The sequence below is a fragment of the Acomys russatus genome, chromosome 23, assembly GCF_903995435.1.
Source record: "Acomys russatus chromosome 23, mAcoRus1.1, whole genome shotgun sequence".
Taxonomy (NCBI): Eukaryota; Metazoa; Chordata; class Mammalia; order Rodentia; family Muridae; genus Acomys; species Acomys russatus.
In genome coordinates this window covers 34777592-34907656 of record NC_067159.1, presented here as the reverse complement: position 1 = coordinate 34907656, position 130065 = coordinate 34777592, and the positions used below count along the sequence as shown (strand labels likewise).

Genomic DNA, 130065 nt, shown 5'->3' with positions numbered 1-130065 from the left:
GTACACTCCACACTGGGCTCCTAGGCACACTTTCTCTCTGAAAATGATGCAAGTGTACAATAGACAAGTGTCACTTGTCACTCAGCTAGGTGTCAGCCTGCATGCTCTACAAAAGCCCTAAAAGTAAATAGTTTCGGCTTGGCAGCCCACGCTGTCTGTGTCATACTGCCTAACCATATCTTTATAGCATCAGAGAAGCTATGACACTGAGTAAACAAATGGAAGTGACGGTGTTCCAATAAAACTTCATTTGTTAAGGAAAAAAAAAAAAAAAAAGTCCAAGCTAAGACTAGTGGCTCTTTCTTCCCTCTGCCTGTGCTTTCAGATGTAGAACCTCCCCAGCACCATGTTTGCCTGTGTGCTGCCATGCTTCCCACCATGATGATATGGACTAAATCTTTGAAACTGTATGCAAGCCCCAGTTAAGTGCTTTCTCTCTCTCTCTCTCTCTATTTTTAAAGATTTATTTATTTTACATACATGAGTGTTCTATCTTCATGCAAACCAGAAGAGGGATTCAGATTTTATTACAGATGGTTGTGAGCCACCAGGTGGTTGCTGGGACTTGAACTCAGGACCTCTGGAAGAACAGATAGCGATCTTAACCACTGAGCCATCTCTGGAGCCCCTAAGTGCTTTCTCTTATAAGGGTTGCTATGCTTATGGTGTCTTTTTCACAGCAACAGAAGAGTAGCTAAGACCGACATTTCTACAATATCCATAATAAAAACAAAGAAACTATAAAGTAGTCACAAAAGGAGTGGTGGGATGGCTCGGTGGGTAAAGGTGCTTGCCGCCAAGCCTGACAGCCTGAGTTTTGAGCCCAGGAACTTCCATGATAGGAGAGAATCGACTTTTCCATGTATGCTGTGGGGGTACACACACCCACACCCACACCCACATGCAAACACAGAGAGCAAGAAATAAATGTAAAGAGTAATTAAAACTAAATAAACACACACAAGAAAATGAGAACAGACTCAACATTTATCATGACACATGAAAAAAGTCTACTAAGCACAAAGGAAGGAAGGTATTGATGGAGAGAAAACAGGACAAAATGTCTATAGGCAAAAAAGAAAAAAGAAAGAAAGAAAGAAAGAAAGAAAAAGGCAACAGTCCTTCCCAATGAGATCATATCCACTTCTGGGCATGTAACTGAAGATTGTAAACTAGCACAGTGTGGACTCACTCTCCTAATGAGTGGACCACAATAGCAGAGGGCTCTTGGTAATACGGAAGGCGATGTATGCATGGCAGAAGGCAAGCCACACACAGGAAGTCCTATTCTCACTTACTGAAATTTCTTGTGAATCTAAACATTCTCAAAAAAAAAAAAAATAGTCCATTTAAAAAAATAAGGAAGTGTCGTTAAACAAATGTATGCCAACAAATTAAATGAAATAGTTAAATTCATTCCCAGACACGGGCAATGGACCCAGACTGGATCAGAGAGATTGAGTTGGTATCAAAAGCTTCTATAAAAATCTTTGATCAGGTGGCTTCACAGATGAATTCTACCAAACATTTGAGGAATTACTATCAACTTATCTCATGTTCTTCAAAAGAAACGGAAGAGGAGAGAGTGATTCATTACTTACTCTGTGACCAACATTGCCCTGACACCAGAGCAGATATTACAGAACTGTAAAACTCTTCAGTAGGAGTCTAGCAAGTGGGGCTGGAGAGATGGCTCAGCGGGTTAAGAGCACTGATTTCTCTTTCAGAGGATCCAGGTTCAATTCCCAGCACCCACATGGCAGTTCACGACTGTCTGTAATTTCAAGATCTGACACCCTCACACAGATATACATGCAGGCAAACCACAAATGTACACGAAATAAAAACAAATAAATTATTTTTAAAAGAGTCAAGCAAGCCAAATCCAGCACCTTCACTAAGTGTGATTGAGCTGTGGAACGGAGGTTATTTCAACCTTTCAAAAGTCAGTCAAGATAATACATAACATTAACAGACGAATGACTAAAAACCATTTGACTTTGCAGGTGTAGTGGTGCATGCCTTCCATCCCAACACATGGGGGGCAGAGGCTGGCAGATCGCTGGCATTGTTTCGGTCTGCTATTGGTGCCCTGTCTTTAGTGAGACCTCACCTATTTGTATCTCCTAAGGGGTAACCTCATACTACCAGGAAATAGAAATAGTTTAAGCAACAACATCTTCATGTACAGTACAACACTTGGATCATGGCAAACACCAAGATGATGTCTGAAATCAACTTCCTCTGTGCTACAAAGAAACCAGCTCTGCATGGCCAAGCAAAAGCAACACTTCAGAACCAGACTGCTGCCACACACCTGTTATTCCAGCACCCTAGGAGGAGAGGCAGGAAGCTAACACATTAGAAGGTAGCACAGGCTAGAAAGCAAGACCCTCTCAAAAATAAATAAATAAATAAATAAATAAACAAACCGATGTCCCACTTTCTGGGTAAAGATTCAAAAGTGTGACCTTCAGTGCCAACTCCAGCAAACAGGTGCAGCATGCCTGGCGTGGCTAAAGAGGAGGAAGGGGCACAGAAGGAAGAATGTCAGAGCTCCAAGCTCTACAAATGCCCCCTGAGGAGCAACTTCAGCTACAGCACATCATAGCGGAGTAGAGTTCATTCATGTGATCTGAGATGGTTCATGATGGCCAGTTGATCTCTTCAAGTGATTGCGTAGGGTGTTTCCAACGCTGTGTTTTCATCTCCCAGGTAGCCTGTGATATTACTTGTTGATCTGCATTGCAGCAATTTCTCAACCCAGAGGCTTAGCACTGACATTGCTAATCACTATTATTTATAGAGATTTTACTGCGGACCAAACACTGATCTAAGTGGTTTTTTTTTTTTTTTTTTTTTTTTTGCATATTAACCTTCTCAATCTTCTCTAACTGCCAGTAAGGAGAATTATTATTATTATCATCATCATCATCTCCAATTTATAGTTGAGAAAACTAGGGTATAGAATTTTCTGAAGATCAAAGCACTAATAATAAGTGACTTCAAAGCTTGGCAGAAATTAAGGGAGTCCGTAGTTTATTTTTTCCAAGAGAGAAGCCTCTAGTTGACCCATCAGAGGCCAGACAGTGAGTTTCTGTTCAGCTAGTTTTTATTTCTTTCGTGGTCTCAGGACTGAACCTCAGCATCTCTCCCACACTCAGCACAGCTCTCCTACTGAGCTGCATCCCCCAGCCATTGGCTGTCCACTTCTTGCAGTTCTCTGGGGTGGCCATGTTCATATTCATCTCATGTAGCCTCGTTATCACGGTCTTGTGGATCATCTCCCGTCTACATTTCTGATTCAGCTAATATTTACCACCAGCTATTTCTCTGTCCCCCTAGCCAAAGGTTTTGGGTCAGTAACAAAAACATTTGTTTGTTGGTTTTGTTGTTTTTCCAGACAGGGCTTCTCTGTGTAGCCTTGGCTCTCCTGGACTTGCTTTGTAGACCAGGCTGGCCTTGAACTCACAGAGATCTGCTTGCCTCTGCCTCCCAAGTGCTGGGATTAAAGGCATTAAAGGCACCACCATGCCCAGCTGGAAGGATGATTCTTTAATTCTAGTTTGAATCTCTTGAAACTCAAAGGCAGAAGGAGTTTCTGCCATCCTGTCCCCAGTCTCCTAAGAACGCTGTGGTATCTAAGTTACTGGAGCGTCATCTGAGACAAAAAGTGCCTCAACTGTTTTCTTCTTCCTTGCCCAGGGCCCTCCCCTTACCCTTCTAGCAGTGAACCCATTTCCAGGATCAACCACACTCTTTTGAGTCTTTTTTTTTTTTTTTTTTTTTTTCTGTTCCATTTGGCTAACTTAGTGACTCAGAAAAGCTAAACAGTGCTCTTTTCTCTGAACAATATCAAGCTAGTTCTGTGAGTGGCTTCTCTCTGCCCCTCTGTTGCAGAGCTGTTCTGGATAACCCTGGGGCTTTCCCTTCTTCTTGAATTCTAGTTATGAGTGGCTGCCATGAAAGCAGGTGACTCAACACTCTTGTGTATTACACTCCAGGCGAGAAGTCAAGTGACATCACAGCTCACTGCTTGGAAACACTGCCCCCTCTCCATACACACACACACACACACACACACACACACACACACACACACACACACACACACCTCCTCCTTTTCCTCCCTCCTCTTCCTCCACCCTTTTGCTTCTGTCATCTCTAGCATCATGGTTCTGTGTTTCCATTGATGCTTTTCAGAGTCAGAGAAACACAATTAAGGCCTTACAGATGCACATGACACATACTCAAACACATGTTGAGTTCATTTATAAACACTTTTGTTATGGGACAGTATATATATATATATATAGACAATATTTCTCTTTCTCAGCTCCCTCCCACTTTCACATCTTCCTTTTGTGTGTAGAACATGGAATTTAATATGAGTTGCCTTCCTGAGCATGAATAAAGGATTATTTTAGCAAACAAGGTCGACTTATCAGTGACTACAGCACTAAAGAAAGTACCACTCCCTCATGAGTTCTGTTTCAGGCCTTCCTGCTTACTAAAATTTTATCATACGTGGTGGTGGTGGCACGTCTTTAGTCTCAGCACTCAGGAGGCAGAAGCAGGCAGATCTCTGTGAGTTCGAGGCCAGCCTGGTCTACAAAGCGAGTCCAGGACAGCCAAGGCTACACAGAGAAGCCCTGTCTCGAAAGACAAACAAACAACAAAACAAAACAAAACAAACTAAAAAGAATCATCCTTCTTGATTCAGCATCCTTATGTTAGAAAGCCAGGCAGAGTGAATCCAAGTGGGACAGGACAGTGCTATTTTCTGCCTCTTCTTTCTCACACAGATGGCTTCAGGGTACCAATTAATATGCCAGGATGAGGGTGGGCATTCCTTTCCCAAGTGTAAGGCATTTCTACTTACTGGCTTCCCCAGGGGAAAGGCAGCCATTTCTAGTCCCTGTCCTCTTCTGTTTACTTTCATAATTGCTTCACTGTTAGAAAATGTTTCTACATCTGGTGTGGCCAAGATGTTCTGTAAATCATCTCTTTAGGCCAGCAGTTTTCAGCCTGTGGGGCTCAACCCCTTTGGGGATTGTGTATCACATATCCGGCATATTGGATATATTTACATTATGGTTCATAATAGTAGTGAAATTACAGTTGTGAAGTGACAATGAAATAACTTTATGGTTGGGGGTTTACCACAACATGAGGAACTGTCTTAAAAGGGTCGCAGCATTGGGAAGATTAGGACCACCTAAAGTTTAGATGTTGTTTACTGCTTGAGACCGTGTTGAAGACTAAAGCCTGCTACAGGAAATAAGAGCCCTTCTGCCAAAGATACCAGAAGCTTGGCAGACAGGCAGACCTGGGTGAAACTGGCTTTGCCAGGCCAGAACTTGAACAAACCTTTCTTAGCCCTAATGCTCAGCCTTGGGCAGCAGGGAACAGTGCTAAATATATGCGTGTAGATTTTAATTAACAAGATTGAACAGTGTGATGAACTGGAATGGAGTTCTTATTTAGATAGATATTTCTTTTCTGATGACAGGTAGAACCTTCTATGCCTTCCTCTCCTGAACCCTCCTCCCCCAACAAAGATGAACCAAAGCCAAACCAGAGCTTTAGTGTAGATGGAAGCAACTCCTAGTCTGAACTGTTTTGTTTTGTTTTGTTTCAAGACAGGGCTTCTCTGTTTTAGGCCTGGTTGTCTTGGAACTCACTCTGTAGACCAGGCTGGCCTCAAGCTCAGAGATCCACCTACCTCTGCCTCACAAGTTCTGGGATTAAAGGCATGCACCACCACCGCCTGGCCAGTCTGAAACATTTGAGTTCCCAAGTTTATATTTTTTCCATACTAGGACAATAATTTGTGATCAGGGGAAAGAGGAAGAGCTGGACAGAAACATACATTGATTTGAACACCATGTGACCAGACTCCCAATCTCCTGTAACGTCTAAGTTTTGTTGTGTGAGACTGTTACATAGCGCAGGCCAGCCTTGAACTCACTGTGTAGCCTGCCTTTACCTCGAACCCTTGGTGATCTCCCATCTTGACCTCTAAGCATGGGGATAACAGACGTGAACCGCCATGTCCAATTTCCTGTAATATTCAGCACTGGCCTTAGAGTCATCATGTTTTCTCCTCTTGGCATGTCACCTAGACAAGCCAAATGGAGAAAGAAACAGATATTTTCAGTTCATGTGGGGGGGGGTTGGGGAGACATTTGTGCTCACCTTCAGAAAGGGGAGGCTATCCCTGATCCAGGGGCCAATTCTACCTGTAAGTTAGAGTCTTAAAGAGCCCTGGAGTTCTCTCTGTTGAGCTGGGCCCATGGAAGTGGGACCTCCCTGGTTTGATTCCTCCAGATCTGACTCTCAGCCTGGGCACAATTCAGCAGCTTGGCTAGGGCATAAAGTGAAACCTTCTCTGTCTGGCAGGTTGTGGCCTGGGAAGGTCTATATTTGTCCTCTGAACACTTTCCTCCTAAACACCCGGAGTTTGCACCTGTCTCTCTGATGCCCAGTAGCATCATGCCTATGTGCTCAGAGAGGGTATCTGTCTCCTTGAGTCACCCCACACTGTTTCCTGTCTAGTGTTAGGCATGGGTTGTAGGGGATGGGGCACAATGTTTAAATCAAGCAAAGTGTCAGTGCAGCACAAGCGGGAATGGTTGAGTTCATGCTAATGATTTGGAATGTTTTTTTCTCTTAACTTAGAACAACATGAAATAGGAAATAGAAAAGACACTGTGCAATATCAAGAGGGACATTTTAATCCGAATTCTTGTTTGAATTCCTTCTCTGTTTAAGATATATATATATATGGGATCAATTTCACCCAATAGTTCTGTCTTTGGCCTGAAGGTCAGCTGTAATACATTGTAGGTAAGTATTGATGATTTTATAACTTCCACTAGGATACAAGTCCCCCTGTTTGTATTTGTTTTACCTCATGGCAGTAACTGCTGTATTATAACCTACACAGTTTTGTTCTCTAATCCCCGACAGAGCTACAGTGCCCTTTTCTTAATACCATTATAGCATATACAAAGTGCATATATATAATATCAAATGCAGGATACGTGGCATATAAAATATTAAATGCATGAGTGATAAGAGACAGTGAGTGTTCAGTCAGGACTACAGAGAGACCCATGAGAAGGAGGAGGAAGCCGTGCTCTCCAGGGTCAGAGTTCAGGTTAGAATTTTCACACAGATCATTAAGGGCTCAGAGCAAAATTAAAAAGACTGCTAGGCCCCATTTCTTTAAGTCGTTGGATGTAGGTCATATTCGCTTTTCCTGAAGATCTCAGGAAGCTACCAAGACTTTGTAAGCCAATGTTTTCCAGTACAGAGGTTCCCCTACTGAATCATGGTTTGACTTACAAGTCACCACTCATCACAGTGGTGCCAAGTGATAGGCACTCAGAAAACAAAAACAAAAACAAAAACAAAAACAAAAACAAAAACAAAAACAAATCAGGCTTAGAACGTTTAATGTTCACAGGCTTGCAATATATAACACAATATTCTCTCAAGATGTTAAGTAGTTCAGTTCATTTGATTATGACAAAAAATAACTGATATTCTGAAGCATAGTACATTGCTATGACAGGGTAGGTATGGTAAATGCATTTTCTTACCATACCAATAGTCTATGAGTTTATCAGAGCTAAACCCCAGACACTAGCTGGATTAGTTTTGCCAAAGAACAAACAGAGAACCCCGAAGTTATGTATTCCAGCAAATATTTCCTTAATTGAGACTCACTGTTGGGTCTGCCTTCCAAAATCACAGTCACAAACCCAAAGGATCAAAATATAAGAGGCAATTAATTTCTACAGGTGCCCTGGAGATCCCAAAGAGGTCGAAGTGTAACATCTCCATCTTAAAAAGAGAAAATGCAGACGGCATTAACAGCTCAATAATTGGGAAGGGACATCTGATGTGCCTCGTGGTGGCAGTGCTAGTCTCAAATATGGATCTGAAAACTCTTGGTAAATAGGTGAACAGAGTATGTTTTTACCTGTTTTTCTCTTTGCTCTCAGGGGGCTAATTTCCTCCACCAGGAACTTATTGCTGGTTGAATTGGAGACAGCATAGAAATCTAATCACTCCTTATACACACACACACACACACACACACACACACACACACACACAGCAACACAGGGGGGAGAGAAAGGGAGGGAGGGAGAGAGAGAGACAGAGACAGAGACAGAGAACTTAACAACAAGCATGACTCAGGGTGAATTACTGACTTAATGCAAACCCGTCCCAGCCATGTTAGTAACCACAGTGCTCTAGCCACAACTGCCTTGCTCCTTGGGCCTCTGTCTCACCTCCCACTGAACTGACCTGGCTGCCTTTCATTCTGGATTGAAGCCCTCATTACACCAGGCTTAGAGGAGTCTTTCTCCATTAAAAAAAGAAAAAGAAGAAGAAGAAGAAAAAAAGAAAAGAAAAGAAAAGAAAAGCTTTATCATACACTGTCTGGCTGCTTGTCTCTATGTATCTATCTTTCCAGCCATCACGGAAAATCACATGTAGCAATCTGTCCACAGATACACATTAAAATGTGGGTGGAGTGATCTTTGTCAATGCAAATGGCAACTGGAACAAAACCAGTAAATTCTACCGTTCAACAGTAAAATAATAGTTCATGATTTCTTAACTGACGTGGCTAGCAATTCTGTCTTGAAATATGTATCTGGTTTTTTTTTTTTTTCTCTCTCTCTCTCTCAGGGGTTTTTACCTTCCAGAAACAGCTAATAATTTGGCTCACTGAGAGACATAGCCAACAATTTTTTCATCCATGCTCTGGGTTGACAATATGTTCTTAGAAACAAAGCCGACAGGACTGGTACCATTTTTCACCACAACTTGTCCCAGCTACCACAGCTGAAGTGTTTCCCCACTTGAAAGATAGCCAACTTTCCTTCCAAACTATTTTCTACAATATTGCTATTAACAAAAACTCCAAGAAACTGTTGCTTTTGATATAAAATAAAAAATTCTTCATAGAGCTGGGCATGGTGGCGCACACCTTTAGTCCCAGCACTCGGAGGCAGAGGCAGGTGGATCATTGTGAGTTCGAGGCCAGCCTGATCTACAAAGCAAGTCCAGGACAGCCAAGGCTACACAGAGAAACCCTGTATCAGGAAAAAAGAAAAACAGAATTCTTCATAGATTTCTTTCACAAAACACTTTCCTGCAAGGGGTTGTTTTGGTTTTTTGGTTTTTGATTTATGGTGTTAGGAAATTATGTGATGGTTTGCATTCATGCAAAAGATAGAATGATCTTACAAGGACAAGTCCTATATGTGTGTGTGTGTGTGTGTGTGTGTGTGTGTGTGTGTGTGTGTGTGTGAGAGAGAGAGAGAGAGAGAGAGAGAGGAGAGAGAGAGATATGTTGGTTTTAGGGTCATAGAAAATCATCTATTTTCTAAACTTAAAAAAAAAAAGAAAAGAAAGCAAGTCTCATTTCAACACTTTCAATCCCGTGTAACTATTCTTTGTTTTGATTTCTTACTCAGTGGTAGCACTCACCTCCATGCCCTTCTGTCTTGTCTCCTTTTTCTCCTAAGTCATATCCCCTCCACTTCATGTCACACAAATCTCATTATGTCACCTCTGTTGTCCGCCACCCTCCCTTAAGACCTCTTCAAGGCCTCTCTCAGGGGCCCTTTCTATTTTCATGATCTGCACACAGAGAAACAGAGATTACATATGAGAGGAAACAGTCAATATTTGTCCGAGTTTGGCTTATTTCACTTAACATAATGATGATCCCATTTCCATCTGTTTTCCTGGAAATGCCATGATTTCATTTCCTTTTATGACTGAATAAAATGTCTTTGTATATCTGTACCATGTTTTACTTACCTATTTACTTTGTGGGCATAAGGTTGGTTCTAGTTCTTAGCTATCGTGAATAGTGCCTCAACAAACATGGATGTACAGGTATCTCTGTGTTGAGTTAGAATCATATATATATATATATATATAACTTCTGTAGTACAGGAGTAGCATAGCTAGATCATAAGGCAGCTCTATTTTTAGTTTTTGAAAGGATAATGATAGTGACAACAGAGAAAGACCAAGTCACACATAAAAGCAGGCCCATCAGAATAACACCTGACTTTTTCTAAACATTTTGGAAGCTAGAAAGGTCTTGGTTGATGTTTATAAATTCTGAAAGACTATAGCCTCTGAGAGGCTACACTCAGCAGCGGATCCAAATAGATACAGAGACTCATAGCCAAACATTGGGCAAAGTGTAGGGAGTCTTGTGGGAAAGTGGGGCGATGGATAGAAGGACCTGGAGGTGACAGGAGCTCCACTAGAAGATCAACAGAGCCACCTAACCAGGGCTCATAGGAGCTTGTGGAGACTGAAGCACCAAGCAAAGGTCATGAATAGATCGGACCTGGGTACCCTACGCAGATGTAGCAGATGGGCAGCTTAGGCTTCATGTGGGTAAGGGGAGAGGGGCCTGTCTCTGACACGGACTTGGTTGCCTTCTTTTTGATCACTCCCCACTTGAGGGGCTGCCTACCTGAGCCACAGGGGAAGAGGATGTGTTCAATCCTGATGCGACTTGATGGGCTGGGGTAAGGGGAAGATGGAGGGGGGCTGGGACCCTGGAGGGGCCTATGACCAGGATGCAAAGTGAATAAACAAGTTAGCTAATGAAAGAAAGAAAGAAAGAAAGAAAGAAAGAAAGAAAGAAAGAAAGAAAGAGAAAGAAAGAAACAGACTAACAGACTTGTTCACAAAACAGGATTCCTCTTTTTGCTGCTTCCAAGAAACGCAACTCACCATAAATAAAAGACATCAGCCTAGAGTGAGAGGATGGGAAGAGGTACTCCAAGGTGTGGTTGGGATGACAATGGCCCCATATGCTCACACATTTGCATGCTTGGTCTCCAGTTGGTGAACTGTTTGGAAAGGGAAATTATTTGGAAATGTGAATTGTCTGGGAAGGTGTGGCCTTATTGGAAGAAGTGTGTTAACAAGAGTGTGCTCTTAGATATTAAAAGCTCACACATTTTCTCTGCCTGCTGCCTGTGGATCAGAATGAAAAGCTCTCAGTTGTGTCTGCGTGGCACTGTGCTTTCTGCCATGAAAACCATGAAGCAACCCTCTAAAACTGTAAGCAAATCAGCAGTTAAATGCTTTCTTGTAAAAGAGTTGCCTTGGCCATGGTGTCTGATGACAACAATAGTAATTGTAAGACAAGGAAATGTATGTGTGTGTGTGTCAGGGGGTGGGAACCAGATGTACCTATTCTAATATCTGACAAAATAGACCAAAACAAAACTAGTCAGAAGAGATAGGAGGGACACGCTACACTCATTAAAGGGAAAATACACTGAGCAGATATTAGAATTAATATTTACACAGTAACACAGGAGCCATCCGCTTTCATAAAATAAACATTATTGAGTCTATAGTCATACATAGAACTGTGTACAGTGGCACAAGCCTTTAATTCCAACACTTGGGAGGCAGAGGCAGATGGATCTCTGTGAGTTCAAAGTCAGATCGTTCTAAAAAAAAAATGAGTTTCAGGCCAGCCAAGGCTACACAATGTAACCCTGATTCAAAAACAAACCAATATTAAATCATAGATTTCCCCTAAGACAGTGAGTGTGTAACCTTAACACTTGGGTTTCACCAATAGACAAGTCATCTGTACAAAAACTAACCAGAGAAATTTGAGAGCTAACTGATAACAGATATCATAAATCAAATAGATTTAACAGATATCTAAAAGGATCAAGACAAGGATGCCTACTCTCGCCATTCCTGTTCAATAGAGTATCTGAAGTCTTTTTAAAAATTTTTATTAGTTTATTCATATTACATCTCAATTGTTATCCCCATCCCTTGTATCCTCCCATTCCTCCCTCCCTCCCATTTTCCCCTACTCCCCTCCCCTATGACTGTGACTGAGGGGGACTCCTCTGCCTATATATGCTCATAGGGTATCAAGTCACTTCTTGGTAGCCTGCTATCCTTTCTCTGAGTGCCACCAGGCCTCCCCATCCAGGGGACGTGGTCAAATATGGGGCACCAGAGTACGTGTGAAAGTCAGCTAAAGCAGTAAGATGAATAGAGGAAATAAAGATAATACAAACAGGAAAATATAGGACTATAGGATAAAAGGTGGACTACTGTATCTCCTTTTAGACTAAGAAACCAACAAGTCTCAAATAATTTTACATTGGTATGGACTATTGAATGCTGATAGAAATATAAGGTTATTTTGTTCAAGTTTTGCTTAATGTATTATTTTTATTGTTGTTGTTTTGTTTTTTTCAAGACAAGGTTTCTCTGTATAGCCTTGGATGTCCTAGTCTCTCCTTGCAGACCAGGCTGGCCTCGAACTCACAGAGATCTACCTGTCTCTGCCTCCCAAGTGCTGGGATTAAAGGCTCTAGCCACCACGGCCTGGCTTGCTTAATGTATTGTACATATGCAACTCATTTAAAAATATAACATCCTAGTCTTATGAAAGCTACTATTGCAGACTGTTTAGGGTAATTAGAAATGAGAGTTAGTAGTTAGTCACCTATAAATAATCAAACTTGTAATCATGTTAGGTACTAGTTTAGTTAATTTATTTAGTCTCTTGTATATGTTTTTAAAGTTACACAAATAGTAAGTAGCTAGAAACAAGCAGTGTTTGTCTATTTAAATATACTATATATATAGGTGGCTTTCAAACACTTCAGAGATCTACAGAATATGGCAGTTAAAGATGCTTTAATAATAAAAGGCTTTTCTGACAGACAGACACATCTACTTCTGGCAGCACCCCCAATCTATTTCAAAGAAAATGATGGGCACCGAAGAACTTCCACATAGAGTTTGCTTCAAAGATGGCAAAGCTAGCCACTAAGCAAAAAACTGCCTTTACCTCGATTGCTGATGGTAGGCTGTTTACACTGTAAACAAGCAGGGTACTGAAAACTCTACTGCCCTACTTTGCAGAGATGAGGTAGGCCAGTCCTTCAAAATTCCTGCTTCACAGAAGGTCTATCAGATATTCTGGGACTGAGGGCCAAAGATTGGATGTCCCAACATTACAGAGGAATTTTGGGTAACTGACCAGGTAGCCAACAGTCTCTATCATTTCTATAGTTTTGGAAACTGCATGCTCTGCACTTCCTGTTTACTCAGGTAATATTTATCCTTCTCAATCCCTTAATGGGGTCGAAGACTATAGAGTCTTACAGTTTTCCTTATTAAAGATTAAAGACATAAAAGCTTAAATTGTTAAGGATCTAAGAAAATGTTTTAATGTCTAAAAAGATGTTTTTAGGCTGATAAGTGCAAGTTACATGAAGAAGGTATTTTAGGTACAGACTTTTGGACTCACCAAGATAGGAAAGATAGTGGAATACTTTCTCCACAGTTACCAAATACAAATGGACTGGACATTGTGAATGTAACTCTTACCTGATAGTTCTCATAATTATTCTTATTATATATAGTTTATTAATGTTAAAGAAAAAGTCATTTTTTGGGACCAAAGGGGTAGAAATATAGTGAGAATTTTGGTTTCTTAAAAAAAACCCAGTTATGTTACTTACGTGAATATGTATTTGTTTTAATACCAAGTGCAGGATATGGGGCTGTTTCACAGCAGGTGATTATGATTTGCTTTATGTACTAGCAGAGGCATGATTTTTGCCAGCTGTAGATAGTTTATGTTTGGAATTCTGTAGCTCTGGAGAGGGTAAAAATTCCAGAGCCCAGAAAGGGAAAGGGGGCAGTCTGAGAAGGCTGCTCCCTATGCTGTTGTGGTTTGTCAAGTGCTCCTGAGCAAAGAGACAAGAAAGTGAAGATATCGTGACAAGGAAGATTGGACTTGCCCCAAGGAACACAGCAACCCCAATCAGCAGGAATTAGTCCAAAGAGGTCCCCCTTTCCTTTCCAATCTTCTTTCTCACCTACCTAGTTTTGAGGGCTTGGAAGGGGTTGTGGGGAATAAGGGTGGTAGACATTAGAACTAATAAAATAGATAAAAAGTACGCCAACAGGGAAAGCTGTCAAACTACCTTTATTGGCAAATATATGATTCCATACATAAAAAAAAAAAAAAAGACTCCTACAGAAAATTCCTACAGTTGAGATATTCAGCAAAGTAACAGGATACAAAATTAATACACAAAAACTAGTAGCCTTTTCTCAGTAAACACACTGACAAAAAAAGGGGGAAACAATCCCATTCATAATAGCTTATAAAAATAAATATATTTATATGAATAAAACATTGATGGAACCAATTGAAGAAGATACCAGCAGATGGAAAGGCCACTCATGTTCATCGTTTGATAGGATTAACATTGAAAAATTAACCATCTAGAGCCAGGCGTGGTGGCACACACCTGTAATCCCAGCACTTGGTAGGCAGAGGCAGGTGGCTCTCTGTGAGTTCGAGGCCAGCCTGGTCTACAAAGTACATTAGGGATAGCCCAGGCTACACAGAGAAACCCTGTCTTGAAACAAACAAACAAAAAATCTAGTCGAAAGCAGGCTATCTGTTTAACACAACTCCCATCAAAATTGTAATTCTTCAAAGAAAAAAATTTAAAGTTGATTTCATTTGGAGACAAAACTACCCAAGGCAGTCAAACAATCCCAAACAATAAGAGAACTACTAGAGGTTTCACCATACCCAAATTTAAGTAGTGCTATAGTAACAAAATCAGCATAGGATTGGCATACAAACGACTCATTGATCATGGAGCAGAGCAGATCCAGGGCCACACACCTGCAAGCACTTCAGTTTTTGTTTTTGTTTTTGTTTTTTAAAGCCAAATACAACTAGAAAAAAGGCAATATCTTTAACAAATGATGTGTCACACTGGATGGCTGCATGGTGGAGAAAGAGAATAGACCCATATCTATCACACTACTCAAACGCAACTCCAAATGGGTGGAGGACCTCAACAAAAGCCCAGGTACCCGTAGAAAGTAAGGAATAGTCTTGACCTTATTGCCACAGGCAATGACTTTCTAAACAGAACACTGATAGCACAGGCACCAAGACCAACAATTAAGAAATAAGACTTCATGAAGCTGAAAAGCTTCTGTACAGCAAAGAACACCATCATTTGAGTAAAGAGGCTGCTCGTAGAATGGGGGGTTCATGGGGGCTTACCAGCTATACATCTAGCAGAGGACTAGTATGTAGAATATACACAAAAAAAAACCTGAAAAACGAACAAACAAAAACCTCAAAAGAAAATGGGGCTAAACAGGGATTTCTTAAAAGATGAAATACGAACAACCGAGAAACATCTCTAAAAACATTCAGCATCTTTAGTCATAAGGGAAATGCAAATTAAAACCACTTTGAGATTTTATCTTACCGCAGTCAGAGTGGTCAGGATAAATTTTTTTGTAAATGACAGAAGAAGATGCTTGTGAGATTGCAAGAAATTGGGGTGGGGGGCAAATCGCTTAACTTATTCACTGCCGGTACAATCCTTAGGGAAATCTGTGTGGAGGGTCCTCAAAAAAATGGAAAAATACAGCAACCACATGATCTAGCTATACCACCGTTAGAGATGTAACTAAAGACCTCTACATCCTACTACAGAGCTACTTGGCCATTCATGTTCATTGCTGCTCTATTAACAACAGCCAAGAAATGAAAACATCCTGGATTCCCGTCAGTTGGTAGATCCATAATAATAACATGGTAAATACATACAAAGGAATATTACCCAGTCAGTTGGGGAAATAAGATTATAAAACTCAAAGGTAAATGGATAAAGCTTAACAAAAATCCAGAAACAAAGACATTGCATGTTTTCTTTCATTTCTGGACGTTAGCATTGAATCTTCAGATATGTCTGTTTCATTTGGAATTTAGTATGGGGCAAAGGAAATGGGGCTTTCAAGGGAGTTCTTGGTAAAACAATGATTTTTTTTACAATATTAATCTTGTCAGTCCTCAGACATGGGAAGTCTTCGCATCTTCTAGTGTCTTCTTCCATGACTTAAAGTTTTTACTATAGAAGCCATTCACCTGTTTGGTTATATTTAATCCCACCTATTAAAAAAACTATTATGGGTGGATTACCCCTTATTTCTCTCCCAACAAGTTCATTTACTGGTATACCCATCTAGTTTGCTAAAAGCACTTATCTAACTCTTATTGGGACTAAGAGTTTCCTGGTGGAGTCTTTATGGTCTTTTAATCACAGGATCATGTTGCATGCAAACTTCCCTTCCTGTTTGTGTCCCCCTTTGTCTCCTTTTATTGCTCTAGATAAAAATTCAAGTGCAATATTGAGTAATCGTGGTGAGGGTGGGAGCTCTTGTCTTGTTTCTTATCTCAGAGGAAATGTTTTCAGTTACCCTCATTTCATATGATGTTGGCTATGCTCTTTTTTTAACATAGCCCTTATTATGTTGGGATATGCTTATTTTGAAGCAATCTTGCAACCCTGACATGAAACCAACGGGGTCATGCTGTATGACTTTCTTGATGTGTCCTTGAAAACAACTTGCAAGAGTTTTATTGAGAATCCTTATGTGTATGGCCAAAAAGAAAGTTGGTATGCGTTTGTTTTTTTTTGTTTTTTTTGGTTTTTTTTTGTATTGTTAATACATCTTTGTATCACAATAATGCTGTTTGGTAGTGTCCTTTCCTTTTCTATTTATTAGAAGACTTTGAAGAATATTAGTGTTGGCTCTCCTTTAATGGTTTGGTAGACTTCAGCAGTAAATCCCCAAGGTCCTGGGATTTCCCCTTATTTAAAAGATTTATTTTAGTTTAGTTATGTGTGTAGTGCCTTTTTTTTTTTTTTTTCTGTGTAGCCTTGGCTGTCCTAGACTCACTTTGCAGGCCAGGCTGGCCTTGAACACACAGCAACCCACCTGCCTCTGCCTCCTGAGTGCTGGGATTAAAGGCGTGCACCACCACGCCTGGCAAAGATTTATTTATTGTATGTTCATCTGTGTTTTGCCCTGGAACTGGAGTTGCAGACAGTTGTGAGTTGCCTTGTGTGTTCTGGGAATTGAACCCAGGTCACCTGGAAGAACAGCCAGTGCTCTTAACCACTGAGCCATCTCTCCAGCCTGTGTGTGGTGATTATGTGCACATGAGTGCAGAATCTAGGTGACCATGGAGGCCAGGAAGTGTCAGATCCCCCTGAAACTGGAGTCTGGAGTCACAGGCAATTGTGAGCCTCTCAATTGGGAAGCAGACAGGTTCTCTGGAAGAGCAGTGTGAGTTCTTAACTGCTGAGCCATCACTCCAACTGCCTGCGTTCTTCGTAGGGTACAGTTTTATTACTTTTTCTACCTCATTGCATATTATGGATCTGCTTTGTTTTTCATACATGCTCATGATTTAACTTTGGTAGGTCACATGTGTTTCCATTACTGTAAAAAGCTTTTTAGTTTCGCGAGATCCTATTTATCAGCTGTTGGTCTTATTCCCCATGCTATCAGAGTCCTATTCAGAAAGTCTTCACTTAACAAAAGCAATCTACAAATTAATTCAATCTAATTCAAAATCCCAGGGTCATTCTTCATAGACACAGAGCAAACAATGTAAAAATGTATATGACAGCACAAAAGACTAAGGATAGCCAAAATGACCCTGAACAAACGAATACTGCAGTAGGTATCACCATACTTTATTTCAAGTCCTACTACAGAGCTATAGTAATAAAATCAGCAAGGTACACACACACACACCAGACATACATATCAACTAAATAGAACAGAGGACCCAGATAAAAATCTACACAACTAAGGCTGAGCTAGTGGCACATGCCTGTAATCTCAGCAGTGGTGGTGGTGGGCGGGGGAGGGTAGGAAGCAGAGACAGGCATATCATATCTCTGTAAGTCTGAGATCAGCATGGTTTATATATGGAGTTCTAGGACATCCAGAACCACCTAGAGAGATCAAAAATTACTGGGCAGTAGTGGTACACACCTTTAATCCCAGCACTCGAAAGGCAGGGGCAGGCAGATCTCTGTGATTTCGAGGACAGCCTGGTCTCCAAAAAGAGTTACAGGAGAATCTGCATGAAGTTCCAAATGGATCAAGGACCTACTGAACTCTTTTGTTCATACAGGTAGGGCCTCATGTATTCCCTAAGCGTCGGAAGTTGCCATTGTTAGTCCTGAGCCTGTCTCTACTTCCTGAATGCTGAAACAGCAGGTGCATGCACCGTGCCTCACCCCATCTACTTTCCTATTTTTAGTGGGCTAAAAATAATCAAGAACATATCTGTTGATACGAATATTGAAAAGTCTAGAGATTACTTGCATCTGGGAAGATGTAGGAAAAATCTAGTAATGGGTATTAGACTTTGACCACCAATTTCTAGTAACAGACCTCCCTATCCAGTGTAGTGTAGCTGAGTAGAGTGCTCTCTGAGTGTCCTATGTATTACAAAAACACCTTTTGAAATTCTTCAATGATTTACAAATGCAGAGTCTAACCATGTATTTGCTCACATTTACCTCGATTCTTCCTCCCACTCCCCTGGACTCCCAGCTTGTACTCCTTACACCACCACCACCACCACCACCACCATCATCTTCTTCTTCTTTTCTAAAAAAAATAATTTATAAGTAGCTCTCTGAGTCAAGGGCTTCTGCATGAGTATGGGAAACATACTTGTGGCTACATCTCTGAGGAAAAATGACTTGCCCTCTCCTAACAAGCAAATGGAAGCAGGTCCCAACAAGACGAGCAGTCTCAGGAGCAACCTGGCCATCCAGCTAGCATTTCTGATTGGCTTGCCCACATGCAGGTCTTCTGCAGGAAACCCGAATCTCCTACTGCTAACTGGTCGGTCGAGCACAGCCTGAGACATTACTTCCCATTCTCACCTTGAAATGTCTTAGTCACAAAAGGATAGATTTAAGGGGATATGTGGTCAAATGAGCTCTTTGAAAGACAGAAAAAGAGTTTTAAAGTGGTATGCTCACATTGCGTCTCCCTCAGCTGTCACACCTGGAGGCTCTACATGGGGAGACCAGGAAAATGCCAGCAGATCAAAGAGCATTAGTGATGACACACTCAAAATTGCCCAGAGATCTACAAATTTTACATTTTAGACAGATGGATTCAATTCTCCATAACCAAAATGCCTATGTCATATGCTCCATTTAGGAAACTTATAGGGTCCAAAGCATTGCATTAATCATTTTCAATTGTGTACACAGGGACTCAGCTGGTCTTGAGTGCAACCCTTGCTGGCGGTTTCTGACACATTTCCCCCACCATCCATCCTCTTCTGTTCCTTTCTAGTTTACTCTTTCTTTCCCAAGAAAGAGTTTTGTTTTTCAATGACCAAGTCTGCTTATTACATACAAAGAACACAGACAGTTTCTTGCCCTCACTTCTTTTTCTCAGGGCATCTTCAGACACAGACAACTGTACAGCATTTGTGGGACATGGCTTTCTTAAGAGGATGGGGAACATTGATTCAATCTAGTGGGCCAGACAGCTGTGCTGCACCCTCGCTGCCCAGCATAGGAAAGGAAATGTGAGGGTCCCCAGGATACATGAGAGTGAGGAAGGAAGGCACAATTGCTCCCCGAAGACTGCTCACCAGGCCAGTAATTGGGCCTTAGTCACAATAATGAAGAGCCAGCATTGAACGTACCGGACACGTCCTGGAGTTAAGGACCTGGATGATTTTGGAATTGATTTTTCCATCATGTAATCAATAGGATGCTTCATTATGACCTACAAAATCCCATAGATATTACCAGGAGTCACGAGTGAGGCCTTGGATTAAACTCATTTCCACAAAACAGAGAATGTGACTGTAGGATTTCACAGTCTACTATAAACCTGGGGAAAAGGATAAAGAAAGAAGCAAACAAACAGAAATAACACCTCACCAGTTACCACCTGTTCTTTAGTATAGAAACATTGTATCTCTCCTCTTTCTAAACCTGGCTTTTGTTGTTGTTTTTCCAGACAGGGTTTCTCTGTGTAGCCTTGGCTGTCCTGAACTCACTTTGTAGACCAGGCTGGCCTTGAACTCACAGCGATCTGCCTGCCTCTGCCTCCTGTATGCTGGGATTAAAGGCGTGCGCCACCACAACCTGGCTTTTATCTAATGGATTACGCTCCTCCACGCACAGCTCCTTTAAAACTTGTTTTAAGTTCAGATCAACCAAAAGAATCAGCAACAAATAGACCACAACCTGTAGCTGTGTTCATTTGAGCCACAAGGGGGAAAAAGCCAAACATTTCTAGAGCTTTTAACAGATTCTGCCTGATTAAATCTCAAATATTAGGCATACATTTCTTTCTTTTTTTTTATGATTGGTGTTTTGCCTGCATGTATGTCTGTGGATGTCAGATCTTGTAGTTACAGACACTTGTGAGCTGCCATGTGGGTGCCGGGAATTGAACTTGGGACCTCTGGAAGAGCAGTCCTTGCTCTTAGCCACTGAGCCATCTCTCCAGCCCCAGGCACACATTTCTTATGTGCTCACTGAGAGTGTGATGAACGTCACGCCAAAAGACCACAAGAAATGCCCAAGACAGAAAGTAAAGTTTATCATTCAGAACCACAGGTACCAAAAAGGGAACTTTGATTGCAGATCAAGGGTTGTGAATTTATTTGCATAGAAACAGAAAACTATGTATTCCTCCTGAGAAAAGGGCTAAAGTTGGACCAGTCGTGACTTATGTCAGTTGACTGATCAAAAAAAAAAAAAAAATAGAACTGCACACAGTGAACAGTGAACTAGCTTCTCAAGAATATGTGGGGCAAATTGTATTGACTCAATAGTCTGGAGATGAGTCCAAGGATGGGAAGATGGACTGTGGAGAGCTGGTCTTCATAGCACCATTTATTACTGACAAGAACATTTAAGCTCGGAAAAAGACATTGAAAGGACAATGCTTAATTTTGTATGGAAAAACAAAAATCCCAGGATAAGTAAAACAATCCTAAAAAAAATAAAAGGGCAGCTGGAGGCATCACAAGCCCTGATTCCAAGTTGTATAACAGAGCTATAGTAATATAAACTGCATGGCATGGGCGTAAAAACAGATGTGTGACCAATGACACTGAGTTGAAGATCCAGATCCGAACATCTATGGACACCTCATTTTTGATAAGGAAGGCAGAAATACACACTGGGGGGAAAAAAAAAAGACAGCATCTTCAACAAATGCTGCTGGTCAGATTGGATGTCTGCAGATTCATATTTATCACCCTGTATAAAACTAAAGTCCAAGTGGATTAAAGTCCTCAACATAAAACCAGATATACTGAACCTGATAAAAAAGGAAAGTGGGGAAGAGCCTTGAACACATTGACAGAGCAGATGACTTTCTCAACAGAACACTAACAGCTCAGGCACTAAGATCAACAATTAATAAATGGGAGCCCATCAAGCTGAAAAGCTTCTGTAAGGCAAAAGACACTGTCAATAGGACAAAACAGCAGCCTACAGAATAGGTTTTTACAACATCTGATATAAGACCAATTTTCAAAATATATAAAGAACCCAAGAAACAAGACGTCAAAAACCCAAATAATCCAGTACAGATCTAAACCGAGTATTCTCAATAAAGGAATCTCAAATAGCTGAGAAACATTTTTAAAATGTTCAACATTGTCAGCCACCAGGAAAATGCAAATCAAACTACTTTGAGATGCCATCTTACACCTAACAGAAAGGTTAACATCAAAAACACAAGTGACAGCTCATGCTGGCAGGGATGTGGAGCAAGGGGAACACTCCTCCACTGCTGGTAGAAGTGCAAACTTGTATAGCTATAGTGGGTATAGGTTGCATTTAATTGAGTCGATGGCCAAGGGCATCCTTTGGAAATCCCCAAACAACCCAGGCTGATGCTATGACCAAAGGTTGCTCTCTGCACACTGACAGTGGGGCCCCACTGAGGAGGACAGCATCCACACAGTTCACTGAACATGAAGAAGTTGAGCTGGTGCCTACAGAGACCTGTCACCCATATGGTCTAGTCTCATTGGTGCCAGAAGGTAAACTGCATGCTACTGAAAGAGAATTGTGGGCATCAACCCAGCCACAGAACCTTTGACCTATGATCTGTCATGCCTGAAGACATGCTATAGCAATGTAGCACAGAACTTGTGGGAATAGCCAACCAATGTCTGGTTTGACCTAATGTTTTCTCCATGAGAAAAAACCATACCCAGACACTGCTTGGGTAACCAAGAACCAGAGACTAGATAGCCTACAATAAAACAATACATAACTGGTTAAATGAATAATAAATAAATAAATAAATAAATAAATACCACATATAATAAAATGACTCCTAATGATTTCTGCTATGCTCATTATATCAGTGCCTTTATCCAGTCACCATCAGAGAGGCTTCCTCTGGCAGCAGATGGAACAGATGCAGAGACCCACAGCCACACATTATGGTGGGGGAGGGAGGAGAGAAAGAGAGAGAGACAGAGACAGAGGCAGAGAGAGACAGAGGGTCTAAATTGAAGGTCTCCACCAAATCCCTCCCTCTGAGCTAAGGGAACCCCACAGAAGGGGAGGCAGAAAGATTGTAAGAGTGAGAGGGGATGGAGGACACCAGGAGAACAAGGCCCTCTGAATCAACTAAGCAAGGTGCATATGAGCTCACAGAGACTGAAGCAGCAACCACAGGGCTGACATGGGCCCGCACTGGGCCCTCTATATATATTACATATATATTACAGCTGCGACTGCATTTTGATGGAACTCCTGACTGTGAGGAGGGGACGTTCTCTGATTCTTTTGCCTGATCCTGTGGCTCTTTTCTATCCTGTTGGGTTGCTGTGTCCAACCTCAATGTGACAGTTTTTGCCTCATCTTATTATATTTTATTTTGTCACATTTGTTTGCCTGCTCTTTCTCATGAGAGACAGAAAGGAAGGCGATGCGGGGAGGAAGGAAAGAGTGGAGGAATTGGGACGGGTGGAGGGAGGAGAAGCTATAATTAAGATATACCGTGTGAGAAAGGAATCGATTTTCAATAAAAAAGAAGCCAGGATGAAAAGAACATGGAGGCGTAAGCAGCAGAGGCAGCGCTTCCCTTTGGGAAGGCTCAGTTCAGCTTTCACTGTGACATTGCTTTGGTTTGTTTTCTGTTTGTTAATGCCCACCTTCCGCTTCAGCTTAGGGAGATTTGTGCTCATTGTAGAGGTTATAAGCCACCCAAGTTTATCAATGCATATGCAAAGACGTTGACATGGTCAGATTAATAAGAAAAGTACTAGGGAACTATCAGTCACGTGTTCTCATAGTGGGTGTTTCTCTATTCAAACACACAAGGGAAGAAAACATTTCCTTACGTTTTTTTTGTTTTTGTTGTTGTTGTTGTTGTTTTTTTTTTTTTTTTTTTTTTTTTTTTTTTTTTGCCAGTACTGGGGATTGAAGCCAGGCCGCACACTTACTAGGCACATGTCCCACCTCTGAGCTGCATCCTCAGTCCCCTTTTCTCTCTATCACCCCTCAAGCCACTGTGGTGATACATGACTTCCAGACAACAGATCTCTCAGGTTGTGTCTGCAGATACAGTCTGTGGATTAACGCCGCATACTTTATTTTGCTATTTCACGCTATGTAGCCTACACCAATGATTCCAATGGATCTTCTGAGTAAAGCACTTCATTTTCTCAGACCTTGGGGCTCCTAACTAGTGGCTGTTGGTTCCCCTAGATTTATCCATGCCTATTTACACAGCACAGAAAGTGAGGTCAGGAGGTACAATTCTGGCGATGTTATCAGGCTTGGGGAAGAGTGATATTCTGTTGCTCTTTATTTCTCTTTTCTGAGCCTATGACCACACACATCTACGTTCGTTCCCTCTTCAACTCACCTCAGTTCACCAACAAACAACTCCTCTTAAAGAAGCTGAACATTGGCATGGGACTTGGGCTGCCATCTTTTATTTCTTCCGTATGAGGTTCTGCTTCTCTGATTTTAACCTTCCCTGTGTACCCCTGACATGTCCCACATCCCTGTTACTTTTCCGGCATATGTTGATGGATATTAATAATTAGTGTTTAGTCATATGTTTAGCAAAATCTTACTTATTCAAAGTAATAACTTCCCCAAATAACTACATATTGAGACTACAGTTCATTTAAAACTCAGCCCAGAGGCAGACATAATAACTAATCTATTATCCCACTATCATTTTATCTTCCTACCATCCAAAGTCCCAAGTACTCGTGTTATTATGTTCTCTGGAATCCATCCATTTCCTTCTCTCCTGTACCTGCTCCTTCCTCTCTGACCTCTGGCCTCTGGCCTCACAACTTCAAAATTCCACTCCCCTCTCAGATTCTGCCAAATCCCAAGCTTCAGCATTTTTATTAACCAATCAATTTTAAAATAGGTGGAGCAAGGTTTACATAACAAGGACAAGTGTATGTGAGAATGTGCTCATCTGGGCAGCAATCAGCTCGTAGGGGCCAGTAATTGGCATTAAGACACATGGCACCAGACCAACCCCTGATAATTCCCCTTTTCTGTCTAAATAAAAGGCCAGTTTTAAAAATAATAACATATAGTAAGAACAATTATGAAACAATTATAAAACCCAATAGGTAAGACTTACATACGTAATATCTAATTAAAAGTTATTTGGGGATCTTAAGTAAATATTATCTATCCTATCTTGGTGAGCCTAAAATTTTGTACCTAAGTTAATTTCTATCATGCCTTGTATCTGACAGTCTAAAAACATCTTCTTAATTCCTAAACAACAAAGCTTAATTGTAAAACTCTAACTACCTGGTCTTCAACTATCTGGCCTTCAACTTGAGAAGGAATAAAAGGAATAAAATTAATTACCAGCATAAACAGGAAGTGCAGGTTAGCAGCTTCCAAACAACAACAACAAAAAGACAGTCACCCAAAATTCCCTATAGCATTGGAGCATCATCTTCAGCCTTTTGGCCCAGTATTTCTTACATACATATTTATGAACCAGACTATTGAGGACTTACTTATTCTGTCTTGGCAGAGTTTGCCTGTTGACTCTGCCTGCATCCAAGCTTGCCCACTTTTAGGCAGAATTCTGTCTGTGGTAGAAATGAGGACTTTTTTTTTTTTTTTTTTTTTTTTTGCCCAGTGGCTTTGGGTTTCTTTCTACTCTTCTCATCCTCATTGACATGACTATCTAACTGGACTTTACACAGGGAAAACAAGTGACATGGGAAAGATTTCCAAACTGACAGATGTGAGCAGCATCTAATGGCTTGCTAAGACTGATGGGCATGGGTGACTGTAAGAAAACGATTTTTGGGAGTGTCCACAATTCCATGGAGGATCTGAAGGCACAAGAAGTGGCAAATAGGATTTGAACAAAATTCACTCAAACCTTCAAAAACCAGGAGCCCCAACTGACATAAGTTATATGTGTACACCACTGTTGGTAACTGGGATATGATCTAGTAAAAGATAAACATGATGAGCTATAAAGAGTTAATGTGTTCAAATGAGATACAACCACCACCCCCCATTATCACTAAGCCAACACCCAGTAAAATGGAAGGTCTTCCTTTCCAGAAAATGGTGACATAGGTCTTGAGATAGCTTCTCTCTACATAATGATAATTTGCCTTAATGGGTCCAGTGGGGAAAGTATTTGCCTTTATGCATCCATAAACTATAATTAAACAAAATATCTTCAGAGCTGGTTCATAGAAATTCAACACATCAATAACATGTCAATCAAATGTGTCAATAAGAGAAAATTTAGAAAACTGTCAGCATCGTTTTGAGCAGGAGTTAGTGCTAGTCCTGTAGCAGAGCAGTTTTGAACTTACTTACCTTCATTCACTAAGATGGAAGGACCCATGTAGGATTAGCATGGTATCTTAAGCGCTCAGCTATTCTTGACTAGGGACCACTTTCCATAACAGCTAAGGCCACTCAGAATGTGCTTAACTTCTCAGTAAAGTCATTAAGTAAGAACCAACCCTAGCACACAGTGTGGGAAGTGGCAAGCCAGAATACTAAAGAGAAGTGAAGCTGCACTGAGATTAGCTTCAAAAGGTAGCTCTTATGTTGGAATCAAACTTTATCATGTTTTCCACTGAATATAGAAGAAGCATACTTTGTCCTAGAAGATAAAACACTACAGAAGACATGTTCCGATGTCCCTTCTTATAAGAACACAAAGTCCTACAGATAGGCTATCACTTTATGACATCATATAATGCCATCAACAAAAAGGCTCTGGCACTAAACAGTATAGTTGCATTAGAAGTTAACCCCTCAAAGAACAAGTCCACAACACTTTCCTATTAAAGTCTAGTAGAGCCAGGTATGGTGGTGCACCTTTACTCCCAGCACTCAGGAGGCAGAGGCAGGAGGATTGGTGTGAGTTCAAGGCCAGCCTGGTCTACAAAGCAAGTTCAAGGACAGCCAGGCCTGTTACACAGAGAAGCCCTGTCGCAAAAAATAAAACAAAACAAAAAGTCTAGTAGATATTTAAGTTCATTTATTATCCACGTGAGATTAGTTCCAGAATCTCAATGACACCAAAACAGCCGTATGCTAAATTGCCTTATTTAAACTGCCATAGGATTTGTATATACAGTCTATACATACCTATCTGTATGCTTTGTATCTCTAGAGTACCGGAAACATCTGACACAGTGTGATTACTAACAAGAACAAATGTGCAGCACCCCCTAGTTATCATCACACCCTAAGAAGACCCAGCAGCTGCTGCAGCTGCCCCAGTCATGGTCACTGCAGAACAACAAGGCAGAGAGGTATACCAGATGGCCCAGGGAATGACCTCCTTCACAGAGGAACTGGAGAGACTGAAGGAGAAAGGGTGTGGAGACAGCCGACGCCACAGACTGTAATGGTTCCAGTTGACAGCACTAACTATGCAGCCAACTGTGACCACTGGAAATGCCTCTTGCTCTTGAGGAACACTTGTCAGAAGACGACCAGGAGAGTGTGGAGAAGGAGAGGGTATTGGAGAGAGCCCTTGAGGCAAGGTGCAACAAACCCAGCCCTACCACAAGTGAAAGTTCCCAAGAGGCTCCACCTGGGAACCCTGTGGATGTGTCCCAGAGTTTTCAAACCTGCCTGTGCAGGGAGAAGTGATGGCAGGTCCTGACAGCTAGGATGCAGGCTGAGGTAGCCAAAGCGAGGCAGAATTTGAGGGGCTACAGGTTATGATGCCACAAAACCCTCCTCGCCAAAGAGGCCTAGAGAGAACGGCAATAAAAGCAGAAGGGAAGTCAAGATGAGACCCAGGGTCAGCAGCCACCTCAAGGCCAGTACCTGCCACTCCTGCTTCATTTCCACGCACAATTGCCAAGGGAAATCCAATCACTGGTGGCAAAGAGAAATGCAGATCCACCAGCCGAGAAAGCTACTGTCCGTAGGAGGCTGAGCAGGGTGGGCCCCAATAAATGAAGCTTGCGGACTCTACCATCGTTCACTTTAGGGACTGAGCAAGGAGACATAAACATGCAATTCCATAAGTAAGAAATGAACACAGGGCCAGGGGATTGGCTTAGTGGGCTGCGAAGTCTGACAATTAGGCTGCCAGTTCAATCCCCTGGACCTTTGTGGTGGAAAGAGCGAGCCACCAGATGTTATCTGGCCTGCAGGAGCATTCCACGCACCACTTCCCGACATACACATAGTGAAATCTGAACTTAGCATGTGTCTATACATGTTTTCAAGAGTCCTCCCACATCTCTCACAACCATGCCTTTCTGCTTATTATGACATACATTTCTGAGCAAATTTCATCTTTATATTTAATTGATATCTGGTTCATTGTATTTTATAATGAGCTATAAAATCAGAGTGTTAGATATTTTTCTGCTTTTTTCAAAATGACTTGATTCAAATTCAAGCTTCTGTTTCATATTCTATATGAACACCAATACTGTATATATAGCCACTATTTATCTCTTATATTCTGCTACTTATAACCACTCTTTCAATTGAATTTTTTCATACAATACATTTTGGTCATTTTTTCCCTACCTTCAATTCCTCTCAGGTCCTCCTCATCTCTCTACACACTGAACTTTATCTTTTTTCCCCCTCTCTTTAAACAAACAAACAAACAACAAGAAACACACACACAAAGATTACATTTTATAGTTAGCTATTTTACTTAATTTTTACTGAGCCTGTTCAGTTGATGAGTTACAAACAATAGCCATCTTTTAAACATTTTTTATTTTTTGAGATGTAAGTCTCACTGTGTACCCCTGGTTTGCCTTGAACTCACAGAGTTTTACCTGTTTTTGCCTCCAAATTCTGAGACAAAAGGAGGGTGCCACTACATTTGGCCCTATCTTGACCTTTACTTAGCTGCATTTAGCGTAGCCAAATAGGAAACGTGAAAATTATGCGTTCAGGTAATTGGATAACATTTTAATATAGCTTGAGGGCAATATTTTAAAATGCGCCAATACTGAAAATATTTCTCATTTACCTGACATCCAATGGCATTTTTATTGGATATATCTGTCAACTCTGGTTTGTATCTCCAACGTTGCAAAGATCATGCCAAATAATGACCATGGTGACGCTATACGAGCTCAGATTTCAGTAGCAATTACTTTATGGTATTAATTAAACCCAGAAATTATTGTAAGGGTAGCCCTAGAATAGCACCTGGCATACAGTATGAACTCAGTGGGTATCAAGTGAATAAACAGTTATGATTTGTTAACAAAGTTCACTAAATCTTGGCAAAATTATACCACGTACATCGTACTATTTGCTAAACTGTGATGGGTGTTTAACTCAATAGGAAAAGTAAGATAACCATGCACTGAGCTGGGCATGCTGGCATGCACCTGTGGTCCTAACTACTCAGGAGGCTGAGGCACCAGGATCACTTCAGCCCAGGAGTTCAAGGCCAGCCTGGGTGATGCAAGTAAAGCCTGTTTCAATGCATTAGCAATAAAACCATTCCATTTAGGGTCACATCTAGCTGTTACTTAAAAAACAAAAAAAAAAAAAACCCAACTTTCTGGTTCTAGATGTTTATGCTGAGTCTCACTTTGAGCATTTTGATCGTGTCTACCTCACAAGGTTGTTATAAACACTGATGGGGACAGTTAGTAGAGAGTTAGCACAATGCCGGGAATACAGCATTTTAGCACGTGACAGGTACTAATAGAATTCAAGATAACTGTTATTCACTGAACAGTTAGAAAGAGCTGACACTGCCCCGGGTATTTTTTTTTTTTAAATATATATTTTAAAACAGTGGTAGCACTATCCACCTCTTTTCTCTACTTCAGACAATTAAAACCAAGACAATAATCAAACATTTCCAGAAGTCTGTAAATTGGTAGTAACAGAGGACTTGCAAAATTCCCAACCAGGCTCTGATATTCAAATTGTTCGCCAAGCACAACAGCACCCCCAGGTTGATTGATTTTCTGTTCCCGTCCTAACGAATTGCCACAACACACAAGAACACAAACAACACAAAGGGATTACCTTCCAGTTCCTCAAAGGTCGTGCGGGTCTCTGCTTAGGGTCACCAGGCTCAAGTCCAGTCCTGCGTGGGGCAGCGCTCTTTTTCAGATGCTCATTATGAATCCCCATGCACGCTCACTCAGGTTATCAGAGCTCCGTTGCTCATAGAATCAAGGCCCCCTTTTCCTTGAGACCTAAGGCGGTCACTCTTTGCATCTTAGGGTCAACCTTATCTCTTGGCTTGTCAGTTTCTCCTCCATCTTCAAAGCCAGCACGAGTAAAGAGACCCTTCCTTCTTCATCAAATCTTCCTGGTCTCTTCTGCGCTTTCATCACTCCAGCCTACCTGTCCTGTTTTGAAAGGCTTAGTGGTTTCATTGGGCACACCTGCGCATCAGGAAGAGCTCCTGATTTTATAGGCAGCTGATAAATGACTGAATGCCAGCTGCAAAATCCCTTCATAGCAATACCTTAATCGGCGTTTAATTGTAGGCATTCCTGCTAAGATATCTTTAGGATTCTGCCTATTACATATGGGAACTTTCAGATACTCACTCCCAATTATCACTAATTTTAGTGTCAGCCGTGACAAGACTCAGATGGGTTTTCAATTGACACTAGTGAAAAAGTTTGAATTTTTTGAAATTTTATTTTTATTTTATATGTGGATGTTTAGCCTGCATGTATGTGTCTGTACCATGTGTGTACCTGGTGTCTATGGAAGACAGAAGAAATACCAGATCATCTGGAACTGGATTGCAGACGGTTCTGAGCTGCCATGTGGGTCCCGGGAATCAAACCCTCGTCTTCTGGGAGAGCAGCCAGAGCTCTAAACTGCTAACCGTTTCTCCAGCCTCCATTTTGTTTGTTTGTTTTGTTTTTGAGACAGTGTTTCTCTGTGTAGCCCTGGCTGTCCTGGAACTCACTTTGTAGACCAGGCTGGCCTCGAACTCACAGAGATCCACCTGCCTCTGCCTCCTAAGTGCTGGGATTAAAGGCATGCAACCACCACTGCCTGACTTCAATTTTGTTTCTTCAGGCAAAAATAATTATATATACCAACTGGAAAAGGAGTCTAAGAAGAAGTCCTTAATCATGGACAAGAAGAAGGAGGAGGAGGAGGAGGAGGAGGAGGAGGAGGAGGAGGAGGAGGAGAAGAAAGAAAGAAAGAAAGAAAGAAAGAAAGAAAGAAAGAAAGAAAGAAAGAAAAAAAGAAAGAAAGAAAGAAAGAAAAAGAAAGTATGCTTAAAAATGCATGAGTAAGGCTCAGGTGTTTGGTATTTTAACCAGTAACTTGCCTATTCTGTAGGCACCAGGATATGATTTCTGACCCCCACTACCCACACAAGCGCCAGGCACTTAGAGAATGAGAGGCAAGTGGGTCCCCAGCACTCAGATACCAGACAGGTTAGCCCATTGGTGAGCTCCACATCCAATGAGAGACCTAATCTCAAAAACTGAGGTGGAGAGTGATAGAGGGAGACACATGACCCCTGGTCATGCACATGAACACAGCCACAGAAACATGTACATTCAACACACACACACACACACACACACACACACACACACACACACACACACACGAAGTTAGGTGTGGCCTCACATGCCTGTCTGCTATCAGAGCTTTGGAGGGGGTAAAACAAGAGGATCAAGAGTTTGTGGCCAGGCGGAACTACATAGCAGCACCCTGTCTCAAAAACCAAACAGCAGCAGCAGCAGCAACACCAACACCAACACCCAAGCAATCATTCATGTCCAGCCAGCTGAAGGCTCCGAAGAGCTGGACAGCGCCTCCTATAGGCCATTCCTCTAGTATTCATGGTTTGCCTCCTTGCTTTGCTCTTTTGTTTCTTGTGGCTCCAAACATGTTAACTCTCAAGTGAAGTGAGATCTGCATGGAAGACTGTGTGGCGAGTGGGGGGGGGGGGTACAAATGAAGGAGAGAACAGAGGAGCTGCCATGGAAACAAATCAGGGTCCACTTCCCAACTAGCCAGATCACACATTCTTAGGGTCCAAACACAAGCCAGAGGGACCACTTCCTGTCTACCCATTTTAATCCTTTTGGACTGTGTAACTATATTAAATGCTACAAAGTCATTACTACATAAGGAATACAGTGGCAGAACAGATTCTTGCAAATGACACAGCAAAATAGAATGCATCTGTTCTAACCCACACTCTAATACGCTTCATTTGGTCAGTTACATGAGCCGTCTTCACTCAGACTTGCTAATTGTTTTTAAACTTTCAGCAGAACACTCGCATTAGGTTACAAATCTTATAGAGGAATCATAATTAAGATTTATATTTCTTTTTTTTTGTTTGTTTTGTTTTTTATTTCTGTTTTTGTTTTTTTGAGACAGGGTTTCTCTGTAGCCTTGGCTGTCCTGGACTCACTCCTTAGACCAGGCTGGCCTCGAACTCACAAAGATCTGCTTGCCTCTGCCTCCCAAGGGCTGGGATTACATAAAAATTATATTTCACATACCTCAGCAGAGTATGGCCGTAGGATTGATTCTATCATACTGCCCTCCATAGGGTCTGGATTTGAGATCAAAGCCCAAAGCTGTCACAGTGCTGGCCTTATTGATCCACACTTTAATTAAGCTAGTCAATTGTAATGTTTTACTTCACTGAGGTTTCAAGACACTCATTTGAAAGGTGAGGCAATTATGAAATTGTTTGGGGGCAGTGATAGCAGAGTGGTTGTCCCTCCAATAAGTTGAAATATAGCCACACTGGGGCAATCTGGCTATTAAATATAGCCACACTGGGGCAATCTGGCTATTAAACCTGTCGGGATGAGTTTGAATACTACAAAACGGTCTTCCTTGCTAATGGTTTTCTCTCTCTCCCTGTGCGTTTCTGAAGCCAAAAGGTTTGTTTCCATTTCAAGCCAGTGATACTTATCAGGGTAGGTTTACCCTTGGCACCCGCCCCCAGCCTTGGACCCGTGTTATCCCCCATCCCCATCAGCAACCCAAGAGGATCAGTGCTGATGCAAGGTGGCAGGAATTTGAGACTCTCAGAGCTGAAGGTTATCACCAACAAATTAGGCGATAGATAGCAGTTAGCTCTCTGGAGAAGGAGCCTTGAGTCCCCTACAGAGGAGAGAGAGAGAGGGAAAACATGTTAAAAGTCAGGGCTCTCTGAGCAGAAATGTCCAGGTCTCACCAGGGCACATAAGCTCCCTTAATCAGCTTTTTAGCTTAGGGGAAAGTCAAGCCCCTACCTGTAGCCCCAGCCCTTGATGCTCCAGGCGTTTTATTAACCATTAAATACAGGATTTTGCTTCCCTGGCCAAGCCAAACCTGATGTGTTATCCAAACAGAGAAGATGATAAGATCTAAAATACCACGTGCTGGTATCTTTCCCCTGCCCGGGCACCCCAAGTCCCAAATGTCCTACTTCTTACATCTTAGGACCCCGTCAGAGAGGCCCTGAGAGGCAACCAACTCCTGCAGGCCGTTCCAGCTCATCCTTTTACTTAGCAATGTTTCCATGCCCGTGTCACTTAGACGGCTCTGTTACTTCAAATGATCGACAGAGCAGATGACTGCAAAGAGATGTAGAGGACTTAACCGGCTGACACAATCTCCCAGGAGGCATAGCAACTGCCCCAAGCCAGAAGACGTGGAGAGCAAACTGCGAAGCTGCTTGAGTGTTAAGCTCAAGGGAGTCTAGAAGTCTCCAATTTAGTTATCCAAAGGAGGCTGACTTTTTCCCTGGATTGAACTTCCCTGTGAAAACTCTTCAGCTCTGTTTGTACCAGTGATGCTTTTCACGTATACCTACAGACCAATGGATTGAATGGTTAAATTGAGCCTGGCTCGGCAGAGCTGGGGTCCCATGCTGGCAGGCCTGGAGCTGTCTTCCTCTAAGTCCAGATGGATCCCTCCCTCCTTTGGACGCAGCAGTTTAGAAAAGATGAGAAAACCCATCTTAAAGCAAGTGGCCCCAACATTTGGCATCTACACAATCTGCTGGATTCTCTACAGGAAATGAATACAATGTAACTATTGTGAGGGATGCAGTAAAGTCAAATACATTCAGATACAGGCTACTGCAAACGCTACAGCGCCACACGGAAAAGACGAAGCTCCAAGAGCAAGCCAAGAGTATGAACCAAAAGTATGTTCATGTGTTTGGCTGAGGGATTCCCATCTTGAGGAATTTGTCCAATAATAAGTAAATAGAAAGTCATAGGCTAATTTGTGTAAACCTTTGAAAGGCTGCAGAGATTGGCTCAGTGGTCAAGTGTGTTTATTATTCTTGCAGAAGTCCCTGGTTTAGTTCTCAGCACCCACATAGTGGCTCCTAACTATATGTAACTCAAGTTGCAAGGGGTCCAATACCTTAGTCTGGCCTCTGCAAGTTTTCGTGTGCACATAAACTCATACACACACACACACACACACACACACACACACACACACAGAGAGAGAGAGACACATCATAATCACCACCACCCTCATCATAAAAAGTATTGAGCACTATTTCAGCCCTTAACTTAATATTCATCTTACTATAAAAAATAATGTGTTTTCATTTACAAACCCCTCCACTGTCTAGTGAGGGACGATAGAGACCTAAATCATACTATAACAAAGTAAACACCTTAATAGCACCATAGGAGGTGGAAGAAGAAATAAAGGGGCATTTGCTTATGCTGTACAAATTGCATAGCAATTTCTAAGGGCTGTGCTGGTTTAGATAGGAGGACGAAGAGGAGGAGGAGGAGGGGAAGAGGACAGATCGTGCCTACACTCATGGTGTCCACAGTGGTCCTTCAGGCAAGGACAACAGCCCATGCACTGCCCTGCAGAGAATTAGAATCCAGGAGGACCTAAATATACTACAGGATTTCTGGAGCACGGAGTCTCGTTCGAGCCGGAGGTATGAAAAGAGAAGAGAGGACAGGCAGTGGGGGAGCTTGTTTACACACACAGGCGCCTGTGAGTGTGGTTCAGCCTTTGGGTGTGACAATAATCACAGAAGGATACAATTGTAAAGCAATGATGAAGGGCGATGGTTAGCCTAATGGTCAACTTGACTGAATTTAGCATCACCATGGAAACAGGCATCTGGGTGTGTCTGTGGTAGTGTTGACGGAAGGGTTTAATTGAGGAAAAGAGTGCCCAACCTTGAATGTGCCTGGCGTTGTGCTGTGGGTTGGGGACCAGGACTGAGTAAAAAGAGAAGGCAAACCACATCTTTGCTTTGCTTCCCAAATGAGGATACAGTGTGACTAGCGCCTCATGTTGTGTCACCATGAGGAAGTTCGCCCTATCAGCTAAGTCAAACCCTTCCTTCCTAAAAGTGCTTTTGTCGGGTTTTCTCACAGCAACAGGCAAAGAGGACCAATACATTGAGTCACTTCTACATTTTAAATAGTGATTTTGTTTACCGGTATCTACAATGAGCTGGGCCTGGACAACAAGAAGACGCAATGGGAGTTTGTTTACAGCAGTCCAGATGTGCCATAAAAACAGATAATTTACAAAGGGAGAGATGGAGGACACGCCACTGAAAACTCTGCTTTAGAAGATCTTTCACCTTCACAGTGGACCTGCCCTTGTAAATGCCCAACCTAAAAGATGTGACTGTGTTTACAGAAGTGCCTTCTTGTCTCCCAAACACTGTTCAGTTTCCATAGTTCTTCTGTCTTGTCTGTCTCCAGGCCGGCAACTAAGACTTTTAACGTGAAGATTTTTAGCATCCTGTTGCAGTGCTGAGATCGGTGAGAGGCTTACCTGATCCACTGTCAAATCTGACACTCCAGTTTTCTGTGTACCCAGGTGATGCTCTTCCAGGCATGTGCAATCTGCAGCCTGTGACCCACTCATCCTGGTACAGCTATGGTTGCAGCCCTGTGCAGGTTTGTCAGCTTACTCAATGCATCAGGAAATTGTCGTGTATTTGCCCTGTAACTCACTGTGCCATTCTCCAGTGTGAACTTTGCACGTGATGGCATCATATTACAATGGCTAAACGTTGTACACACCTGGGCACTCTTCTGTCATTAGCGCCAGCTACTACATAGTGAGCTCTTTACAGAATCCCAGTTGGTCCTGTCATTGTAAAGACTAGGGCACACAGGCCACCAGAAGCCTGGGTGTAAGGGCACAATGAGTGACACTGTGACTGCCCTAAACAACAACCACAGAGTAGAAATGGTTGGTTTTGGTTCACAGTTTCAGGAAGTTGAGCCTGTGATGCGCAGCTGCTTGAGTCTATGCCAGCAGAGAGCATCCTAGTCGGGGGGAACATGTGGCAAAAGCTAGTGGCTTCATGGCAGACAGGAAGCAGAAAGGGAGAGAGACAGGAAGGGACTGGAGATAATAGATGACATGATTCCAGCCCTGGTAACTGGCTTCCTCCAGCAAGGGCCTGCCTCTTAAAGTTTCCAGCTTCTCTGAGATCTCACCATAAGCCGAGACACAAGAAAGCATTCAATTCAGGAGGTTTTTTTTGGGGGGGGGCATATTTCATGCATAAATCATCATGCCACCATATTAAACTGTGTCCCAGGGTCTAATGAAAACAATGCTTATAAAGCAGTTTTATATAACAGTATAGAGATAGCATTCAAGACCTGTTGGTTTTACAGAGTACCTTAAAGCCATGCAGGCATCAAATGATTCACCTTCATTTTAATATTAATGAAACAATATATGCTAGTACATGAGACCCTTGAAACTATTGTAAAGTAAAAAGAACAAAGTCATGCATATGTATCATCTTATTCACATAAAGAAGTTTATGGATGGTTTTATACACAGAAAACAAAGCTCTAGAGCCTGTAGAATATTTTTGCTAAGGGTGGGTAAGTACGATGCTATATGACTTTTCAAACGTGGAGATGACTTGGTTCCTACCCTGAAAATGCAGATTTCCAGTGTCATTTTGTCTCCCTCCCCTCGTCCCTCTTGTCATTTAACCTTTCACATGCTCACATGTCTGTCAAAGGTCAGTTAATGTCATGGGGATTCTTAGCAAATGGAAGTTTTTACCTCTGGTATAGAATAAAGGTTATCACCTAGAGCGAACAAATGAGGATGGGTCACCTCTGTGAAAGGCTGCTTCACAGCCCTTCATCTTCGAAATGCTGTGAAGAATTGATTTTTAAAGGGCCAGCTTTGAAACTTCTTTGAGAGAGAAGTTTTAGGGCAAGGGATCCTTGAGATGCAGTGAAAGCTCTTAAGCTTTAAATCTTGCTCCTGAAAACATGGCCTTGGGCCGCAGCAGCATCTGATTCAGGGAGCTTGATAGAAACAGAACTCCAAACCAGGAGTGGTGGCACAGGCCTTTACTCCCAGCACTCAGGAGGCAGAGGCAGGTGGATCTCTGTGAGTTCGAGGCCAGCCTAGTCCAGGACAGCCAGGACTACAAGAGAAACACTATCTTGAAAAATCAAACAATAAACAACAACAAGAAAGAGACAGAGAGAGAGAGAGAGAGAGAGAGAGAGAGAGAGAGAGAGAGAGAGGGAAGAGAAGAAGAAGAAGAAGAAGAAGAAGAAGAAGAAGAAGAAGAAGAAGAAGAAGAAGAAGAAGAAGAAGAAGGAAGATAACTCCAAGCACATTAAAGTTTGAGGCTAATTACATCTGTGGCATATTCCTATAAGCTTTTATTTATTCCTTCCATTACTACTATGTGCCTGTTAATTTAGCAATTTGATTGTATATGTTTTTTCCTTTATGATAGAGTCTCATGTAGTCAAGGCTGGCCTTGAACTTGATAACTAGCCAGAGACGAACTTGAATTTCTGACTTTTCTGCTTCCATCTTTCATGTGACTACAGGCAAGCCCCATTGTGTTGTTCTATAGAGTGCTGGAAATTAAGCACATAGCTTTTCCTATGCTAGACAAGACGCAGCTGTACCACTCCTGGACGTATATCCAAAAGATGCTCTACCATGCCACAAGGACCCTTGCTCAACTATGTTCATAGCAGCTTTATTTGTAATAGCCAGAATCTGGAAACAACCTAGATGTCCCTGAACTGAAAAATGGAGAAAGACACTGTGGTACATCTACACAATGGAATACTACACAGCTATTAAAAACAAAGAAATCTTGAAATTTTAAGGCAAATGGATGCAACTGGAAAGGATCATCCCGAGTGAGGTAACCTAGACCCAGAAAGAAGCATGGTATGTATTCCCTTATATGTGGGTATTAGCCATGATGTACAGGATGACCATGTACTTTACAATCCACAGACCCAAAGAAGCCAAGCTGAATGTGTATTTCTTTTCTCTTTTTTTTTTCTTTGTTTGTTTTTTAAGACTGAGTTTCTCTGTGTAGCCTTGGCTGTCCTAGACTCACTTTGTAGACCAGGCTGGCCTCAAACTCACAGCGATCCGCCTGCCTCTGCCTCCTGAGTGCTGGGATTAAAGGCGAGCACCACCACACGGGCTCTGAATGTATATTTCTAACATTGCTATTTTTCTTAAAGAGAATTCATTTGTTTGCATATATTTTAACAGTTGGCAGGGACTAACTGTTGTGCTTTGACTATGAAATGTTTCTCTTAGGTTCATACGTTTGAATACTTAACCCTCAGATGGTGGTGTTATTTGGGAAAGTTACCATGCCTGTATGAGGTTAGCCTTGCTGGAGGAAGTACGTTACCTGGGGTGGTGGGTTTTAAGGTTTTATAGCTCCACATCCTGTTTGTTCACTGTTTCCTGAGTACAGATGAGATGCAATCAGCTAGCTTCCTCTTCCTGGCACCATGCCTTCCTTACCTCTACCTTCTAGACCTATGAGCAAAATGAGCCCTTCCTTCACTTGAGGTTTTTTTTTTTTTTTTTTTTTTTTTCCATGATATTTTATCTCAGGAACAGTAAGAAAACTGATATACTAACTAGCCACCGCTGGGATTGAGAGAAGAAAAATATTGAGAGAGACAGACGGCCTTCTAGGTGCTGCAGGAATAGGACAAACCACAAGAAGAAAGATTTGCTGACGGGCACAACTGACATGGTCCAACGGAACTAGCCACGATGGCGAATGGAACAGGAATTGCTACAAATAACTAGATTTCTGGCGCAGGTAGGAGAACACAGCTGGAGCCCATTTATGGATGGAAGACACAGATTAGGAAGGAAAAAACCCATGAGTTTCATAGCTGTAGATGTTGATGCCTATGAAGCTTACAGGTTCGATGTCTAAAAGAGAGGCGGATACATAGGTTGAGCTAAGGAGAGGAGTTTGAACTGAGAAGGGATGAAATGAATAATGAACCAATGCGCTGTCCAGATGTACAATACGCCACGCAGCTGACAGACTGGCGCATCTCAGTGAGAACTAGTATGTTTGCTGGGACTCCACAGCAGGAACTGGTCTCATCAAGGCCGACTGGGGTGATTTTGTGAACTCGGTAGCAGAACTGACTGGATCTAGGAAGGATGACTATGGATTCTTGATGCTAAGCTAAGTCAGACTAGAATTCCCCACGCCCAATCCCTTCCCCCAACCCCCACCCCCTCACCCCCAACCCCCACCTCCCCCCAGTTCTCCAGCTAAATAGCAGTCAACTCACAGTCTACTCACCAAAATCAAGACCTACCTTTCCTTTCATAATATCTGAAGCAGGGTTTTCTGTGAAAGACTGTCCAACAACAACACTAGAGTTCTGGTTGCTAAAGTAAATATTGCTTTGAGAACGAAATAGAAATTAGCCTCAAAGAGTAAAGTGTGAAAACCTGCCAGAGAGAAAAGACACATGGTACATAATGTCTCCTACCTGTGTAAATTCATTAAAAAAGAAAAAAAGAAAAGAAAAAAGAAAAAGAAAAAGAAAAAAAGCTCAGCAAGAAGTTCCCTCTTTGCCTTTACAATTTCTGGTTTTGAACTGTTCTAGAGAGTGAAGAAACATTAAAGGCTTGGTGTATTTATAAGCTGAAATACCAAAAAGAAAAACTATCTGGCATTTTTTAAAACTGCAAAGTCACCCAGCATTTAATAATGACTTTAGAACTGAGGCGTCTGTAGGTATTTTCACCTCTAGGTAGGTATCACAGCTGCTGCGGCATAAGATCAGAGCTCTTCTCACCATGCCACCTTGCCTTGTCCTTCTAACTAAATGGAAGTAATGGGAGTCCAAGCACAGCCCAATCTAAGCAGGAAGGAACTAGTACTTGTTTGCCAGTGGCCTAGGATTTACCTGAGCTTCGCTCTATGGAGACCTGACTCCTTCTCTCTGCTTTTAGGAGGGCACTGTGTCCTGGGCAGGCAAGAGGTGCCAAGAATAAATAAGATTTCATCACTGAAACACAGATCTTCCGTGTATACGTCCAAGCTCCTGATTATCAATCATCTCCTTAAAGCCAATGAAAGAGAGGAACATTTTCTTTGTTGATTTGGTTGTTTGTTTTGTTTTTTTGAGAGTGGGTTTGTCTGTGTAGCAGCCCTGGCTGTCCTGGACTCACTTTGTAGACCAGGCTGGCCTCGAACTCACAGTGATCCACCTGCCTTTGCCTCTCTGAGTGCTGGGATTATAGACATGTGCTACTATGCCTGGCGAGGGGAACATTTTAAATTTAAGAAATTGGTCAGTAACCTTATGTCTTTTACTCATGGAAATGACTAAAATGATTTGTGTGGTCATTGTGCTAGGTAGCTTTTCAAATTACCAACTGGTTATTTACCCATGGTCACTGTACTGGCTGGATTGATGTGTTAATCTGATACAAGCTAAAGTCAACAGAGGACATGCCTCCATAAGATCCAGCTATATGGCATTTTCTCAACTAATGATCGATAGGGAAGGGCCCAGCCTGTGGTCTGCATCAGCTCCTGCCTCCAGGTTCCTGCCTTGCTTGAGTTCCTGTCCTGCCTTCCTCCCAATGATGGACTATGATCTGGAAGTGTAAGCCAAATAAACCCTTTTTTTTTTCTAACTTGCTTTTTGAACATGGTGTTTTTCATTGCAGCAATAGAAACACTAAGGTAGTCAGTAAAGGTGTGTGGTAAGCACAAATCAGACTGTGAGTTCAGAATGCTGCTGGGAAGGACAGGGACACAGAAACACCAGCTGTGGGAACACCTCCTTCATCGTCTGATCACTTGGGGGTCTGAATGAGATTTTTCATAAATACCACAGGATTGCCAGTTCTGTGACTCATCTGACAGGTGCAGAGCAATATTGGTTTCAGTGGCCTTTGCTCATGAGCTATGTCATGCCATGGGTTTCAGCTGTGAACTCTCCAGACAGTGTTCTAGGTCCTTTGCATGTATCAGGCAAGTGTCGTCCAAGATGCTATCTATACATCATTTCATTGACTGTTATCTTGAGTCAGTTCAGCCACAGGGACCCCTATCACCTTTACCTGATCCTACTTGCATCTTTACCATACCACAGCCAGGAGTATCACATGATCAAAGCCTGAGCCACCAAACCAGAGTTAAGTCAGTCAGCGATGGACACCTGATGTCAGCTATGGTAGTCAAATTGACATTGGCTGGGATTGGCACTGAGTTGTGGAGTCCACGTGGGGTCTACTTGCAAGCTTCTGCAGAGAACAAAGTTATTTGAACGAGTCTGAATGAAGTTAGCTTAGCAAGTGGCGCAGGCTGACTCAGAGTTGCCATTCTTTTCCAGTTCCTGCACTCACTTGCTTCCGAGGCCACCACAGTTCCTGTGCTTGTGGCTTTCTAAGACAGCCTCTATGTTACAGTGATATTTTCTTTCCTCTTAAATTACCTGGAACAGCCTAAAGAAAACTACTTACTACATTCGGTGCAACACGATGGTCTCCAAGGAAATGGAGAATCTTTACCAGCAGGGTAAGGCGAATTAAAATCCATGTCCATATGACTGATAGCGCTTTTCAACTACCAGAACAATTTAGATCCAAACGTTGAACCTGTGCAGCTGTCTGCTAAAGCCAGCTCAGCCCACTGTGATGTGAACTCTGTGATTTTTCAGAAGTTATGAATACCTTGCCAGAATTAAGATTCAAAACAATCGCTCACTGGTAACAGGCATCAGGCATGTATATTTTCAGTCTGAGACCTGAGCGTCCTGCTCTCTGGCCGAGCTGGCATTTTTTCCAAAAACCCCAAGTCTAATGCCTTCTGCAGCCTTCATTCATTTCTAGTTACTTCGACTCATCTCTTCCCAAGGACAGGTTCTGAGCTTTCGGGTCAATTTTCTACGCATAATTTATCATCACCAGACCATCCCTATTGTTTATCTTCATGGACTGGTTCCCAGATGAGGCTGACATGGGCTTTTCTCTTCCTAACCATGCACAAGCCTAGAGGAACTTGGGGTTGCTCAGCTTGGGCAGTCAGCTTTCAGCCTTCCTTTACAGAAGAAGCAAGCTCACCAAAGTGATCCAGTTCTCATGGCTAAGCTCCCCTCGTTTTTGCTCTGGGATATGAAACCTCACCCTGTATCCCTCCATGTAACCAATTGACTCATGGGAATCTGGATCTGGACCACTCTGACTCAGTCATTATGTACATATCAGGTTAAGGTGCTTTTACTGTCATGTGAGCAGAGAACGACCACTCTTTACGTAAAACCACTTCCATTTTGGTAATTTTTCATATACTCATAACAATAAATATCAACAATTATTGGTAGAACAACGACAAAACCACATCTGAATGCACCATTTTGACAAAGCCACCTCTCCCGTTGTTTGTGATCTTTTGGGCTTTTTACCTGGATTACTCAGAACAGGAAGCAGCTGTCTATACCGTAAGTCTTTTCATTATAATTTGTGTGGCCAACTCTAGCTTAGATGATAACTTCTGGTGTCTCCAGTGACTAGCTAGCCTGACAAGTATTGACCCTTTTGGGTGACAAAGGTCATAGGTCACAAAATAAACCTGCTCTTTTACCTGCTAGGGATCCCACATATATGTCTCTCTCTTGGCAGAAACTCAGACCACACATGAGGGGAGCTTTCTTCATGAACAGCATCCAAGAGCCACAGAAAACTCACCTGGGAATCTCCGAAACGACTCTTCTACTGGAATAACGCAGGTCCGAGAGGGACAGAGCACGTGCTAAGACAACAAATGTCATCTTTGGCCGCTCAAAGTTGATTGTCTCCATCTTTTCACCAAGTGGGACCCCAGAGGAGTCTAGGTGTTCTTTTCTCTTGTCCAATGTCAGCTGAGACTCAGGAGACTCCAGATCTTTCTGGCCCTGGTCATCTTCTGGTTCTCTCAGATGCTCCTCAGTGCTTCTGGACCCAGACATCTCTTAATAGTAGTTTAAGTCCAGAGAAATGTAAATCCAGGCAACCAAAAACATAATACTTATTCTTAAACTGCCCTTACAATACTTTTTGATACAAATATTTGTTTTATAAAATGCAAATGAACTTTCTCTCTTTCTTTCTTTCCTTCCTTCCTTCTTTCTTTTTTTTCCAAGACAGGGTTTCTCTGTGTCACCCTGGCTATCCTGGACTCACTTTGTTGCCCAGGCTGGCCTCAAAGTCACAGTGATTCTCCTGCCTCTGCTGAGATTTAAGGTGTGTGCCACCATGCCCAGCTGCAAATGCCGCTTTCTTAGAGAAGTCAAACGCCAATACATGGGCCCTCAGCACAGGACAAGCAGATGTTGGGTGTTGGGTGTTGGGTGGGGGGTGGGTGAGAGATAAGGGGTCCCCAGGGTTTCGTATTGTGCTCCTGCTCCTTCACCTTTAACCTTTAAAAATTAAGTTCTTGTGCTTAAAGAGCCACGTAATGGCCTGCTTTAACCCATTCACCTGTTTAGGTTTGTTTTTTTTTTTTTTTTTTCCACTCTCAAAACAAGCCCACATCTGATGGGGCTGTCTTCTGAGGGTTGCTTCACTCTAAGCTGGGCCTGCTTCCTGTGGAAAAGTCCTTCCTGTAGCAGCAGGATGGATCTACTTGCTTTTTATCATGACCACAATGAATTGTTGCTCAGCTGTTTGGCTGCGATCCAGGGCCTAATGTGTCAGAGTGACGCCATACTCAGCCGTTTCTGGGCCATTTCCTAAAGCCCGGCCTAAGGGAACGATTCAGTTAGTCACCTTGCCATTAAGAGACTATTATGAACCATGACTGCTGTAGATTGAATGTGGTCAACAGCTTTACCCAGCAGGGACAAACTGAGTATGGGCGCAGAGAACATTTAAGGACGGAAGGCTGTGTGCCAAGCTTCAATGAAGCATTGCAGATTGGACTGTAATTAGTCTGTTTGAGGATGGAATATATCTTTAAAGTGCCCCACAATAGCTAAAGTCACCTGATCTCAGTCTCCTTAACCACTCTAGGCAGCTCTCCCTTTGCCCCTCCTCAACTTCAGCTGTAGCTTCACTGACACCCACAATTCTCATTCCTCTCACAGTGCCTCCTCGTCACAGCTGCCACTTCCTCCTGTTTCCACAGGGCATTCACACCCAAGTGGCACCTCCAGTCCCCATATGTGACTTCTTGGTGTTTCTTTTCTTTTTCAAGACAGGCTTTCTCTGTGTAGCCTTGGCTGGTCTTTGTAGACCAGGCTGGCCTCGAACTCACAGAGATCCACCTGCCTCTGCCTCCTAAGTGCTGGGATTAAAGGCGTGCAACCACCATGCCTGGCTACTTCTTGGTATTTCTTGGGATGTACAAGTAAAGGAAAATCAAGTTGAAGTAGAATGATTTCTCTCAGGACATTTAAAGAAAGAAGGTAAGGATGGTCCTGACCTCCAGATATACCCAAGATAGCACTCAAAACACGAGGCTCTTGCAGCTTCATTTTCCCCTATGCCTCCTTTCCCTTTGACTTCTTCCTCTTGAGTTTCTCTCTTTTTTGTTTCCTTGCACTGTGAGGGATTAAATACTGGGCTCTTTGGCCACTGAGTTTGGCCCTGAATTCTAGGTTATTAGCAGCGGACAGTGGCTCAGCTAACCCTCAGGTCTTGATTACATCAGTTCTTGAGAGTGTTGGAATTAGACATTCACTGCCACATTCTACTGTGTTCAGACACTTTCCTTAAGAAACAAAAACAAAAACAAAAATAAACAACAACAAAACAAAACAAAAAACCCAAAACAAACAAGAACCCCGTGTGGTTCTAACCACTCATCCCTCTATATCCTATACAAATTTCATAACTCAAAAGAGACCAACAAAAATTTGAGGCTTAGATGACACAACCCCTTACCAAATAGCCTAATTACTCATCATTGGCCTGCGTTTTGGATGTAGCATATTTTCCCTTGACCAGATGGTCTGTACTTCAAGACTATTCAGAGAAAAGCATTCCCTATAAAGTATCTCAGTTTTGATTAGTGAATTACAAGAACTCTCTCACGACATTGTAACTGATCTCCCTTCAAAGACAACCTTCTGCCGGTCCATGTGAACTCCTGTACCTGGAACCTTACAGTTGTCCCCACGGCCTCTTGCTTGCTGGTTTCCAGCCTTGTTTAATTTCTTCCCTAGACTGTAGGCTGGACCTAGTGGCTTTTTTTTTTTTTCCCCCTCTTGCAGTTGTTTTTGTTATTGTTTTTTGAGAAAGGGTTTCTATATGTAGTCCTGGCTATCCTGGGCTAGCTTTGTAGACCAGGCTGGCCTCAAACTCACAGAGATCCGCCTGCTTCTGTCTCCCCCAGTGCTTTTTAAACAAAGAGAATACAGCAAAGCAATATGAAATCATGTCCACAATTACAACGCAAGGGCTGCAGTTGACATCTTGCTGGGAGACTCTTTAAGATTCTTGGTTTCTATACTTCAGGAAAGTCAGCTACCCAGTGGGGAGGCCGCTGTGATAAGGAAACGAGTAACAAACAGAACATTTCTCTTAATTACCGCCATTTAGGCCTGGGGACTAAGGCCTTCTCCAGTCAAGCCTTGGTCTAACCTAAAATGTGGGAGTCAATTAAGCTGAGCCTAGATCTGAGAGGAGTTTCATTACTCATTGATAGGTGATAAACAAGACTTTATGTAGAGCTAATGTAACTTTTAAAAAACAATTAGTTATTATAATTTATTCACATTACATCCTGATTGTTAGCCCCTCACTCATATCTTCCCGTTCCCACCCTCCCTCCCTCTTCTGCTCTCTCCTCCCGTAGACCTCTGACAGTAGGGGCCTCCGTTCTCTATTGTCTGACCACAGCCTATCAGGACTCATCAGGATAGCCTGCTTCCCCACTTCACGTCAGAGGCATGAGCCACCACACGCATTTTATTTTACCTCTTAATGGCAGATTACATTCCTGTCCTCAAGAACTACCAACTAAGTCAGGCATATTTACACATGCACATACATAAACTAATCAAATATGTTATGGGAGTTAGACAGTCCTTCTAGGGAGGTGAAAAGATGAGTGGCAATGCCATCCACACCAACAAATTATTTCCTCTCTCCAAGAAACAGTAATCTCATGTGCAAATGCATTTTAAAGTCAGACACTATGTATAAGCATCAGTACATTATTTTTCATGGTCACCTCCATCATCCAACTGAAAACCAACTCCAAACACCTGCATGCTCTCAGTAACACATTGAAAAAAGCTTTCCTGGAATGGGCAAGTGGTGCGAGTGAACGCACCTGCTGCAGAGCACTGGGTTTTAGCATCAGTTCCAGCCCCCACGTCCCTGCTTTCTCTGGAGCTTGGTCTGCTTTTAAATCTTTCCTTCAATGTGTACTAGGAAGAAAGTACTAAGGAAAGGGCAAGCTTATCTGTTGCATCTCTGGTTGTATACCATAGGAAAATATCCACACAAACATGTTAAAATACTGACTCAAAAAAAAAAAAAAAAAAAGTTCTTCCGTTAGCTTAAAGCACCACCACACTATCCTAACTTACTGCAACATAGTATCCATACTGTTTTTCACTGTCCAATGTAAGCATTAGGGCAAAGAGAGAAAGACTGTCATACATCAATTGCCTTTTCCAGCAGAGTCCTGGGAGCTATGTATGGCAAGCTGACCTCAGGCATGCAAAGGGCCTGCTACCAGACTAAGACAAAATAATTCATGTAGTTCCTTCATCACAAGTTGCTAAACCAACTGCAATTATTGTCTTCACTAATTGAATTCAGTAAGTGGCTGAGTATGACCTTGAATATTTCTGGATTTGCATTCAATCTTTAAATTCAGAATTACAGTTACAGGAAATAGTACCAAACTGGTTCACAGTAAAAAAAAAAAAAAAAAAAAAAAATTAAATTTTGGATGAGAGCCTACCAAGAAATTCTCATCACAAACAAAGAATGTAATTTCATCTTAAAACTATCAATGCTTTAAATAGATTTCAGTAGAACAGAAACTAATAACGGAGAAGAGAAAATGATACAGGATGTTGGTCTTGAACTCCTGCTACAGTCCAGAAACACCATGCCTGGCTGAACAGCTGTAGTCTTTTTGGTCAGGAACTTGCTAATGTATACAAGCTTAGGGGGAGTCCCTCATCTTTGCCTCTGGAGTGACAGAACTAAATATATGTGCTACCACACTTGGTTTTTTTTTTTTTTTTTTTTTAATGGCGTCTCAATGCATTGCTCAGACTAGCTATCAAGGCACTCTCCTGCCTCAGTCTTCTCAACAGTTTCTGGGTAGAACTTTAGGTATGTAATATTGCACCTGGCCAGTGTTCAACACTCTTCCTGCACACAGCACCAAGGACTCACAGGTTCAGAACACCCTGTTTCAAGCCAGCTCTATTATTGGCTGAGTGGATGTAGGCAACCAATGCTCATGCATTTGAAATTCCTCTTCATACAAGCAAAATTCCTGACTGAAAAAAGTTATGGATCCCAAATCCTCTTTCAGATTTAGAAAGGCAACTACAAGAGATGGGCCTAGAGGCACATGCCAATAATAGCAGCGTGTAAGTGAAGGCAGGAGGATTAAAAAAAAAAAGTCAAGGTCATATCCAGTCACTTAGTGAATTCAAGACCAGCCTGGGCTGCATGATAGCCTGCTTTCAAAAACTAAGCAGAAAAGGCAACTTACAGTCTACAGCTCCTGGACTTTTGCATGTACACTTAAGTGTGTGAGCACTGTGCATGTGTGAGTGTGCTTGGCAGCACTAGGGAGCATATCTAGGATCAAAAAACCTTAATGTTGAAACGCATCCTGGAGACAATACTGATGCAACTATGACTTTCTTGGGTAGGACATTGTTTTGAAAGGTAGAGGAGGGAAGGACTGAAAAGTGAAACTGTGCCCTGAGAGCCAACAGCTCTAACAATCTTCCTAAGTAGACTTTTTAAGTATTTCTGCAAATGGAACAAAGATAGCAGAGCAATGACATTTGATATTGTGGGAAAGAAAGGGAAAAAAGTGACTTTTCTATGAGAAAAACATTTGTGAAATAGAGCAGCTTGGGATAAGCAGCTCTAAGTGGAACAGATGCCCTGTAAGACCATTTTTATGAGAAGCTATCACTTGAGCTATTTCTATTAAATCCACATGGATTGTGGCTTCCTCTCTCTTTAAACTGTGCATTCTTCCCAGTGCTCGTGCCATCCGCGCTCTCAGTTGGCCGTGGTCTCCTCTCAGTGTGCTCTCAGTTCCTTCCGGTCTGAACATCTCCTCCCAAGGTCAGGAGGTCACATTTTAAACATGGAGGCTATTATTGGTAATTATACAGAAACTCACGAAGGAAGCCATTCTGGTAGAAGAATGTTGGCCTTTCAGCCTGGAGTCTATTTTTATTGTCAAGTATTGTGCGTCTATTTTTGTCTCATATTGTACAAAAGGCAGCAGTAAACATGTGATGGCTGGGCTTGGATGTTAGCTTTGTTCCCTGAAGAAATCTTGTGTGAGAACTCTGAAAATGCCTGTGGGTTGTGAGTAATCAAATCCTGGTTGCCGGGCTTGGTGGCAAGCATCTTTATACCCTGAGCCATCTTGCTACCCCTGGACCAGTTGCTTTAAGTTGGCTTATTTTACTTTAATGTGTCTGGATTCCATCCTTGGGATCAGAAAGCTTCTTCTTCTTCTTCTTCTTCTTCTTCTTCTTCTTCTTCTTCTTCTTCTTCTTCTTCTTCTTGTTATTATTATTATTATCATCATCATCATCATCATCATCATCATCATCATCATCATCAGGTTTTTCAAGACAGTGTTTGTGTAGTTCTGGCTGTCCTGGAACTTTCTGTAGACCTGGCTGGCCTTGAGCTCAGAGATCTGTGTGCCTCTGCCTCCAAAGTGCTGGGATTAAAGTCTTACACTACCACCACCTGGCCTATTTTATTCACTTTTAATGTAGTGTTTCATTGAAAGCATTACATTTATCTTCTTTTCATTTTAATCTTTCACCAGCCAATAGGAAGGAATAACTTGGCTCTGTAGCAGGCCCTGTCTCAGTTTGAAGCACTCTACCACGCCCCCACCAGTTAGCTCAGCACACATATTTTCAGAGCCCACACATAGATTTTTTTATTTGAAGGTAAGGCTTAGATCTGGTATTCAACTCTTAAAAGAAATCACAGAAATCGGGGGCTAGAGAGATGGCTCAGAGGTTAAGAGCACTGGCTGTTTTCCCAAAGGTCCTGTGTTCAATTCCCAGCAACCACATGGTGGCTCACAACATCTCTGTAATGCGAGCTGGTGCCCTCTTCTGGCCTGCAGGCACACAAGCAGGCAGAACACTATATAAGTAATAAATGAATCTTTAAGAAAAATCACAGAAATGAATGGAGACATTAAAGACCTGGGAAAGAAGCCGGCAAAGAAAATACATTGAGAAAATTTAATCTATTATGAACAGTACTAATAAAATGGTGACTCTTACAAGGAGCTGCACAGATCTCCCTGCCAATCACCAGCACATACCTTGCTCAGACACTGACAGGAAGATAGAAACAAACAAACAAAAGCTAACCAGGACTTAAAGATTGGAATCACAGTGTAATAACATAATAATGTAAGGCAAAGGACTAGGCACGCCGACCTGGCTCACAGCCACAACTTCCTTTCTCAGAATAAATCAATATAATTAATGAGCACGCTGGCTCCTAAGTGCATGTGTTCATGGTACAGGATAACACTTCCGTCATCTGTAGAACAATAGTGCTAACATAGTGAGCATGAGATAGCCATGAGTGGGAGGAAACTGAGCAATCTTGACGGTTCCGGTTGGAGCAAGTTTGAGGGAAATGAATCTTGGATAGAGACCTTCTGGTTCACTCCACTCATGGGAACTACTTTGGGGTATTACCTAACAGCTCACCAGGGGTCAATTTTGCTTTTCTAATCTGTTTTAGGCAGTTTTAACAATGATACACTATTTCCCAGTGGCATTTCTTTCTCAGTACTTAGTATAAAATGTATTCAATTTAACTGCTCCACAGGACTGGGCTGGAGAAGATTAAATTAGATAGTCTGGAAGACATTCTAAAATAATTACAAAAGACCAACTCAACAAAATGTGATTGTCACCGTAATAATAACAACCAGGTTTGGGGTGGCAGCTCAGTGGCCATCCTTTGCATAGAGATGCCCTGGGTTCACTCCCCATATCCACAAGTGTGACAATGCTTTAATTCAATTTTATATTTTCATTATGAAAAAAATTGGTGGCATCTGGGTACTGTCTGCCAGGGGAAGGAAAAGCAGGTTCACCCAGTATTGCGGCACTTTCTCAGGCTGCCTATGGTATAAATAAGGCATGGAGACTTCTAACTGAGTTTAAAGCTTTTGGTCTTTCGCTGGGGCAGCTTCTCAGGGACTTCCAACTTAACCTGACTATTCTAATGGCTAGCTCTTTATCTCTCTCTACACACTGATCTTCTTCGATCCTTTTCTCCCCATGTCACCTCTCTCTGCCCAGAAGTTCTGCCCTTGTACTTTCAGCTTCAGCTATTGGCCATCAGCTCTTTACCACAACCAATTAACAATGAGACAACACTTATGCATCTCTTAGATGGCCTCTGTGCATGCCCTTCAAGTCTGACCTTCAAATATCAGAGCAGGTGTGGAAGGAAAAGTGTTTACAAATAGAAAGCTGGTGATGAGCCACAGAACCAAAATCCTGTCAGCACTTAGCTCTATGGTAGCACAGAGTTAACAACTGAAAATACAGAGACATACTTTCACACAATGTTACCCCAACAACCCAGACACTTTCAATACAGAAGAGAATTTTTATTAATATAGCCCTTCCCTGAAAATTCAGCTGCTTCTTCTTCTTCTTCTTCTTCTTCTTCTTCTTCTTCTTCTTCTTCTTCTTCTTCTTCTTCTTCTTCTTCTTCTTTTTAACTGCAAGGCTAAGTGTTTGTTATTTATAAAGTTTATTTTCACAATTTAAGTCAGTACCTTCTTAGGGTTTCTATTACTGTGCTACATACCATGACCAGAAGCAACTCGGAGAGAAAGGTTCAACTTAACACTCTCTGGTCACACTTTATCAGTAAGGACTCAAGCCAGGAGCCGAAGCAGAGGCCTTTGAGGAGTGCTGCTTCATGGCTCGCAACTCAAGGCCTCTCAGCTTGCTTTTTGATACTACCCAGGATCGCCTTTCAGGGGTAGCACTGCGACAGTGGCTGTCACCCCGTCTCACTCCCCCCAACTACCCATGCACCACGGATTTGCCTAAGGACAATCTGATGGAGGCATCTTCTGAATTAAGGCTTCTCTTCCCACATAATTCCAGCTTGTGTCAAGCTGACAAAAGACAAACGATAAACCAACAAACAAAACCCACACAAAGTCACACCAGCCAGGACAATCAGTATAGTATTAAAAATGTAGTCTTCCCTTGTGTTCTTTGTTGTCTGTCATAGAAATTTACATATTCCTGGGCTAGAGAGATGGCTCAGAGGTTAAAAGCACCGCCTACTCTTCCAAAGGTCCTGAGTTCAATTCCCAGCAACCACATGGTGGCTCACTATAATAAGATCTGGTGCCACCTTCTGGCCTGCTGGGTCTCACACAGGCAGAATACTGTGTAAGTAACAAACAAATAAATAGATCTTTTCAAAATTTTACATATTCCCAAAGATTTCACAAAATCATTACTGGGGATGAGGAGATGACTAAGTTGGGAAGTTGAGTGCTGTGTGTCAGCATGAGGACCCAAGTCCAGTCGCTAGCACCCAGCATGCTATCATGTGATTGTAAACGCAGTGCTGGGGAGGCAGAGACAGGAGGCTCCCTGGAGCTCTGTGGCCACGCAGCCCATCCAAACCAGCGAGTCCTGGATCCCAGCAAGAGTCTCCAAGAAAGGAGTGACTGGTGCCTGAGGAGGAATGATACCTGAGGTTGTCCTGTGACCTTCAAATGCACCCACCCATCCATGTGTACCCACCCACCCACATGCACCCACCCACCCATGTGTACCCACCCACACATGCACACACCCACCCATGTGTACCCACCCACCCACATGCACTCACCCACACATGCACACAAAGTACTATTTACTCGTGGTCTAACCGTTAAACTGTTTCTATCTTCATGTGTAAGAAAGGGATGCTGTGAACTTCGCCTTCATTGTGAAAGGCACTGTGCTCCAGGCTGGAAAATCTATGTGCTCTAGAGCATGAGAGTCAACAGTTCTAATCATGGCACAGCAATTTATTAGCTGTGTGATGTTGGGCACGTTACAGAATATCTCAGGACCTGAAATACCAAGCAAGCAAAATCTACTTTATAGGGTGTATGCAGCATGTTGCTTTCTAGAACAACTCCTGATACACTCAGTAAGTGAACAAAAGTATTATAACAGCATTTTTCCAACCACAAAACATATTAGTGAATGCAATGCTTATGAAACCAATAGAGAGGAAAAGGAAAAAAACCTATGGCCAGCACTGCCAAAGGGTAACACAGTCATGGGAGTGTTAGAGTGCATGTCTCCGGAGAAGTGGAAAGCACAGCATAGCAGAAAATGAATTTCTGGAGAAATTAAGAATCTAGTTTTTATTGACAGGAACACAAGAGCTATTGAATGTATCTTGAGGAAAAAACAAACAAGAAAATTGTTTGGAGATATGAAGGATAAGACTAGAGCAAAGCCAGAGAGGGAATAATCCCATGCTGAGGAGGCTTGAACGGGAAGCTGAGCTAGAGCAATGTGGGCCAGGCAGGGGCCCATGGAAGAGACAAAGGAGAGACAGGGGCAGTGGATGTGTGTAAATGAATAAAGTGGGGTTCAGTATGATTTCAAGGGGGAACGAAATTCTATAGTTTGGACAAGAGAGGTTCAGGGCATTTAAAGAAATGTCTAACCTGAGTTCTTCCTCTGTGGATCGGAAACCTCCATGGAGGTGAGAACTAAAATCAAAGGGATGGAGTGAAACGCTGGGTGGGGTAAGGATCTCTAAAACAACAAATCAGAGAAAAGAGCCTTCATCATATAACGTATTTATACAGACAATGTTAAGAGATGGCAGCTTGATTTAAAAGGCCTTTCTCAGTGATGGACTTGAAAACAGAGAAGATATGGAAATAATAGTAGCTACTGGTAAAAAATTTTATTGTTAAATTTGTGATTTTTGACATTTAACCATTTAGACACAAAGCAAATGAAATCATTAGCCAACCAATGCCTTTAGGTTCTCCTATGAAATTAAATTAAATCTTCTTTTATCAATAAATATCTAAAAGGAGGGAAGGTCAAAATGCCAGTGTTTATTTACAAATTTATTTTAAAAGTTTTAGAACAATGATGTCTTGAAAGGAAGTCATCAAGTGGTCATCAGCTTGCTTCAAAAGAGCAGTGAAGGAAAAAGAGCCTCAGGGGTCCTCAGGAGTTGAAGCCTTGATGGAGAAACCTCCAGTGTCCCCCTCAGTTGCCAAGGAAGTGCCACATTTCTTCTGTTTAAAGTGTGGGAGGGGTAGGTGGAAAGAATGACGGAGGGAAGAATTAGACATGTTTAGATCTATCGGAAGTATTTAGAAAGACTTTTTAAAAAGCCTCTATAATATTAGCATGTCACCTCTCTACTTAGGATGAGCTATTACCTCCAAGTCTCCCATGTTCTCAGTTATCTCAAGCTTTATAGAAAACTACATTAGAAATTCTAGAACCTCATAGTATTTTCTGGCCCACTTTGAGAGGCACTTTCGTCTTTAGTAAATAGTTCAGGAGTTAGTCCTCTAGCAAAAATAGGAAAGGTTTAGAAAAACCTTTTTGATGTAAAATTTGATGTTCATTAAATACCCAAAGGATATGTACTGCAAAGAAAGCCTTACTGGCCAGTAGATGAAGACCACACCTTCTTTCCCATGAAATGGTGTCTAGGGACGCCCTCCCTTCTGAACAGTTCACATTGGATGCAGTAAATTGTTCTCAACTTTCCTCCAAATCCATTAAGTTAAATATCCTAACATTTTATATTAAAAGGCCAAAGTCTTGTCATATTCTGAAAGACACATGGTATGTCTATATGCTTACATTTTGAAATTGTTACTGCAGAATACTTTTACTTGCTTCTCAAAACAGCTTCATATCGAGATAAGCAAAGACATGAAACTTAGTTTTAACCCTATGATATATTTTGGTTTTAAGAGTTTCAGTTAAAATAAATGACTTGTTAAATGCCTAGAGATAACAAAATAAATCTTAGACTCAAGTTTCTGGAGTCATCTAAAATTTAGCACAACAGGCTGGAAGCTCTCATTACTTCACTCACATACACAGAGTTGCAGTGCAGTCATCACGTTAGTAAGCCACACAGGAGCATACAATAACTACAGCAGCAACGGGGAGGTCTGAGCAAGCCAGATGGAGAGTGCTTAATCTCCACGTCATCAAACAATCTAGCTTCAAAATAACAATTGTGCTTTTTGTTTGTTTGTCTGTTTTGTTTTTTGAGACAGGGTTTCTCTGTGTAGCCCTGGCTGTCCTGGACTTGCGTTGTAGACGAGGCTGGCCTTGAACTTACAGAGATCCTCCCAAGTGCTGGGATTAAAGGTGTGCACCACCACACTCAACAATCTGTCTGTCTGTCTGTCTGTCTGTCTGTCTGTCTGTCTATCTATCTATCTATCTATCTATCTATCTATCTATCTATCTATCTCCACTACTATAAACAAATTTATACATTTTGCTCTCAAGAACCGTAAGAAGGCCAGTGAGATGGCTTAGGGTGAGGGTCCCTGCTGGCAAGTCTGATGACCTGAGTTTATGGTGGAAGGACAAAATTAACTCCGAAAAGTACACATTCCCTCTCTCTTTCTTAAAACTGCAAATACCATTTAAAACAAACATAGTGTACCTTGTATATTGCTTGCTTTACTCACTGAAGTTCTTGGGACCTAAAAAATGAAAACAGGAAAGAATTAACATATTTAATATTTATTAATATGGAAAGTAAGCCCAGAAATACTTTTTCATGAGATTATAGACTTTAATGTTAAAAAAGTAAAGACTTCTTCTGCTTTATTGGGCTGCTTCACTCTTTCTAAGAAACAAGCCCCAGATGGGGAGCCAACTAAAAGAAACCATGCTCAGAAATCCTTTCTTTCCATCAGTAACAAGCAGTTCACCAAACACCCTACCCTGTGGCTGAGTATGTGAAGAGACTTTCCTTCAAACCACACTCAGACAACAGCACTCAGGAACCAGCTCTAAGCAGCCTGTACGGTCACCCTCCCCCACATCCAACCTAACATGTTTGCCATCTGACCCGAGCAAGGGTCTTGATCAGTCACAGGGGGATCCCTAATACATCCCCCACATCATAAATTGTTTGGTTAATTTTCCTTGAGATATACAGAGAAAGAGAAGCAGGCATAGAGAATTAACACCACTATCCCACGCAGCTTCCTTGCAAACACGCAAAGCCACGCTTAACTAGGCTGGTTTTGAGGGTGGCAGGCTGACACAGTGTAAGAGCACACCGACGGTCACTTTTCGTATTTGGACACTGTTGTATCTTTTAAAGTTGTGCATTACATTTTACAAAATTCTTTGGAAAATTCACTGGTTAAATTTCCTGTCTAAAATTAACATCTGTCTCTAATTAGTACTGCCAGACGTTTTGGAGACAGAAAACGGATGGTGCAAAAATATAAAATAATTGAGCAATTTCTTGTTAGCCTAAAAAGCGTTACAAAAAAAGGAGCAAGAAAACTATCTCTTAAAACAGGTATCAGGACATTACTTAAAAAATAATTTCAAGAATGTTATTTCTCCATTGTTAAGACAGATTTCTTGACTGGTTAAATATATTTAGAATACATAAACCCCTATTTAAAAGAGAACGAATGTTATGAAAAGCTAGATAATGACAGAGTTTTATCACAATTAAGAAACATCTTTCTCACATTAAAGAGGATGATATTTAAATTAGAAAGTAGCAAACCAGCCAGATGTGGTTTAATCCCAGCACTCAGAGAGGCAGAGGCAGAGGCAGGTAGATCTTTGTGAGCTTGAGGGCAGCTTGGTCTACAAAGTGAGTCCAGAATAGCCAAGGCTAAACAGAGAAACCCTATCTTGAAAAGCAAAACACAAAACAAAAACCCAAAATAGAACGTTAAGAATCATAGCTTAACGAAAAGCATTAGTATTTAATTCTTCAGTATTGGCAATGATTCCCTGATTTTAATCAAAAAATTTTTTTCATACAATATATCTGCTTATAGTTTCCCTGAACTCCCTTCAGATCCTCCTTACCCACCCAACTCCATACCTTCTTTCTTTCCCGATTTTTAAAAAAATTTAATTTATTATAATTTATTCAGATTAATTCCTGATTGTTAGCCCCTCACTTATATCTTCCCTTTCCCACCCTCCCCCTTCTTCTGCCCTACTCCCCTCTGCTAGACCTCTGACAGAAGGGGACCTCCTCCTCCACCCTATCAGGTCTCATCCAGATAGCCTGTTTCCTATTCCTCTGTGTGCCTGCCAGGCCTCCTCGTTAAGGGGAAATGATCAAATCCAGGGCACCAGAGTTCATGTTGGAGGCAGTCTCTGCTCTCACCACAACAGTAGAGAATAAGCTGTCCATTGGCTAGATCTGAACAGCGGGTCTAGGTTCACTGAATGCATTGCCCCTGGTTGGTGCAATGGTTTGTACAGGGCCCCCTGGGTTCAGATCTGCTGGTCTTGATGCTCTCCTTGTGGGGCTCCTGAATGCTCTAAGGCCTTCCACACCACTGTTAGCACTCTGCTCAGAGTCCCAGCATCTGTCCTGATCTCTCACTGGGTGGAGGCTCTCAGAGGACATCTATGTTGGGCTAGTATCCACTTATAAGTGAGTATATACTATGCATGTCTTTCTGGGTCTGGGTTACCTCACTCAGGATGATCGTTTCTAGTTCCATCCATTTGCCTGACAATTTCAAGATTTCCTTGTTTTTAATAGCTGCGTAGTATTACATTGTGCAAATGTACCAGCTTCTTTATCCATTCTTCAGTTGAGGGACATCTAGATTGTTTCCAGATTCTGGCTATTATGAATAAACCTGCTGTGAACACAGTTGAGCAAATGTCCTTGTTGTGTGGTAGGGCGTCTTTCAGGTATATGCCCAGTAGTAGTATAGCTGGGTCTTGAGGTAGCATTACTCCCAATTTTCTGAGAAAGCACCAGATTGATTTCCAAAGTGGTTGTACTAGTTTTCACTCCCACCAGCAATGTAGGAGTGTTCCCCTTTCTTGACCTCCTCACCAGCATGTGCTCTCACTTGAGTTTTTGATCTTAGCCATTCTGATGGGTGTAAGATGGAATCTCAGAGTTGTTTTGATTCTTAAACATGACAAGTAAAAGTGTTAAAGTACGCTTTATTTCTCTAATTTTATCAACTGATACCTAGTTTTACATTTTTCATGTCTGGCTTTGTAGCACATGCATTAATATCTCAGTGTCTAGAAGGACACGTTCAGAACAATGCGTCAGAAGCATCCTCAGGCTCAGTAAGAATTCCTCAGCATTCTTTGGGGTAACATAACCATCCATACTGCCAAGCTAACCATTGAGTTTGGGGTCTCTCCTTTCCCCACAGACTTGAAAATGTCTAGTATTATCAGACTTTCAAACCTTGGGCAGCCTGGTAACTATGAAACCACATTGCATCTTGTTACTTATCGTTCTGAGGGACACAGTCTCCCTCCCTAGCCCAGGCTGCCGTGGAACTCAGATTAGTACTTGAGTTAGTGTGAAACTCACTGCAGTTCTCAGGGTCCCACACCTCAGACACAGGCATCCTCTGCGCTGCGGCCTTGGGTTTGGAAGTGTCTCCCCGCACACGTTCAGTTTGCTCACTCCTTCCGCTTCTGCAGTGCCGGGCTTCCGGCGAGGCTGACCCAGGCCACCGCTAAGGGCTCCAATTCCTGTCTTCTTCTTGCAAGTGTTTCTCCTGTTCCTGCTTACTTTTCAACATGGTATTTACTGTCTAGTAAAAGACTATCTATTTTGCATCTGCACTTATTTTTTATTAAAATTATAACTATATTAATATAAAACTACATTAATATAGTTATACTTATTAGAATGTAACTTTCAGAAGGACACACAGTTTTGGATCTCTTTTAGTATGCACTCTACCACTGAGGAATTATCAAAGAGCAGGCTATAATTGAATAGCTGACGAATTAGTGGTGAGAAAAACCCAACAAATTAAAAGCAGCCATAATGAACAAATAACATTTAGGAACATTTTAGTTGTTTATAAAGACCTAAATTTACTAGTTTCTAGCTCATAATTAGTTAAAAGCTCTTAATTTATGAGGGGGATTTTTAAGCCTGAGATCTCTGTTAAATATACTTCATATGCCTAATTATCCAAATATTAATGTTCCTATTTAGTGTTCTCTAATTAAGAACTAATATGCTGGTAAATCCAGTTGCCTCCATGAAGCATGATCACCAAGGTAGAGAGTGCCCAGGCTTCCAGAGAAGCAAAGCTTGCTGTAGGTGAGTGACACAGAAACGACACCATGAGGGCTGCGGGTACTTCAATCTCCTGAGCCAGACACACCTTTCCTATGAGGACAATGTGAGGACAACCTACGGCTGGGACAGAAGAGTGCAGAGAGCAAATATAAAATGTACACAGAAGGCAGGGAACTGGCAACACGAGGGCAATTTGAACCCAAAATTTAAGGATGAGGCTAGAAGGTTTTAATAGCCTCATTTAAATTGCTTGCTTAAAAAAAAATGCTAACTTCAATAGCGTTATTTTATTTTATTTTTTGCTTCCCAAAGGTCTTGATGTGTTTCCTTGCTAGATATTTCAGAACCTCTACCAGCGATTTCTTGACATGTACATGATTAAAAGATGCCCTGGACACTGGTCCCTTACCGATTCAACTAATGATCTTGCTTCCTCTGGAGTGCATCGGTAAGGACTATCACATAGGTGCACATTTATGCTGCAGAAGAAAAGAGAGTGTTAAGTTAACATGACCAAAAATGAGCAATTGCCAAAAGAAAACCAACCTTCAACACTCTACATGGGCCATATGACGAAGGAACAGCACAAATGCAGACTAGGGCACCTAAAGCTATTGCACAAGCAAATCTAAATACACAGCCCTGTACTCACACAAGTAAAACAAGTTTAAAATGCTATAATATCAATCGTTTCCTGGTGTATACAGAAACATCCCACTACATTTCACCTTTATTAAGAATCAAATCCGACACACAGAGTGAGACTATGTGGACTAAGCAATGGAACTGGAAAGACACAGACTATCTCTCAGAAAGACACAGAAAACTAAGGATAGAAACAGACTGTAATAGAAAATGATATGGAACGATAACAGAAAGGCTGAGCCTTAGCTTGGTCTCCAGTATGGGCTTGGAAGCTCAAGCCTTTGCCTGGTAGACCCCAGGGCATGCCCCCACCACACAGGCCCTGCTCTCCGGATGACAGCAGAGGCCACCATCCCTCTTACGTACATAAAGGAAGGCCAATTCCTAAACATTTCACAGAAAAGCTGGCAGGTTGAAATGGATGTAGAAAACACTATTAGAGAAAGGAGCTAGGACCAAGTCACACCTTTTAATAAAGGAAAGAGTGACTAGCAATGGCTGTCCCTTAGAGATGGATGGAGGAGACACAAACACTTATTCTCTCTCACATGGACCTAACAGCTCCGCATTATCAAACCTATCTTTACAATTGCTTTGTGAACTATGTTGGGAGTCTGTGTGAAGAAGATCTGTCCATTCGTGTGTTAATTTTTCAGACTACACCTATCTGTAACAGGCAACATCATTCTGCTCCTCATTGTAACACAGTGTGGAACTTATTTTCATTTTTGCCACGAACAACGTTTAATTTATAAATATAGTCTATGGATTTTTGAATAACAGTACTTATTTTTGTGTCTATTTATTTGTGTGTGTGTGTGTGTGTGTGTGTGTGTGTGTGTGTGTGTGTGTGTGTACACACTTGGCGTCAGCATGCATGTGGAAATCAGAGGACACCTTCTAGGAGTTATTTCTCTCCTTCTACCATATTATCCCAGGAACTGAACTCAGGCCATCAGCTTGATGGCCTTTACCTGCTGAGCCACCTCGCTGGTCCAGATCTGACTTATTTGTTTGTTTTGTTTTTTTGAGGTAGTCTTTTGCTATGCACCCCCACGCTGGAACAGAACTTGCCACTCTCTCCTCATCCTCTCCTGCTCTGGCATTACAGGCACGTGCAGCACACCCGGTTCTGTGTGAAAAGGCTTGATGAAAAGCGGCGGACATATTTTAAGTTACAACGTCTTTACATTTTCTTCTCCATAGCTCATGTCTGAATAGCCTCAAAGCTGAATCCAGCAGGCCTGAAGTCCGCTGTGTCTCTAATGAGAGTGAAAATAAAAAGCAGAGCGCTGCAGAGACGGCTCAGCAGCTAAGAGCACCGGGGTTCGATTCACAGCACCTACAACGAGGCTCCCAACTATATGTAACTCCAGTTCCAGGGGATCCAACGCCTTCTTCTGGCCTCTGTGGGCAATGCATGCATTTGGCGCAGAGATGTGCAGTCAAAACACCCACACACATAAAAATAAATAAATAACCAAACAATTAAAATAAAATAAAAGGCAGCAGACAAAACAATTAGATCCTGCAAGGTCTTAAGGGCTAGTCCTTCAAACCAAGCATGGTGTGAGATAAGCCCGCCCTACACAGTTTGTTACTACGATGAAGCCGAATGCCTTCTTCGTAACTGCTGGGCAAGCAGAGGCGCGAGCGCACAGGAGCTTCCGTAAGTAGGGCTGACAGACAAAATGCAGACTATCCAGCTACGTTTGGAAACTGGGACAGAGGGGAGGACATCCTATTGGGACTCTAGATGAGAGAAGCATGGGAGAATAGCAAAGTAGAAGGATCCACAGGGTCCTAGAAACCTACAAGCAGAACATTATGATAGGCAGATTTGGGCCCAGGGGTCCCGCTCAAACTAAGCACCAGCCAAGGACAATACAGGCGGTAAACTTTAAACCCTTTCCCAGATCTAGCCAATGGGCAGAACATTCTCCACAGTTGAGTGGAGAGTGGGATATGACTTTCTCACGTACTCTGGTGCCTCACATTTGACCATATCCCCTGGAGGGGGAGACCTGGTGGCACTCAGAGGAAGGACAGCAGGTTGCCAAGAAGAGACTTGATACCCTATGAGCATATACAGGGGGAGGTAATCCCCCTCAGGAACAGTCATAGGGGAGGGGAGTAAGGGGAAAATGGTGGGGGGAGAATGGGAGAATGCAAGGGATGGGATAAACATTGAGATGTAACAAGAATAAAAAAAAAACCACATGAAATTAAACTGAAATTTCAGAAAAGAAAAAAAAAAATAATAAAATAAAATTCACATGAACCTTTTTTAATTTTGTTTTCCAAAATAAACACAAACACATGTTATTTTAAGAACCAGTTGCTCTAAAATTCAAAATGAACTTTGTGCATTTTGCATTTGTTGAATCTGATAATCCTGTTTCTACAGTAGCCCTCTGCTTCTACAACAAAAGGCAGACACAATGGGAGCATTAGGCAAGAACACTATGAAAGCCAGCATTAGACCCCTTTAAAACACTGATTTCTTTTTTTTAATTTCCAATGAAATATTTGACAGGTAACTGGTATAAGCTAGCTGCCTCTACTGCCTTTTCATTGTGGGCTATTATTAGCCAAAAAGTCAGTATGTATTTTAGTAAATAACACAGATCATCTAGAAGAGTGGTTCTCAACCTTTCTGCTGCTGCAAACCTTTAGTTCCTCAAGTTGTGGGGACCCCCCCCAACCATAAAATTATTTTCATTACTTCATAACTTTAGTTTTGCTACTGTTATGAATCATAACGTAAATATCTGTATTTTCCAATGATCTTAAGTGACGCCTGTGAAAGGGATGTTTGAGCACCAGGTTGAGAACTGCTGGTCTAGAGTATAAGAACATGTATGTACGTGTGTGTGTGTGTGTGTGTGTGTGTGTGTGTGTGTGTGTGTGTGTGTGTACACACTCTTCCTCTGTCAGGAACTTATGACATAATATGTACTCTGCATGCCTGAAGGTATAAGATGCATCCCTGAGCTGTCTCATGCTTGGTTGGCAGGGCATGGTGCTGTGGGCCTGTAACCCCATCTACTGTGGAGCTTAGGAAGGAGGACGAGCCCAGGGTCTGCCCAGCGCACAGACGCACAAGGCAATATGGGCAATGTAGTGAAGTTGTCTCAGAGCAAGAAGAGAGAAAGAAAAAGTTTATCCAACATTGATTTATATTCACTTGCAAGTTCAAAAATTATACTGTGTGTTGAGGACTTTTCTAGGTGCTGGGGGGAATAAAAAGGAAGCCAATGAGTCCTTACATAACTTGCAATCTCTAAGTCTTTTCAGCTCTCAAATAAATAAAGGCCTGTAGCAGAAGCTGACAATCACTAAATGGCTGACTCGGGTGTTCACACCTATTGCAAAAAATGTGACTGAAAATAGGACAAAAGAATGTGCTTTCTTTTTTCTTTTTTCTTTTGAGATACTAAATATTTTGTTCTAAATTTATTAATGTCTTAGCATTGCAAAACTAAATAAAGAAATAATTTATTGTTATATGGTACGTGCACAATCTCAGTGCCCAAGCCAAGGTGAAAAATCACCAATATCAAAAATGCTGTACATGTGGTGAGAGTCGGGGTGGGAGGCCAGAAGGTTTGGAGAGAGAAGAGAAACTGAGGGCTGGGGCAACTCTGAGACAAGCTCAAGCCATAGCACAGGCTAGGCTCCTGGGAGGATATGGGGGTAACCCTAGCTGAGACTCCCAGTAGTAGCAGGGGTCATGGAGACGGAAGAGACACCCTCTAACTATACAGGACTCCTAGTGGAGGGAAGAGAACATCAACCCACCCACAAAAGCTTCAACTCAAAATTCACCCTGCTTACAATATGTGCAAGGATAAATATAGAGTAGAGACTGAGGGAATCTCTATCTAACCAATTCCTAGGCCAACCTGGGACCTACCCCATGGGAGAGAGCCAACCCCAGACACTATTAATGATACTCTGCTATGCTTGCAGACAGCAGCCTAGCATAGCTGTCCTATGAGAGGCTCCAACAGCAATGGATTGAAACAGATGCCGAGACTCATAGCCAAACATTAGGTGGAGGAAGAGAAGCCTCACAGAAGAAAGGAGTGGGAGGATAGAAAGACCCAGAGGAAGCAAGAACTCCACAAGAAGACCAACATAGTTAACTAACCCAGGGGCACCGGGGTGCTTATGGAGACTGAAGCACCAATCAAGGACCATGCATGGACTGGACCCAGGTCCTCCACATAGATGTAGCCTATAGGCAGCTTAGGCTTCGTGTGGGTCAACTAGTAAGGGGAGCGGGGCTGTCTCTGACATGGACTCTTGCTTGCTTTTTGACCACTCCCCCCTTTTGGGACTGCCTTGCCAGGCCACAGGAGAAGTGCATACACTCAGTCCTGATGTGAGTTGACATGCTGGAGTGGGTTGGGGGGGGAGGGGCCCTTTTCTGAGCACTGGGGAGGGGGAAAAAGGAGGGAGAGAGGGATCTAGAGGAGAGGAGGGAAAGTGCTATGATCAGAAGTAAAGTGAATAAAAAATGCTAAAGGATAAAAGGAAAAAACACCAACACAAATTATATTTAGAAATTAAAGACATATTAAAATAGATAACTGTACAAAATAGTAGATTAATAAGGAAGAAATGACTACCTGAAAATAATCAGTATAAAAGAAAAGTTATAGAGTCAAGAATATGGAATTTTAATCCATGGAAAATTATTGTCTTTAAGTCAGTCTTAAGTATGACAAAGGCTCACTGTCATGACAGTATCAAAGTCAGTGTCCAGGGTACACACTGTTAAGGCTTTTCACTTTAAAGCAACCACAACCAAGGAAAAAGAGGGAGCTAATACAAAGACGTGAGGCATCTGCTGATTTGGGGTCATAGCCTCTAGAGTTTGTAGAAGAAAATGGCAGTGGGGTTAATAGATTCAGAACCAGATAGAACTGGTACTATTGAGTGGCATATAAAAAAGTGTGTGTGTGTGTGTATGTGTGTGTGTATATGTGTGTGTGTGTGTGTGTGTGTGTGTGTGTGTGTGTGTGTGTGTGTGTGTGTGTGTGTGTGTGTGTGTGTGTGTGTGTGTGTGTGTGTGTGTGTGTATGTGTGTGTGTGTGTGTGTGTATGTGTGTGTGTGTGTGTGTGTGTGTGTGTGTGTGTGTGTGTGTGTGTGTGTGTGTGTGTGTATGTGTGTGTGTATGTGTGTGTGTATGTGTGTGTGTGTGTGTGTGTGTGTGTGTGTGTGTGTGTGTGTGTGTGTATGCTGCTGTCTGGCAAGCCATTTCATTGATGCTATAAGACTATGTTCCATGAATTACATATATCTTACTCCAGGAAGGTGGAAAACAACACAAAACAAGGCAACTTCGGAACATAAATAATTTGGGATAAGTCAAAGTATGTTTCTTTGGTCAACACTACCTTTTGTATCATGGCCTGCTATTACATGCTAAAGCTCAGCGTCAATACACAGCAGAGCAACTAACGCCCGAGCTGTACACCTAGACACAGCAGTGGTGTGCGAGCCCAGAGGGCAGGAGGCTACGGAGGTGATGACCAAGATGGTGCTGAATCAGGAGGCCCGAGGAGACGGATCATGAGGCTTGAGAGGCAGGCCTCCTTGGTGTTGAAGAGTTGGATTAAAGCCCACAACTGAAGGGACGCTCAAGAAAATATTCTTTAGCATAAAGATGAGAAAGTCATTTACACTCTTGCAAGGTCCATCTCTTTAGCACTTGAGAGGCTGAGGCAGGACTCAGAGTCAGGGTCTTTATTTTCTGTTTCATATTCTGCTAGTAGATAGATGTAGGGAAAAGCCAACATGGACTCTATGTGGGAAAGGTCTTAACCCAATAGCCAGTATATATTTAGATGCTTCAAATTAAAGTGGAATGTGTGCAAGTTACTACTGTTTGATTCCTCTTAATCCTTTAATGGTCCAGGTCAGCTGGACGAGAAGACTTATACTGAATTTGGGCTGCAGGATGGCTGAGCAGGAAAAGGTGCTGAAGACCAAGCCCATCTACTGAATTCCACCCCTGAATCTATAAAGTGGAAAGAGAGAAACGATTCTGGCAAGTTGTCCACTGAATGCCACATTTGTGCTGTGGTATACACAAATACACATGCACACACACACATGAAATAAATACAGGTTTAAAAAAGGAAAACAGCAGCTCTTACTGTTTATAAGAAATGATGTGGTTATTTCTATGTAAACAAAATAACCATTTATCTACGCACTGGAAACTGCTGTTCTTAGCCATCTTTGCACCTACCACAGTAGGTTGCATTAGGTATTTCTTTACTTGCACTGTATCTTATTGAAATAGGAATCATTTGGAAGAAATGAGTCACCTTGGACCCCAGGCTGTCAGTGACGGCCAGCACTCAGCAGTGACCACTAAAGAGATGCTCTGTAATTTTTAAGTGAAAACTAACTGAACTCCTTCCTCTCTTTGAAACTCTGGGACTTCAGTACTACTAAATGGTGGCTTAGTGGAAACTGACAATAAATTAACATTATATCTGCAGAAAAGACATATGTTCTTACCAATTGATAGCTTCCTGGCCAGATTTCTTCATAACCATCGCTTTCCAACATTCATGTGCAGAGTTAATAACGTCAAGGGCGAAATCCTAGTTCCAACCAAAAACAGACAGCTAGTTGCAACCTAGTTCCAACCAAGACAGTGTGATAACCACATAGAACGGTGGACTGTTAAGCTACAAGTTCTGGACTCAGGCAGATGAGTAGAAAACTCTTCTTAGTTACCAGCTATGATGCAGGTGCTAATCTGTTAAAGGAACTTTCATTCACCCAATTTAATTGTTGTTTGGGAGGCTCACTGCCTCTGTCTCTCACCTAGGCCCAGAATGCTTTCAGCCTCTGCAACTTACTGCTGAATAAGCTCACCCTTTTTAGCTGTTTCTGAGCTCTGGCTGGGTGGTTCTGTTTTGGCTCAAATTCCTCTCCGTGCTGACTCATTCAAATTGGCTTCTCTCAGCTTCTGACTGAATTGCTCTGCTTGGCCTCATACTAATTCTGGGATTAAAGGCATGTGCCACCACGCCTGGCTCATACTAGCTTTATTCTCTTCTCTTCATACAGAAGAGATAAAGAAACTTGGGCTCTGAGATGGAATCATACTGAGAACTTCAACCTGTGAAATAAATGTTCTCTCAAGTCTACAGCTGAGAGAGAAAGGCTTTATTGCCAATGGGGTGGTATTGGGATACTGTTTTAGACAGGGCATAAGAAATGGAAATTATTATATAAATAATATAGGAAGGATTATTAGACAAAATTATTCAGACAATTCTGTTTGTAATAAATTCCAGCACCAAGCTAGGCATGGTGGGTCACGCCTTTAATCCCAGCACTCAGGAGGCAAAGGAGGAGGATCTCTATGGGTTTAGGGTTAAGGCCAACTTGGTCTACAAAAGTAAGTCCAGGACAGCCAAGCCTACACAGAGAAAACCTGCCTGGAAAAAAACCAACCAACCAACTAAATAAATAAATTCCAGTACCTGTTTAATGAAATGGGCTGGAAAATTCTAGGATTAAAAACAGTAGCTGTTTTCAACCTCACAAAAGAGGCGCACTTAAATGTTTTTGAGTTAGGCTCTGTGTTTTAATGACAGTCATAAAAAGCAATACATAAAATGATGGGCGTTATAAGAACAACCCAGTCATCACTCAGAAAAAAATGTTTGTCAAAAGCAACCAGAACATATATGACACTTGACTCTGTAAAGTCACAACCTGCCAATCTGCCTTTGAGGCAATAAAGAACCGTGTGTGTATGTGTGTGTGTGTGTCTTGCATAGTTCCAACTGAAGAAATATAACATATTTTAAGAGAAGAGATAAAAATAACTTATTTCAAAAATTTCCAACATTGCATTTTAAGGTAAGTCTAAAATGCTTTCAATATTTTAAAACTCTAAACAAAGCCCTTGTGATATCAAGGGTTCTTTTAATGAGCCTTTTGAGAAAACACTGTGTCTAGCAATCAATTCTTGCAGAGAAATATTTCTCTTAGTTTTAAGCTTTCACTATATACGTTGTTTCACTTATGGAACATACTTCCTGTACCCACTTATGAGTTGGCGAAGAGTGTACAATTTATTTAGTGGTAACAGCTTTTAAAAAAAATTCTGTATTTTAGACTTCAGTTCCATGGCTGATTTTCTCCATTTGTGTCATATTAGATTACGGAAGCTTTGTAGCATTCTAATAGAAAAGTCCTCTACCGTAACATAATTGAAGTGCTCTCTTAATTGTTAAGCAACTTCATTCAGTCATGGTAAAACTTAGACACGAGGGAATCCTGGATGGATTTACAGCAAGGGGATGTAGCCTCCTCAAACCAGGAAATGGAGCATTTTTCTGATCCTTTACTTTCTGGGATGATTTGTAGTAGACCAGCATTCATTCACTTAAATATCCCAAAATAAAAAGAATTAATGCTAATGTCCTTAAATGCGGACATCAGCAGAGTGCACTTTGCGTTCCTTCTATATATGATGTGATTATTCACGTCAGATCATCTACATGAGATGTCTGCTATCAACCAACACTCAAGTACAGATTTACATCTTTACCTTGTTTTTGAATTCTCCATTAAAAGCAAACTTGTTTTCTGGTTTTCCGTCTGGTACCTTGTAAAATCTCAACCAATTGACAGTGGCTTCCAGGTAACCTGGTTTGAACTTCTTAACATCATCAATATCTGTGAGGGAAGAGACAAAAACATTTTGTTAAAAATCATTTACACTCAGCCCTGCCATCGGTCCTGGTCTGAGGAAGCCAGGAAGTGAGGGGCCTAGTCCAAAGCTTACATCATAACCCTCTCTGCTGGCAATGGTTGACGCGACTCACATCACATGCAGACTTCTATTTTCCTATGTAAAACACTGCTTCTCCACTCTACAAACATTTACTGAGTCCCTTGAGGATACAGGTTTCTTTCTGTTTGCGAGTTCCCAGGGCTGCATAGGAGAGGAAACAGACAGATGCGAGCTGGTAATAAGGTGTGGCAAGGCCATCACAGACAGACTCAGACTGGTCATATCAAGTCAGGGAGTGGAAGAGAGAACCAGAGACGGAGTCCCTGAAGAGTCAGGCAGGAGCGAAAAAGGCAGAAGCATGCAGGAAACAAAGCTCACTACAGGTAATTAAACAGATGAGGATTGGGGTGCTAAGACGGGGTGCCCCTAAGAGGATGGGCGCCACTGAGGAGCATACACCATAGCAAGGTAATGGGAGGGTTTAAGCTAGTAAAGTCACAGTATCAGGATTCGTGTTTTTAGAAAGACTAGCCTAAAAAACCTGAACACAGATGAGAGCGGTATCCAGAAGACTGAGCTCAGGACGGATGAGAAAGGCTGTACAAATTTTTATCCAATACTTAATAAGCTGTGACTATGTGTCACGCTGCTCAAAGCCAAGAACTGAGATACATGAGAACATATGCCTGGTGCTGTCATGGCTGCCGCTGTCATGGCTGCCGCTGTAGGAAGAAGCAGACAACAAAGAAACAGAAGTCCCATAAAAGAAAAGTGAAGCCAACTAAGGAAGACAGAGGTGAGTCAGGGGATTTAAACAGGGCAGCACCTCAATAGTTCAAAAAAGAAAAAAATTATATGAACTCAACCATGGTTTCCACGGTTTAATTCTGATGACACTTGCTGGAAAATAACTGGAAATAAAATTCTGGGTTGAGATTGATTAAACGCCTTGTTCAATGAGGTCCCCAGGGAAGTAGCCTTTCTAACATACAATCTAAAAGTATAATAAATACTTGCCAAAATACTGTAACTAAAGGAGAAGTTTAGAATTATCCTGTGATGTACAATATATCACAGTAAATAACAAACAGACTTGGTCAAACCTGAAAAATCAGGAAGCTACAACTAACAAGCAGGGGATGGCGCTCACAGAGGGGTCATCCAGAAGGGTTTCAAGTCTTGTTGCAGCCCCCACTCTCTCTGTAGGCTCAGGCCACACAGCCAGGCACTATGCCCTTGCTTTTCCACACCTGCCTGGTATACAGGGGCTCAACACCTCCAGGGCTGAGGGTGTCACGTAAAGGACATGGAGTGGGGCAGAGACCAGGGCAAGGGAGAAGCAGTCTGTTGCCTTTCTAAACAGTCTGAAGCGATACCAATGGCCACACTTCTATACAAAATACGTTCAGACAAAATGCATCAATGTTACAATTAACTAAAGCTGGTTAAAAAAAAAAAAAAAAGGAGAAGAGAGACAGGTTACAGCTGCTTCATTAACAAGAATCAACACACAGTTATTGAGCAATCGGCAGTGATGGCAGATGCTTACGGCAGTGAACTTCACACAGGCTGCCCTCTCAGTGATGCACACTCCGCCCTGGGTTATGGAGTCCTTGTTATGCCCCAGACCCAGCCTGCAACAGACTCCTCACCTTATACAGTGTTGTTTCCTCCTAAAATTCCTTTTTTTCTTCATATTCTTCTGCTTATCTGAGCGGTTCTTTCTAAGGTGAATTTTCTATTGATCATTTTCTTATGTCCCCCTATTCTTACAAAATATCCCTGTAAATTGATTAACTCCAGGTTTTTCCAACTTAATGTTATCTTAATTGTTTGTGAAAATATTTTAATATACAAAGTTTAAGAATTAGAAATGTACTTTAATTTCCAAAATAATTTCATATAATTCAATCTGATTGATGACTGTATCCCTGTACCTCACCCAACCCACTGGTCTTTATCCCACTGTATAAAACATCTGTTTGATTATCTGTATTTATCTCACCAATTTCAGAGAAAGAAGAAGCTAATTATCCAGTACCCTTTTCAGCCAAGAAAGCCCTTTGCTCAGAACTTATGGAGCGGACCTTTAAAATAGCAGTGATTAAAAATGTCAAACACTTAATAATGCCAAACCCATGTACGACTCTCCAGTAGGAGCTAAACTTGCCAGTTCTCAACTAATTACATCCCTGGAGAAAACAGCTGCATTTTCATAAACAACACAGGACGCAGACAAAATCGGAAGTATGCAATCTTAACATTTTGAATGCCTTAATAGTAAGTGTCCAACCAGTGATCCAGCTCAATGACTTACTTTTCTGAAAGCATGAATCACGGCACCTAAAATCCATAAGCAGGTCCACGGCTTACAGAACACATTTATATTAAACCTAAGGAAACTATAGCTAAGAGAGCTTAACAGGTTTGCTGAAATTTATGACAGAAGCAACACTGTAAGAACCACAAGGTGCTTAATTCTTAACCTGTTCTCTTCTCGGTGCATAGTTACACTGTCCAGCCAAAGGTGTTAGGAATAAATGCAGCTATGTTTACAGGTCTTCTTCTGTTATGGTGAAATATGTGCAGCACACCACCGTCCCCTGTGGTCATTTTAGGGACATAGCTCAGTGGCACTGTGCTCATCCATGACATCTAATCGTCATCGCGGTCCATCTACAGGCCTTCTCTGTCTGATGCACTTTTATAATTCATGCTATTTTAAAGAAAAGTAGCAATTTTCTAGTACCCACTTAGTGCCACTCTTAGGATTTTATGTAAAACTTTATAATGTAGACAATTATGCTATTTACTGAACGGTGGGCCATTCTAACAATAAGCAAGGGAAACCTGGAAGTGCTTATTTACAAAATCAAGCTAGGTGTATCTTAGCTGCCATCCTGGACCAATCAGGCCCTTTTAATTGAACCATTTATCACTTCATCAAACTAATTAACACAGACTCTGTGTAAAAGAGTGCAGTGTGCGAAGAGTCTGGCGGAACCCTCCACAAGGAAGTACACACCTCTCCCACCATCATCAGTTGGGTTTTATCTTTGCCAAGAAATCGGGTGTCCTCATTCCCAAGGCGTCCTGCAATGGCATCTATGGCTGAACCATTATGTAAGTGGGTGACTGTATTACTATAAAAGTGTTGGCTTCTGTGAAATTAATTTTGAATGTCCTGAAAGAATCCAATAAATCTGGTTACTAAAACCATCTGTCATCAATTTAGGGCTGGGTAATAAAACAGAAAAACTAAACATCTCCAATGCATGCAGACTGCTGATTTAGTGATGTGGGAAAAGCACCTTACATAACAGAAGTTAAGCTCGTATATTTCAGCGAACTCTTTTGCTAACAGATTACTTTTACTTTTATTTTATGTGTATGAGTGTTTGCCTACATGTGTACCATATGCATACCTGGTGCTTATAGAGGCAAGAAGAGGGCATTTTTTTTCTTTCTTTTTTATTTTATTTTATTTATTTATTTTATTCTTGTTATATCTCAATGGTTATCCCATCCCTTGTATCCTCCCATTCTTCCCTCCCTCCCATTTTCCCCTTATTCCCCTCCCCTATGACTATTCCTGAGGGGGATTACCTCCCCCTGTATATGCTCATAGGGTATCAAGTTGAAGAGGGCATTTTTGATCCCCTGAACTTGGGTTACAAATGGTTTTGAGTGATCACGTGGTTGCTGGAAATCAAACATAAAGACCAGCCAGTGCTCTTAACCACTGCACTACCTCTCCAGCCCCTTTAGAGGAACAACTCCTCATCTTTCTGCTATTAGTGTTTTTCAGACAGAAAGGAGAAATATCTCACAATCCAAGTGTGTTTTTAATATTTGAGGATGGAAAGAACAAAGCCCTATGGCTAGAACTCAGTGAACGATGGAGTTTGTGAGAGGAGAGAGGGGCAGCCACACACTTGTCACACACAGCTCTCAGGGTCACACTAAGGAGTTTGGTGGTTATGTTGAAATGGCTCAGGGCAGAGATACACACAGGAGGAAGACCCCTCCATTGCCAGGTGGAGAAACAACCACCCTGAGGAGGCAAAGTGAAGCAGGAGACTTAGAAGGCTGGGTGTGGTCGCGCACGCCTTTAATCCCGCAGTGGGGAGGCAGAGGCAGATGGATTTCTGTGAGCTTGAGGCCAGCCTGGTCTACACAGTGAGTCCCTAGACAGCCAGGGCTATGTAGAGAGACCCTGTCTCAAAAAGGGGTGGGAGGGTAGGATGGGAAGGGAAGGAGAGAGAGACTTATAAGAAAGTCTATACTCTCTGAAGAAAGACACTGAAGATAGCAGAAGATGGAGAGAGCATCCATGCTCACCAACAGGTAGGATCAATGGCCATTTTACCAAAAGCAATCTACAGATTCAATGCAACTCTCATCAAAATGACAACACAATTGTTCACAGACCTTGAAAGGACAAACTTCAGTTTCATATGGAAACATAAAAAAATCTAGAATGACTAAAACATAAAATAATAAACAAAAACAAACCACTGAAAATATCACCATCCCTGATCTCAAATTTTACTACAAGAGCTATAGCAATAAAAACAGCATAGTAGTGGAAGAAAAAAAGACATGTTCATCAATGGAGCTGAACTGAAGACCCAGATATAAATCCACACTTCTATGGACACCTGATTTTCGATTAAAAAAAAAAAAAAAAAAAAGCCAGAAATATACAACGGGAAAAAGAAGGACAGCATCTTCAACAAATGATGCTGGTCAAATTGGATGGCTGCATGTCAAAGAATGCACATAGGTCCACGCTTACCAACCCTGCACAAAAACACGGCTTCACCCACAGGACACCAGTAGATCACTGACACCGGACCACACCAATGCCAACTCCAGAGGAGGCTGGAGTGCTAGGGAGATAGCAGGGCTCGCCTGTTCACCTAGCATGTACAAGCCCTGAGTTTGAGTCTCATAAACGGAGTGTGGTAGTGTACAGCCATGATCCCAGCCTCTGGGAGGTGGAAGCCAGAGGATCAGAAGTTCAAGGTCAACCTCAAGCTACAAAGCAAGTCTGAGGCTGGGGGTGGGGGTGGGGATGGGGATGGGGAGTAGTACAAGAGACCCTATCTCAAATAATCAAAGGGAATGACAAGCCTACTCAAGGAGTTTACAATTTAGATAGGTGGGTAGGCACGGAAACAAGTTACAATCACGTGAAATCAAAATTTAACTGAATTAAGCAAAATGGTGTTTGGGGAAAAGATTGTTTGCCTATTATGGAATCAACGTCACTTGGAGGAGAGGTGACATTTAGACTGGCTCTTGAAAGATAAGGTGTATGCAGGTAGATAAAGGACATTTCAGTGACAGATTTATCTGAAAAGCCACCGAGCTATAGAACGGCCTGGCACACGTAGGAGGTGGGAGATGCCAGGTGTTGGGGGATTCCAGTTTACAGAGCAAATGCCAGCAAACAGTAGAAACCAGCAAATGACTTTACCAGCTAGAGTTTAGATGAGTTTGTAAAGAAAATATTACTATTCTATATATCTAAACTTTGGTAAAAGCCTTGGTAAACAATGCAGAAGATAAACTTTAGGTTCAGGATGCCGAGACCAGAGAAATGTTAATATCACTTCAACAACAACAACAAAAAAACCAAGATGTGGCCAGTTAAGGAACCATAAAAGCAAGAATAGACAGATACAAGATATTTCTGAGGTTAAAAAATGAGAAAATCAGTAATAGATTACATGTTGGTGACTTAGCAAAGACATATAGCTGACAAAATGTTAAAATAAAGTGTATCTACACGGCACTAAAGAAAGAACAATGGCCGGGCGTGGTGGCCAGCATTTGGCAGGCAAAGGCAGGCGGCTGATCACTGTGAGTTTGAGGCCAGCCAGGTCTACACAGCCAGGTCCAGGACAAGCAAGGCTACACAGAGAAATCCTGTCTCAAAAATAAATAAATAAATAAAAAAATAAAAATATACATAAAAAAGAAAGCACTATAATCAGTTAAAATGTAAAATTTCAAGTATTAAATGAGTGTTTTTCTCCCATTGAAAAAATTGGAATACACCTATTTTCAAGATATTTTCACACTTCACTTAAAATATCCATTTGAAAAATATATACACATCCCCTTTTATATGTACTCAAAAATGAAGAAATTTAGTATGATGCTATACTTGATCATACCCAGAGGCAGCCACAGAAGATTACCCCTGTCCGGTTGATGCTTAGCAGCTGGGAGCCATGGGTAACAGACACCGGAAGGGGAGCCTGTTGCCTTTAGCGGGGTTGCTCCCATCAAACCTTAACACAGAGAAGGCATACATCCTCTTGAGGAATTTTTATATTTAGACAAAATTCATCAATACGTGTAATGCCATCTCTTTGCTTCTGATACATAAAAGAAAAGGGTGTGGGGGGTATGACACTATGAAATAGAGCTAGATATGTGTGCAACCAGCCCCCCAACCCAAAATCCACGTGAGGGAAGGAGGCGTGCTTTTAATGCTGATGGTGAATAGTCACAGAAGCCCCCTCAGTCCCTCACACTCACTGCACCAGCTGCCCCTGCTGACTCAGCACCTCCAGGTCAGGTTTCCAGCCTTGCTAAGTGCTTATTCCTAATGCACAGTGCTGAGGCGTGGCCCCACTTACATCTAACGCACAGGGCTCAGGCTCGGCCCCGCCACTGTGCTCTCCTTTCATTCTCGATCCTTCCTGCCCCACAAATTCTACTCTTACCAAGTCAAAACCTACACGAAAGATATACTTACAAGCAAACAGAAAGCACTACTATTCTATACATCTAAACACACTAGAAAGCAATCTCAAAAAGAGCTAACAGATTTTTTTTTTACTAAAAATATAAATATTCAATACTAGTTAATAAGCAGCTTTGCATGACACCCCCCACACCCCCATAAAAACCATGCCATAGCCTTGTATAAAGAAAATTAAAGGCTTTTCTAATATCATTTCTTTGAAGCATACTGCAAACTGTCTACAAGGCAGACGGGCGTGGTGCCTAGACTGCCCCTGAACCTCCAGTTCTAACAAGAGGCTCCCTGAGACAGACAAAAAGTGTGCTGTGTTCCCAAGAAATCTGCCTCATGATCCCATGCTTGAAGCTATGATTCCAAAATGTGGACAGGTGTGAAAACAGCACAGCAAACATCTTCAATGCGTGTGATTGAAATACTGCTAACAACTTAATACTTATGATATCACTACCAAACTTCCGTTCACAAAGACCCTGAAGACAGGTCTATATGCTTACAGAGGAAGGCAGGTGAAAGGTGCTGCTAGGAAAGGAACTAGAAATGGGAAGCTTCAGGGGTCACTGGATAGGAGGGCAACCTGCAAGCAACTGTAGAACGGCTGCAGGGCTCTCGGGTAGATGACTTTTCCAAGCAAATGGGAACCACCCCCTCCACAACCCCCACCTCCGTGTTACAGCATTGTAGGAGTATGGCTACAGGGGTCAAGGCTCCAAAGAGCAGCCACAGACTCCCAGTCATTAATTCCTAAGGATATGTGCCACACCCTCCCCCCACCCCCCCCACAAGCCTCTAAAGCATTAATGAAATCAAAGGAAGAACATCAAAAGAGCTACCTTTCTAATTCTCACCAGTTCATTACTGCCTGAGGGGAAAATGATCATCAATCCCCCTCCCCGCCACCCCAAAGTTACAAATACTCTTGACTAACTCATAATACACTTGACTAACTCAGGATGCTTCGGAAGAGCAAGGAGATACAGTGCGGAGATCCTGGAAATAGACTGGATGTGAATGGCTGAAGTTTTATTTTGTTTAAGTTATTAACTCTCTCCTCCCCTAGCACCTCAGTTTCTTCATCTGAAAAAAGTCGGTGGGAAGCTGTGCGATGCCTGAGTGGATAAGTACAAAGCACCTGGCATTGTTCCTAGACCCTGGGCGATGCGCTGTACATTATACACGGGGGCTCTGGGAATGCAGCAGTGATGCAGTGTGCCCGAGAGAGAGGCGCCAACAGTTTGCAGGGACATTCCTGCCTTAAGGACTGCTATGCTAAACCCTCTCCCTCCCCAGCTCCCACCCCCCCAACCCCTTACTGTGTTTTCCAATGACAATGTTAAATTATGCTCTAGGAAGAGGAAAATCAAACACATATTAATTTGATCGTTTTGTAAAATGGTAGGTAGGGCCCTAGACATGTTTACATAGAAAGTAAAATTATAGCCAAGCAGACGCACTTTCCGCATGTTCATTCCTGCCCTGAAAGACAATAAAAGAACCTATGAAGTTTCTTTGATGTTTAAATCTTCATAGTTGTAACTTGGATTATACACATTTGAAATACTGGAAAACTCTGGAAACTTTAGGACAATTTGATGCTGGCCTTTGAAAATGTTCCAGCTTCCTAATGTAAAAGGACTTCCTCAATCCTCAGCTCTAGTAATTTACTCAGCCAGAATGTGCTAAAATCAATGTCATTGTTCTGACGTTAAATTTTGGGTCTTAAGCTTTCATTTTTAAAAGTATAAAATCACCTCACAGGCAAAAGTTTTTACAGGATAAAAAGACAGAAGTTTTCATTTAGTTAAAGACAGAACCAGAAGAACTGTGCAAGCTGCCAAGTCTGGAGACCCCATGACTAGCCCTGCTAAGGTCCTCAGGCAGTTAATCAGACCAAGACAAGAAAGACACCAGCCCCGTCCTTCAGTCTTCTCTGAACTTGGCTATTTCTTAACCCAGAGCTATTACCTCTAATGGCCCAGTCATCTCCAAGGGAGTCTTATTAACTCTTTCAGGCCATTAGGGGACCATTATGAAGCATTAAGGGCTAGAAACTAATTACAGTTGATTAAATGGTTTTGGTGCTCCCTGAGTGTTAATGAGCCAAAAAAAAAAAAAGGGGGGGGTCCAATTTTCTAACAGAGAGTACAGGGTATTTTATTTCAAACCTTATTTAACTTTTGAAGATTTCCCAGTGTCTAATGCAGTCACAGAATGAGAAACTTGATAGCAATGTTATTTTCCTAAATGTTGAGATAGGCTCTCACTGTGTATTCCATGTTGTCCTGCAACTGCTGACTGTGATCTGTCGTGAGAACTTTGTTTTTGTTTTAAACATAAAAATGTTATCCCAGGTGTAGGATATGGGGCTGCTTCAGAGTGTCCACAGCAGCTGACTCCGATTTGCTTCGGGCTCAGTGGGCGTGGTTTTGCCAGTTGAAGATAGTTTAAGTTTGGAATTCTGGGAACTTCTCAGAGGGTAGATAAATGCAAGAGCCCAAAATAGGGGCTGTTGCTGCTGCTCCCCCTGCTGCTTCCTTTGCTGCTGCTGCTGCTGCTGGTTGCTCTTTGCTCCAGTTGCTGTTTGCCAGTGGTTCCTAGATTGCTGGTGGCTGGTTGGAGATATCCTGACCACAATGATTGAGTTTGTCCCAAGGAACTCATCATCCCTAGTCAGCAGGAAGTAGTCTAATGATACTGATGCCCTTTCTCCCCTCTGACCTTCTTTCTCTCCTACCCAGTGTTGAGGCATTGGAAGGGATGGGATGGTGCAAGGAGGTAGAAAAAAGAACCCAATAAAGTAGCCAAAAGTCCCGCTACAGTGATCTTCCTGTTTCAGCCTCTCAAGAGTTAGGTTTATAGATATGAACTACTATGCTCAGCTATGAATATTAAGATTACAGAAGTCCGGCGGGAACACAAGAGTTTTTTTAGTGCAACACGTTCTCTCATGCAGTGGCTCAGTTCAGTTGCGTCACGTTATAGCTAAAAGCTATAAATACTAACTATGGCACTACAGTTTACCAAAGTCTGCACATGTATTCAGTGGGGGTAAAATAAAAGAAGCCATTCCATTACAGAAAAAATAACAAAAATGTCCTTGAAAATCCCACAAGTATGTCTATATTAGTATAGTAAGAGATGTGTAGGTAAATACACTATGGTCAGCTTGTTCCCGGCTTTAAATTATTCTGTGTTGTATGGAGCAACAGCTTTCAGGCTGCTTCTTGGCCTAAGTGAACCCATTTTACAGTACAGAGGCTGGTTCCACTGTGAGAGCCAGGGCTAAGGCCAATGACTCCATCATTCTCTGGCAGGGAACCTACTCATGCCTGGTCAGCACAAGGCACAGGATGGTAACCAACTTATGCCATTAAAAAGTGCCATGCACTGCTCAGCCTGGAATCACACAAGCAATGCTAAACAGACCAAAGGCTGGTGGTTTTTTTTAAAAATATATTTATGCATATATAGTAACAATAATCAAAGAAAAAGAAGCCATGAGTTTGAGAGTGAGCAGCAGTGATATTTAAAGGATTGGAGGGGAGGAAATGGTCTAATGATACTTTCATTTTTAAAAACTGCAAAAGAGCTTGTCACAGTAAATCAGGAATACACAGGCAAATCAAAACAGTATCAGACAGTTCGCCAAAGAGGATGCAAGCCTGGCTAATAAATATATGAAAAATTGTCCAATATCCTTAGCTATCAGGGAAATAAATGCAAAATAAAACTACACTGATGGCTCAGTAAGTACAGAGCCTTAGAACACATGTAAAAGCCAGGTACAGCTTCCAGCTTCCCACCCAAACACCGTACAGAGAAAGCAGGCCCACACTCTACAAAGAACGCAGAACCTCTCACCTTGCTCATATAGAAGAAGGGACCTAACAACCACTGACCCATCCTCAGACAAATGGGTGAGCACAAAACAGGCTGGCCCACAACTTCATCAGCCCAAGGTCCTCATGTGCTGTGATGCTGGCCTTGACGGAGCCCACGGAAACTACAGCTAGTCTAAGCCTCAAAGGCAGCTCTGGAACCATCTTGCCTGGCCACCTGTCAGCCCTCTGCCTTGGCTTTGGTAGCCAGGGAAAACTCTGGGATATTTTTAAACACTTCCAGATAACTTTCCTTCTCTAGTTACAAATCTTTCCTCTTATTTTTATTATTCCAAAAAGCCACAAAAGACCAAGGATAGTCAAAGCACCCCAAACAAAAAGAAGACAGACGGTAACACCGTAGCTGATTTCAACCTTGCTAGAGGACATGTGTCATTGGGGTGGGCTTTGAGATCAAAAGGCTCTTGCTACTTCCAGCTCGCTCTTTCATGCTTCCTCTTCCTCTTCCTGTGTCCATGCCTCCCCATCTGGACGGACTCCTAGCCCTCTGCAGCTGGAAGCCAAAATCAACTGCTTCTGTAAACTGCCTTGGTCATGGTGTTTTAGCAAAAGAAAGGAACTAACACATGACACTCTGAAAGCAGAAGAGGAGAAGTGGGAAGCACACTTTAACTTCCAGGCTCTCATGAGGGCTTCGTGACGGGGCCCCAGAAGCACAGGAAATAATGCCACCAATCAGCTACCTGAGATGTCATGGAACTAAAAAGCTTCTGTAGAGCACAGAGAACAGTCAACGGGGTGAAGAGGCATCCCACAGGATGGGAAAAGATCCCTGACACCTGCACACGGGACAGAAGATTAGTGTCTAGAATATGCAAATAACTAACAAAGGGGAAAAAAAACCTATTCAATTTAAAAAATAAATGGGCCGGGGCTCTGAACAGAGATTTCTGAAAAGAAGAAACACACATGTCTAGTAAACACTTTTTAAAAAGTTGTTCAACATCCTTAGACAGCAGAGAAATGCAGATTAAAAGTACTTTAAGATTCCATCTCAACGTAGTCAAATGGCCGTTATCAGGAACACAAACGACAGCAGATGCTGCTGTGGCCCCAGCAAAGGGGCAGTTCCTGTACACTGTTGGTGAAAGTATAAGCTAGTGCACTACTGAGGAAATCAGTCTGGCGGTCTCTCAAAAAACTAGCAATGGAATTAGCAACTATAGTATGGCCCAGCTATAATACTCGTGGGTGCCTAGCCATTGGACTCTATACCCTATTGCACGGCATTTACACACACATGCGTGTTGCTCATCTATGCACAACTGCTAGGAAGCAACTAACCTAGATGTCCACCATTAGATGAGTGGGCGAGTAGGTAAGAAAATGAGATACCTACATACAATGGAAGACTGCTCAGCTGTAAAGAGAAGTAAGATCATGAAATATGCATATCAATAGAAAGAACTGGAAAAATACTACATACTTAGTGAAGTCACCCAGACCACAACACAGATTCTCTCGCATATGGAAGCCCTGGCTTCCAAGCTTCTGTTTTGTGTGTTTAACTTGGAGCCGAAGCAGAAGCCAGGAAACTAGAAAGGGGTCACTGTGGGTATGGGGGGGGCATATTTCAGGAGTGAGTAATAGATTATAGGTAAAATGAAGGTAGTGAGAACACTGAGGGCAGAAAGGCTGAAGAAGGGAAGGACTCAGGAGGACAGAGACATGGGGGAAGGATTAAAGGGGGACTATATTAAAAAAGCCTATGGAAACCTACTATCTCCATTCAAAAAATTGGAGGGATGGTTGACTACATAGGGTACGAAAGAAGAGGGAGAAGATCCTAGGTGTTAAAGGGTTAAGTGGGGAGGGTAGGCAGTGTGGTAGGGGAGGAGAGGAGGAATAAGTAGGCTAGCCAAAACTAAGGATCTAGGAAAAGTCTCAGGGAAACCCACCAGCTAGTGAGCTAATTTAAAATCTAATTAAAAAAAAAAGTGGTGAACAATGCCACTTCCAGAAGACATGGGTTATTAAATGAAAATCTTAGTCCAAGGCATATGCCCACCACGAGGTAGGTCTTCAAAACCACACAAGTTATTTCCAGGGCCCTTGGCTACCTACCACAACTATATAGGGTAAGACCCTATTGCTAAAGGAACCACAAATTTTGGCTGCAGAACAGTGACAAATATCAAACCGTCAGGAAACTCCCTCCCTCCTGGCTAGCTTTCACAGCGTCAGAATGTGCTACGCAGGCTTCTGGGGGCAGACAAAACATCAGTGGTCAATACTGACATGCTAGGCAAGGTGTGTTCACTTGGCAACGGTGGCATGACTGTTACGGGGTAACCAGCTACTTTCTGATTAAAACTGAAGTGTGTTCCACAAGAGAAATTTTCATGCATGGTACTTTTGTAAACCTGGTTAAAAGTCCATGACTTAGGAGGTCACAGACCCCAAGGAACCTGCTATTGTTGTTTTGCTAAGTGGTCATATGTTATCAAACTGCCTTCTAAATATTTGTGTCATTACACAAAGGCATGGGCTGCTCTCAACCTCGGTTTGTCAGAAAAGCATCTTTCTGTATTAGGCAGCAGTCAATGACAAGGCTCATAATTTAGTTACAGTGGCAAGGACAGGTGACTTTGAGTATCCAGCCCTAAATGGGCCACCGTTGTCAATGACCACCTCCCCCTACCCTCTGTTAAGTTTCAGGAAACATCAGGGAAGAGGAAGTAGAAGATAAAAACAGGAAGATGGGGAGGAGCGCTGTGAAATGCTGTCCTCTGAACATGACCCACATGAGCCTGTGTGACTGTAGCTACCTTCAAAAGGTCTGCAAGGTTAAGTCAGCTAGGATGCCAGCACCCAGGAGCAAGGACCTGTTGCTATGGAGCTACTGGCAGTGAGCGGCTGCTTGGGGGGAGAGAGTCATTCACTCTTCCTTGAGGGTAGGGTCCTGAGTAAGCACTCAGGCTTCAGTCGATGGCCCCATACCTACCCACACATGCATGGCACCAATCAGACTTCACGAGCTGTGTAACACAACAACAAAAAAGAGGACATAACATTGAAAGGGCGACATGTTAGGGGAAATCTAGTGAGAGCGGGAGGGGGAAGTGAGTAGAAAGCGGATTTGATCACGTATACATGAAAGAAATTCTCTAAGAATGAAAAGAAAAGCAAAATGCCAAAAAGCAGGTGACAATACTTAAATTGCCACAAAACCACTTCCTTCTTTGAGACAGAAATTTCGACTCCATGTGGTAATTTATGTTTCAAGTCATTGCACTACATGTTTTAGAGACAAGTTAAGAAGAAAAAAAGCACATTCCTTTGTGGCCTCTAGAGGTGCTAGAGGCCGCAGAAGGTTACCTAGAGGGGCATTCTATCTATATGAAAGTCATCCCTGGAATCCCAGCACTCAGGAGGCAGAGGCAGGTGCATCTCTGTGAGTTTGAGGCCAGCCAGGTCTACAAAGCAAGTCCAGGACAGTCATGGCTACACAGAAAAACACTGTCTCAGAAAGACAAAAAATCAACAACAGATACAGACAAGTACATCACACTTAAAATCTGACACTCAGGAAGCTGAGACAGGAGGAGCAAGAGCAGAAGGCCAAACAGGGCATAATAGCCCATGCTTACAATTCTAGCATTCAGGAAGCTGAAGCAGGAAAACCGGATATCAAGGCTAGCATGAGAAAGACACTGCCAGGCTGGAGAGATGGCTCAGCGGTTAAGAGCACTGACTGCTCTTCCAGAGGTCCTGAGTTCAATACCCAGCAACCACATGGCGGCTCACAACCATCTATAGTGTGATCTGATGCCCTTTTCTGGCATGCAGGTATACATGCAGACAGAACATTGTATACATAATTTATAAATAAATAAATAAATAAATCTTGAAATAAAGAAAGAAAGACACTGCCTCAAAGCAGCAGTAGGGATGGGAACACACTTAGGTTTGTGGCTGGTACCCTGGAAGGAGGAAGTAGATGTCTGTTTACATCTCCCAGAAGAAAAAGCTCCTCCAATGTGAATCCAGGTAGAGGTGGGATGCTAAGAATTATTGGGATAATTTAGGAGGAAACATAAAATATTTTTTAAGGAGAAACAGAGAAGAATCAGAAAATGTTTAAGAAGTCCCTGTCTTTCTAACTGCCAACTCCAGTCAATAAAGAAAATATACAAATTAAGAAATGGCCATTTCAATACATTGCTTACCGAACAAAAGTAGCTACTCAAAAGAACTGAGGGGGAGAAAGTGGGGAGACAGGAGGGTGGAAGGAAAGGAAGAGGAGAGGAAGAGGAAAGCACTTAAGTAGAAACACACAGAGCAAATTTCTATGTACCCCACACAGGGTATCATTTTCTTTCTCCTCCTAGCAACACAACACAACTCACACAAAACATATACTAGACTAACCTCTGCGGTCTACAGAAAAAGGTGTAAATGCTGTTTAACACCTAAACATATGAATTGTGTTTTCTATGCCTCCCTTTTCAGTTCTAAGACTTCCCCACCACACTGATTTCCTTCTGTCTTCTGGGAGGGCCCAGACTTACCATGAAGCTTTCCAGCATCAGGATCATTCACATTGATAGCAATTATTTTCCAATCTGTTTCACACTCATCGATAAGTGCCAAAATCCCAAGGATCTTCACAGGAATCACCTCTCCACAGGAAAAAACCTTCACAGAGAAAAGATCCCGTCATTTGCAAGGCTTGGGAGGGTTGAACCATAAAACCACACGCACAAGATGGAAATAGAAACCACGTGCAAACGGTCAGAAAGCCTGCCTCAGGCATCCGTTCCAGGATGAGCATCTCAAAAACGTCTACTGCCACACATTAAAGAATTGCTAATTAAATAAACAAAATAAACAAACAAGAGCCAGACATTAAACGACAGGCAGTGTAGGGCCATGACTCCAGGAGGAAGGTACCCAAAGAGGAGGGCCCTGTAATTGCCTGGGCTTTCTGCCCAACGTATCTGTGGAGCACAGGCCGCAGAAGGAGAAGCCAGCAGGTGTCCTCAGACCTCCACATCGGTTCCATGGCACGGGCGCACACGCACGTGGTGCACACACATAGACACTAAATAAATGCATATGCCCTCTCCCATGCACACACACATGTACACACAAGTATATACATACACAATATTAGAAGTTGACCCTGATTCTCCACTGCTTGAGAAAGTGATTTCAGTGCCCTCAAGTTGCCAATGCCTGAATTCCTTCTATATCCTTTTATTTCTAAAGGTTTAATTGGTGATAAAATTCTCTGTAAGCTTCCTCATGATTCAAATGGAGCTTTCCATTAAAAAAAAAAAAAAAATAAGGTGTGTAAAACCAAGTCTTTCTTTTCTTTTTTTTGTGGTTTTTTTGAGACAGGATTTCTCTGTGTATGTAGCCTTGGCTGTCCTGGACTTGCTTTGTAGACCAGGCTGGCCTTGAACTCACAGAGATCCACCTGCTTCCCAGAGTGCTAGGATTTCAGGCATCCACCGCTGTGCCCAGGGCTGAAAACCAAGTTGTTTATGTACTCTCAAAGTGTTTGTTTAGAGGAAGGAAATGATTTAAACCATAAAAATCAAGTAATTTCATTCAAAACATTTGCAAAATGACCCTCCAGTCTTAACCTAAGTGTGCAAGAGTGATTAGCACACAGCAGCCTACTGTGTGACTGTATGAGTGACACTAACCCTCATTCTTTGATCAGATTAGGGTCTCCAATCGCTAGTCTATCATCTATTAAATATCCATTTCTACATTAGGCACTGTGAGAGGAAAGTAAGTGGGGGAGAGGCAGAAAGAGGGAGGAAGAGAGAGAGAGGAAAGAGTCTCTGTTTGCAAAGATTTACTACCTTGTCTAGGACACTTAGATACTTTGGGCCCAGAGAAAAACAAGACAATACAGGAGACCTCAAAAACTAGGTCCACCATCTCAAGTCTCAACCTAGGGGAGTGCATGACCCAACCTGCAGTTCTACAGGATGGTGATGAGATGGGTACGGCTGTACCTCAGTCTTCACAAGTACCATCTCCGGAGGCAGAACCCGGCAGAAGCTAGAAACAACTTCTGAATGACATGTCTGGGATTTAATCCTACTTCAATGATTTCCAGCCATAGAAGTTAGCTCTACTGCCAAACAGTTCCATGTAAAACTGGGTCACACAGTGTCTGCTTCCCAGCATGGCAGTGAGGGTAAGTGACAATGCGCAGTGCCCTGGGTAGCTTTCGACTGGTAATTTTCCATACTCATCAACATGAAAGTCTGGGTTCCTGAAGGAAGTCATAATTTATTTCCCCCTTCCCACTCATAGTAAATAGAAATGTTAAGGAGGATTTAGAAAGTGGTAAGAGAAGAAATAAAAAGCTTGTCCTTAAATATATCCAAAAGACAAGGATCTGAGTGAGGTGTGAGTTGCTGTCCACAATGCTGTAGTTCTACAAATTGCATGTGTCTGCCAATCTTGGTACCCTTAAGGAAATAGCAAAAACTCAGATTTGACCTCCTTTAAGAAGAAGGGCACTGGGCATTGGGCACATGCTTGAAATCGCAGCACTTGGGAGGCAGAGGCAGGTGGATTTCTGTGAGTTCAAGGCCAGCTTGGCCTGCAAAGTGAGTCTAGGGCAGCCAAGGCTACACAGAGAAACCCTGTCTCGAAACAAAACAAAACAAAACACATAGGCTTCTTCTTACGGAGAAGGCCATTTTCAGTATGCTTGCTTAGGATAGGTCACAAAACCTAAGTGTCTCCACTCCGACATCAGATTCCCAACTAAGCCTATGGACAGCTTCCGGGATGCCCAGGAAGCTCTTGGTTGGAGGCACGGGCCAAGAGCTTAACTGCAGGCCCTGCTGATCTAATCTTCCTGCCCTTTTGATCAGCTTTGCTGCTCTCTTCAGACGCCTGCAGGGGTAAGAGACTCCTGGTCTGTGGGGGAAATAAAAGAGCACCCTTGCTGTGTATAGTTTGAGTGTCAAGTGTCTGACATACCAAGTGCTGACTCTTTCTACCCCACCCGCACTATGCTTCTCCCCCCCCACCCCCCACCCCCGTCTGTAAATCAACAAGTATTTCAATCACTTATAATCATGTCTGACCTGTGGTTTCTTAAATTCTTGATCCTCAAGTCCAAAAGGAAGATGTATAGATACTTATAAAAGTGGGGGCGATATTTACAGTTCAGAGCATGCCTGCTATTAAACCTGAGACAATTCTCAAGAGACTTTGCGGCTGGTAGGGAAGGCTAACAACTCAGGCTGGGTCACACACAGTGCTCACTGGGGGAGTCTCCACCTGAAGAGGGTGTGGACAGAGGCGATTTGGAGAACAGAAACAGGCAGAAGGACTGAAGGAGAAGCAATGACAGTCTCTGGAGTGCAAGGCCGCATGGGCATGGTGCTCGAGACCAAAGGAATTGTAAGATCGTCATAAAACAAAACATCTTGAGTTTGGCATTACTGTGCAACTGGCCATGTTGGGGACCGCACAGGTACACCAGCTGAGCAACCCTCAACTAGAGGCAGTTTTGACCCCTAGAAGATACTGGCTGGCTGGAGACAGGTTTGGCTTACTAGCATCGCAGAGGGAGAGGTGAAGATGCTCTGACAAACATTTAGTCAGCTCGAACATCCGTGTGCCACAGAACAGGCAGCAGGGACGGTCTTGAGAAATGGCATCCTTAATTATTTTATTTTCTTACTCGTAAGACTTATTTCCCAAAAACACATCAACCAGTGACTCTATTTTGTAGACTTTAAGGAGAGCGGGAAGCAAGTTGAGCCGATTGTCACGTTTCATCAGATGAAACAGCCTTTGATCTCAGAAGAACACAGAGCGGGGAGGGAGCCTATTCCAAACAAACTGTTCTTAGCTGTAATACCTTCAGAACAGAGGAGGAAACTCAAAACCCAAAACCACAAAGGACACTTAGGAACAAATGGTAAAAATCCTTATGAAGCTACCACACTCCAGTATAAATCAATTTGTGCTGACTGTGTGTGTAGACTTCTCATAGGAACCAAATGACTAATACATGATGTCTTCAGAGATTCAGTGTTAAATATGTCTGTGTCATATATGGGCACCAGTATGACACAGGCATATTTAACACTGAATCTCTGAAGAGATCATGTATTAGTCATTTGGTTTGGGGAGGCCTGGTGGCACTCAGAGGAAGGATAACAGGTCACCAAGAAGAGACTTGATACCCTATGAGCATATACAGGGGGAGGAGGTCACAGTCATAGGGGAGGGGAGTAAGGAAAAAATGGAAGGGAGGGAGGAATGGGAGGATACAAGGGATGGGATAACCATTGAGATGTAATATGAATAAATCAATAAAATATATTTAAAAATATGTCTGTGTCTGTGGTCCTTAGCTCTCTATCAACTGGTAGGGCCCTCTTTCTTTCGCTCGCCCACCAAAGACTTCCCACCGCCATTTTTCTTACAGCTCACTTATGGGCACTCCTCAGACACTTGTTTTGCTCAGAGGTGACTATTTACTTTTCTTTTTTTTATTTTTAATTTTATTAATTTATTCAGATTACAACTCAATTGCCATCCCATCACCTGTATCCTCCCATTCCTCCCTCCCTCCCGCTTTCACCCTATTCCCCTCCCCTAGGTCTAAGACCGAGGGGGACCTCCTCCCCCACTATATGGTCATTGGCTATCAAGGTTCATCTTGGTAGCCTGATTATTCTTTCTCTGAGTGCCACCAGGCCTCCCCACCAAGGGGAGGTGGTCAAATATGGCACACCAGAGTTCATGTCAAAGTCAGTCCCCGCTCTCCTCGTAACTGTGGAGAATGTCCTGTCCATTGGAGAAATAGAAGGACCCAGAGGGTCCTAGAAGACTATTTACTTTTCACTTAGGAAGTTCTGCCACGGCTCATGCTGACTAAAGGAATCAGCTACTTTAGTTGCCAGAGGGCATCAACTTCCGCAGCTGGCCTGTCCTCTACCCTTCCAAGATGACTGCAGGCAGCAGATGTTGTGACCACATCTGGGGGAACAACCCAGTTAATTCAGCCTGTAAACTAGATTGAGATTCTCAACAAGAGCTGAAGTTTGTCCCCAGGTTTCAGGTAAAAACTAGACCAAGCCCTTTTCTAGCTGTTGAGGGGGGAAATTTCAAAAGGCAAAGTCTTTAGTCATAAATTTTGGGTTGAATTTGTCCTCCACAATCCTAAGAGATGATTTTAGGTGAAATTATTTCACACAGTGTTTTAGGTTTAAGTTTCTCAAGAGTAAAGGGAAGATAAGATCATATCTTAAAGTTGCCCACGGTGTCGAAGAGTCAAGGACAAGTAGATGTATGGGCTCAAGCCAAGATGTCTTCTGCACAGTATATTCTCCCGTCTGGGATCTACACGGATTTATTAGACTATACCTACCAAGGCAATTCTCAGAAGCTCGGAATAAATAAATATAAGAGGAGCCTCTAGAACTAAGCTCCATATCAATTCAGTCTTGAAGGAGTCAAATTTCAACCAGGCCCAGTTAACAACAGAAAGTAGCAGTGTGTAAAGCAAGTTACTGCAACTTAAATTGCAATAGTGTAAATTTCCATGGACTCCAAAAGTGTCTGTGCCTGGCATTCCTGGATTTTCTGCCTAGGGTTTAAATAGTAGGCAAGCCTACAATATTGTAAGTTCTAGAATAAACTAGCAAAATACAGCAATAACTAATTAATTAAATATAACATATACCTTCAATACTTATATACAACAAACCTACTAAATCCACACTTTATATGTAAGATGTAAAAAATGCTTTCAATAATAATTGTACATATATTAAAACACATATTAACAATCTAATTTTATGCTGCATGTTCAGCAACTTGGAAATCTCTACTTTAAAACTCAGTCAGGTGGCAGTGGTGGCACATACCTTTAATCCAAACACCTGGGAGGCAAAGGCAGATAGGTCTCTATGAGTTTGAGGCCAGCCTGGTCCACATAGCTAGTTCTATGACAGCCAAGGCTACACAAAGAAACCCTAGCTCCAAAAAACTAAACAAACAGCCAAACAAAAAACAAAACAAAATAAAAAAACCAGCCAACCAACCAAAACACACACACACACACACACACACACACACACACACACACACACACAACTCCACACTTAATTTTCTTAGATTTATTCTTGGCTTACAGATAAGTGTGACTGTGCCACGTCAATTTATCAGCTACAATGTTGCTAACATACCTTCCAGTTACAACTTCCCTAATTACATGCTCAATGACATATTTACATGGGTGAAAATAGATCCCTTTGCTTAATCTTTTACTCATACCAGGTTTAAATTGACTGAATATTTCACACTAAATAAGAATTCACTACCACCCAAGAGTTATTCCCCAAGAATAAAGGAATTTTTCAACACATAATCTTTCTAGCAAGGAAATGTTACTTAACTTAGCAAGCTTTACTTATGAAATAAGATATGGGCAGGAAACCAAAGAGCATAGCATGGAATCTGGACATAGAAGGTATTCATTAAGATGTTTTAATTCTTTCATTCTTTCGTTCTTGAAGCCTATTTAATTTTATAGACATCTCTTTATTCCTTTTGGAAGAAAGTATTTTTTAAAAAGTTCAGAAAACTATAACCTTAAATGAAAAAAAAAAAAAAAAAAAAAGAAAAGTCATAATTTGTTTACGTTTCTGTTGAATTCATATGCCAGGCAGGAATAACAGCTAATCATGGTGGTATATGCCTACAATCCCAGCACTCTGGGAAGCAGAGGCAGGTGGATTGCTGTGAGTTTGAGGCCAGCCTGGTCTACAGAGTGAGTCCCGAACAGTCGAGACTACACAGAGAAACCCTGTCTCAAAAAACCAAAGTTGGAGCATGGGGGGGGGGGGGGGGTGAGCACAGAATAACAGTAACATATACATGAATTCTAACAAATCTGAGAATGAAATCAGAATTTCAAGGTAGAAGGGGGAATATCTCTCCTCACAAAAGGAATAAGAATGAGGTGGCAAACAAGAAGAGGAAAAGGATGAGGAGAACACTGAAGGGAGAAAATAAAAAGAAAGTGAAAAAGCAACAAATAACAAGAAAGATTAAGAGGTGATGAAGAGGGGGAATCCGAATGATGAATATTAAAAATAAAAGGAGAGAAACAAAAATATATATGCTAAGTAAAAAGAGATAACTACTACTTGAAGATTTTAGTGTAAGTTGATTTCAAGTAAGTCAGGAGAATGTAACAATTAACAAATCCCACTCGGCATTCTTTAAATTGAGCATTTGCCCCAGGCTGGGCACTGAGCCCAGCACTGGTGATGGACGCAGTGGACAGGCCTGTCCTCAGGGCTTTATCACCTTTAAAGAGTGAAGACACTGACACCCGAGTGCACGCAGGACTGGGCAGGTACACAGCAAACAGCAGCACGTGATGCCTGGGCAGGGTCAGGCCGACTGACCAGAGCAAGTAAGTTTCCAGCTGAACAGTGAAAAGAGGAGGCAGTGAAGTGCTTCCCTTCTCCACAAGGAGAGTGTCCTGAGTGAACGCCCGCTCAGAGGAGAGCGCAGACAGACACATTACAGCTGGTGGGTGGTGTGCAAACATGGAAGGAGGCAGGAGCCAGGTACCCAAAAGAGTAAGGCACACTAGGTTGGCGTGACACCTCAGCAGGGAAAGTGGTTAGTGGAAGGAATACGTCACTACCGTGAACTAGACGAAGTAGCGCCTAGCTGCCAAGGCGTGAAAGAGTTTTGAAAGCTCTCTGGGACCCAAAATCAATCCTGCTTCAGTAACTGGGCAAAGAGAAGCAGACAATCAGTGACTCTTGTTTCTGCTGGAGGAATGTGGCGATGTGAGGGGGGGGGCATGTTGTCTTCAGGTAGTGTTCCACTGTACTCACTCACTACACCTGTTACTCTCCTCTTGGTTGTGTCCCCCCCACCCTCCCCCACCTCCCCCACCTCACGGAAAATTCTGAGAGCTGTAAATTTAAAAAAGGAAGAAGTGAACCTGGCTCGGGACACAACTTGAGAGGCGCAGGAGACATCTGAGCATAAGGAGCTGAATGAAAAGATCTGGGCTGAAGCTGTCAGTTGGAGAGCGAGAACAGCGACCCTTGAGAGGAGGACGGGAGAGTTGACAAGGGCATCCTTCCGCCCTCCCAGATGAAGTGGCCAGAACGAAATGGACTTGCAAAGAGACCATGGGTGGGGAGGGAGCCCGTATGCTTGGAGGGAAAGCAAAGTGCTGAGATGTAATAGAGGCCAGGTGAGTGACTGCCTGGGCCTCAGAGGAGGAGGAGGAGGAGGGACTGACAATCAGAGCGCATGAAGGGAAATCCACAGCCCCCCCTCCCCACAGCAGCTACCGGTGACCCCGGGGAGGGCAGTTTGACTGAAATGATGGTGGAAGGGAAGATGGACCAGTTTCACAGTGGAGTGACAACTGAGAGAGACGCCAGAGATGGAGATGGGTACTGAAAGGTCTTCTTCCGGGTCTCTACATAAAGGGTTAGGGAGGCTGCTGCAGGAGCCGAAGAAAGAAGAGGGGTTGCTGACAGACCCTGAAGAGAAAGGAGAAGAACACATACAGGCAGGAAGTGTGAAATCTAGAACGCAGATATGGGGGTGTGGGGGGAGGGGATGGCACGCCCCAGCTTACACAGCTCTGAGGAGAATGAGAGAATGTACGCCCCCCCCCCCCCCCCCCCGCCCGACATCTGCGAGAGCTTGAACTCAGAGACCAGAGGCTCTCCTGGGAAAGCAAACCAAACAGGAAGAGCGCAGAACAACATGGTAAATGCTATAGCAACAGAGGAACTGAAGAGATGGAGAGCTAATGGGCAGGACCAGCCTACAGGCTTGTGGACTGCGTTTCCCTCCACTAAAACTGGCAGCCTGGAAGCAGATAAGAAAAGAAAGAAGAGAGTCTTTGCTTTGTTTGTCTGTGTGTGCACTTCTATACACGTGTGCAAGTACAGGGATTCGTGTGTGTGTGTGTGTGTGTGTGTGTGTGTGTGTGTTTGCGTGCGCGTGTGTGGCCAGAGAACAATCTCCAGGGACATTCCTTATGCTTCTCTTTTATTTAACACAGGGTCTCTCAATTGCCTGGACCTTCACTGAGCAGGCCCCGCTATTTGGCCAGCAAGGCCCAGGTATCTGGCTTGACTTTGCCTGGCAAAACTGGCATTACAGGTATCACTGTGCTTGGCTTTCCCCTGGGTTCCGGAGATCTGAGCTCGGGGTATGACACTTTCGAGGCAAGCATTTTACCGCCGAAACCACGCCCCAGCCCCAGCAGTTGGTTTTCATCAGTACTGAAGTTTCTGTCTAGACAATAGCAAAGCCCAGCAAGCCAGGCTTGGCAACCTTCCAGCAAAGACTCAGACAGCAAATACTCCAGGCCTTACAGCCCCTGTTACAAGCCCTCAGCTCTGCTTGTGTGATGGAAGTGCAGCTTAAGACGGGGCACACACGAATGCAGCTGTGTCACCTACATAATCAGAACCAGGCGGCAGTGGCGGTGGCGGCTGGATTCCACCTGCTGTGGTTTACCAAGCCCAGACTTGGGAAGAGGAAGTCAAGATATGCAGTCTGGGTATCAGAGGAATGAATATGCTCAGACATTGAAGAAGGAAAGAACTGGAGGCCAAAATGAAATTTTATGACACGAATAAAGCAAAACACATGCAAGGATTAACGCAGGCTATAAAACAAACCTTTGAGCCTATTTCACAAACATCAAGGGGGTCGTTGTCTCCACATAAGTCTGTGCTCTTATCTTTTTGATGAGGATCTTCCCAGGTCTAAAGAACAAAACAAAGCAAAAAACAAAAATGAGGCAGAAGCGCAGGCTAATACTCCCTGCAGTCGACCCTAATCTTGCCACATGATCATGAAGTTTTAGAGCTAGCCATGATCTAAAGGAAAAATTATCTGAGGTTCCTCAAGGCTCTGGGCTAACACACCAGTACACCCGCAAGCATCGCAATAATTAAAACAGATTTGCAGCACTTCCTCCCTCTGCCTCTAATTTGTCTGTGTAATTACATCTGAAAGTGGGTGGTATTTCCAGAAGATTCATCTTCCAGGCTTAGTCAGTGGCTACATTCACATTCGCAAAGCTCAGGGCTTCGGTTTGAATGTCCCCGCTGCCTGTGCCATTTCTCTCCTTCTACCGACCGTCTCACCTGTGGCTCCATCTGACACGGTGACAGCCTCTAGATATAGCTTTTCACGTCTGAAATGAACCTCCTATTGGTTAAATGTCTCCTACTGCTAGAGAGGGTATCCCCCAGAAACAAAGATGAGGCACTATTTACTACAGCAAAAAAGAACCTACCTTTGTCTCTTTCCTTCCCTTAACAGCACTCTCTACCTTTGCAACTTTGTTTCAAGACCCGGCCAAAATCATGCAAATAAGTCAGCTCTTCCTTCTGTTGTAAGATGATGACCCATTGGCTACAGAATATGCGTTACAGTTTTGGAGAGGAATAGTGTAATGGGGATGTGGCAGCAATTTAAAATCTCTCCTAGGCATTGCCTCTTCCTGGAAGCTTCCTAACTGCTTGACTCTGAATCAAACTACAGAAACTGACTAAAATGATTTGCCTGAAATTGACATTAGAAGGGACGAGAAACTGTCATCTCAAGATTCAGCCACTGCTATTCTCCCGGCATTTCCATTCCCCAATTTACTGTCTGTATTTCATGTAGGTAACTAAAAATGTACACTTATTCACCATCAGCCCTAGAAAACTCCAGTGTTTTCCTTCTAGTCTAGACTGTAATACACCCACTGCTACATCTTTACTTTAAACAAAACAACAATAAAATCGGGTCCAGCAAGTATTGCCCCAACACTAATACTATTTCAAAAAACTACAAGAATAACAACCAATATAATTGTTAATGTTATATGCTGGCATAGGTGACAGTATGTCATACAGGTGATAGTATGGCCACAGGTGTCACACACACACACACACACACACACACACACACACACACACACACACACGCCTTGTGAAGAATACATTATTATTCATCCCACTGTACAAACCAACTGAAATGGTTTACAGTGGTCTAAGTCAGAGAGGCAGGATTACACTCCACTGTGTGAATCTGAACTCAGGATGCTCAAATTTAAGAAACAAAGCAAGTTCTGTCTCACTGTTCCCTCTTTGGCATGCCTCGCCTTCCTCTCGGACTGTCTCTGTGCACTTCCTGCAGCAGCTGTGCTCTCTCCTGGTGCCCCCGCCACTGCTGCTTCCTTCCTATCCCTGACCACCAGGCATCTGCATCCACCAAGCCTGGATGCTGAAAACCCACTCTACACGGGGATAGTGGTGAATAAGGCAGGCTCAGCAACCAAGAGAGCCGTGTTGATAAACAGCGTAACATTTGTCTCAACGTGCAGGGAAACCAACACGGGACCAAACTGGAAGGCACATCTAGATCATAAAGGCAGAAATACCCATGAGCTTCTCCTTTCCTAAGGCAGAAATCCCACTTCCATGGAGATGAACCAGAAGTCACGCTGGCCTAAAGGAAGGCAGTAAACACCAGCCTTGCCTTGGCCACAACTTTTACTAAACATCTAGTCCTCAGTTTCTTCAACTATAGAAACAACACAAGTAAGATAATGTGTGGGTACATCGGGCCCTGGTCATGACTGTCAGCGTTCATCCACAATCTCCATGCACACCACCCATTAACAGAAAGCTCACAGATTCGTAACTTAGCTTACATAGAGCAACATAAGACACTCTTCCCTTACACTGCCATTTGGGCTGGGAGCCGGGTCTGTAAGAGCTAAGCCTTCTCTACAGCCCTTAAGACTGACCTCTGATAGCATGTGTAACATACGGCTTTGGAGAATTTTTTCTATTTTTAAAGATTTATTTATTTTACTTTATGTACATGAATGTTTGTTTGTATGTATATATTTGTGTAGCACACATGAGCCGGGTGCCTGTGGAGGCCAGAAGGGGGAGTCGGGTCCCCTAGAACTGGAGCTATAGATGACTGTGAACCATCATGTGGCTACTGGGAGGGGAACCTGTGTCCACTGCAAGAGAACGGTGCTCCTAACTGCTGGGCCATCTCTCCAGCCCACTGGGGAACTTTTCTGTTTGTTGATTGGCTGACTGAATTCCCTCTCGCTACCCCACTTTCAATATTATCTGTCAATTTAGTTCCTAATGTTGAGGAATTAAAAAAAAAAAAAAAAAAAAAAAGGAAATGTCCTTAAGCCATGCAGCACTGCTAATTTTCGGGACATTTCTTCATGGTTTTCTGTAACAGCAAAAAACAAACCCAAAACCACTCTGCCTTTGGTATTTTGCATCTATAGGCTTTAGCTGTATTACGAAAAGATGCACATTAAGTGACATCACTTTTACCTTGAAGATACAGTGTAATTTCAACAGGTGAGGAAACCTTGAACAATATAAAAATTTGAGTATGCCCTCTAGTGGAAGTATAGGTGCATAACAGGACAGAAGAAAAAAACCAAAAACCTATTCAACTAAATAAGAAAAAAAAAAAAAAAAAGCAAACAGGCCTTAGCTGCTAGTCCTAGAGAGATGGCTCAGAGGTTAATACTCTGACTGAGGTCAGTGAGTTCAATTCCCAGCAATCACATGGTGGCTCACAAAGATCTATAATGTGATCTGATGCCCTCTTCTGGCATGCAGGTGTACATGCAGGCAAAACACTGTAAACGTCAAGAAAAAAAGGATCTGAAACAATTGTCCATGGTTCAGCCCAGGTGTGAGTCCACAGCTGGAAGATTCCAGCTGTTTTCTCTCCCGGGGAAGTCACTATGGCTGTTTTGACTTGGCAGTATTCTTAAATAATTATTATGGGAAATGATAGGAAATGTCCTTAGCAAACATTCAGCAGGAGACCACTGAAAGATTCTTGTATGGGAAAAACATCAGCAGACCTTTCTGTTTTTGTTGCAGAGATAGCATATTAATCCTGGCTGACCTACAGCTTTCTACGTAGACCAGGCTGGACTGCCTCTGTCTCTCTAGAGCTGGGATCAAAGGTATTAGCCACTGTGCCTGGCCAGATCTTTACTTTTAAAACATCATTGTAGATGTTGGATGGAGGATGAAATTAGGTCATGGAGAATGCACAACACAGGGTAAATTAAGAGACTGCTCCAGTTGTATTCAGTTGAATCAAGAACGAGCAACTGTACCTCACAGACTAAAAGCAGGGAAGGTGAGAACACCTTTAAAATCCAAACACACCCAGAGGAGCACAAAAAGTGTTGTCTGTTCTTTAAATACAAACAGCAGAAGCGTCTTTCATTTTCACTCATCATCGCACAGCCCTTCCCTTCTCATTAGTAGATAGGCTTTTTATTGGCCTGCTAATTTGGGGGGAGGTAGGGCTGACACCAGGTCTTACTATATATAAGCCAGGCCAGCTTTAAACTGCCGCTAGCCCTCTTGCCTCAGCCTCCGGGTGCTGAGATTACAGGTGCGGGCTGCCACACCCAGCTGTGCTTTATTACAATTTTCTAAATAATAATAGAATCAGTAAGAGTTATGCTAGCTACATTGCTATGCTATCCCGCAACCAGTGACTTAGCTGTTGATTTCTCTAATCCAAGTGCAAATAACTTTAGAAAAGAAACAGATGATACAAACCCAGCGGTTCTCCGGGGTGACATATCAGATATTCTGCATGTCAGATATTTACATTAGGATGCATAACGGGGGCAAAATTACAATTATGAAGTAGGAGAGAAATAACTTTATGATGGGGGGGGGGTCACCTCAATGTGAGGAAGTGTATTAAAAGGTCACAGCGTTAAGCAGGAACCGCTGATCTGGCACTCATCACCAAGCTAAAGCAATTGCTACTGATAGAGTGGTGGCCATCTCACGAGAGTCTCAGGAATCTCACAGACCTCAGCAGAGCCACGTGCGGGAAATACTCCTGTTCTCCACTTTACAGGTGAAGAGAGGCAGACATGCAAAGGATCTTGTTCAAAGTCACTTTGCTGGTGTGACAACCTGTCTCTAAAGCCCACCCGCTCAGTCATCCATCACTCTGCTGGACCTTGTGCCTACCTCTCATCTTTTCACGTCTGTGATTTCTAGCACCGTCATCCTTAAGCAATTCGAGAAATGAGTATTAGTTTATTCCCGAACTGCTCAACTTTGCCCGCCTCTGGTTTGGCCTCTGATCAGTGGCTTCTTTGGCTCCCCTTCACGCATGCGTCCTCCTCCCCACTAATCTCCTAAGCTCTACGGAACTGTTTTTAACCTTTCTCTGTTAGGTCCAACAGAATCATCTACTTAGAAGTCTAAGAAGTCAAGACATCTGCCTTTGTGGATTGAACATACACTTTCATTTCTAGTCATTTCAAGAGTGGCAGTTTTAACCAAGAGTGCATCCAAGTGGGTGGTCTAGTTGCATCAAAGGGAAACAGGCTCTTGAAAGAACACTTTTCCTCTTTCTTTTCTTGTGAATGTTTATCCTATCTGGACATCTGTTTTGTTCAGCTGTCCTTTTTTTCCTACACAGTCCCCCATATTAAAAATTAATGCATAAAAATACAAACATGGAACTTCCAAGCAGCTGATGACTGAATGGGGTTTATGATCATTAAAAACAAAAAACAAAAAAACAAACAAAAAAAACTTCTCTAGGTCCCTGAAACCCAGACTCTGGATCAGCCATGTTGAGTTTTATTCCCTAAATAATCAGGAAGATTAGTTGCTGCTTCAAAGAGTGAGGAACTTGAGAGGTCAATAAAAAAGGGGCAGGAATGGCAGCACTGTTCTATACTGGGAATGAGGGCTTGCCATCACACACCTCCTTGCTTTCCAGTCAGAATTCTGGACATAACAGTGAGTTCCAAACACAATTTAACTCAACTTACCCATTAGGTTTATTAAAAATAAAACCCAAAACCCAACCTTTCATAGAGAATTGTATATAAAAGCATACTTAAAGGAATGGTTAGATAAAGACTTGCTGAAAATTTTTCCTTGACAACAGCTAAGCCCACAAAAAGAGATGTGCTCATATGTCAAATGTCAGTCTTCTATACACCTGACTCCAAGAACCTGAGAAGTGACAATATAGATGGTTTGGAGTAAGGTTTGCTGATACAAGTGACTGCCATATTAAAAATATTCATTGGCAAATGTCTGAAACTGGTATGTCCTAAGAGCTAATCTAAACTCAAGGAGCTCATAGGATTCACAAGATGATTTCTTTAGGAGACATAAATGTCTTGGGTCTCTGATGGGATTAAAGACTAGATAGCCACAGTGTTACTAGAAGCTTTAGTTTAAAAATTAAGAACATTAAAAAAAATTAAAAACATATTTATAGATTGATAATTGTATTTTCTCATGAAAGAAAAGGGCTCTCTTTGGTAGGATAGTGGAATACTTTCAGGTTAACAAGTATAAAAGGACTTGGTTATGTACTTGATACCCGATGATTCTGTATATATGTATATTTGTGTATATAGTTCTTAATTATTTTTTAAGAGAAGGGGGATGTCTGGGAAGGATTGTAAGCTTTGTCACAGGTGAAAGCAATCTTGGCGGGCTTTACCCTTGGACACACCATGGATACTCCCTGAGATAGACTGGGTGGAGCCATCCTGGGCCTGGAATTCAGGAAGCGGACCTGGGGACTCCACCTGGACTACTGTTTTTCTAATTAACCCTCAATGGGAGAAGGAGACCTTCCTTCGCACGTGAGACAGGCAGACGGAGAGGAGAGAGGGGCAGCAGGGTCAGACCTGGCTTGAGCAGAAGGAGGATCAGCGATCAGCACGCAGGCCAGAGACACCTAGGGACCCGTCCCGTGGAACGGATACCGGAAGGTTCATTCTTTTTCCCCTCTTGTGTAAGCTAGTTGGGTTGTATAGTAAAGTTTAACTGTTAAAGAACAGAGCCTACATAAATGTTTAGCATCGTAGCAGGGCCATTACCTGGGGGAGGGCCCCGTAATTCCATATGTAGCCCTTGTGCGGGAAGATGTTCGCTGTGTAGCGCAGCTCTCCATTCTTCATGTCTTGCTTAATGGGATTCAGCGGCTCCTGGGTAGAAATCTAGGCAGATCACAGGGGAAGGCACGGGGGGACGGGGGATGATTAGACCTGTGTAAAGGAACAGGCTTTACGTCCGCCACAGCACGGCCAAATAGTCATAGCCCAACTTAATGATCAAAGGTGATTCAAAGTAAATGAAGTCAACTCTGATTACCAACTAACAAGTACCATGTAAGAAAAACTGTACGGAAATGAGACACCCTATTACAGACTTAGGCTTCAATTATTTATACACTATATTATTTCTAACAAAAACAGTAAGATGAATGGAAAGACAAGAGAGCAAAAGTTAAGTGGCATTTTTTGTTGTTGTTGCTACTGCTGCTAATTTGGGGGCCTTTCTTGCCAACAGTCTTATGATACTACAGTTAACTCAAAGGTGTTTACGATGGTGAAGGTTTGGAGGAGTGGTTGTCAACCTGTGGGTTGCAGGCCCCAAAAGACCCTCAGGAAACACAGATGCTTACATTACGATTACTAACAGTAGCAAAATTAGAGTTATGAGGTAGCAAGGGAAACAATTTTACGTCTGGGAGTCACCACAATATGATACACAAACTGTATTAAAGGGGCACACACAGCTTTAGGAAGGCGGAAGACCACTGGTCTAGACAGGTGGCGACAAGATCAAGTGCTCTGCAATCTTATGGACCAGGGTTCAGATACCAACACACCTAACAGGCCAGGTAGCTCTCTGCAAACAAACACCTGTGAACCCAGCTCTGGGCGGTGGAGACAGAGGCATCACTGGGGTTTGCTGACTCCCAGTGTAGATGAGACATAAGCTCTAGGTTCAGGGAGAGACAGTGATAAAGAAGGACACCCTATGGTCTCTTCCCGCCTCTGCAGCGCCTGCAGATACCACCCACGTGTACTCACATACGCAAACAAGGCTGAAAGCTTTGCAGATAGATCTGACACAAGTCAAGGATACTCGGGCTTGCTATTGATTCAGCATAATCATGTTCAAAGACCTTTCCAGAGCAGTTAGGCAAAAGAAATAAATGGCATCAAAACAGGAAGAAATAAAACTGTCACTGTTTACTGGACACACACACACACACCTAAAATTATTAAATGAATATAGTTAGCTTTCAGGATATAAAATCAACATAAAAAACTCCGCAGCATTTCTGTATCCTACTAATGAACCATTAGAAGCAGAAATCAAGAGGTTGTCGTAGTTACAAAAAAAAAAAAACAGCAATAAGCAAATTTAATAGAGGAAGAAAAGAATTTGTTCCTATTGAAAACTGTAAGTTGATGATGGAAAAAAAAAATCAAAGGAGACACAAATAAAGGAAAAAACACAGGAAGTAGCATGAATCAGGGTCACTGTGATCCAGAGTGAAGTGCCAAAGTCATTTAAAAAGAACAGAAAAATAGGAAGAACACACTTTGAAGTTTCCATGGAAACAGACACACACACACACACACACACACACACACACACACACACACTAAAAAGCTAAGGCAATTATGAACAAAACGAAAAAACATCACATTATTGAATCCCAACTACACTACAAAACCACAGTAATAAAATGCTGAAATTTGCAAAAGTCAATCTCCAACACAGACAGGTGAACAGAAAACAAGTGTTTTTCAGCAGAGGTGCCAGCAACATTCTTTTCAGGAGAAGCCACGCTGGAAAAACAACAAAGTCGTGTACAGAACAAAACTGATTCCCTGTACCCTGAACATTTACAAAAACCAACTGGAAACGTAAGGCAGATACTGTTAAACTGCCACCAAGAAACAGGAGCAACGGACAGATTGGTATAGACAACAACTTTTTGGATTTGACCACAAAACTCACAGGCAAAAATAAGTAAGTGGGATTACAGCAAATTAAAAGCTTCTGCATAGCAAGGGAAACAATCAACAGAATGAAAAAAAAAAAAAATCATGAGAGAAAATACATTTCAAATCATAGATCTGTCAACGGGTTAAAATCCAAAATATACAGGAAACTAAATAGCTAAATAGAAAAAAACCAAAGCAACCAAAAACTACAATTAAAAAATAAGCACTAGACTTAGTGATTTCTTTTTTTTTTTTTTTTTTGGTTTTTCGAGACAGGGTCTCTCTGTGTAGCCCTGGCTGTCTTGGACTCACTTTGTAGACCAGGCTGGCCTCGAACTCACAGCAATCCGCCTGCCTCTGCCTCCCGAGTGCTGGGATTAAAGGCGTGCGCCACCACGCCCGGCTTGACTTAGTGATTTCTTAAATGAAGACAGATAGATGGTCAACAGGAAAAGAAAATCTATCTATCTGTACATGGATGTCAGGAATATTCTAGTCAAAGCAATGATGAGAAGGTCTGCAAGGTGGCTCAGATGGTAAAGGCATTTGTTGTCAAGGGCTGAGTTTGAGTACCAGCTATATCATCCATGGAGGGAGAGAGCCAACTTCCAAAGGCTTCTACCTACACGCATGCACGCACGCACACACACACACACACACACACACACACACACACACACACACACACACAGAAAGAGGGAGGAGGTTACTAACAATAACAAAACACCACAATGAGGGTTGACCTCACTTTAATTATCAAAAACGTTATGGGTACTGAATGCTAGTAAGGATGCAACAGTCTACACACTCTTTTGTTTGGGGGGGGGGGCGGGAGTCTTGTCCATTGTTGGGGAGGAAATCTCTGTCCACTGTTGAGGAAGGAAAGCCTTGTACACCATTGAGAGGATTTAAATTAGTACAGCCATTGTGGATAATAGCACAAAGGTTGTCTGGGAACCTGAAAACAGCGGACACGGCAAGCAACTCTACTCTAAATACACAGGCGAAGGAAGGACGGCAGTGCGCTACGTGGCACCGGACAGCACCTCACCATTTCCAACAGCCAAGGGACGGAAACATGGTCCACTGACTGAAGAACGGACAAAGAAAATGGACTCCATTGTCCATCTCCTAGAGCTTGTGAGCCAAACAACGGTAACCAAAGGCTTGAAAGAGGAAGAAGTGAGGAAGGATGGGGAAGCTTGGTCCATGGGCGGAGGAACATCTGCACAGTGTGAGGACGACTACAAACAAGAAGGTGTGTCTCCAAAGGCAGAAGGAACCTGGAAAATGTGCACTGTATAAATTATATATGTTTACAGAAAGAGATGCATTTAGCAGGTTCATATATTATAATAATATCTATTAAGTGTAACACGGCATCATGCTTGTATTTTTATGTCAGTTAATAATTAAACAGAATTAAAATAAATTTAAAAATTTTTAAAGCAGAAAAAATGGTGCTGGAAGAGTATAAACGTTTTAAATAATATTTTTGTGTGTGTTTTGTTTTGAGACCTATTGTGCAAGGCAGTGAACTGCACATCTCAAAATTGCTAAGAGGGTAAAAATTTTAAATTACCTCACCAGAGAAAAATATTTCAGATGATATGTTGATTAGCTTGACTTAATTTTTTCTCTTATATTCATAAATCACATTGTAGTCCACATATTACGTATATATGTCCAGATATATATTGCTGATTTACATTAATTAAAAAGAAATGAAGTTCAGATCTTTGTCAAGTGACTTCATTTTAAAGCTACTTTTTCTATCAGACACATTCACATTAGCATCAAAAGAAGTGCGAAAAAATAAAAACAAAACCTGATATAAAATAAGCAATGAAGTCAAGAAATCAAGTGCCATGCTTGACAATCCACTCCAAACTCTAAGGGGCTCATCAGATGGGAGGAAGAGAGCAAGCAACAGCAAGCAGAAGAGGCAGCCTGACAGCTTCGTGTTTCATGGAAAAGATTAAAATAACGGTTTTCAAAAGCCTTAGCCAGGGCTAAGTAGGCGCTCTTAGATAAGACCCACCAAGTCGGTAGGAGCTCTGTTCCTAGGCAACGGAAAACTCTACAGGACCCAGAAGCCCGAACTGCCATCAGCACCTGGCAAAATGCTTCACTTGTGTCTATAAACTAAATACAGAGCAGAGTCTGAATAAAGCTTCCAAGTGTTCACCACCATGCCAAAGAAAGGGCAAAGAAAATTACATAAATGTGTGCCTGACAGAAAATGGGGAAACACTCTCTAAAGTGAATAGTCAGTTCAAACCCTTTTGTTTTTTAAATTAAGGTCTAAGTTCACAAGAATATTTTAAACTATCTCCTACATACAAGTCTGTTACTCATCCTCAAAATAGATTCCAAATAGCTGGAAACAATGCTTTTATATTTTTAAGTTAGCATTTCAATTTTATGTTAATAGACTATATATGTACCTCCATTTTGGCATTTGTCCACCGAGGTATTTCCACAACCATATTGAACAAATTCTGCAATTAAAAGAAAAGATAGAACATTAACATTTTTAGTTACCTTTTTTTCCCCACTTGGCATTGGGGGAAGTATGCACTAAATGAAAGTCAGTATAGACTCTAATAAAAGAGCAGGGCACATTTCCATCCCACACATTAAATGTCTAGTGCCTCCCCTCTACGTCCACCAATGCTATACACCTTTCCTGTAGCTAGAGACGCTGCCTCACTCACAAAGGCGCTGCACATCTGACCACCACAGCACACAGCATTAAAGGTCACCCAACATTTGAAGGCACTTTTCAGGGAATACTGGCAATCATGAGATGTGGTCTGTTTTAGTTCTTTGTTTTGAGGCAGAGCTTTACCATGTAACTCTGGCTAGTCTAGAACTTGCTATCCAGCCCAGGCTGGCCTTAAACTGACAGAGATCCACCTGGCTTCACCCGCTGAATACCAGGATTAAAGGCATGCACCACCATACGTAGCAGGAAATGAGTTTTGATATTTATTTTCCAGCTAAAATAGAATGGCAGACCACTTATGCTCCACTCGTGACAATGTGGCTAAAATATCACTATGTAACTTAAAGGAACACACATGCAAAATCAAGTCGTCAGAAATGATGACAAGAACGTTTGCATCCATGCTAAAATCATAATACGAAGTAAAGTAGTTGCTATAGACCATTAGAAAGTTTACAAGGAGTTAGACAGGCCTTTCTAAAACAAAGTTAGTGGTTTTAGACCTCTTAACATTTCAAAAGGACCATGGCTTCTTTTTCTCACTTCTACACTCTGTAGACTGCTTAACTCAAAGGAGACACTTGGGGTCTAATGGTAGTAAGTACAACTCTTAGAGCCTGCCTCACTAAGAGACAGTCTTAACACTTAAAGGTGGCTTACGAAAGGGCAGGGATACAATGTTTACGGCATTAATGAACCATGGTCATGAGGAAGCAATGGTTTAAGCAGCACTACTCAAAGCATGGCCCCGGTCCACAGCTAGTCTGTAACTGGTAACTGAGCAATTAGAAACATTTGCAGTGAAATGATAGTAACTTGTATATCGACTGAATCTAATAATAATAAAAATAATTAGAGCTTTGTTAATAGCTGTACCATGGCACCTACCAAAGCCACTTGCACAGATCTGAGTTGGATCCAAAGAACAACAGATGAGGAACAGGTTTAAAATTTGAACCTGCAAGTCACACTCAGTCACCATTTGCGCCTGATGACCAGGGCTCATGCTACCCTGCCTTTCCTCTCTCCAGCTGCAGCAAGCTTTGACTATAGTTTACCAAAGCCAGTATCAGCCTTGTTTTCCTAAGATTGACATTAATTATAAGTCAACAACTGCTTAACATCATTTATCAGAAAATTCAGGATACATATTACAAATCAGAAATATGGCATGGAAATCTATACCCTCCTTTAGTCCCTTTCTTTTTCTTTTTCCCCTCAAAGCAAATAAGATACAGAAAGAAATAAAAAAGAAACATGAATAACGTGAAGAAACTGTCACTGAGCCTCATGTGTGTCGGGAGGACAGGAAGGCACTGCCCATCTTTCTGCTCTAACGCAAATCAGTCCCCAACGTGTAATCTGTGTTACAAGAATTACATTTTATTTTGACACTCTAAACTTGGAATATATGTTTTCCCACTGAAAAAGATTATTTCAGACTAATATGCCAAGGCAGCTTCGTGTGACCCATCTACAGCAGTAGTTCTTTCTCACATTGGAACTGCACTTGCTAAAACACAAGACTTAACCAGACCCCATTGAGCAGAAACTGATCAGCAGAGAAGCAAAAAGGTCCAGAATACAAACTTTCCACAAGCACAGGGGTTCCGGTGTAGATGGTTCCGGGCCATCTGACAGACAGAATATGGACAGCAGGCATATGGTCTGGGAATTTAACTGCCTCTGTGGCTATATGTGAGAGTGGACGCAAAGGCTGGGGACAATAATTTCAACTATGGAGGCAAGGACTTGGAATAAGACCGCAGAGGCAAAGGGTAGCAGGGAAACTCAACCAGAGTAAGAGATGGGCAGAGTCAATCTTAGGTAGCAACTAAAGACGCATAGTTAACAAACAAGACTGTGGCCACGCTGCATACTTTGAAACCCCCGCGTCTCTGTTTCCCCGGCGACCGCTGGGTACCTCTGGACTGTTTCCTTTGGTGGCTGTCTGGTTTTGCATTCCTACAAGGAAGTGTGCCAGGGTTCCAGTCTCTACCTAGGAGCTTTGTGTCCAGGATGGTGGTGCAGGCGTGGCAAGAAGTAGAGCTCTGGGGAGACTCCAAGATCGGGGGACAAACATGGACTGTTTAGGGACCGGACTGGGAGCCACAGACCACAAGACCTGGCGAACACTAGGTGAGAGGGGGTCCCGCACAGTGCAGACCCCAGGCGGGTCTGGCCGTGGGTCAACCAAGAGCCCACTGAAGATGGGAGGCCAGTCCTCAAAGTCTGGACCAGAACCCGCCTGCAAACTGCAGCCGGGCTCTATAGCAGGAATTCGGTATATGGGACTGAACTCCAGGCAGTGAAGCACCAGAGCTCCTGGCCTGGGAAAATCTGAGGGAAACAGGTGGATTTGTCCTCAGACGCCACCCCATCTACCCACCCCGTGCCAGTCCACAGAAAGCCCCAGGTGCCACACAGGTGCCCAGAGTGCTGTGGACATGTTATCCAGCCACAGCTGCGTGTTCAGAATGGGACGGGCAAGAACCTAGCTACCGGCCCCAGCGGACTGTCCCTGCACAATTGGGCAGAACAGACCCAGCCTAGTCAGGCTCCACAGCCTAGCAGAGCCTCCCACACTCTCGGAAGAGGCTGGGCAGACCTGAAGGGATAAGACAGAAAACTAACCACCCGCCCCAATCCAGCAGGACTGAACCGCCACAGTTGCAAAAACATAACCACACAAACACTCTACTGCAACCAACATCAAAATCAAGGGACTTAACAGTCACTGGTCATTAACATCAATGGTCTCAATTCTCCAATAAAAAGATATAGACTAACTAAGATATAGACTAAGATATAGAATGGATGCATAAACAAGATCCAACATTCTTCTGCATTCAAGAAACACTTCTCAGCCACCAGGATAGACATTACCGTGGGATAAAAGGCTGGGAAAAAAGGTATTTCAAGCAAACGGACACAAGAAGTAAGCTGGTGTAGCCATTTTAATATCTAATAAAATAGACTTTGAACCAAAATTAATCAAAAGAGATGAGGAAGGACACATCATACTCATCAAAGGTAAAGTCAACCAAGATGACATCACAATTTTGAACATCTATGCTCCCAATACAAGGGAACCCACATTTGTAAAAGAACCATTAACAAAGCTTAAACCACACATCGATCCCCACACACTAATAGTGGGAGACTCCACACCCCACTTTCACCAAAGGATAAGTCATGAAAACAGAAACTAAACCAAGAAATAATGACACTAACCAATGTCATGAATCAAAAGGATCTAACAAATATCTACAGAACTTTTCACCCAAACACAAAGGATTATACCTTCTTCTCAGAACCCCATGGAAACTTCTCCAAAATTGATCACATCGTAGGTCACAAAGAAAGCATCAACAGATACAAGAAGATTGAAATACTACTGTATCCTATCAGATCACCATGGTCTAAAGCTGGACTTCAACAACAAGAGAAATAACAGAAAGCCCAGACACACATGGAAACTAAACAACTCTACTTAATGACACCTAGGTCAAGGAAGGAAGGAAGGAAGGAAGGAAGGAAGGAAGGAAGGAAGGAAGAAAGAAAGAAAGAAAGAAAGAAATTAAAGACTTTCTGAAATTCAGTGAAAATGAAGGAACAACATTGCCAAATTTGTGGGACACATTGAAAGTGGTGTTAAGAGGAAAATTCATAGCACAAAGTGCCTTCATAAAGAAACTAGAAACATCTCATATACGCAACTTAATGAAACATCAGGAAGTCCTAGAAAAAAAGAGGAGAAGAAACATCCAAGAAGAGTAGACATCTGGAATTAATCAAAAACAGAGCTGAAATCAATAAATTAGAAACAAAGAGAACAACTCAAAGAATCAACAAAACCAGGAGCTGTTTTTTTGAGAAAAATCAACAAGATAGACAAACTGTTAGACAAACTAACTAAAAGGGGGAGACACTATCCAAATTAACAAAATCAGAAATGAAAAGAGAGACATAACAACAGACACTGAAAAAATACAAAGAATCATAAGATCCTACTTCAAAGGCATATATGCCACAAAATTTGAAAATCTAAGAGAAATGGATAATTTTCTTGATCGATTCCACTTGCCAAAATTGAATCAAGATCAGATAAACAAATTAAATAGTCCTATTTCTCCTACAGAAATAGAAGCAAGCAGTCATTAAAAGTCTCCCCCCCACCAAAAAAAAAAAAAGCCCAGGGCCAGAAGTTTCAGCTCAGAATTCCACCAACCTTCAAAGAAGAGGTAATACTGATACTCTTCAAGCTACTCCAAAACATAGAAATGGATGGAACATTTCCAAACTCATTCTATGAGGCCACAGTCACTTCAATACCTAAACTTCACAAAGACCCAACAAAGAAAGAGAATTTCAGACCAATTTCTCTTATGAACACTGATGTAAAAATACTCAATAAAATATTTGCAAACCAAATCCAAGAACACATCAAAGATATCATTCACCACGACCAGGTAGGCTTCATTCCAGGCATGCAGGTATGGTTTAATATACAGAAATCCATCAATCTAATCCACCATATCAACAAACTGAAAGAAAAAAAAACCACATGATCATCTCCCTAAATGCAGAAAAAGCATTTTGACAAAATCCAACACCCATTCATGTTTAAAGGTTTGGAGAGATCAGGGATACAAGGCACATACCTAAACATAATAAAGGCCATATACAATAAGCCAATAGCTAACATCAAATTAAGTGGAGAGATACTCAAGGAAATTCCTCTAAAATCGGAGACCAGACAAGGCTGCCCATTTTCTCCGTATCTCTTCAATATAGTTCTTGAAGTTCTAGCTAGAGCAATAAGACAACAAAAGGAGACCAAGGGGATCCAAATGGGAAAGGAGGAAGTCAAATTATCCCTATTTGCAGATGATATGATAGTGTATATAAGTGACCCCCAAAAATCTACCAGAGAACTCCTACAGCTGATAAACACCTTCAGCAAATTGGCTGGATACAAAATTAAATCAAAAGTCAATACTTTCCTATATACAAATGACAATTGTGCAGAAGAGGAAATTAGAGGAACTACAACCTTTGATAGCCACAAGCAATATAAAATAGCTAGGAGTAACTGTAACCAAGCAAGTGAAAGACTTATTTGAAAAAAACTTCAAATCTCTGAAGAAAGAGATTGAAGATGACATCAGAAAAAGGAAGGCTCTCCCTTGTTCATGGATTGGGAGAATTAACATAGTAAAAATGGCCATCTTACCAAAAGCAATCCCTATCAAAATACTTACACAATTTTTAAAAGACATTGAAAGATCAATTTTCAACTTCATATGGAAAAACAAAAAATCCAGAATAGCCAAAACAATCCTCTACAATAAAAGATGCTCTGGAGGAATCTCGATACCATATCTCAAGCTGTACTATAGAGCAACAGTAATTAAAACAGCATGGTACTGGCATAGCAATAGGATGGTTGATCAATGGAATCATGAAGACCCAGAAATAGATCCACTTGATTTTTGACAAAGAAGCCAAATCTACTTAATGGAAAAAGGATAGCATATTCAACAAATGGTGCTGGTCTAACTGGATGTCTACATGTAGAAAAATGCAGATAGACCCATATTTATCACTATGCACAAAACTCAAGTCCAAATGGATTAGAGACCTCAACATAAAACCAGACACTAAATCTGTTAGAAGAAAAATTGGGGAAGAGCCTGGAACACATTGGCACAGGAGACAACTTCCTGAACAGAACACCAACAGCCCAGGCCTTAAGGTCAACAATTAATAAATGGGACCTCATGAGGCTGGGAAGCTTCTCTAAGGCAGAAGACACTGTCAAAAGAACAAAGCGACAGCCTACAAACTGGGAGAAGATCTTCACCAACCCTGCATCTGACAAAGCTATAATATCCAAAATATATAAAGAGCTCAAGCAATTAAACACCATCGAAGCAAATAATCCAACTAAGAAATGGGGCTCAGAATTAAACAGATAATCCTCAACAGAAGAATATTGAATGGCTGAGAAACACTTAAAGAAATGCTCAACATCCTTAGTTATCAGAGAAATGCAAATCAAAACAACTCTGAGATTCCATCTTATACCCATCAGAATGGCTAAGATAAAAAACTCAAATGACAGCACATGCTGGCGAGGATGTGGAGAAAGGGGAACACTCCTTCATTGCTGGTGGAAGTGCAAATGTGTACAACCACTTTGGAAATCAATATGGTGCTTTCTCAGAAAATTGGGAATAGGGCTACCTCAAGACCCAGCTATTCCACTCCTTAGATATATACCCAACTGATGCTGCACCACACAACAAGGACATATGCTCAACCATGTTCATAGCAGCCTTATGCATAATAGCCAGAATCTGGAAACAGTCTAAGTGTCCCTCAGTCGAAGAATGGATAAAATGGTACATTTACACTAGGATATACTACTCAGCTATTAAAAACAAAGAAATCCTGAAATTTGCAGGCAAATGGATGGAACTAGAAATCATCATCCTGAGTGAGTTAACTGAGACCCAGAAAGACTCACATGGGACATACTTACTCATAATTGGACACTAACCCAAAAGGCATGTCCCATGAAAGTCTTCACTTACCAGGAGATTGGGATAGATGTGAAGACTTCCTATTGGGACTCTAGGTGAGAGAAGTATGGGAGAATGGGAGAAATAGAAGGATCCAGAGTATCCTAGAAACCTACAAGAAGAACATCATGATGGGTGGATCTGGACCCAGGGGGATCTGCTCAAACTACTGCAGCAACCAAAGACAGTACCTGCAGTAAACACTGAACTTCTATTCAGATCTAGCCAATGGACAGGGCATTCTCCAAAGCTGTGTGGAGAGCGGGGACTGACTTAGACATGAACTCTGGTGCCCCATATTTGACCACTTCCCCTTGGTGGGGAGGTCTGGTGGCACTCAGAGAAAGGATAAGCAGGCCACCAGGATGAGACTTGATAGGCTGTAACCATATGGTAGGGGAGGAGGTCCCCTTCTGTCACAGACCTAGGGGAGGGGAATAGAGTGAAAGAGGGGGTGGGGGAGGAGGGAGGAACAGGAGGATACAAGAGAGAGGATAACAATGGCGATGTAATCGAATAAATTAATTAAATAAAATAAAAAAGGCATAGTTAAGAGACACATTTGGGGGGCTGGAGAGATGGCTCAGAGGTTAAGATCACTGACTGCTCTTCCAGAGGTCCTGAGTTCAGTTCTCAGCAACCACATGGTGGCTCACAACTATCTATAATGGGATCTGATGCCCTCTTCTGGCCTGAAGGTGTACATGCAGGCAGAGCACTGTATACATGATAAATAAATCTAAGGAAAAAAGAAAGACACATATGAAATCAATTTATTTTAACATAATAGCTGCTGTATCCGATTTTCTACTTCGAAAAGACTGCTGTACCTTAGCTCTAAAAAGACTCTCAAACTAGCTTCTCTTGTTTAATCTAAAAAAGAAATAAACTGAGGCAGGAAAAATGGCTGTGTGTAAAAGCACACTTATATACATGTTAGAAAAGAATAAAATAATGAATTTTATGCTATGAAAATTTTAACACTAGATATTGCCCCCAGATGCTTTAACTCTCTAAACAGAAAACAAACAAACAAACATCATCAACAACAACAGCAAAAAAAAAAAAAAAAAAAAACGTAAGAATCCACATGAAAGTCTTACAGGGGGAAAATTAGAAGCAGTTTAAAAATACAAACCATCACCAAGGTCATCAACGGACAGTATAATGTGACTGAAGAGGCTAAGAAGTTCCTGCTGTTCTTCCAGAGCACCCAAGCCAGGTGGCTCACAGCCATCAGTAATGCCAGCTGAAAGGAATCTGGCACCCTTTCCTAATCTCCATGAGGACCTACCTGCATGTATGTGCACACATACGCACAAACATAGCATAGATACAAAATAAAACGTTACACAACTCAACAGTAAAAACCTTTAAATATACCTTATAGTCATCATTTCGTGGCTTTTTACTGGGGATGCCATTTTCCTGTAAGAGCAAAGACAGTAAATTATGATGGGAATACTTCATAAAGCAGTGCAGGATGCACAGCACTACAATAAAAGCATGCATACAAGTTCTAGTAGTCTCTGTCCAGGAGTGGGATTCAACAGAGAATCTACCAGTAACTTGTGGGCTGCTTCTCCCTCAGCATCCTAGCCTCAAATGAAGAGAGGACCAAAGTGTTTTAAAAGGAAATGATCAGAAAATCCAAAGCTCTTTCTCGCAACTTCCCATGTCTGTCCGGTGCAAGCAAAGGCTCTGCTGGGCGTTCAAGGAGCCTGGCCGGTTCTGGTGACTGCGCCATGAACAGTCATTTCATTATTGAAATGAAACTCCTGGGAGCTGGACTAATAGGCTGTGAAAGTGCCTGGGTACACCTCCTGCCTGTGAATTCTACCAAGGTGTGACTACTTTGCCTCCACTAAGTATTTTTAAATTCAGCTAGACTTCACAGTGGGATGGGAAGAAAGATTATACTGTTCGTAAGTGCTTGCTGGGTCTTCTGTAACACTTACACCCCAAAACAACTACAAAGGCATCAACAAAATAAAACAAAATGATTATTCCAAGTCATATTGCCCTGAAACACAATTCTGATTCTGAAAACTCTACATCCCAAAATACAAAGTGCAAAAATCATGACTGGCTCAAAAGTAGGGAAACCTGCTTACAAAGACGCTGTTTGGGTTGATGTCTGCACCTCTAGAACTCATGGGCCTTTTTATCTTCTCCTCAGATTCCATAGGCAGAATGTTATACCCACACACGTGTGTCTGTCTATGTTCCACACCCACCCCTACCCACACCTGTGACCAAGGGCAAGGTATGGGACCTCCTCAACAGGCACATGAGTAACAGGGGCTGCCATCAATCAGAGTAACACGTCGCAAGCACTGAGCACTTGTCTAAATGCCCCCCACCACCACCAGGCTCCTTAGCTCTCTCAATGGCTCTCTCAGCAGTGGCTCTGACACTCCTACCTCACCAGCACCTTCCAACTATCAAGTAGTTTGAAAGTGACAAGCTAATGAAACACCAGGCGTGTCCAGCCTTACGTTTCTGCTTCTGAGTGGTAAGGGGCAGGAACTCTGGAGTGAAAAGCTCGTTCCAAACTTGGTGCCGCCACTTGCCAGCTGTGGGCTGTTACACAGACCAATGAAATGCCTGCTGCCTTATGGCCCTTGTCCATCACAATGGAAACTTACATGGGTTAGAGAAAATAGCACACTCGCACAGTGGCTAACACAGAGAGGTCACCCACAAATGTTTACTATAGTATAATTCAAAGTAAGTAGATTAATTTCCCATATTACTATCCTTGAATCTTTAATTTCTACACAAGCCTAAACTCCACAGACCAGAAACAAATACCCTCTTTCTCCTAGCTTCACACAAATGTTAAGTCAGAAAGGCGGCTTTCAGGCCTGCTCCAGATCCTTGGTTTCCTTTCCTGTCTGCCAAGCACTTCTTTACTTCCGAGGCATCTGTACGAAAGCATTTTCAGGAAACAGTGAAGCATCATTGTCACACTGTCATGTACAAGAAGCTTTTCATCCCCCAAACAAGTAAAAATAATACCTCTTTGCAGTCCACCTTCAGAGGAATATCATGGAAGGGGGAGATGTAGTGACCAGCTACATTCTCTGCAAAGGAAAAAGCAACAGAATTACAACCACGTCCACACTGTTCCATATAGCAGGAAGGGTCGGATCTGCTTTGGAACTTGTATGCTTTCTGTAAAGCTAAGTTCACACCTTAAAAGTTTAATTCCACCTTCAAAACCTGCTTAAGCCTGAAGAGAAATATATGGCAACTAACCCAGACTCAGTTGCTGAAGCCATTTAATCCAATATTGTGGTTGGCTTCAAGTGTCCACTGCATAAAATATCTAAGGGAGACTAGCAGTACTCCAAGAAGGAAAAACCTGACTTTTGAAAAGAGATTCATTACTGAGTGAATTAGACTAAACTGACATCCATTTCCACAGGAGAAAGCTAATGGTATAATCCATGATTTCCAACTACAATCCATAGGAAGAAAGGTCCAGCCGGAGATGGGAAGATGCTGGGTCAAAGGTCAAAATAAACGATGAAGAGATTACAAAATAGCTGACTAAACAACAAATAAATAACAAGTCCTGAGTTCAGCTCAATAAAAGCCGAGGTGGATAACAAGACAACAATTTTATGCCCTCCTCCCCAGGCCATGAGCACTCAGTACTAGGGTTAAGTTCTGAGGGAAAGTGTTCTTGTTGGCTCTTGGTTTTGTCTGTTTACACTTCCTGTTGAATTCCCAGCATGGAAAGGGTAGCTAGCACCTAGCTGGCATTCAGTAGTTATCAAATAATAAATGATTCGCTTCTATTTCATTTTCCCCTTTCCAAGCTATTAATTTCCTTTCCGTACTCTGGCAACAAGGAAACTCCTACAAGACACGTGACCTGCTGCGGGTAAAGCTGAGGAAGAACACAATGGGAGTGGGACTATCAAATTCGGATATTTGCTATTTTATTATTTTTATGATACTGGGTGTATTGCTTGCATGTATATATTCCACAGGAATTTCTGGTGTCTGTGGGAGGCAGAAGAGAGCATCAGATTCCCAGAAACTGGAGTTATGAGGTATCCTAGAGCAAACCTGGGTCCTCTGAAAGAGCAACAGTACTTTTAACCAATGAGCCATCTCTGCACTCCCTATTAATGTTTAAATATTCAAACTCTCAGGTTTCTGGTTTTTCATTTTCCTATTTACTAGGCTTCCTTACACTAATTCATTTGGTAACTGATTATCTACAGAACACGTAGGCTTTCCCAAACACTATTCTATGTGCTAGGAATGCACATTCTAATTTCCTGTTCTTACGCACATTACATTCTTGTGGGTCACAGAGGTGAAGAATATGTATAAACTACAGCAGGAATAGTAAGCGTCACACACACACACACACACACACACACACACACACACACACACACACACACCAAAAACAAAACAAAACAAACAAACAAACAAAAAACAAATCAGGGCAAGAAAAGGGTGAATAAGGCCTTTGGAAGGCCAGGAGAGGTCTCCCACACAGGTAGCATGCCCAGAGCAGGGAAAGAAGACAGAAAGAGGACCCAGCAGATATGGAGGAGGGGGCTAAGGATAGAGCATCACAGAAGGGGAGAAACACCAAGGAGGCCAGCCAGGCAGGAATGTAACAATCAGAGGGGGCGGGGGAGGGGGAAGGTTGGTGTTGACCTCAGGAGCAATGTTTAGCATCAATCATAAAGAACCTTGCATCCTAACTTAGTTCTTCAAATTTCTTTTGTGTAAAATCGAAAGAGCTTTTGAAGGAGGCTTGAACAGAGCTTGTCATTTTAGGGGGATAAAGTGTCTTCAGTGCGTAAAGTGGACCAAAGGGAAAGAATCGGGAGGCTTTTGCCATCGGCCAGCTGAAGATGATGGGGACAGAGATGATGTGGCAAGGACGGAGAAGTGTCTTCTGGGTACACTTCAAAAGTTGAGCTGGATAGGTCCCAAAATGATCTGATGCTTATGACCCAGGTGTGGGGTAAGGATGAGAAGTGACAAGCAGGTTATAGGGGAAGGAGAGCGGAAAGGCTAGCTGGAGGCATGCCACTGTGGTTACAACAGGCTCCACGGAACGGAGTGACCACAGCTAATAATATGGATCACATCCTTTTCAATAACTAGACATGAGGCTTCCCCTATTCCTACTACAAAGAAACAATACATATTTGAGGTAATGAATATGCTACTTCTCTTTACTTGGTCAAAAGAGAGAACCATGTTGGGTGATCACGATTTCTGCTTCATGTGTGGAAACTGTTACGTGCTTTGTAATAAAGCACAAACACAGATTGCAAAGCTGGCCATGGAAATCCTGTCTTCAGGATGGGGCTAATGGTGGACGCTGAGGTCTTACAGATGACCCACGACTAAGGCACACAGTGGGTCCACTCACTGTCAGCTGACTCTGGCTGCTGATGGCTGTGTGCGTGCCGGAGAGATGGACGGTTCAAACGGCGTAAAATAATTCCCACGTGGCCCTTTACAGAAAGCTTTGCCAACTCCAGAGCAGAGAGACCCTGTAGAGACATGAGCTAAGGATTGAATCCTGAGGGACCTCAAAGTTTAGAGCTCAGAAATGAGGGAAGGACCACACAGAAGACAATATGAAGGGAAAGTCATCAAAATAACAGTTACCATGGTCAAGAGCCACATCTCATTCTCACTCTTTCTCTCCCTACCTCTCTCAATGTGCCCACAATGCCTCTACACAACAGCTTAGCTTCCTCCTAACCCCACCCCCTCTGACACACAGGCTCAAGCTACCTCATCACAGCCATGCTTCTTAAATAAATAAGTGTTGTATAATCTCGAGCTCTGATGCCTCCTTCTTCGTTGCTTAAGGATTGCTCGTCCTCACTCTCACAATGATTTTAATATGGTATTTATTAGGGAGCAGACGAGATAAGTGATTGAAGTCAGACATCATTTTGCTTTGCTGTTTCACAGTCCGCCTCCCTCGACAAAAACGAGCGAATCTCATCAGGCCCATCGATGCACACCGGGTTCACCACCTCACTACTTCCCCTTCAACTGGTCTATAATTGCTTGTCATCCTATCATTTTGTAAGTTTTCCATGGTTTCATCGTCTCACATTCCTGAAAAATGTATTAGTTAAAGTTATAGACTGAAACCCTATCTAATATTATATTTCCACACCGAATACCAAGTACGCACATTCACAGTGTTACTAAGCCACTTACAGAGATTCTCTGGACACTTGATAATGAAGAAAACAAGGTTTGCTTTGCTTTGCTTACTATTAAGATTAAGAAATGTAAGCAATGAACGTCAATCAATATAAATAAATAAATCACAAGATTTCTATTTCACAGCACTTCATTCAGAAAACTAAACTGCTTTAAGGCTAACTCTATAGACTAACATCAAATAAATATAAGTTTTAACTGTTTATCCAGTAGCAATTATGTTCAAATATATATCGATTCAAGTCCTCTGATAAAGGCCAATTTCCAGGAACTTATTCATAGGAAGTTTTACTACATTCAAACATGTAACCACCAACTACTTAATTGATGTAATTAAGAAAATGTCTAACTGTATGGTAGTTTCAGCCTGCATGATTCAATAACTTGAATTACACACAACACTGCTTTAGGAAGTGAGTCACCTTCTACCACATAGCAACAAAAGCCCAAATCATGAAAAGTATGGGTCTCTCCCATCCTTTAAGAATTGAAACTCTGAAATCAGTAACTTTCAAGTTATTATCAACAATAAAAGCCAGCCAAGATATCAAAGGGACAAGACAGGCAGGGCTGCACTTTAACCCTGTGTGAGCAAGTCGGCTCCTCATCCATTCACAGTTAACCCTGTGTAAGCAAGCCGGCTCCTCATCCCTTCACAGTTAATGCAAGGCCGAAAGGCCACACTCACTAAAACTCTGAAAATCGCAAGTTTCCAAATATTCAGTCTTACCCTCATTCTAGTACTTGCAGCCTCTACAGAACTCTACAGTGAGAACGTGTGGTACAGTCTGAAATCAGGTATGGTGTGAGGTCTCCCACCGTATTCTTTTTGTTCAATACTGCTTTGCTTACTCAGAGCCTTTTGTGTCTCCCCATAAACTTGTGGATGGATCTGACTGTGTCTGGTGAAGAATGGCATTGGGATGTTAACTGGCAGGATGATGAGCTTCCCCATCTCTCTGCTGCTAATCCATCAGCACGGCCCGTCTTTCCATCTTCTAGTGGCTCAATCTCTTCTTTAGTGTCCTAAAATTGTTATTGCAAGGGTGTTTTGTTTCCTTGGTCAGGCTTATTTCCAGGTGTGTGTGTGTGTATGTGCGTGCGTGCGCGCGTGTGTGTGTTATGAATAGAGTTGTTTCTCTTATTTTTCCCCCTATGTTTGTCATTGATAAATAGGAGGACTACTAATTTTTGTGTGTTAATTTGATATCCAGCCACTTTGCTAAAATTATTGATCAGCTCTTAAGGTTTTAGAATTAAGCTGGATGTGGTGGCACAAACCTGAGATCCCAGCACTCAGGAAGGCAGAGGCAGGCAGATCTCTGTGAGCTCAAGATTAGCCTGATCTGCAAAGTGAGTCTAGGACAGGAAAGACTACACAGAGAAACCCTGTGTTAAGAAAAAAAATTTTTTTTAAAATTAAAAACAGCATGGTATCGACACAAACACAAATAAATCAATAGAATTAAGGATGCAGATATAGGTCTACACGGCTACATTTACCTGATTTTTGTCAGAGATGCCAACCTCGGGCAAACCAGCATCTTCAGCAAATGATGCTAGAAAACTAGATTAATCCACAGAGAGATGAAACAAGATCTTTATCTCCCATCATGCACCAAACTTAGCTCTAATGGATCAAGGATCTCAGCAGAAAACCTCTAACCGCCAAAAGAAAAAGCAGGGAGGGAACTTCCGATCACAGGCACAGGTGAGGACTTCCTGATTAATCACTGGAAGCACAGGAAATAAGACCACAGCCAACAAATGGGATCTCATAAATCTAAAAACGAAGTTTTATACAGCAAAGTGAATGAGTGGTTGGTCCACAGAGTGGGAGAAAGCTTTGCCATCTGTACATTTAATAGATTAGTTATCTAGAATACATAGAGAAAAAAAGAAACAAAAACTAAACATCAAGAAAATAAACAACCCAATTACAAAATAAGTTATAGATCTAAACAAAAAAATTCTCCAAAGGAGAAATGGAGACAGAGACGGCTAGGGAACACTTTTAAAAATAATACTCAATATTCTTAAAAATCAAAAAAGCCCAACTAAAACTACTTTCAGATTGCAGCCCAACTAAGTCGGAATGGCCACCATCAAGAACACACGTGACCTCAGATGCTGTCTGTGGTAGCAAAGGAGATGTATTTGTACTGTTGGTGGGAGTGTAACCTGATGCAGCCACTTTGGAGACCAATCTGGAGGTTTCCAGCAAAACTAAAAGTAGTTATGCCACGCCTCTGCCACACCCACTCCTGCTAATAAACCCAGCGAACTTGAGACTTCACTACAGAGACACTTCAAAATCTGTGCTCAGTGCTCTACTCCCAACAACCAGAAAGTGGAACCCATCAACAGAAGAGTGGATAAAGAAAATGTGGCACATATACACACTGGAATATTACTTAGCTGTCAAGTATATAAAATATAAAAAATGAATTTTGCACCTAAGTGTATGGGACTGGAAACAATTACATCTCGTGAGGTCATTCCCGGCCCAACGGCACAAAGCCGGCGTGCTCTCTCTCAAGTGGGGTTTCGGTTTCTCATCTTTTGTCTTGTGTATTCAGCTTGGAGCACAAGTGGAAGACAGGAAATGAGAAAGAAGCCTTCGGAGGAGGCATGTTCTGGGAGGGAAGTAGATTACAAGTTAAAGTAGAGAGGTAGTGGAAAGGGTTAAGGAGAGGAGGGTTCCGGGGGGTGGGTAGGGGTAACTGGCATGGCGCCATGGAGGACTAAGTTAAAGGGTGTGAAAAAGCCATCCGAAAACGCACATTCCTCAACTTCTTTAAAATATGTCACTGGAGGGATGGTCGAATTCATAGGATATGGAAGAAAGTGGGGGAAATAACTGGGGTTAAGGTGGCGGGTGGGGGGGGGGGAGAAGAGGGGTAGTAAGTGGGTTAACCAAAACTACAGGTCTAAGGAAAACCACTAGTGAGCTCATTAAAAAACCTAATTTTAAAAAGGGAGTTTAAATGAGGTGCCCTACATGAGTGGACAATGACACTGCCAGGAGACAGTTATAAATGAAAACCTCAGTGCAAGCCATGGGAGTACCCTACTGAATTTACGGTCAGGGATGCTCCAGGGGTCAGGGATGCTCCAGAGGTCAGGGATGCTCCAGGGGTCAGGGATGCTCCAGAGGTCAGGGATGCTCCAGAGGTCAGGGATGCTCCAGAGGTCAGGGATGCTCCAGAGGTCAGGGATGCTCCAGAGGTCAGGGATGCTCCAGAAGTCTTTCAAGCACACAGGCTATTGTCAGGGCTCTTGTTTACCTACCAGATTAATATCCTAAGACCTTACTGCTGAAGACACCACCTGCGTTGGGTATAGGACACAGATTGATTAAGGCCAAACTAACCCTTCCGGGTAGCTTTCATAGTGCCAGAATGCGCTAGGCAGGCTGCCTGGGGGCGAAAACATTTCTGCTGTTACCAGCACGGGCCCTTCATGACATAACACTGACATGGCAGTTAAGATGTGCCCACTGATGCAACAGCGGCACAGCTTTCATATGGTAATTAGCTACTTTCTAATTGGAGTTGAAGCCTGCTCCTGAGGAGGAAATTCCATGCCTGGCATGGTACTCTTGGTCAATAGCCCATGGCTGGGAGAAGTCACAGGCCCTCGACTAGAAGTTGGACTGTTGTTTTGATAAATGGACATGTTGTGAAACTGCTCTCTAAATATTGCTGCTTATACCCACAGACCTGGACTGCTATCAACCTTGGCTTAAAAAAAAAAAAAAAAAAAAGCTTCCTTGCAGTGGCCACCAGCCAGTCAATGCAGAGACACATCATCTGTCAAAGAACTAAGATTAAGAGCTTGAGTGCGCAGCCCTAAGCAGGAATATACCTCCCACTATTACCAGCGTTCAGACAACAGCAAGGAAGAGGTGAGCAGAATGGAAGAGCCAGAGTACAGGGAGCAGAGCTGTGAAATGGTGCCTTCTGCATTCCTGAGCTCAAGGCAGCTGCGCTCACCTGCGCACAGCCTATGAAAGATCAAGCCAGCTAACCCCCCATCTTGATGGGTGGGGTAGATGACCTACAGGCCTCACACCTTACTGAGGAGCCACTGCAGTAGAGAGTTGGTGGGAGAGAATCATTCATTTTGGAGGATAAGGCCGCTGCTAGATTTCCCATGCTCTAGTGTTGAGGTGCCACATCCACGCACATATGGGTAGATATTGCTAGGCTTAATGAAGCATGAAAGAAGGAAGGAAGGAAGGAAGGAAGGAAGGAAGGAAGGAAGGAAGGAAGGAAAGCAGCTAGGAGGGATTTGGGGAACATTAGAAAAGGAAAGTGGGGCTGGAGAGATGGCTCAGTGGTTAAAAGCACTGGTTCTTCCAAAGGTCATAAGTTCAATTCCCAGCAACGGCATGGTGGCTCACAACCATCTATAATGTGATCTGGTGTCCTCTTCCGGCCTGCTGGCATACATGAAGGCAGGATATTGTATAAGTGATAAATAAATAAAACTTAAAAAAAAAAAGAAAGAAAAGGAAAGTGAGAAGGGATATGAGATTTTTATTATATACAACTAAAAACCTCTAAAAATGAAGAAAAAATGAAAATGTCTAATTTCTTAAAATCAGAAAAGAAAAAGAAGCCAAGTAACTCGGGATGTAGTGCACATGAGACACTGACCATCCTCGTGTCCACCTCACTGTCTGCACACCTTGTTGAAGAGCCAGGGTCATTCTTGGCTCACTGTCCCCATGCTACAGACAAACTAAGCTAAAAGATGTCACCTGCGGTCAGAGAGAGCATGCCACAGTTAGTTCAGTCACGTGACTTGTCTGAGATAATAAAGCCAGAATTAGAACTCAGATGCCTTCCTTGCTGCCCTGCATCTGTCACCACTGCATAGCGGCTTCTAGAAGCTGCAGGAATCACCCTGTACGGCACTTCCCAAATTGAGTTCTATGAAACTCCAGAGCCACTAGGACAGTGATTCTCAACCTTCCTAACGTTGTGACCATTTAATACAGTTCCTCATGCTGTGGTGATCCCAACCATAAAATTATTTTCATTGTTACTTCATAACTATAATAATTTTGATGCCGTTATATCTGATAGACAGTACATCTGATATGTGACCCTGATGGAGGGGTCATTCAAGTCCTCCATGTCCCAGCCCCCCAGCGGGGAGGGTCGCGACCCATACATTGAGAAGGACGTTCTGGGTCTAAGAAAAAAGTCCAATGGTTCGAATGTTACCTTACATCAGAAGTTTTTAGAACTTTCATATGTATGTTCCTATTTTCCAAGATGAGAATAAAGTGAAAGTTTTAGTTAGGTCACAAAACCCTGTGTCTGAAAGCAAAACTAATGTCTCAACGGATACTTGTGTTCAAGTAAGCATGGCTTGGAAAGCAGTTACTGGGTCCAAGCCTCTCATCCCACAATTTATAAACCGATGTCCAGAAACATGAAGGGGAGTGACAAACGTCCAGCAAGTCACTAAGCAGGGCCACGAGGCGAAGCGGAGGAGGGCGGTCCCCATATGCTTTCTTGGTTATCACCCAGTTTTGTGTCTCGCTATTTCTACAAAGTCCAACGTCAATCTTCAAAAATCATTTCGTCAGCCAGTTATTGTTATTAATTGTGATGGAGGTAAAGAAAACTTACTGAAGCTCAAAAATGGTACAGTCTCCGACTGTACTGATATCTCAAAGACTCGGGCTATGTTTGGAATATGGTCAGTGTTTCCACTGTAATAACACTGAACGGCGGTTTTCAGCCCATAACTCCTGCTTTTCTTCTGCTGAGGCAGAACACCCCTGAACTGCTAATAGGCACCCCGTACTCCATCATCCAGACAAGGACCATCTTTTTTTTTTTTTTTTTTTTTTTTTGATATTACAGTGAGTTACTGCACTATCAAATGTAACCAGTAGTTAGCATTTCCCCCTCCCTTCAAAATCTCCTTCAGTTATTGTGATTGTCTGGATAAAAAGCAACATGTTCTTCACATCCCCTCCCCCAACTCACCCTCAAGTGGATTACCACCTGGCTCAGCAAGTAGACCAGTCCTGGGCCATCGATGCCCTCTGGTGGTAGGTTCAGGAATTGCCTAACTCCTTTCCAATAAAAATCAGGCCATTTGAACCCTTCCCCCGGATACCACCCATTTTTATTTGGATTCTTGAGCTTTACTTCAGTAAAACATTTTCTCGGTTTTTCCCCCTTATGCTCTGCCCTATTCGCTGAACTGAATAAAAATAAATTTTACATATAGCTTTCAAGTTCCAGAATAATCTTAAGTATAATTGATGCTAAAAACAAAGAAAAATTACAATATATCCTCAGAGATGCCGTCACAGATCTTACCCAACACAGATCACTTCAATTTCTATTATCAATGCATTCAATGCCTTGAAGGAATGCTAGTGCTACAAAGGACCTTGAGGATTACTACAAGGTCAGCAGTCTCCTTGTAAGACAGAACCATACCCGGAAGAAACACTGCTACCACCTGCCCAGCAGCGCACAGCCTGAGAAGGGCACAAGATTAGGGTCCAGCCCAACCCATTCCAAATCCCAACCTTTCGAATAGGTTTTCTCTGTTTTTACAATTGTCACAATTAGTTGTAGTATTTTGAGGGCAGGGTACAGGACTGTACCATTAAACAATGGCCCCACTGTCCAGCGCCACCCAAGAGGCACAGACTGAAAAATCTTTCCTAAAGTGTACACAGTGGTACTGTATCAAATTATCCAAGTAAATTGGGTTCAAATGAGCACATGGCATGTTAAAATTTTATCAAGAGCTGGCAAAGAGACACCTGTCACCAAGCCTGATAACCTGCCTTTGCTCTCCAGGACTCACACATTAGAGAGAATCGACTGCCACATACATGTGTACCTGGCGTGTGCCTGCACACACACACACACACACACACACACACACAATTTATATACATAAACATTAAAAAAAAAAATTATCAGAATCCGGGCATGGTGGCCCATGCCTCTATTCCCAGCACTCAGGAGGCAGAGGATCTTCCTGAGTTCAAGGCCAGGCTCGTCTACAAAGCAAGTCCAGGACAGCCAAGGCTACACAGAGATACCCAATCTCAAACAAACAAACAAATCCTATCGGAAAAGCCTAAGAACTTATCAAACACAACAGATAAAGGAAGAGACACAACATCCTCATCTGGACTTAAAGGAAAACATGTTCCCAAAAACTTTGGGCAGCCCCACATTGGGAACTATATATTACTCTGTTTCCGCTTTGGGGTTTCTAGTCTTAGGAATCAAAGAACTTAGAAACAGACTTGAGAGGAAGTGTGACGGCAATTTTACTAGAATTTAAGAGAAAAATCATCAGGGGTTGCAGGCTGTGAATCATGGCAGCTACACGGAAGAAGACTTTGAAGAGGAAGAAAGGAAGCCATAATTTGCAAGCAGCCACGAGGCCGGAAGGGGGAGGGGGAGGGGTGGCCTCAGAGGAAGAACAAGAAAGGGGAAGCCATATTTAACCTTGGGGGGGGGGGGTCAGGGAAGTGAGTGAGCTCAGCAGTGCTCTGCAAGCACCTATGCTAAGGGTGGGGGTTGTGGGAAGGGTAACTCCGTTATTCCTATTTCACAGTAAAGGCTAATTATTCCTCCCATCTCCTTAGCACAGCTTTATGTGGGCTCCACACCCCCCCCCTCCTCCCCAGGGCCACTCTGAGAAGGTGACTGACAGGCCCAGTAACTCTCATTGGGAGGAGACACATGTTCTAATGTTTGGAGTGCACTGGCATGCCTTTGCCTCTACAGGGCCCCAGGTACATTCTTTTTGCCTGGAGGAAATTGTTTTTCCCTGTGGGGGCCTCTACAGAGCTTTATATCCATGCCCAATGGTTTCCAAGACTGCTGTAACAGCCCCACCCCCACCCCACCCCAGCAACAGTCTCCTAATGGATGGGCAGGGACTGTGGAACAGAAAGAACTCATTTCACCACGAAAGTCTAGAGATCCAGAAGGGATTCATGTCCGGCCGAGACTTGAATCACATGTTCATGTACAGCTTCCGGGGCAGAAGTTAGGAGAAGAGGCCAGAAACCAGGGCTCCCTTAGGACACTCCTGCATCTGGCCAGGAGAGAACCAAGGACATTTCCAGTTTTGACCTGAGGGGAAAAAATAATGTCTACTTTCAAGGTCCTCTCTCTACCTTACACTGCCCATCCTGGACCGAGAGCTCCCAACTGTCCCTGGGGCTTCAGGATCGGCCTACTCCTCGGCCTGGACCTGGTTCCGCACATCAGCTTCCACACTCCCCGCACTTCAGATGGACACCTGGATTTAACCTTGAAGCTCAGCTCAGCCCTGACCCTGTGGCTCTTGGCTTGCTTCAAACCTCTGGCTTATCTGATTTCCCAGCACCTTCAATAAACTCCTACAGATCCTCTCTGCATCTGCATCAGCCAGCCTCTGCCTTTCCTGAGGCATTTGGAACTCCCAGAACAGCTATGGCCTCTTTAAACTCCTCTGCCATCATTCTGTGACCTACACATATCGATGTATTTACTGCATGGTGTGTAATGTGTGCCCCTCGGGGCTATCAGTAACTAAGATTGGAACAGAAGAGCCCATTTGAGCTGGGGAGTTAGCTAAGTTGGCCAAGTACTTGTGTGCTTGGAGAAGGGTCTGAGTTTACTCCCCGGGAACCCAGGTCAAAAATGCTAGGCATGGTGGTGCGCAGTCATTACCCCAGTGCTGGGGAGGCAGAGACAGACAAAGCTCTGGGGCTTCCTGGCCAGCCAGCCTCACCTATCTCCAGATCCACGAGAGGCTCTGTCTCAAAAAAACAAAACAAAGCAAAAAACCATGAGGCAGCACCCCAGAAACAATGCTGAAGGCCTCTGGCCTCCAACATGCCTAGGCACAAAGAACCTGTGTTTGCCAGGGAAACTGAGACTGGCTGGCAAAGCGGGGTCCCCCAAAAAGCCCATGTAGCTTCTCAACTTACTGTTATTCAACTCTTAGGGGAAAACCTAGGACATTTTACCATATTATACATACAGGCTTTGCTGCTTAGGATGCCAGCTGCCTTTACAGAACAGTATCTCTAAGGGAAGATGTTTCCTGTGGCTGTTACAGTGTAACTTTGGGAACACAATCCATTCAAAAATGAGTGTGCTTATTAAGGGCTTCTCTTTGGTTTTGGTTTGTTGTTTGGTTTTATTTTTATGGTTGTTTTTTGGTTTGGTTTTGGTTTTTTGGGGGGGAGGGGTTCAAATCAGAGTTTCTTTGCATAGTCTTGGCTGTCTCGAACTCACTTTGTAGACCAGGCTGGCCTCGAACTCACAGTGATCCGCCTGCCTCTGCCTCCCGAGTGCTGGGATTAAAGGCGTGTGTCATCACGCCGGGCTGTTTTTGAGACTGTTGTCTACCCAGGTTCCCGCTGTGTATACGCCCTCTCTTTTAAAAAAGACCTAATAAGTCTTGCCAAACCAAGACAGGGTGGGAAAACTGTAGCAAAGAGGAGAAAACACAAACTAACCGTGAAGGAACTATTCAGTACAAGACGCATTGCAACCTCAAGAGTTTGCCAGCTGAAGCCGCCCATGTGTTCAATCCGGCAGGCAGAGGCAGGTGTACCACTGGGAGTTCCAGGCTGTTCTGGGCTCCACAATGAGACCCCTCGTCTCAAAAAACCAAAGCAAAAACAAAAAGACAAGAGTTGAAGCTAGCTTTGCTCCTTCATCATAAACATCAAAATACAGTTATTAATGATTACAAGTCCCAGTGAGTTCTTTGAACGCACACAGCGATTTCTGCAGCCATGTTTTTCAAGGCGAAAAACCTAATACTTAGCAAGTTAAGAAATTCACTCAGGATGAGGTCTCAGAGCAAAAAGTATGATTTTTCCAAGAGTCTAGCTTCACCCTTTCGCGGCGGAAATTCGTAACAGATTGTCACAAGACTTTACAGACCTCGGGGTCTGTAGTCAATGGGGCATGAATGCAACTTGGCCTACGCGGCTATCTTCACGTTACTTTTAAAAAACAAAAACAACAACAACAAAAAAAAAAACCGACCTACAGGTTGAAAAGAAAAAGGGTGTAGCCAGGAGCTTTTCTGTCTTTGGTGGCCAGGCCAGGGTCGCACTAGACACCTCCCTCTAGGTTTGTTCAATGTGCAAGGCAAGAGATGGTGCCATCCTCTTACCAGAAGACCCGACAGTCTCCTGCTTGTGGATAGCATTCAGGGTGCAAACGCTTAGGTATAAACTCAAAGTTTACTGCTGTTGATGTTTTTGTTTGTTTGTTTTTTAAAGTTACCGTACAAAATAACAGGCTCCGTTCCGGCATTTACACACAAGCCACTATCTCAGTGCCTGGCTCCCATTCCCCTCCCACTTCCTCCCGGGACACACGCCTGCGCTCACAGCAGGGTCGCCAGCAGAGTCAAGTCCCCCGTCGCCAAAGTTCTGCGTCCCTCTGCGGGGGTGGGGGAAGGGCTGCGCCCCGGATGGCGGCGCGGGAGGGCAGCGGGCCACGCCGCGAAGGGCAGCGTGTGGAGCGCGGCGCGGCGGTCGCTGCAGAGGACGGTTGGCCCCGCGCCGCCCTGCGGGTCCGCGCTGCGTGCCGTGACCCGTCCCCGCCGCCCCGGCCTTTGGGGCGCGGGCTGGGGACCCGGCCGGGCAGAGCACGGCGGCGCGGCGCGGGGCGGCTCCCCGACGGGGCCCGGCGAGCGACTTACTGAAGAACAGGCGGTAGTCCTGCGAGCGGGGCTGGCCGCGCTCCTCCGTGCGGTACAGGGACATGACGCGGCGCGGAGGGCGGGCGGCGGCCCCCACGCGCCACCCTCGGCCGACGCTCAGCAGCGGCAGCAGCGCGCGCATGGCGGACGGACTGCGGGGGTCGGCGGGACGCGACTGGGCCCGGCCGCACGACGGCGCCCCCTGCCGCTCCGAGCCCGCACTGCCTCCCCGGTTGGCCTCAAGTCCCACCCTGGTGCTTCCTCCCTTCACCCTCCAGCCTTCACTCTCCCAAGGGCTAACACTATCTCTGCACAAGGACTGTTGCCCCAGGACTTCACCACCACGCACTCACACACTGCCAGTATCTACGACCATATTCTCATTACATTAATGTAGTATTGGTTGCATGGCTCCAGGAGCTTCTTAAAAGACTGGACAAACCTGGACACACACACACACACACACACACACACACACACACACGGCTATATAAATACCTGCCTCCCTGTAAAGACCTTTGACACACACTTAGCCAAAATCTGTAATTCCCTCAAATGCTGCTTCCTCCATAAGGCCCTTTAATAATTAACCCAAGCAGAGGCCACTTCTAACGTCCCTGCAATTGCGTGCAACACGAGGGATTGTATCTTGCCTAGTGGTTTAATTAGTTGCCACAGCAGCCTTTACTGTGCAGTCTTTGGTCCAGCTAACAATGAGAGCTATGGTGTTGCAGAAGGAATAAAGCACAGGCCCACAAATATCATTTTCCTTTACTGTAGATCAGTTTCTCTGGGAAACGCCATTGGAAAGGTCGTCAAGACCTCTCTACCAGTGTCTACCCCAACTGTGAGCAGGGCCCATGCCCTCAGCTACTGGGCACCCGGGTTCGTTCTGCACCTAAATTGCGACAGTTAAAATTAAAATCGGTTTTACCCAGGTCCCAGAAAGGATCTCTCAGAGATGCCACTAGCCACTTAGACATTGCTAGGAAAAAAAAAAAAAAAAAAAAAAAAAGTAGTCTCTAAAAAGTTTTGACAATATTAGTGGATTTGTAATGTGTCAACTTGATTAGGCTGAATTGGGGGGAGGGGTGACATTTCTTTCGTGCATTTATCTCATTGATTTATATAAATTTGCTGGTGTGTAAAAAAGAAAGCTTAAAATTTTAGTTAAACTTCAAAGACTGGGGTATTTAAACAAGACAGATTCCTGAGAAAAGATTGTGGCTAATAGTCTAGATTCTTAAAATTAACACCAAACTCCCCAGTATGTAATTTAGGAACATGTTAACTTCATGGCACTAAAAGAAACGGCTTGTTTTTGAAACATGTAAAATTCTCACCTTTCATTTTTCTACAATTTACGGAAATACATGTGGATCAAAACGGAATATATAACATATGCTATGAAAACAAAATTGGCTTACAGGATAACCTTAAGATACAAATTTCTGAAGATGTTTATTAGATAATTCTTGCCCATTTCAAATGTAAACACTTGGAGCCTAACTCACTAAATTTCTTCTGTGGACGTTTGTCATTACCATGTAGCAAGAATGGTGGTTTGAACAGGCTGCGTCCCATAGACTCATGTGTTTGAACACTTGGCCCAGGAGAAGTGGCGCTATTAGGAGGTGTGGCCTTGTTTGAGTAAGGAGAGGCCTTGTTGGAGTAGGTGTGGCCTTGTTGGAGGAAGTGTGTCACTGTGGGGGCGGGTCTTGAGGGCACCTATGCTCAAACTCCGCCCAGTGTAACTGCGCAGCCTTCAGCTGTGAGTGATCAAGCTACAGAACTCTCAGCTCAATCTCTTAGCACCATGTCTTCCCTCACACTGCCATGCTTCCCACCATGATGATAATGAACTGAACCTCAGAAACCAGAAGCCAGACCAAATTCAATGTTTGCCTTTACAAGAGTTACCATGGTCACAGTGTCTCTTCAGAGCAATGAAACTCTAACTAAGACAGCAAGTATGAGTCTTAATTCTAGAGCTTTATAAGTCCTAAGCAGCAGAAGGCGACTGTCTTCCAGACTGGAGAGAGCTTGAGCATAGGAGACCTCAGAGCCTGCCCCCCCAGTGACGCACTTCCTCCAACAAGGCCATACCCACTCCAACAAGGCCATACATTCTCCTAGCTCATTCTTAATTCTAGGACTTTATAAGATGGAAGATAAAGACAAATGTAAAAAAGATGTTGAACACATCTCCAGAACCTACAAACAAAATACAAAACCAATAGAGTTTGGACGGTTGGTTTTGGTCCTTTGAGACTCAAGTGTCCCTTCTTCCCAGGTGTGACTAGTAGATAGCCAAGATTAGTCCTAATTCTCCCTTTGTTTCTGGGGGTAGTGAGACAGCCAGGAGCCAGTCCAATGTGGGTCCCAGGAGACAACTATAACACGTAGAGTGCAGGACTCTGAATATACTGAGAAGCTTTCAGCCTATAATAATTTAGTTTATAGGCACTTCACAAGAAACAAAGTCAATACTCTAAGATTTTACCAGGTTGCTAACTAACATCAAAGTCAACTTTTGAGGTTTTCAGATTTCCGAAAGGCTTTCCTTTTTATGAAATATGTGTGAAGCAGGTGCTGTTGGTTTTCCAACTAAAAGCAAGTGAAAGTGGTCCAAGTAAGAGGTCATATGTACTTTAGGTTGGAGAACTGAGTGGGCAGGGGTACCCACCACCCTATACAAGGCCCAGATGATTCCATTATGAGCCCCAGATGCCAGATATGAAGCTGCAGAATTTGGTGTTTGCCTTACTGGATTTAGGTCTTGCTATGATCTCATCATTCCTAATTATGCTCTTATTTCTCTCTTTTGGACATTGTGCCATTGTATAACGGAAATATGTGACTTAAAAAAAAAACAGGTCTCATTATAAGAGACAGACTGAGCCTCAGTAGAGACATTGTGCCTAGATTTTTTCACAGTACTAGAACTTTTATACTTTGAGTACTTCATGAGATGTAATAAACACATTTTTATGTTATAAAATGAACTTAGAAGTGGAATATCATGATTTCAAAGTGATATTTGGCAGATATGTTGACAGAGTGGACTTGTGATTGTCCATCTGCATTGTCAACTAGATTTTAGCTCACTTAAGAGACACACCTGTAATCATGATTGTGAGGTTGTTTCCAGAGAGCTTGAGAGAGAGGGAGAGAGAGAGAGAGGAGAGAGAGAGAGAGAGAGAGAGAGAGAGAGAGAGAGAGAGAGAGAGAGAGAGAGAGAGAGAGAGAGAGAGAGAGAGAGAGAGAGAGACAGAGAGAAAGACAGAGAGAGAGAGAGAGAGACCCAACTTGAATGTGGATAGCACTATCCATGGACTGGGGTGTTGGGCCAAATAAAAAGGACAAAGAAGACAGCAAGCTGGACACCAGCATTCATCCCTCTCTGCTTGCTGACAGAAGACTCAGTCTGACCAGACACCTCGCACTGCTGCTATGATGATTTCCCCACCATGATGTCACCAACCTGTGAACCAAAACACCCTGGCCCTCATTAAGTAGCTTTGGTCACGTTTTTTTCACAGCTCCAAGAAATGTGTCTAATATACTATTGAAATATCTATATGCTCCACTCAAATTTTCTGTGAACATAAAACATATCTTTTTTGTTTTGCTTTGTTTTGTTTTGTTTTTGTTTTTT

The 130065-nt window shown here is 42.6% G+C and overlaps 1 protein-coding gene across 2 annotated transcripts; it reads right to left on the bottom strand.

Annotated features, from left to right (window-relative positions):
• Positions 1 to 52973: 52973 nt before the first annotated feature.
• Positions 52974 to 126567, bottom strand: Ppa2 (inorganic pyrophosphatase 2). 2 transcript variants are annotated; one of them, XM_051165509.1, is made up of 12 exons: positions 126408 to 126566; positions 112488 to 112552; positions 110850 to 110894; positions 102599 to 102652; positions 98226 to 98345; positions 91972 to 92058; positions 82816 to 82942; positions 67442 to 67569; positions 65389 to 65474; positions 58615 to 58684; positions 54588 to 54627; positions 52974 to 53184 (listed from the first exon to the last, which is right to left on the bottom strand). In XM_051165509.1, exons 1-12 carry the CDS (start codon positions 126547 to 126549, stop codon positions 53156 to 53158), a joined length of 993 nt encoding a protein of 330 aa, XP_051021466.1. In that variant the 5' UTR covers positions 126550 to 126566; the 3' UTR covers positions 52974 to 53155. The 2 variants fall into 2 exon arrangements, with proteins under 2 accessions (XP_051021466.1, XP_051021467.1); XM_051165510.1 differs by lacking the exon at positions 58615 to 58684 and having other exon boundaries at positions 126408 to 126567.
• Positions 126568 to 130065: the final 3498 nt, after the last annotated feature.

Bases quoted from the DNA above. Each gene is read 5' to 3' on its own strand.
- Ppa2 (XM_051165509.1), bottom strand. From the start codon at position 126,549: ATGCGCGCGCTGCTGCCGCTGCTGAGCGTCGGCCGAGGGTGGCGCGTG. The intron at 110,895-112,487 runs GTATTATTTTTA...TTGCTCTTACAG, and splicing joins TGAAGGTGGACTGCAAAGAG to GAAAATGGCATCCCCAGTAA. The intron at 98,346-102,598 runs GTACATATATAG...TGATCTGCCTAG, and splicing joins GGACAAATGCCAAAATGGAG to ATTTCTACCCAGGAGCCGCT.